The following is a 132,166-nucleotide window of genomic DNA, read 5'->3' on the forward strand; positions in this document are numbered from 1 at the left end:
ACGACTAAAGTGAGTTAGCACACAGCACACACACACATGACCTATAAGGGTGAGGCCATAAGGACCTGAACAGAACAGCAGAGGTGAGGATGGGAGGAGAGTAGATCTGAGAGGTGGTTTCCCATCTAAGTGTTGTTGTTGAGTTGCTCAGTCGTGTCTGACTCTGCGACCCCATGGACTGCAGCACGCCAGGCTTCCCTGTCTTTCACCATCTCCTGGAGCTTGCTCAAACTCATGTCCATCGAGTCAGTGATGCCATCCAACCATCTCATTCTCTGTCGTCCCCGTCTCCTCCCACCTTCAATCTTTCCCAGCATCAGGGTCTTTTCCATTGAATCAGCTCTTCGCGCCAGGTGGCCTAAGTATTTGGAGCTTCAGCTTCAGCATCAGTCCTTCAGTGAATATTCAGGATTGACTTCCCCCAGGATTGACTGCATTTAAGTGAGTGCATGGCTAATAGGTGGAATGGGCAAACTATTTACACTAGATTCAGGGAAAGGAGGTGTCAAGGATAAGTTTTAGCATTCATGTCTCACTGATTTTTGGTGGGCAGGGGGACGGTAGCTGGCTCGGGATGAAGTTCAAAAGATAACAGAGTATCCTAGCTCAGAATTTCTCAACTGTTGTCTTTTTGCACTGGGGAAGTCTACTGTGGGTGACTGTCCTGTGCCCACTAGATGCTAGTAGCACACACCCCCACACTTCAAGTCATGTCCCCCCAAAATATCTCCAGACCATGCTGCCAAACGTCCCCTGCAGAGGCAAAATTGCCCCTGTTTGGGAACCACTGTTCTAGTGACAGGAGGGAAGTTCCCTTTTTGCTTTGCATCGCAATGGTGATGAGGGTCTGTTCTGGTTTTGCTTAATTAAACGTAGAAGACCTTTTGTGAGATCTTTGCCCAAGGGGCCAGAATTCTTGGTTAAGCCCTTAGTCTGTGCTGGGGTCTTGTCCTTTATGAACTTTGGAGGCGGCGTCTAACTGGCTGGAAGGAGATTTGACATTGGAAAGAAGGATATCATTCTCTCCTTCCAGATATTTTCTTGTGCCCTTTTCTAGGGCTTCCCTGGTCGTAGCAGTAAAGAATCCACCTGCCAATGCAGGAGATGCAGGTTCAATCCCTGGGTTGGGAAGATCCCCTGAAGAAGGAGATGGCAGCCCACTCCAGTATTCTTGCCCGGGAAATCCCATAGACAGAGGCACCTGGAGGGTTACAGTCCAAGGGGTCACAAAGAGTTGGGCATGAGTTAGTGACTGAACAACAACAAGTCCTTTTCTAACTCCACTTACAGAAAAGAAGAAAGCCCTAGGGAGAAGGGTAAAGATCAAGAAAGCCAACTGGATGCACCAGTCAGCCCAGAACTCCAGCCACACCCAGTCAAAGCAAAAGGAGCTGTGATTGGGAGTCTCATACCCAAGTCATTAGGGCACAATGGATTAAAGGTTAAAGCTCAACCTGATGCTGACTCATCAGGACTTTGATTACACAAAACCAAAATGAAAACTCTGTTTATTGCAGTCCCTGGAAAGTCTTCCTTTTGTCTTCATCTTCTTGCAGACCCGGGCAGTGGCCTAACTCAATCCAAGATGGTCTTTGAATAAATGTACACAGAGATTACAAATAAGAGTTTGATGCTGAAGAAAGAGCCTTCCTAACCCTTGCCTGGCCCTACCAAAAAATTCTTTTTTCAAATGTTGCTTGATGTTTAGTATCTAGAGGAAATGAAACTGACTTCTATATAAGACTCTTACTCAGGACAGCAAGCCAGGACTACCTTGGCCATGCCACTGCCTGGGTTTTTTGTTTTGTTTTTTTTTCCTCACAGTGCTCACATTTTCAGGGCCTTTTCTGGAGGCTAATGACAAGTCATGATCCTATTTTCCAATCATTTTCTGCCATTACTGTTCATTTCATTAAGTACTCGCTCAGTCTATGCAAGACAATGCCCGTGGTGGCACTCAGCCATTCCCCAGGGACTCCTGTTCCAACTGGAGACTTCTTTGAAGGCAGATAATATAATCATTTTGGAAACATTATTATAAACTTATTTATGTTATGTTATAAACGTATAATGTTTATAGCAAATGTCAACAAGTGTATATGTGTGATGATGGGGGTGGGGATTCTTACATTAGAGGGTGACTGGCCTATTTGTGGGGGGATTTAGAAATAATAGTAATATCTCAGTTCTGCTGGTTTTGATAGTTTACATAGTGTTTTCATAAACATTATTTTGTACAGTAATGTACACATGCAAAGGCTTCCCAGATGGCTCAGTGGTAAAAAAAAAAAAAATCCATCTGTCAATGCAGGAGACACAGGTTCAATCCCTGGGTCAGGAAGATCCCCTGGAGAAGGGCATGGCAACCCACTCCAGTACTCTTGCCTGGGAAATCCTATGGACAGAGGAGCCTGGCAGGCTACAGTCTATCGGGTCCCAAGAGTCAGACACAACTTAGCTACTAAACAACAACAAAAATATACACTCAAGAATTTATTCTGAAAATTGAACCAACAAGACTCAATATCTCAAGATTCAGAGCAGGCAGGCCTGCCTTCTGGAAGCCTCTCCTGCCCTCCTGCCTCTGCTCTCCAATAACTTGTCCCTTCTTTGTGTCCCACAGTTCCCTGTTCTTGCCCTTATGATCTCCTCTCACAATGACTGCAACTTTTTGTTGGCAGGGCCTGCTTTTAATGACTGTCAACCTCAGTTTACTGAACTTGAGGGTCTAATACCAAGAGTGAGGCCATTGTTTTGGATAGGTTAAACATTCCCATGCCCTTTGAATAGACTCTGCATGTGTGCTACGTCACTTCAGTCCTGTCTGAATCTCTGCGACCTATAGACTGCAGCCTGCCAGGCTCCTCTGTCCATGGGATTCTCCAGGTAAGAATACTGGAGTGGGTTGCCATGCCCTCCTCCAGGACATCTTCCCAACCCAGGGATCAAACCCGTGTCTCATGTCTCCTGCATTGGCAGGCAGGTTCTTTACCACTAGCGCCACCTGGGAAGCCCCTGTGTAGACTCTAGACTAGGTGTACTATCAGTATTTTTATTGCTATACTATTTGCAACAGATTTTAGGTGTGTAAATTGGCTTAATTCAACAAAAATACATCCCAGTTAGTGGGTCTCATCATCCATCCAGACAAGAGTCTTTTTTTTTTTTTTTTTTTGGCAGGGTGTGGGGAGCTTCCCAAGTGGCTCAGTGATAAACAATCTGCCTGCCAATACAGGAGACATGTGTTCGATCCCTGGGTCAGGAAGATCCCCTGGGGAAGAAAATGGCAACCCACTCCAGTATTCTTGCTTGGAAAATTCCATAGACAGAGGAGCCTGGCTGGCTGGCTACAGTCCATGAGGTCACAGAGTTGAATACAACTAAGCACCTAGCACACAATGACAAAATAATCCCCTCCCAGTGGTGTCCATGACCTTATCCCAGACAACTGTGCATGTGTTTGTTAACTTATATGGCAAAAGTGACTTTGCAGGTGTGATTATATCAATGAGTTTCAAAAACTAGTTTTTATTGACATATAGTCGATTCAATGGCACCCCACTCCAGTACTCTTGCCTAGAGAATCCCATGGACAGAGGAGCCTGGTGGGCCCCAGTTCATGGGGTCACTAAGAGTCGGACACGACTGAGTGACTTCACTTTCACTTTTCACTTTCATGCATTGGAGAAGGAAATGGCAACCCACTCCAGTGTTCTTGCCTGGAGAATCCCAGAGATGGGGGGGCTGGTGGCTGCCGTCTATGGGGTCGCACAGAGTCAGACACGACTGGAGTGACTTAGCAGCAGCAGCAGTTGATTTAAAATGTTGTTTTAGTTTCTACTGTACGGCAAAGTGAGTCAGTTATACATATACATAGATCCACTCTTTTTAAGATTCTATTCCCATATAGGTCACTACAGAGTATTGAGTCAAGTTTCCTGTGCTATACAGTAGCTTTTTATTAATAGAAATCAAGGATTTTGAGATGGGAAGGTGATCATGGATTATCTAGTAGGTCCTACATATTTTTTCCCTTTTACACTAAAAAAATTTTGTACACAAATTTTACAAGATTACACTCCATTTACAGTTATTACAAAATATTGGCTATATTCCTTGTGTTGTAGAATACATCCTCGCTACCTACCTAACACCCAGTAGTTTGTACCTCCCATTCCCCTACCCCAACCACTAGCTTCTCTAGAGCTGGTGGGTCCAATCAAATCACCAGGATTTTTATAAATGGAAAAGGAAGGCAGGAGGGTCAGAGTCAGAGAAAGAGATGTGACAAGGGAAGCAGAGGTCTGAGTGGTGCAGGAAGCAGTCAAGGAATGTAGCAGTCTCTAGAAGCTGGGAAAGGCAGGGAAATAGATTCACCCTCACACCCTCCAGAAGTGAACACAGGTCTGCCTACAGCTTGACTGTAGTCCAATGAGACTTCTGACCTACAGAATTCTAATATCAATATCATAAAACTGGGTGGTTTAAAGCCACTAAATTTGTGATAATTTGTTACAGCAGCCACAGGAAAACTAAAGGGTTCTTCCTCCATCCTCATCATCCTTAATCCTCACAATCACCCACTTTCAACGTATTCAGTGTGTACTTTTCCAGCTCATCTTCCATCTCCCAATATATATCTATGAAAAAGAAGTGTGAAGAAAGTTGGCTGTGAGTTTTGAAAAATCCAAGTACATAGTATGGTACTCTGTTGTGCTCAGATGCTCAGTCCTGCCTGACTCTTTGCGACCCCATGAATTGTAGCCCGCCAGGCTTCTCTGTCCATGGGATTCTCCAGGCAAGAATACTGGCGTGGGTTGCCATGCCCCCCTCCAGAGGATCTTCCCACCCAGGGATCGAACCTGGGTCTCCTGCATTCCAGAGAGATTCTTACCAACTGACCCACCAGGGAAGCCCAGCATGGCACTGTCTCTCATATTTAACATTTAGCTTTTTTCTTTCTTTCTATGTTCAACTTCGCATTATGTATCACCAGCTTTCAAATATACCTTCCGTCCTGTTCACAAAGCACGCTCCCAAGTGCCCTCTTTGGTCTTCCAAGTGCACCCTGTGAAGTCAGGCCTGGGATTTCTAAACCTGGAGTCAGAGTTTTAGGAAACAAGGGCTCAGAGGCCAACGACTGCAAGCTGAGACTCCAGAAGTCCAGGTCAAGGCTCCTTCCGGAGGCCGCCCTGCCCTGCCCTGGTGCTCGGCTGGACACGTCCGAGGTTCCTCCGGGCTGCACACCGTTGGCACCGAGCCGGGCGGCGCAGAGGCCTGGCCGCGACGAGGTCGGGGCCGCTCTGCCTGGCTGGCGATCGAACTCCCGGGGCGCGACGGAGCTCGGCTGCCGCGGGACCAGGTGTTGCGCCTCGGAAGCCGCTGCGGGAGCCGCGGGCGCCCCGCCCCTCCGCCGGCGCTGGCCCCGGGGTTACCTGCGGCCGGTGGGCGGGGCAGCCCTTCCCGTCTGCGCCGGCCCCCGCTGCCTCCAGGGCGGCGGAGCCGGGAAGTGGGAGAGGGAGCGAAAGAGGCGGAGACTGCGGCGGCTGCAGCCCGGCCGGGCTCCGAGCGGGGGGCTGCATGGAGCGGCCGGCGCGGCTCTGCGGGCTGTGGGCGCTGCTGCTCTATGCCGGCCGCGGCGGCGTGGCTGCGCCCGCGGGTGAGTAAGGTCCCCCGGCCGGGGCAGCGGGAATCGCGGCCGAGAGGCCCGCCGGGGCGCCTGGGGCCGAGGGCCGCGACGGGAGTCGGGGTTGAGGGCCCTCTTCGGGACATGCCGCGGCCGCGGCGGCAGGCGCCTCCCGCGCCTGGCTCGAGCTTGGGGGACCCGGGGTGACCGGGCTTTCCCGGATCCCGGGCGGCGGGGGCGGCGGGGCGGGAGGACGACGACTTGTCGCCGCACTTCCCTTGGCCGTCGGGCAGCGCCGAGGAGCCTGGCGCCAAGGCCTGGGGCCCGAAAGGAGTTCGCGGGGTCGGGGGCGGGAGTGTCGCCCGTGGCCCGGAGAGGGGATGAGGGGCCGGGAGCCCGCGGGGACGGCGACCAAGGTCCGGGAGTGCGGGTGACGCGCCGAGGCTCCTAGCGTGGCGGGTCCAGCGAAGTGGCGGCAGTCGAAGGGAAACTCTGAAGCGCCTAGTCCCTGTAGCAAAGGACGGGTCTCCTCTGGCATACAAGAAATCCATGGGAAATCCAGAGCACCATCCGCGTGGATGCCTTTTTCTCTAGTAACCTTTGTATTTTGGAATAATTTTCGATTTACAGAAAAGTTGCACAGATGCATACTCTTCACCTGGTGCGGCCATGTAAATGAATCAACCAGAGTTACTGTGAAAACTTGGGGGGAGGGACACTAATGAATTCCTGAGGGACAGCTTTTGGCCTGAGCGACCTTCTGGACGTTTTTTTGGTGACCATAGTAGCTCCAAAGTTGATAGGTTTTATTGTCACGTTGACACAAACACCCACAATTTGTTTATTGCTTTTTCAGCCAGTGCGTTGGGCTTTGAAACCCCAGTTGAAATGTTGATTAGGAAACTTGGATGCCCTCTATTGATTCAGTCAACAAAACCTATGCCCACTCTGCGTGCCCTGTACCAGGCAGTGTTCTAGGGGCAGAGAATACAGTGGTGAGCAAAACAGAGCAAGTCCTTGCCCTTTGGAGCTGGTATGCTATTGGTAGAGTCAGCGTAAGGGGAGGGGGAAGTAAAATATAAGGTATGTTAGAGGGCAGTAAGTACTATGGAGAAAAACAAAGCAGTCCAGGGGTTTGCCATTCTAAATAGGGTGGACTACGCAGACTGCCGCTGAAAAGGCAGCATTTGAGGAGAGACTTGAGGGAAGTTTGTAGTTTGCCAGTCATTCATTCAAGTGCCTGCCTTCTTTAGTACTGAGCCAGGTGTTGTGCATTGGCTTAGAGCCTTAGAGTATATTGTGTAATCTTGTGCCCCCCATGCTCCTAGTTCACTTGGGGGGGGATCTGATTTCCATAATCATGGGGCAGCTACAGTGCAGAGAAGGGAGGGGGGTCACCCATCCCCTCGGTTGTTGTCATTGAGTTACTCAGTCACGTCCGACTCTTTTCCAACCCCATGGACTGTAGCCCTCCAGGCCTCTCTGACCATGGGAATTTCCCAGGCAAGAATATTGGAGTGGGTTGCCATATCCTTCTCCAGGGGATCTTCCCGACCCAGGGATCAAACCCGCATCTCCTGCATTGCATTGTATTGCAGGTGGGTTCTTTGCTGCTGAGCCAGCAGGGAAGCCACCCATCTCCTTAGTCTCCTGATTTTCACCGTGCCACTCCAGTCCCCTCCCTCCTCCAGACTCCCTCTCCCACACACCTCACACCTGGAACAACAAACAGCTGACTCTAGCTGATACTGGCAATCCCCAACTAATCAGTTTTGTCACAGAGGTTCATTGGCGACTTGGTTACTTAGAAATACAGAAACTTTTTCCCATTGGAAATATTGATACAATTGCATTAAGATATGGTGGGGGGGAAGCAAAACAGAACAGGGGACTTGACTATTATAATGGTCTGACCTTACCCAGCTGTGGGACTTCAGGACTGGTCATTTCTCTCCCTCGTGCAACAGTGTTCTCTGTGAAAGGAGGTTGAACTCCATAAGTTTTAAGGGCTCCTCCAGCTCTAATTGTTTGAGTGTTTATAAAAATGATTAGGTTACCAGCTTAGTTTTAGTCTGTGTAGATTTGTAAGCCCACATTGTGGCATTCTTAATAACATCTAGTATTTCTATAGTATTTACTCTATGCCGGGCAGCATTCTAAGTTTTCCACTTGACCTATTTCAGCTTTCCACAGAACCTCTCCTGTTGGTGCTGTTACCATTCTTGTTTTGTATAGGAGGAAACTGAGGCACGGCAAGGCCCAGAGGCTTGCCCAGAGTCTCGTAGGTGCTAGACTGCAGGAGGGAGCTAGGCTGCTGACCCCAGCACTGGCTTCCAGAGACCATGCCCCTAACCACTGCATTCATTGCCTCTCTCTGCAGAAATGAGGGGAATCCTTGGCTGGGAGGGAAGCTGGGCCTCTCCCAGAGCAGCAGGGCAGGACTGGTGGGCATTCATGCAAGTATGTACAGGCCATTGGTAAAAAGCGAATGATCATGTACTGGAGACTTGCTTTATGACTGCCAGACTGTGTAGTCCAGACAATAAGTACCATAGGCATTCAGAAGAGGGGAAACTGAGGGCTGGGAATTGTGAGGAAGAACTGAAATTTGAGCTAGACTTTTAGGGTGGGTGACATTTGAGTTGGTAGAGGAGAAGTTATTCCCAGTTTGGGAGGTGAGCAGGAGCAGAGGCCCAGAAGTAACGGTGGTGGTGCCCCTGTGGGCTCAACGAGGAGTCCGGCTTGGCAGGAGGGTGCATTGGCCAAACCAGTCAAGGCAGAAGGGCTTCATTTGCCCTTGAGGCTGAGTTGGGGTGCAGAGGGAGGGAAATGACAGTGGAGGAGAAGTCAACAGGGAGACTGAGTGTGGGGCTGGAGGGAGGGGGGACTTGCCAGAGTGCAAAGCTCCACAGGAATCTAGGATTGGAGGTGGCCCCTAGAAAGATGGGTCCTGCACGTCTTCTGTCCAGGCTTGGGCCTGACTGCTGTATGTCTGCCTGCCTCACGAGACATAGCAGAGCACCTGAGTATGATCAGGATAATTAAGAGAGGTGTTGCAAGGAAAGCACTGAAAAAGGTTGATGATTAAGATGTAAAGGAAGGAGATGGATGACTCACGTATGACTCGTGATTTCCTTGACTTTTCCCGACATACGCATGCTTCTGCCAGTTCCTGTGACTGAACGAGAGAGAGCACAAGCTTTGAGTTAAGCCAGAGACAGCATTGATCGTATTCATTCAAAATTAGAATGGAATCTTGCGCTAGATGACCATACAGAGTCACTTGAGGTTTGAAGTTTAGACAAGGGTAGTTAACTTGAGTCCCCCTAGCTTTCCCACTCCCCTTTCCGGCCAGTGATCAACCCCTAAGAAATTGTTGGAATTAGGTGCCTAAGAAAAGTTTATCAGGCATTTAAGCTTGTTCTGTCTCTAAGGCCATGGGCAGATTATCAATTCCATAGAAAACCAAAGCAACCATTCAGAACTGTTGGTCTCTTCAAAAAGAAAGAAAGCAAATAGCATGTATTTACATAGCCCTTGTTCTGTGCCAGGCACTGTTTGGGGCTTTTCATCTGTCGTAACTCATTTAATCCTCATAATAACCATTTTCTTTGGTTTTAATTATCATCTTCATGTTATAGATGCAGAGAGAGGCAGAGAGGTTAAGTAACTTGCTGGCTAGTAAGTAACAGAGCTGGCATCTGAGTTCAGGCAGCCTGGCTCCATAGTCCATGCTCTTAATCACTACACTACGCTGAAATGAAATGTCTTACAGATGAAGAGCTGTTAGAGAGCTTTACAAGAAGCACAGTCTCCACTTGTTTATGAGTATGTCTGGATGTATTATACCCATATACATGTATTCAGATACGTTTAAACATTTGCAGATTGCATTTAAACTTTCTGTGAGTGTGTGTGTTTTAAAGTATAGGAAGTAGAAGAATCTCAAGAGAAATGGAAGGAACTATTAGGGAAAAAAAGGATGGCAGAGAGCCACAAGCACCCTAAAATGTAAACGAGTTAGAAGATCTGACTAAAGGATGTGTGTGTGTGTGTGTGTATGTGTGTGTGTGTGTGTGTGTGTTAGTCGCTCAGTTATGTCCTACTCTTTGTGACCCCATGGACTGTAGCCCACCAAGCTCCTCTGTCCATGGAATTCTTCAGACAAGAATATTGGAGTCAGTTGCCATTTCCTTCCCCAGGGGATCTTCCCGAGCCAGGGATCTACTTCAGAACAAATGGGCAAAAAAGAAATCCATTTGAGAGATGGGAAATAGGGGAGGCTAATGTTCCATTAAAATACCAAGGTTAAAAGATAGATTTTTTTTTAAATTTTATTTTATTTTTAAACTTTACAATATTGTATTAGTTTTGCCAAATATCGAAATGAATCCACCACAGGTATATCTGTGTTCCCCATCCTGAACCCTCCTCCCTCCTCCCGTCTTAAACTACCTTGAAAATTGGGGTATGATTTAAAGCAAACCATAAATAGGTAATATTTTTATTGTGAGGGCTTTAATTTCTGTGTGGGAGTGGGAGGTGGGTGAGAAGGCAGTATGTCAGGAAGGGCTAAACCAGCTATCCTGGACTTTTGGTGCAGTGCATTTCTGGAAACTGCACAGTAAGGGAGTTAATCCTAAAGTAGAGTGTGGTCTCCAGTAGGAACAATGTTTTCATTAAAGGCTGTATACCTGATAAATGATTTGTCTTCAAAAATATCATTGATGTGATGTCAGAAAGGCCAAAATGGAGTAACTGTATATCAAGTCCTAACTTAAATCCTAACTTTTAATCACTTAAAATCTTAACTTAAAATCATTGTCACCTGAGCCATTGGTGCCCCCTGGCACCAGCTGTGTTTAAATGCAGTGCAACAGGAACTCCCTGCTTCTACAAGGACTTGGCCTGCTATGGGCTGCTCCTCCCCACAGCTGGGCCTTTGGTCTACCTTTCAGAAATGCTAATGGTAGTTGAGTCAGGAATGGTGGGCTGAATATTGAGAATTCATGGCCGGTGCAGGCTGCCGTGTAGAAAACTGATTTTGGGGGGAATCACAATTACATAGTTCCTGTCGGGTTGATGTTTTGGGACAAATGGCATTTTTTTGTTCAGTTAAAAAGGAAGGTAATGCTATAAATATTGCATATCATGTAAGAGGCCCAGAGCACTCCAAAGTGTTGGCATAGAATATAAAATATAACTACCTATTGATAAGTTAATATAGCTGTAGTTTTTAAGTAATTAATAATGATTAAGTTTCCATTAGTTTAAATAACTGAGTTTTGCAATAATTTTCAACTTATAGAAAAGTTGCAAAGATGGTACAGAGAAGCCCTTATCCAGTCTCCTGTGGTGGGGGGGAGTGATTTTGGTAGTCCTGGCCTCAGGAGAAGTTCTCAGGAGAGTTTGAAATGATATTTCCTTTCCCTCTCTGTTTCCTTCCCTGCATTTGGCAGAAGCATGAAAACTCCTTTCCCTGGTCCTAAAGCTGAATCCAAAATAATAGAGTCAGTAAATACTTGGTGGAGACAGTGGTGGGTTTTCTCCAAATGAAACACATTTTTCAAGACATTGGTTCACTGTTTCTCCTCTTCTCTTCCCTCTTCAGATTTGCCAGAGCTACAGTTCCAGCTGTTTAGTGTCAGACCTCAAGGGAGCAACCAGGGCTGTTAAATCTCTCTCTCAGTACTTCTTTGGAATAGTCATTAAAAAACAATTACCAGGTCACGTTAGCAAGCACAGTTAAAGATGAGCCACTTCAACACATTCGCAGAACTGCTGAGAGGGAAGTGTCTATATTGAGTCCTCTTTGGTGAGCAAGTGTAGGGGACTCCAAATACCCACAGGAGGAAAAGTTGGATGTTTAAGAATATACTGTCCTCTGGGTTCACTCTATAGCAGATGATGCGGCACGGGAGCCATACTTCCTGGGTTTGCATCTCAGCTCTGTCATTTACCAGCCATGGGATATGGGGCAAGTGACTCAAAGCCCTTGTCTTGGTCGCCTCATCTTTACAAGCTGATAGTCCCTGTCTTCTAAGGTTGTGAGGACTGAGCAGATTCGTTTGTGGAGAGTATTTAGGATACTACCTGGGTCAGTAAGTGTTAGTTCTCATTAACTCAGTTTTATGATTCCTGGCCTCTAGGACTTGGAGGAAAAATGAAATGAACCACTGAAAACACTGGCTGCTGTTGATAAATGTGTTTCCTGTGCTTGATTTAAACAGAATCTCAGCCACCTGTGACGAATTTGAGTGTTTCTGTTGAAAACCTCTGCACCATCATATGGACATGGAATCCTCCTGAGGGAGCCAGTCCGAATTGTAGTCTAAAGTATTTCAGTCATTTTGGCAACAAACAGGATAAGGTAAGTTTTCTGGAACAGATCACACTGATAAGGTAAAGTGAACAACTGTGAGTTGGAGCTAAGAATGAGCCACATTCTAATCTCACTTCAAAGTGGGGTTTTTAGTTTGAGTCGTGTCCAAATTTTTTTTTTCACTTGCATCTTTTTTATTTTTTTTTAATGTGGAAAATTATGGAAACAACTATGTCCAAAACTGAACATCAGAAAATATTTGCTAATCAAATACAATTGAGGTTATTACTCTCTTAGGAAATATTAGGTATCGTTGTCTAGTAGGCACTCCATAAATAATGAATTATGTTAAAATTAGTTCCTATAGGCACTCCATGAATAATTAATTATGTTAAAATTGGTTTCTGTGTTGTTGCCTGAAGCATTGTATTTATATAAGACTCTCAGTTTCTCAGGGAATTTTCTCATTTACCATCTCATTAATCACATGCACAGGTAGATATGCAAGATCTATGTGTTGCCAAAGAAAATGGCCATGACAGGTGGGATTGACTAAAAGATTCCCTGATGTTTGAGGAAAAATGAGAGAAACTTTCAGCTTTTCCCAGTCGGATGTGCAACCAATTTCAGTGAATTTTTGTTAACAAGATTTTGGATTCTTTATGATAATCGTATTTAACTTAAATTTCTCTTAAGAGCCTTATTGGTTTGTAGCCCCTTATAATTGACAGGTTTCTCAAAGCATCATATTGTCTGTTCAGAACTGTTTTATACCTGTATACACTCCTTGGTTTCTTCATCTGCAGACTCAACCAACTGCAGGTGGAAAATATTCAGGAAAAAAAAAAATCCCAGAAAGTTCCAAAGCAAAACTTGAATTTTTCAAGCTGTCAACTATTTCCATATCATTTACATTGTACTAGGTATTATAAGTCATCCAGAGATGATTTAAGTATAGGAGAGGATTTAAGTATAGGGCAGAGGTCATATGCAAACACTGAGTGAAGTGAGTGAGGAAGTCGCTCAGTCGTGTCCAACTCTTTGCGACCCCATGGACTGTAGCCTACCAGGTTCCTCTGTCCATGGGATTTTCCAGGCAAGAATACTGGAGTGGGTTGCCATTTCCTTCTCCAGGAGATCTTCCCGACTCAGGGACTGAACCCAGGTCTCCCGCATTGTAGGCAGACGCTTTACCGTCTGAGCCACCAGGGAAGATCCAAACACTAGGCCATTTTAAATAAAGGACTTGAGCATCCACACATTTTGGTGTCTACAGGAGGCCCTGGAACCAATGCCCCTCCCATGTAAGAGGGGTGATTCTTCTTTCAGTGTGTGGGTGGGGAAGATGGAGGATGTTTGGGGTTGAGTTTGCCCAGGATTTTGAGGAGGCCAATGAGAAGCTGTTATTAATGACAGTACTTCGGCTCAGTGAACTGTGGAATCATCACGTCCAGGCAGTTTGGTGGCAGGAAGAGTCTGGAGAACTAGTTAGTGCACCATGCAGCTAGCTCAGTGGCCTGGGGTAAAGTCCTTAACCTCTCTGAGCCTTCATTTCCTTGTGTGTAAACTGTGGCTTTACACTTCTCTGGCTTGCTGGGACACCAAAACTAATGTACGGGAAAGCTTAATGAAGTGAGGATGAAATGGGCTCTCCCTCCTGAGGGGAACTTGCTAATCTGCCTTCCCACAGAGGTGTTAATTATAGTTTAGATGTCGATTGATAAGAGGCTGGTCAGTTCCAAGTATTTGCCTTTTAAGAGAGGTCCTCCAAATGCGGAAGCCAGTGAAACTCTGGTAGACCAGTTCCCCTTTTCACACTGTTGGCTTCCTCTTGTTCCTAAGGATGGGCCTTAGACAGTTGGAGTCTTAGTGACAGCTTCTGGTAGTTCAGCCTTCAGAAATTACAGGAAAGACCCTTTTTAGTGTGTCACCTAAATAATCTAACCGAAACCCCCAAAAGAGGTCACCATCTTTCTAACAGGGCCTTGTTCAGTAGCCTGTCAGCCATGCTCAAGGATCAGTCAGCTAGATATGCTGACATGCCAGCCTAGAAATGGGGCTGACTCCTCAGTATAGTTACAGAAACTTAGACATAAAAGTAACTTTAGGAGGCAGTCGAATCAGAATTGGGTTGGAAATTTTGTCTCTTCCCCTTTCAAGGCTTGTGGCCTTAGGCAGGCAAGTCATTTAACTTCTCTGAGCCTGAGCCTCCACTTTCTTATTTGTAAAATGCTGGGGTGGGGCGGGGGAAGGCTAGTAAAAGTACTTACTTCATATGAATGGTGTACATTTATGAAAGGAGATAATGTTTGTGATATACCTGGTACAGAGTTTGTGTTCAATAATTGTTAGCTTTTATTATGATTACTGTTAGATCGAATCATGTAAAATTGTTTCTTTTATAGGTCATCTGTATGGTTCAACTAGTATTATTGTTTAATCTTGGTCCCTCCCTTTTGCTCCCAAAGAAACCTATAAAGGGTGGCCTCTGCCTAAGGCCTACTCATTTATTGCAGGCATTTGCAGCATTGAAGGCTACCAATGTCAGGACCGTGATAAACACAGATTATCCCTTCCAATCAGTGATGGGGGATTTCCTGTCTGGTCCTTTTGAAGTTTACAATCCTGAGTCTGAGAATCAATGGCAGGAGAGATTTTCTTCCCCTCACACTGTCCTTTGAATATAGCATTAATGTCGTGAGACCACACTGGGATGTATATATTGTTATTGTTTAGTCACTAAGTCGTGTCTGACTCTTTGCAACCCCATGGACTGTAGCCTGCCAGGCTCCTCTCTCCATGGGATTTCTCAGGCAAGGATACTGGTGTGGATTGCCATTTTCTTCTCCAGGGGATCTTCCTTACTCAGGGACTGAACCCACATCTCCTGCTTGGCAGGTGGATTTTTTTCCACTGAGACACCAGGGAAGGCCCATGCTTTGAAACATATTGATGCAGTGGCATTATAATAGTTTGTATGTGTTATGGTGTTTTTGTGACCATCTAATGGTCCCAAATTGCTAAATGAGGTAAATCATTGAGGTCATTTTCAGTCTTCAGATTGGAGAAACATTAAGATGAGACATAGAGAATCGTAGATAATTTTTTTTTTTTAAATAGAAGACTAGTCCAAATGGCTGCCCTTCACCAGTGTTTTAGCAATATCTAATAGGATCTGGCCTCAGATTTTAGATTTCTTTCATCATCAAGAGACAGGTGAGTCTCACTCGGTGAATGAATTAAAAGGCTGTTGTTCTGTCTAGGCATCCAAAGAAGCTAAAGGTCAAGCTGACCCCCCTTTCCTTCTGAGAAAGGATTAGGAATTGGGAAAGCTGCAACCTAGCCAAATGAACATTGGTCTTGAGGGGGAGGGATTGGCTTAGGACTCTGGCCTTGATTTTTGATTAATTTTCAAAGGAGCCCAGACTCTCTGAGGGGTGGAGCATAATGTCATACAGCAGCTACCAGTTGAATGAGTCACCACAGCCGAAAGTCACGTGGGAACCATCAGACATACTTCATCAAGATCTGCTGGGAGGGATTTGGTTCCTGGTCTGATAGAGAGAGGCACACTTGACGTGGCAGTCATTGACAACTGGGATTCCTACTTTATTCATGCCAGTTTAATATTATTTGCCTTGAGCTTCAGAAGAGAATTTTTTTAAAGTATTTTATCTTTTCCCCTACCATGTCTTTTCTAAGTTATTTTATTATTCATTTGCCCAAAACAAAAGGTTCAGATTTAGGTACTAAAGTATGTTTTTAATTTAAGAAATTCTATTTATTAAAAATATTTGTGTAATAAAACTCAGCCCACTCACTGGAACAATATCTAGTATAATAACTGAGATTTTTCATTGATGATTCTCACTGATGGCATTTGACCATGCATTTTCCCCTGGGTGTCCTCAAATGGCAAACGCAACTTCCACACAAGAATTATCAAGGATTCTTGGTCAGGGCGGCTCCTTCAGGGGTATATGGGACTTTTGCTCAGTAAAATAGTGTGGCTGGTGAAATGTGCATTCAGAGCTTCCCTGCCATCATCACCAAAAATCCTGGGACTGGTCGTCAGTTTCACTGGTTGAGAAACCTCATTTCCTCAGCACACATTCATCAACGCAGGGCCAGTTCCTTACTTCATCATGGGAACAATAATGGTGAAACAGTCTCAAGAGGCTTTCAAGAAACCTCATTTCCTCAGCATGTATTCATCAATCCAGGGCCAGTTCCTTACTTCATCATGAGAACAATAATGGTGAAACAGTCTCAAGAGGCTTCTGTTGGCACAGCTGGTATGTTCCATCCCTGTAGGCAGCAACTGTATGGAAAGCAAAATGATAAGGAGGTTCCTTGGCAAGGAGTCAGGAATTTGTTGTGAAAATGTACTTGGCTCAGAATAGCTGGAGGCACCACTGAGGGTAGGCATGGCTTTGCTGCTGGGACAAACTGATTCAATGTTCATGGACCGAATCACCTTTTCTCCCCATCACAATTTTGTTTGCAGACATTTCTTTTTCTTTTCTTCCAGGGCTGACCAACGAACTCCTCTTTTAGAATGCTGTCTTGCCTAGTCCTTAGAGCTATTCAGTGTCTCATAAAGTGTTGTTTTTTCCCTTGTGTCTTTGCTATGGTTTGTTGCTTGATGATTGGCTGGCTACCTCTCAGAGGACATCCTTGGGTCCTCATTTTGAGAGTCTCTCACAGTCGCCTTCATGCTCAGCTGCTGGCAGGCGTGTAAAATGGCAGAGTAGCCCCTTTAGAGTGGTAGATAGAAGTAACACTGACAAAATTTCCTCTTCATGGCTCTCAGCACGTATATAAAAGGAAATGCTGTCTCCAACTTGAGACAGAAAATATTACAAAACAGGAAGCGCCTTGGAACTCTGATTAAAAGCAGCTCCATTCTTAATAATTCCAACTCTGTCACCTTGGAAAATGTGAATTTCCTGAAAAGTCCTTTAATCTCATTATTCTAAATCATAATAACAAGACTTGTGATTTTTATCTGTAGGCTGTCTGTAAGTTGGCTTTCTGTGGTTCCACAAAGCTTATCTACCTTTCAGAATAAGAGTGTGCTGCACTCAGTGCACATGTCAGCCCTTATCATTCCTATGTTTATGGGAGATTGTCAAAACGGTCAGTGCAGAAAGATGTTTGGTGAAAAAGTCGTTCCTCAGCCCTCAGGCTCCTCTTCTTTACTTCCTCTCCTCAGAGATGACCAGAGTTGCCAGATTCTTAGACCAGTTCATTTGACCTTAATCTTGATGTTATACTACGTCTACTTGGAAGTGAATTTTTATAATCTCACTGTGTTTCCTTTGAGTTTGCTTTTAGACAGTTGACATGTTAGCATGGTAGGTTTATAGAAAATGTCATGATATTTATACATAAAAATGTGAGGAACTGTCTCTTATTTCTACCAAGGTTTCTCAATTGTGGCACTACTGCCATTTCATGTAGGATAATTCTTTGTTGTGGGGGGAGGGAGGCTGTCCTATGCCTTGTAAAGGGTTTAGCAGCATCCTTGGCCTCTGCCCACTAGATGCCAGTAGCAGTTCACTCTGCCCCCTGCCCCCCCCACCAGTTATGACAACTAAACATGTTTCTAGACATCAACAAATGTCATCAACGGGGGGGAGAACAGAATCACCCCCAGTTGAGAATCACTGAACTGCATACCATTTGCTAACTTTTCATTTTCTTTACACATTTCAGCATGCAAATGTTTTATTACATAAATGTATTTCTGTGCATTGGCTACAGCAATACCTTTTAAATGTCTTTACCTTAGAAAATTGCTCCAGAAACTCATCGTTCAAAAGAAGTGCCCCTGAATGAGAGGATCTGTCTGCAGGTGGGGTCCCAGTGCAGCACCAATGAAAGTGAAAAGCCCAGCATTTTGGTGGAAAAGTGCATCTCGCCCCCTGAAGGTAACAACCGAAAGCACTATCTCTTGGCATTTAGAGAATACATCCAAATTATCTACCTGCTTATGTTCAGTGTTCATTAATTCATTCCATTTTCAAACACTTGAGTCTAATAAGTGTCAGGCACTTGTACTAGATGATAACACACTGATACCTGTGAGATGCTCACAGACAGCTTGAATGACCATGCCTGGTAGTTATAGAGTACTGACTAATTTGGAAAGTAATACACACTGGCACACCCTCACATGCACACACGCACGCGCACACATGCCTTTCCCCTGAATCGAGCTTCTTAAGCTTATTCTGTGAAATGACAAAGGTGTGTATTATTATCCTGATTCATTTTATGAGGAAAAAGGAAACTGAGTGAGTTGCTGTAGATCTTCAGATCCTAGATCCAGTGCCTTAAAAAAATAACAAAAATATTATTCAGTATGGGTAAGAGGCTGGGAGCATGGTTTATAACAACTTAACCTCCCCTATTCTCATTTCCCGAGGAGTTTAATAATCTGAATAAAGCCTAAACTGTATTATGACCAAAAGGTGGTTGGTGGTACAATAAATTGTATTATGGCAAAAAGTAGCCTTTTAATGATCACGAGAGATAGCAGGTTTGAATTTTAAACAAAGGCATTTAATTTAGAGATGTTATATCGTAACTTAAAAGGCTTTCTAAAGGTAGAGATTTCAGGTCAATAAGATTTTCTGGCTCCTAAGACCATAACACCATAACACGCAATAGGCAGTGACTAAGAGTTATATTTTGTTTACCTTTCCCCAAATTGCTTCAAGAGGAATGTTTGTTTAATTTTTAAAACAAGATGTGTCAGTATTGCTCAATTGACAAGAAGGTAAATTATAACTCAGTAAATGTGTTTTTTTAAACAACAAGTAGATATAATGGTTGTTTATGTTTTCACATTCATTTGGGAAACTTCTTAGTCATTTCCTATGATTGAAATATTGTTTGACCTTTAAACTCTCTCTCCAGTTAGGAGTACAAGAGTTAGGGTCCCTCGATAGTAAAGATGTCCTCTTAATCTGAGGAGATGAGAGAGAAAGTTGTGAGCAAATTAGATTTGGGTTTTCTCCCTCCTGGGTGCCTTCTGGGTCAAATGGGACTAAGTTAGGGGTCAGCTTTCTGGAGAAGCAGCCTGAAGCACCCTCATCACCCCCAGCCCTCAGAGTGATTGGCTAGCTGGCTCTACAAGGCGAGGACAGTTGTAAACTCTTGGCTGGATGTTCTAGGTGATCCTGAGTCTGCTGTTACTGAGCTCCAATGCATTTGGCACAACCTGAGGTACATGAAATGCACTTGGCTCCCTGGAAGGAATACAAGTCCTGACACTAACTACACTCTATACTACTGGTGAGTATGGACTGTACACTTACTTACTGCAGAGGGACTGACTGTGATTGCATTAGGAACCTTTGAAACTAACCTAGTTAAAACATAAACAGAATGCCCTATTCCTTTCTACAGTTTGCTCTAATTAAAAATGCATCTGCTTTTGGTGTCTCATTAAAAAAAAAAAAAAAAAAAACCTTAACAAATAATTATAGATCCACTGGTATGTTGCAAAAAATATCCAAAGATATCCCATCTACCCTTCACCCAGTTGCTTTCAATGGTAACATCTCATATATAGGGTGCAGTATTAAAACCAGAAAATTAACATTGGTACAGTCCACTGACCTTATTCCAATTTCACCAGTGTTCCGTCCAGGCATTGGGATGTGTGTGTAGTTCTATGCAGTTTTATCATATGCAAAGATGCAGAACAGTTCCATTACCACAAGGATCCCTCTAGTTGTCCTTTTATTTATTTTTAAAAATCAGTTAATCTGTTTGGCTGCACCTGGTCTTAGTGGCTACATGATAGATCTTTAGTTGTGGTATGTGGGATCTAGTTCCCTGACCAGGGATCGAACCCAGGCCCCCTGCATTGAGAGTGAGGAATCTTAGACACTGGACCACCAGGGAAGTCCCAAGTTGCCCTTTTATAGCTACACCCACCTCCTTCCTGCACCCCCTCTCTCCACACTCCTCTCCCCCAAGTCTCTAACCTCTGGCAATCACTCATCTGTTCTCCATCTATAATTTTGTCATTTAAAGAATGTAACAGGAACAGAATCATACAAAATATATTAATAACTGTCAGAGGCTGACTATATTTTTCAGTCTCTGCATAATACTCTGGAGATCCATCCAAGCTGTTGTATATATCAATAGTCCATTTCTTTTTCTTGCTGAGTGGTGTTCTATGATATGGATGTATCAGTTTGTTTAACCTTTTATTCACTAAAGGATATCTCGGTTATTTTCAATTTTTTTGCAAGTATGAAGAAAGCAGTTATAAATATTCATGTTCAGGTTTTTATGTGAATATCACTTTTCAGTTCTCTGGAACAAATGCCTTAGGGTATAATTGCTGGATCATATGGTAATTGCATATTTAGTTTTATTAAAAAACCACCAAATTATTTTCTAGAGTAACTGTATTGTTTTACATTCTCACCAGCAATGTATGAGTGATTGGTTTTTATCTTTCAAAAGGAAAATTATATCATTCCCAGAGTTAAAAAGTAGTTTAGTGCCCCAGAGAATAACTTTTATTTCCTATGTGTGACTGTATCTACAAAATTTGTTAAATTTCTAAATTAATCTTTCATTATTTCCTTTCCTTTGGAGCCTAGAATTGATTATTAACAACAGAACAGGGAAGAAGGAACCAGGTTCATCAACTGAATTTAGTAAAACCTGAGCATACATAGTGGGTAAAGCTCTGAATGGTGAGCAGAGATAAGAAACCCGTCTCTTTACTCCTGAAGCATCATTGTAGAGGTGACAGCACTGGGCACAGTAGTTTATATAGAAAGAAGAGTGCATGATGGAGGCTTGCAGAAGTGCAGACAGGCTCTGTGAGAAGTGAGGGTGGAGCTTGGCATGGTGGTGGAGCGAGGTGAGAGGCATTGCTGAAGGGGTGGACTGCCCAGATGGGGAAGTGTCTCTGAGGCTGGCGCTGAGGCAGAATGGTCTCAGGACTGGGAGTATTTCGTTTATGTGATTCCAGGTAGGGAAGCAGGAGGTCTGATGTTGGCAGAGTGCCCTACACCTGGCCTTGTCCCCCCATCTGTCATTCATTCAGACTTTCTGAGAGAGTGAGGTATGGAGGGCCACATCCAGAACTTCTGAAGTTATAGGATGAACAGGGCCTTTATCCTGGAATGTCCATTTTGCCCAATGACTGGATGAAAAGTATGAATATTTTTGGTACGTGACAACCCTCGTGGCTATATCATGGAATAGGACACCAAAAAATCACATGAATTTTTGAACAGAAACCTCCCAGGTGGCCTGGGGGTTGGCATTCTCTCTCTTCCCCTGTCCCCAGAGGTGCTCCCAGGCAAGTTGAGGGGCACTGCAGGCGAAGGCAGACAGCATTGAATTCACATGGTTCAGTCTGGAGTCCCCCTGACTCCCCAGTACAGATCATTCTCATGTGAGGTCTGCAGTTTCACTTGCCTGCTGGTGGTACCTGTTGCTTCTCCTTTACTTTAAGCCCTTCAGTGGTTCCTGGCGCCTACAGTCTAAAGTCCAAACTCATCAGCAGGAGCAACAAAGCCTTTTATGCTCGCTCTCCTAACTGGCTCTGTCGCCTCAGTGTCATCCTGCACCCACCACCCAACCCACACTGAACTTCTTTCAGTTCCTCAAACTCACTCTTCAGACACTCACACAGAAGAGTGGCATACAGACCCAACATTCAGGCAGAATAGTGGAATCACTCTGCATGCCCTTGTGGCCCAGGCCTTGCCTGTTCACCTGGACGCTTCTAACTTGTCCTTATCTCAGCTCAGGCACCTCTTCCCTTCCAAAAAGCCTTCCTTGACCTCTCTAGCCTAGGTACGTGCCCGGTTGTCATGTACCACAGTACCATGTACTTTCCTGTGTCATAATACTCAGCACATTGCAATGTCATTTCCTGTTTACTTAGTGGTCATCCTCTCCAGGCTACCGTCTCCCTTGAGAGCAGGGGCTGTGTCTTATTCCCCCACACCCCATGCCTGACACACAGGAGGTGCTCTGTGAATAGGTTTTTGAACGTTTGGTAGTATCCAAAGTTAGACAACATTCAGGATTGGGGTGAGGACTTAGGGGGCAAGGATAAGCAACTCAGGAACATTATAATTCAGGAACAAAAAGAGAGAAGGATGGAGTAGATCTGCCTTCCCAAGAACTAAGCCTTAAAAGAAGCAGCCTGGCCCTGGTAATGTTTTGGTGAAGTCTGGAAAGAGCCGTTACTATAGGCTTAGGATCCCTGTGTTTATTATGCTATTAATTCCCCTTGCTTTTCCTAGAGTTGTTATTGGTAAAATCACAGGGAAAACCTTCAAAGAATCTATCTTTAGCAGGGACAGGGAAAGGAAGGGAAGAAGTCTTAAAACTTTATCTCAGTCCACAGCAGACTGTGCTGGCAAGTAACCCAAATATAGAATTAGGGTAGCTCTGAGAGAGATGATAGCCTAGCCCTTGGAGTTCTTATTAGACAAATTTAGGGAAGTGCCTTGGAACATGTGTTGTTATTTAGTGGCTCAGTTGTGTCTGACTCTTTTGCAACCCCATGGACTGTAGCCCACCAGGCTTCTCTGCCCATGGGGTTCTCTCAGGCAAGAATACTGGAGTGGGTTGCCATTTCCTCCTCCAGGAGAACTTCCAGACCCAGAAATCAAATCCACATCTCCTGCGAGTCCTCATTACTTATCTGTTTTATATATAGTAGTGTGTCGTGCTCAGTCACTCAGTTGTGTTTGACTCCCTGTGGCCCCACCAACTGTAGCCTGCCAGGCTCCTCTGTACATGGAATTTTCTAGGCAAGAATACTGGAGTAGGTTGCCATTTCCTCCTCCAGGGGATCTTCCCGACCCAAGGATCAAACCTGCATTTCCTCCATTGGCAGATGGATTCTTTACCATTGAGCCACCTGGAAAGCCCCACCTTGGGGCATATACCAGCACAAAATGAATCTTAGTGCAGATTACAAAACTAGCATCCCCTCTGGATGAATAAATTATCAAAAACTGGCCCAACCAAATAAGAAGGCATTCTTCTTCCTCTGGACTGAAGTGTTCAACTTCAGGGCTGATGCAGCATCTTACCAAAGCTGACCACAGACAGTGCTTGGGCTGGTTGGCTGGCTTTCAGCCCTTAGTTCATACTGTGGTGCAGGGATAAGCTACAACCATGGGATGGCATCCATCCCAAGATAGTGGGGGTTCGCTGGCACCCAGAGGTGGGGGGAATGCAGCAGGGACACCACTTCTTGTCATACACATTCCCAGAGTCAGTCATCAGCGTGGACTCTTCCTATAACATAGACCTGTACTGTCCAATACAACAGCCACTAGTCACACATGACTGTGTTTACATTTTAATTTAAATTAATTAAAATTAAATCAAATTAAAACTTAAGTTGCTCAGTTTTACTAGCCAGTTTCACATATGGCTAGTGGCTCCTGTACCAGACAGCACAAATTTCCATAATCATAGAAAATTTTATTGGACAGGCTTGTATAAATTCTGTATCTTTTGCCCTTACCACCTTATTCTCTTTTCTGGAGCCATACTGCTTGGGTTCAGATCCTGACTCTCTTACTAGCAGTGTGATTTGGGGCAAGTCACTTCTCTCTCAGCCTCAGTTTTGTAATCTGTAAAATGGGAGTAGTAACAGTAGTGCTGCCTCTTAAGGATGTTTTGAGGGCTGTTATATGAAGAGTGTTTTGAGTTGCCCTAATTGCTAACATCTGTAGAGTAAGCATGCAATGAAAGTGAAAGTGAAAGTGAAGTCGCTCAGTCGTGTCTGACTCTTTGTGACCCCATGGACTGTAGCCCACCAGGCTCCTCAGTCCATGGAATTTTCCAGGCAAGAGTACTGGAGAGGGTTGCCATTTCCTTCTCCAGTGGATCTTCCCAACCCAGGGATCGAACCCGGGTCTCCCGCACTGCAGGCAGATGCTTTACCGTCTGAGCCACCAGGGAAGCCCATATAGCATGCAATACATGCTAGCTATATGTTTTTTTTATTATTCATCCCCACTCCCTTGAGGATGCAGCCAGTACACAGAGCTGACCTCTTCCACCACCTCACAGAATTGGCACCTAGCCCACACCTCTTCCTCCCCACTCTCCCCTGGAGAGATCCTTTCCAATCTAAAGCACAGAAGAAAGACACGTGGCTCATTCATTATCAAACAGTCAGAATTGGTTTAAGTACCAGTTTAAAATCACCTCAAACAAACTGCCAGAGACTGTTTCCCTAATCTCCAGTCAGAAAAACATGGAGTCATTTTGAAGTCCCAGGGCGATGACTTCCAGTCCTTCAGGGATAGTCTGGCATTAAAGGGAGCCTGACCTTAATAGCTACAGACTAGTCAAGCCAATGAATTTTAGGGAATTTCTTAACAAACTAATCATCTTTACAGTGCAGGAAATAGTCTTTAATTTGTCCATTTCCTCCTTCTGTCAGCAGAGTGATTGTGTGGATTTCAGTGTGTGGTTTTTAACAGGAAGCACTCAAATGCCTCCTATCTTAGGTTATCATCTAATCTTTCACAAGATTTCAAAAATTTTCTCTTCAAAATCAGTATTTTCCCTTTTGTTATTTTTTTCTGAAGTACAACAAAAGTTTTTTTTACATTTCTTATCTGGATTCCATGAGAATATGTGAAATACTCAGGGTACAATGAAAAAGGAATCTCAAAGGTTACTCATTAGAAGAGTTCCTTTCATTATTGAAAAATATTAACTTTCTACATAGTTCTCTTTAGTTATGTAACAATAATGTTGTAAGTTTCTTCAGTTTCTATTTCTGTGTGGGTGCAAAACATTTCAGGCCTGTCTGATCTAAAAACTAGTCATGGCTGTAACTTAGTTTTTAAAAAACTGTTTTCATTCATGAACCACAGGGGCCAACAACTAGGAGAAAAAATTTATATACTATCTCTTAAAGGACAAGGTCACTTTCTATATTGAAGCATTTCTTTGAACAGCCTTTGAAGAAGTAAATACATTAGACCTGAATTAAAAAAAAATTTTTTTTGTTTTCGTTTTTTTAAAAAGACATTATTTATAGCAGTTCTAGGTTTACAACAAAATTGAGAGGAAGGTACAGAGATTTTCCATATACCCACTGCCCCTACAATTAATAGCTTTCCCCCATTATCAACATCCCTCACCAATAGTACATTTGTTACAATTGATGAAGCTACATTGATATACATCACCACCACCAGAATTCTATATAGTCTATATTAGGGTACACTCTTGGCCTTCTACATTTTATGGGTTTGGACAAATGTATGACATATATCCATTGTTATAATTACCATACAGAGTACTTTCATTGCCTAAAAATCCTCTGCGTTCCACTAATTCATCTCTCCCCTACCCCAACCCTTGGCAACCATTTATTTGTTTATTCTCCTAGTTTTGTCTTTTCCAGGATTTCATCTGGTTGGAATCAGACAGTATGTAGCATTTTCAGATGGACGTCTATCACTTAATAATACACATGTAACATTCCTCCATGTCTTTTCATGGCTTGATAGTTCATTTCTTTTTGGTGCTGAATAATACTCCACTGTCTGGATGTATTACAGTTTATGTATCCATTTAGTGACTAAAGGACATCTTGATTGCTTCCAAGCTCTGGCAATGATGAATAAAGCTGCTTTAAACTTTTGTATGTTGGTTTTTGTGTAGATATAAGGTCTCAATTTCTTTTGGTAAATACCAGAGAGCGCAATTACTAATCATATGGTAGGAACATGTTTGGTTTTATAAGAAACTGTCTTCCAAAGTGCCTGTACCATTCTGTATTTCCACCAGCAATGAGCAAGAGTTCCTGTTGCTCCACATCCTCATCAGCATTTGATATTGCCCATGTCTGGATTATGGGCATTCTGACCGGTGTGTAAGGGTATCTTGTTGCTTTCATTTGCATTTCTCTGATGATATGTGCTTATTTGTCATCTATATGTCTGTGAAGATCTTTGGCTCATTTTTTAGTTGAGTATTTTGCTTTATTGTTCAGTTTTATGAGTTCTTTGTATATTTTGGCTAACAGCCCTTTATCACATGTGTCTTTTGCATACATTTTCTCTCCTGCCCCTCCAGTGTTTGGCTTCTTTTCTTATTCTCTTGATATTATCTTTTGCAGAAGTTTTTAATTTTAATGAAATTCAGCTTATCAATTATTTCTTTTAAAGATCATGCCTTGGACATTGTATCTAAAAAGTCATCACCATACCCAAGATTGTCTAGGTTTTCTCCTATGTTATCTCCTAGGAGGTTTATAGTTTTGCACTTTACATTTATGTCTGTGATCCATTGTGAGTTTAGCTTTGTGAAGAATATAAGGTCTGTGACTAGATTCTTTTTTTTTTTTTTAACATGTGGATATCCAGTTGTTCCAGCACCATTTGTTGAAGAGACTATTTGTGCTCCCTTGTATTGCCTTTTCTCCTTTGTCAAAGATCAATTGACTGTATTTATGGGAAAGATCTGCTTTTTATAAGACTGGATTTGTAGCACAGTCCCCTGGAGAATTGCTGTCAAAATGCTTATCTTAGTCCCTGGGCAAAACCTTCTAAGTAGGATTCTCTGGGAGAGGGGTTGAGGGACTTGCATTTTTCAGATGATCACAGATGATTCTAAAGTAAACAAATCAAGGGTTTGGAACTCTTTCCTCTTAGTTCATTTTCTAAATTGTCTTCCTTTTCTGCAGAATGTTTGCACATCTCCCTTGTGACTAATGATGTAAGGCTTGATTCTGTGTATTCTTCTAGTTACTATAAAAGAGAATCCTTTGATAACTTTGACAAAAAGTGTAATGAGCACATTCTGTCTGCCTGTACTGTGCTGGATGATCACTGGGGAAAGGTCTACATAGAGGTTTTTGGAAATAAGAAAGAAGATATCAGCATTTAGAGCCACATAGTAGACTAAGACACTTAGAAAGACCTCATGCTATGGAACATTGATCTGGCAGTGGTTCAGTTCAGGTCAGCCACTCAGTTGTGTCCAGCTCTATGCAACTGCATGGAATCTAGCACGTCAGGCTTCCCTGTCCTTCACCATCTCCCAGAGTTTCTTGAACTCATGTCCATCAGGTCAGTGATGCCATCCAACCATCTCATCCTCTATCATCCTCTTTTCCTCCTGCCTTCAATCTTTCCCAGCATCAGGGTCTTTTCCAATGAATCAGTTCTTCGCTTCAGGTGGCCAAAGTATTGGAGCTTCAGCTTCAGCATCAGCATCAGTCCTTCCAATGAATATTCATGATTGATTTCCTTTAGGATAGACTGGTTTGATCTCCTTGCAGTCCAATGGACTCTCAAGAGTCTTCTCCAACACCACAGTTCAGAAGCTTCAATTCTTTGGTGCTCAGCTTTCCTTAGGGTCCAACTCTCACATCCATACATGACTACTGGAAAAACCATAGCTTTAACTAGATGGACCTTTGTTGGCAAAGTAATGTCTCTGCTTTTGAATATGCTGTATAGGTTGGTATATATGCTATACAGCATATATGCTGTATAGGTTGGTCATAGCTTTTCTTCCAAGGAGCAGCATATTTTAATTGCATGGCTGCAGTCACCATCTGCAGTGATTGTGGAGCCCAAGAAGTCTCTCACTGTTTCTACTGTTTCCCCATCTATTTGCCATAAAGTGATGGGACCAGATGCCATGATCTTTGTTTTTTGAATGTGGAGTTTTAAGCTAGCTTTCTCAGTCTCCTCTTTCACTTTCATGGATCACAATGAACTGTGGAAAATTCTTCAAGAGATGGGAATACCAGACCACCTGACCTGCCTCTTGAGAAATCTGTATGCAGGTCAGGAAGCAACAGTTAGAACTGGACATGGAACAACAGACTGGTTCCAAATAGGAAAAGGAGTACGTCAAGGCTGTATATTGTCACCCTGCTTATTTAACTTATATGCAGAGTACATCATGAGAAACGCTGGACTGGAAGAAACACAAGCTGGAATCAAGATTGCCAGGAGAAATATCAATAACCTCAGATATGCAGATGACATCACCCTTAGGGCAGAAAGTGAAGAGGAACTCAAAAGCCTCTTGATGAAAGTGAAAGTGGAGAGTGAAAAAGTTGGCTTAAAGCTCAACATTCAGAAAACGAAGATCATGGCATCTGGTCCCATCACTTCATGGGAAATAGATGGGGAAACAGTGGAAACAGTGTCAGACTTTATATTTTTGGGCTCCAAAATCACTGCAGATGGTGACTGAAGCCATGAAACTAAAAGACGCTTACTCCTTGGAAGGAAAGTTATGACCAACCTAGATAGCATATTCAAAAGCAGAGACATTACTTTGCCAACAAAGGTCCATCTAGTCAAGGCTATGGTCTTTCCTGTGGTCATGTATGGATGTGAGAGTTGGACTGTGAAGAAAGCTGAGTGCCGAAGAATTGATGCTTTTGAACTGTGGTGTTGGAGAAGACTCTTGAGAGTCCCTTGGACTGCAAGGAGATCCAACCAGTCCGTTCTGAAGGAGATCAGCCCTGGCATTTCTTTGGAAGGAATGATGCTAAAGCTGAAACTCCAGTACTTTGGCCACCTCATGCGAAGGGTTGACTCATTGGAAAAGACTCTGATGCTGGGAGGGATTGGGGGCAGGAGGAGAAGGGACGACAGAGGATGAGATGGCTGGATGGCATCACTGACTCGATGGACGTGAGTCTGAGTGAACTCCAGGAGCTGGTGATGGACAGGGAGGCCTGGCGTGCTGAGATTCATGGGGTCGCAAAGAGTCGGACATGACTGAGCGACTGAACTGAAAGAGGCTCTTTAGCTCCTCTTCACTTTCTGCCATAAGGATGGTGTCATTTGCATAGCTGAGGTTGATATTTCTCCCAGCAATCTTGACTCCAGCTTATGCTTCATCTAGCCCACCATTTCACATGATGTACTCTGCATATAAGTTAAATAAGCAGGAAAATAAATAAATAAAAAGCAGTTAAATAAGCAGGCTGACAATATACAGCCTTGAGGTGTTTCTTTTCCAATTTGGAACCAGTCCATTGTTCCATGTCTAGTTCTAACTGTTGCTTCTTGACCTGCATACAGATTTCTCAGGAGGCAAGTCAGGTGGTCTGGTATTCCCATCTCTTTAAGAATTTTCCAGGGTTTGTTTAGATCCACACAGTCAAAGGCTTTGGCATAGTCAATAAAGCAGAAGTAGATTTTTCTGGAAGTCTGTTGCTTTTTCAGTGATCCAAGGGATGTTTGCAATTTGATTTCTGGTTCCTCTGCCTTTTCTAAATCCAGCTTGAACATCTGGAAGTTCTTGATTCATGTTCTGTTGAAGCCTGGCTTGAATAATTTTGAGCATTACTTTGCTAGCGTGTGAAATGAGTGCAATTGTGCAGTAGTTGAGCATTCTTTGGCATTGCCTTTCTTTGGAATTGGAATGAACACTGACTTTTCCCAGTCCTGTGGCTGAGTGTTCCAAATTTGCTGGCATATAGAGTGTAGCACTTTTACAGCATCATCTTTTAGGATTTGAAATAACTCAACTGGAATTCCATCACCTCCACTAGCTTTGTTCATAGTGGTGCTTAGTAAGGCCCACTTGACTTCACATTCCAGGATGTCTGGCTCTAGGTGAGTGATCACACCATTGTGGTTATCTGGGTCATGAAGATCATTTTTGTATAGTTCTTCTGTGTATTCTTGCCACCTCTTCTTAATATCTTCTGCTTCTGTTAGGTCCATATCATTTTTGTCCTTTATTATGTCCATCTTTGCATGAAATGTTCCCTTGGTATCTCTCATTTTCTTGAAGAGATCTCTAGTTTTCCCCATTCTGTTGTTTTCCTCTATTTCTTTGCATTGATCACTTATCTCTCCTTGCTATTCTTTGGAACTCTGCATTCAAATGGGTATATCTTTCCTCTTCTCCTTTGCCTTTAGCTTCTCTTCTTTTCTCAGCTATTTGTATGGCCTCCTCAGACAACCATTTGCCTTTCTTTTTCTCGGGATGGTCTTGATCACTGCCTCCTGTACAATGTCATGAACCTCTGTCCATAGTTCTTCCGGCACTCTGTCTATCAGATCTAATCCCTTGAATCTATTTGTCACTTCTGCTGTATAATCATAAGCAATTTGATTTAGCTCATACCTGAATGGTCTAGTGGTTTTTCCCTACTTTCTTCAATTTAAGTATTAATTTTGCAATAAGGAGTTCATGATCTGAGCCACAGTCAGCTCCCGGTCTTGTTTTTACTGACTGTATAGAGCTTCTCCATCTTTGGCTGCAAAGAATATAATCAATCTGATTTTGGTAGGGACCATAAGGTGATGTCCATATGAAGAGTCGTCTCTTGTGTTGTTGGAAGACAGTGTTTGCTATGACAAGTGGATTCTGTTGGCAAAACTCTGTTAACCTTTGCTTTGCTTCATTTTGTAGTCCAAGGCCAAACTTGCCTGTTACTCCAGTTATCTCTTGTCTTCCTACTTTTGCATTCCAGTCCACTATGATGAAAAGGACATCTTTTTTGGGTGTTAGTTCTAGAAGGTCTTGTAGGTCATCATAGAACCATTCAACATCAGCTTCTTTGTCATTAGTGGTTGGGGTATAGACTTGGATTACTGTGATATTGAGTGGTTTGCCTTGGAAATGAACAAAAATCATTTTGCTGTTTTGGGATTGCATCCAAGTACTGCATTTTGGAATCTTTTGTTGACTATGAGGGCTACTCCATTTCTTCTAAGGGATTCTTGCCCACAATAGTAGATATAATAGTCATTTGAATTAAATTTGCCTATTTGGGTCCGTTTTAGTTCACTGACTCCTAGTATGTCGATGTTCACTCTTGTTGTTTGACCACTTCCAATTTACCTTGATTCATGGATCTAACATTCCAGGTTCCTATGCAGTGTTGTTCTTTACAGCATTGGACTTTACTTCCTTCACCTGTCACATCCACAACTGGGCTTTGTTTTCACTTTGGCTCCATCTCTTCATTCTTTCTGAAGCTATTTCTCCACTCTTCGCCATATTGGACATCTACTGACCTGGGAAATTCATCTTTCAGTATCATATCTTTTTGCCTTTTCATACTGTTCATGAGTTCTCAAGGCAGGAATACTGAAGTGGTTCGCCATTCCCTTCTCCAGTGGACCACGTTTTGTCAGAACTCTCCACCATGATCTGTCTATCTTGCGTGGCCCTACACGGCATGGCTCATAGTTTCATTGAGTTAGACAAGGCTGTGATCCATGTGATCAGTTTGGTTAGTTTTCTGTGATTGTGGTTTTCATTCTGTCTGCCCCCTGATAGGTAAAGATTGTGTTTAAAGGACACCAATAATGTCAGAGAGGTCAATCTGGAGAAGACATGAAGCCTCAAGTGATTAGGGCATGAAAAAGGGTGAGAGGAATATCATAGAGAATCCCAGAGGGTTTGCAAAGAAAGAAGTAACCGAATTTGGTGATAAGATATAAAAAAGAGGGGAGGGGTGATTTCAGAGGCTCTAATCTAATCAAGGAGCCCAGAGAAAATGAGCTCTGGCTGATGGCAATTGGGATGGTTAGAAAAAAAGGCAGTTTGTCCAAGAAGAGGGGGCATCTGTCTTGGCTGTTGAATTTGAGGCAAGAGTGGAACTCTAAAGTGGAGCAGTTAGAAATCTGGGACTGGCTCCAAGGCAGTAGATCAGGATTAGGAATCCTCAGTGCAGAAATTCTAGTTGAGGAGTGGAAGTGATAAATGGGCGAGTGGATGAGGGAGTAAGAAATAGAGAGGAATACACAGAGGGCTGAAGACTGTGTGTGAATTCTATGAGAATAGAAGAAAGGAAAGGAACAAGCCAAGAGAACAAGGAAGGAGCAGACAGAGGGACTAGGGAGACTTGGAATTGAGCAGATAAGGCATTTTCAGGAAACATAAAATTTCTCATCCTGGCCTCGTACTGTTTCCCATACAGAAGAGGAAAAAGAGTCAAGACTCCTATGGTTTCCATAGCTATTGAAAATACCATATTCATGAAAAAGGAATATTCATTTCTTCCTCAAGTGTGAAATGGAGCCATGTTATAAAATAGGGCTTTAAAAAAAAGCTACCCTGCCAAATTGCAAATATGGCTTTTCATGGATATCTTTAATCATTTAAAAACAAATAGACATCTGTATTTGTTTCTTGCATATGTGGTTAAAAAATAATGCAGAAGGTTATCTCATTTTATCTTGTAGGCACAACAGCTTGGGAAAAATTCTTCAGTGTGAAAACATCTACAGAGAAGGCCAACACATTGCTTGTTCCTTTAATCTGACTAAGGTGAAGGATTCCAGTTTTGAACAGCACAGCGTCCAAGTAATGGTTAAGGACAATGCAGGAAAAATCAGACCATCCTTCAATATAGTGCCTTTAACTTCTCATGGTAAGTTTTAGAAGTACTCCATGACAGTGTGAATGAAAGTGTTATGTCATCAATACGAATGATTAAAAAAAATGATGATTTTGGTTTGAAGATCTTCCCAGAAAAAAGGGACTATATTTATGTATATTTTTCTTTGTTCCTTGTTAAAGTAGCAAGCTTGTAAATTCTCATATTTATTGTGCATATATGCCACATTATATTTACTTATTTGCTGTAGTATCACAACAGGGAGCTCTGATTCTAGCTAAAGTGGTACACAGAAAATTTACAAGTAAATAATCATGAATTGACAAAGGTTCCCAAGTCTGTGAGCAGAACACTATTTACTGCCCTTTCAGACAGTCGTGGAAGTAAATTCTAATAGTGCACCCAAGGCAGCTTAGTTTGTAAGCCAGGGAGTGAGGTTGAGGGCAACTTGCCAAATGGGATCATTTGAAGCAAAGCCCTTCTCTCTCCTCCCCCTTGCTTGGAAGCTTGTCCTTGATGGACCTTTTAAAGCTCATTTTGCTGCTCTTCTACCTAGAGATGAATGGTGCTGTAAGAGATGAGTGGGAGATTCTTGTTAGCCAGAAGAGGATGCTGTGAAGTTGTTTTCTGTTAATTGTCCACTCTCTTTTGTTGCTTGGTCTTAAGCATAATTGACTCCTGAAAAACTAAATTGACCAGGCTAATTTCTCTTTTTACTTTCTTTTAAATCATGGTTATGATTATATAACATTAAATATGCCATCTTAACCATTTTCAAGTGTACAGTTCAGTAGTGTTAAATATATTCACAGTGTTGTGCAGTAGATCTCTAGAACTCTCTTATTTTGTAAAACTGAAACTTCATGCCCATGAAATACTAATTCTCCCTCCCCTACCCCTTCCCCCTCCCCCGGCCCCTGGTAACCACCTTCCTACTTTCTGTTTCTATGACTTTGACTCCTTTAGATACCTCTTATAAGTGGAATCATACAGTATTGGTCCTTTTGTAATGGACTTATTTCATTAGTATCATGTCCTCAAAGTTCATCCCTGTTGTTTAGTCACTCAGTCATATCCGACTCTTTGTGACCCTATGGACTATAGCCTGCCAAGCTCCTCTGTCCATGGGATTTTCTAGAGTGGGTTGTCATGCCCTCCTCCAGGGGATCTTCCCAGCCCAGGGATTGAACTCACATCTCCTACATCTCCTGCATTGGCAGGTGGGTTCTTTACCACTGCACCACATGAGAAGCCCTTCATTCCTGTTGTAATCTATGACAAAACTATGCTGATGTTTTCATTGTGGTCTTTGATTGGCATAAATGAGTGCTGGCTGGGGGAACCCCTTGTACCTGATGCCCCTCAGTACCATCAGGAAGAGTCACGTCTGGACCCAAGCACTTCTTTACCCCACCCCCTTGTTGTAGCTAGATGTCTAGATTATACCCCAGCCATGCCCTAACCAGATGCAGGTCAGAATCTGCATCATCTGCCAGCCCGAAGATGTTCCTTAGATCTATTTTACTAGGCAGTTTAAGCTTCCTACAAGGGACTTTCCTTCTGGTCCAGTGATTGGGACTCTGAGCTTCCATTGCAGAGGACCCAGGTTCAATCCTGATCGGGGAAATAAGATCCTGCATACTGTGTGGTGTGGCCAAAAACAAGAAAAAGAAACAAAGAAAAAAAATAAGCTTCCTACATTAACTGTGATTAATCAGAAATTCTAGAACTATATGTCTGATCATGTAAGGCCATTAAAAGCATCAGACCTATTTTGATTTACCTTTGTGACCTTCATTGTCTCTACGTATAAGTGCTGTGCCGTGTTTAGTCGCTCAGTCCTGTCCAGTTCTGTGCGACCCCATGGACTGTAGTCTGCCAGGCTCCTCTGTCCATAGGGATTCCCCAGGCAAGAATGAGGATTTTCCCAACCCAGAGATCAAACCCAGGTCACCCACATTGCAGGTGGATTCTTTACTATCTGTGCCACAGGGAAGCCTAAGAATACTGGAGTGGGTAGCCTATCCCTTCTCCAGGGGAATGTCCTGACCCAGAAATCAAACCGGGCTGTCCTGCATTGCAGGCAAATTCTTGACCAGCTGAGCTATTCGGAAAGCCCATATGTGTATCTCATCAAAATTAACTCTGCAAATTAATTTGTATTCTTCTGTTTCTGTCTTTCAGTGAAACCTGATCCTCCACATATTAAAAATCTCTCCTTCCAAAATGGTGACTTATATGTGCAGTGGACAAATCCACAGAATTTTCAAAGCAAATGCTTGTCTTATGAAGTAGAAGTCAATAACAGCCACGCTGAGACACATGATATTTTCTATGTAAGTTTTTTTTTTAGATAGTTGTTATTTAGAAATTTTTCTTGCATTTCTTACAGTGTAATAAATTGAAATATCAATGAAAAGTAGCTTATAGATTTGTCACCTGATGATAATGGTTTCTCTGAAACAGCGTGTGGTGGAAGGTTTGACGGTTTATGATAGTATTGCCTACAAGAGTTCAGGCATTCATTAATTTATTTGCTGAAAAGTCTTTGTATTACATGTCTGTCATGTACTACCAGGCACTATTTTACGTGCATGTGACACCTGATAAAAAAAAAAAAATTTGCCCATGAAGCTTACCTACTAGAAAATAAGTACATAAATGAGCAAACTAATTTTAGAGAATGAATGCTATGCAGAAATTTAAGTGGGGTGATGGCAAGGCCTGAGGGAATATTAGGTAGGGTAGGTATCCACAGTGATGAGATTTGAGATGAGACCAGAACAATGAGCAGGAGCTAGCCATTTGATGATCTGGAGGTGGAGGGGACAGCGTGGTCAAAGACTTAGGCAGGAATGAGCTTGGCATGTGTGAGAAACAGGAGACTGGCATGACCAAAACATAGTAGGAAGAGGTGTCTGAGCCTAGAGCCGAGATCAGATTATGTAGCTACTTAGAGGCTCCGGTATGGCCGTTCAGTTTTTTTGGAGTTTGTATCAACTAGAGTAGTCAATACTGAGTAGTTAGTATTTTTTGGATAATGTACATTTATGCTATTTAGAATCTAATATAAAGCAAGCAGATTAGAGGTCCCTGTGGAGTAGGAAATGGCAACCGACTCCAGCAATCTTGCCTGGGGAATTCCATGGACAGAGGAGCCTGGCGGGCTACAGTCCATGGGGTCGCAAGGAGCTGGACTCCACTGAGCGACTGAGCATATACGCATGCATTGGAGCACTGGGCCTAACAGGGTGTGGCATAACCTCAGGGCTCAGTTGCATTGTTATGCTTTAGAACGGAGATCTCAAACTCAGACCTCAAACATTTTTGTTTGGACCACAAAACAAAGTGGGGTTTTGTTTGCTTGTATATTACATTTGAATTTTCTGCCCAGATTTAAAACTGTGGTACCTGAGGGTATAGTTGCCATAAGGTGGCGCCTTAGGACCACAGGAACTGTGCCACTCACTTGTGTTACCTGCCTGGGCCCTGTGTCCATTTGAGTTTGAGAGGTTAGAAACCATGGGCTTTTACAGGAGTCCTGCATCTCACATGTGGGAAGATCCCTTGGTTCACTTGTTTTAGCTCGTCATGGGAATTTCGAAAACTAAAGTATTTTATTTACTAAAATAAGCCGCTGTTGACAGGCTGTAACTCTGGAGGGAGCAACCAGGTCCACAGCTGAGCAGAGTTCTTCTGAGCATTTGCAAATGAAAGCATTTGCTGAAGCAGAAAAATCATTTTTCATCCCAGAAACCAGGGTCTCCAAATAATGCCACAAAAGGAAAAAGCAAAGGGCTTCCATGCGGGGTGGGGGTGAGGCTTGAATTTACAACTAAGTGAGTTATCAGAAAGCCAAATATGCTTGACTATTCCAGCCTTGACTGCTCTCTTCTGTCTGAAATCCAGAGACACATGCCACTTGCATTACTCACTTGGCACTAAATGATGTCCTGCTAGTTACCCATGATCTTGACTAAAAATATAAGCTCCTGTAAGGGGGAGGAGTTAGGTGGTGTTTACTTTGTACTGTTCTGGCTACTAATACCAGCTAATATGTATTAAGCAATTGCTGTGTATTAGCTATTTCAATTGGAGAAGGAAATGGCAACCCACTCCAGTATTCTTGCCTGGAGAATCCCAGGGATGGAGAAGCCTGGTGGGCTGCCATCTATGGGGTCGCACAGAGTCGGACACAACTGAAGCGACTCAGCAGCAGCAGCAGCAACAGCAGCTATTTTAATAAGTACTTTATCTGAGTTGTCTCATTTAGTCCTCACGATAACCCCAGGGATCTAGGCCTGTTACAGATGAGAAAACTTCAGTCTCAAAGATTATTCCTAAGGTCACATTTCTAGTAAGGGTTAGAATTCAAGATTTCAGCAAAAGTCTAACTCCAAAGCTTTTATTCTTAACCCCCTGGGGACCACCTCAATACTTCCTCTTGCTAGTAATAGCCATCACTTATTGCTCATGATGTATTACAAATACAGTCTTCTATGTACTTCTTATAGAGTTGCTCATAGCAATCCATGAAATTGGTTCCTTTTTAACCTACGTTTTAGTGAGAAACAAGGCTCAAAGAGCAAGTTGAGTAACTTGCTACAGGCCACACAGCTAGTAGGTATGACTTCAGAGGTTGGTCTCCAGGTATTACATTTTAACCAAGAACACTGGGTATAAGACCATGTGTACAGTTGTCACTTAATAAATTCTTATTGGATTGTTACCTTTAAAAAAAAAAAAACTTCTGAACTGAAGAGAGCACATATACTGTGGAATTTATCCATCAAAACCAGAACTGTAGTCAATTTGGAATTAACTCTGTTTATACACTTGAGTTTAATGTTCTGTATCTTAGCAGATGTTTACCAGCTGCTCCATCCCCTAGATTGTCATCAGCTTTTTGTGTGCACACTGCTTTTGAGCTCAACTGGTTAGACCCTTTCTTGGTTCTTCTTGCAAGACTTTTTGAGGAGCTATTTGGCCTGGTGTTCTAGTTAAGAGGGGGAAGTAAGCTGGAGCATGAGCTGGTGCCATCCATGGCTCTGGGTCAGGGGTCGCTTATGACAGAATCATAAAGCATGGAGTGACTTATCTTTGGGCATGCCCATTCCCGCCAGCTATCCACTTGGTGATCTGTGTCCTTGTTTCCCTTTTCTCACGGAAGTATCTGAGCAGCTGATAAACTACACAAGGAGATTTACATTTGAACAAGAGCCCAGAACCATCAATTTACACAACAGGCCTCTGACTCCATATGGCCAGCACTGGGGTACAGTAACCCCCGAGTAGCTTTTTCTCTGACCTTATATGAAGTATTGACAGGATGGCTCATCATCATTCAGTTGGCCTTTCACTCTTCACAAATTCTGGTAGGAACCATTCAGTGAATGACATTGAATGCCCCAAATCATAGCATGTGTTCTGGTCTTTGTCCCATGTTTAAACATCTCTGATAGAAGTTGACTGTTTTTTCCATCTGTACTGAGGTATGATTGGCAAGTAAAAATTATATGTATTTAGGTTGTACAATATTATTTTAAGGTATACAAGGTTATAATAATCATATACATTGTGAGATGATTATCACAATCAAATTAACACATTCATAACCTCACAGACTTAGCTTTTTTCTGTGGTGAGAAAACAAGATCTCTCAGCAAATTTCAGGTATACAGTACATTATTATTAACTGTAATCATCATGTGAAAGTTGCTCACTCGTGTCCAACTCTTTGCAACCCCGTGGACTATACAGTCCATGGAATTCTCCAGGTCAGAATACTGGAGAGGGTAGCCTTTCCCTTTCCCAGGGGATCTTCCCAACCCAGGGATTGAACCCAGGTCTCCTGCATTGCAGGTGGGTTCTTCACCAGCTGAGCCACAATGGAAGCCCAAGTATACTGGAGTGGGTAGCCTATTCCTTCCCCAGCAGATCTTCCTGACCCAGGAATCGAACCAGGATCTGCTGCATTGCAGGCAGATTCCTTACCAACTGAACTATCAGAGAAGCCCCATTAAATCCTCAGAATTCATAACTGAAAATTTGTACCCCTGACCAACATCTTTCCATTTTCCCCACTCCCCAGCCTCTGGCAATTACCATGCTGCACTGCGCCTCAGTAAATTTGACTTATTTAAATTCCATATACAAGTGAGATCATATAGTATTTGTCTTTCTCTGTCTAACTTATTTTCACTTAACATAGTGCCCTGAAGTTTCTTCCATGTTGTCACAAATGGCAGGATTTCCTTGGGGTTGCTGAATCATATGATAGTTCTATTTTTAATTTTTTGAGAAACCTCCATACTGTTTCAAAGTGACTGCGACGGTTTATATTCCCACCAACAGTGCATGAGGGTTTCCTTTTCTCTACACTCTCTCCAGCACTTGTTATCTGTTATCTTTTTGATGACAGCCCTTCTGTTATCGACAGTGTAAGATGATTGTGGTTTTGATGTATATTTTGCTAATGATTAGTGTATATTAGTGATATTAGTGTATAATAGTGTATATTAGTGATGTTGAATGTCTTTTCATGGACCTGTTGCCAAAAGTAGACTATTGAAATGAAGCAAGAGACTTTCATGTGTTGATTTTGAAATATCTGCATTTTAGAAACTGGTTATTCTCTTTACATCATACAGCAAGTGACTTAAATTGTGTAGAGGAGAAATTTGCATTTTCCTTTGTTTTATCTAACTCAGTCATTTAAAAACAATAATTTTGTTTAACTTTTTTATTTTTGGCTGTGCTGGGTCTTTGTTGCTGCATGGGCTTTCCTCTAGTTGCAGCAAACAGAGGCTACTCTTTATTGTGGTGTGCAGGCTTCTCATTACTATGGCTTTTCTGGTTGCAGAGCATGGGCTTTAGGGCACACGAGTTTCAATAGCTGTGGCACATAGGCTCAGTAGTTGCAGTCCCCAGGCTCTAGAGCACAGGCCCAATAGTTGTGGCTCACGGGCTTAGTTGCACCCCAGCATGTGGGATCTTTTTGCACCAGGGATCGAACCTGTGTCTCCTGCATGACAGGTGGATTCTTTACCACTGAACCACCAGGCAAGTCCTAACTCAGTCATTTTTTGATGTATTATTGGGCTTCCCAGGTAGTAGTGCTAGTGGTAAAGAATCTGCCTCCCAGTGCAGGAGACGCAGTTTCAATCCCTGGGTCAGGAAGATCCCCTGGAGAAAGAAATGACAACACACTCCAGTATTCTTTTCTGGAGAATCCCATGGACAGACGAGCCTGGTTGGCTACAGCCCGTGGGGTCACAAAGAGTCGGACACGACTGAGTGTCTGAGCACATATTCTCAACAAGGGAGCATATTTTTAAACTATGTATTGCTATGTAGTATACTATAGAAAAATTGCAGAAGTCATTATGGACAGCTCAGTGATTCTTCACAAATGATTTGTCACTTACAAAACCAGCTCCCCATAAGCTCAATCGTGACCTCTTTTGGTCACTACTTTCCCAAAGAGCACTTATTATCCGGACTTCTAATCCCATTAGTGCCACCTGAAAAGCCCTGTATTGGGATATAGCCGATTAACAATGTTGTGATAGTTTTAGGTGCACAGCAGAGTGACTCAGCCATACATATACATGTATCCATTCTCCCCCAGACTCCCCTCCCATCCAGGCTGCCACATAACATTGAGCACAGTTCCCTGTGCTGTGCAGTAGGTCCTTGTTGGTTATCCTTTTTAAATATAACACTGTATACTTGTACATCCCAAACGTCCTAACTATCCCTTCCCCCAACCCTTCCCCCTGCTAACCATAAGTTCATCCTCTAAGTCTGTGAGTTTGTTTCTGTTTCATAAATAAATTCATTTGTATCATTTATTTTTTTTAATTTTTATTTTTAAAGGAAGGATTATTTCTTTACAATGTTGTGTTGGTTTCTGCCATACAAAAATGTGAATCCGCTATAAGTGTACATATAGCCCCTCATTTCTTTTTAGATTCCACACAAAAGGGTTATCCTATATTTCCTTCCTCCGTCTGACTGACTTCACTCAGTATGACAATCCTAACACCATTTATTTTTTAAAAAACCTCCCTTTTTCCCACTATACCTGGTCTTCTGTTAATGGTATAAAAGAAAACTTGTTAAAATGCTTAAATGATATAAAATGTAGTCTTTAATTTCTTTTGAATTTATGTATTTTTTATATTTTTGAGGTTGAAGAGGCCAAATGTCAGAATACAGAATTTGAAGGAAACCTAGAGGTCAGTAAATTCAACTTGAGCTATTTGGACTTAAACTCAATGGTAATTGATGATGAGGCATATCCTAAATTTGAACTGCTTTAAGGAAAACAAACTACTTTGTTCTATGGATTATTGCCAATTTTCTTTTTCGGGAGTTAAAGTCAGATAATTTACATTGCAATACTTAGTCTTTGTCATATACAGAACTTGGCAGATAATTATATTTAGGATTCAGAAGCAGAGAAAGAGAATAAACTGGTAATATTCCTTGTGTTTTTATCTTGTATCTAAGGGTACAATTTGTTTCATGGTTCCCGGTGTTCTTCCTGATACTTTGAACACAGTCAGAATAAGAGTCAAAACAAATAAGTTATGCTATGAAGATGACAAACTCTGGAGTAATTGGAGTCAAGCGATGAGTATAGGTAAGAGAATGGGATTTCATTAAAATTTAAACCATTGATGCATGGAAACTAAATTGAGGCAGAAAACATTATGGGAAAGGACTGTTCTTCATTCTTGACATCAGCCAGAGAACACTCACAATTGACATATACTTTCTGTTTAATTATTATCAAATCGCTCAGAGTTAATGTACATTATGCAGCTCTTTGAAAATTTGCCATCCAAATGATGTTATTCTCTCTTCTGTCCTGTTTCCATCTTTGCAAACAACCTGAAAAAAACTAGAAGGCAGGCATGATTAAATCTGCAGATTGTGCAGTACTAGAGGACTATCCTTATGTGCTGGTAACAGAATCAAGAGTATGACAATGACCTTGATGACATTTTTATCGAAATAAACCTGTATCTGGGATTCCCTGATAGCTCAGTTGGTATAGAATCCACCTACAATGCAGGATACCCTGATTCGATTCCTGGGTCGGGAAGATCCACTGGAAAAGGGATAGGTTACCCACTCCAGTATTCTTGGGCCTTCCTTGTGGCTCAGCTGGTAAAGAATCTGCCTGCAATGTGGGAGACCTGGGTTCAATCCCTGGGTTGGGAAGATCCCCTGGAAAAGGGAAAGGCTACCCACTCCAGTATTCTGGCCTACAGAATTCCATGGACTGTATAGTCCTTGGGGTCGCAAAGAATTGGACATGACTAAGTGACTTTCACACTTTCAGGTTTGAAAAAAAAAAGTTTCACTTATTAATTGCTAGAATCAAGTATAGGATTGGAAAGACATGTGCCTTATGGATACATGTATTGTAGGGTAGGGGCTAGGGTTTTATTAGATGGTAAGCTCAAAGTGACTCAATATCAGACCCTTTAAATGTCTCCCAAAGGCATATATAATCATAGGCAGCAGTGATAGTACAGCATCCAGAATAAGGGAATGCTGCAGCGTGTGGCACAATGTCCTGGCCACATCAGAAGTGTGCAGTACTCCATCCTGGGCACCACATTGTAAGAGGTACATTAGGAGACTGGAATTTTTCCCTGAAAGCATAATCAGGATGTTGAAGAATGTTAAAATTTGGGGAGGCACAGTTAATGAAGTAAGCCTAGGGAGTCATGTTTGCTGAATTCTAATATTTGAGGTAGTGTCAAGTAGAAGAGAGAATAGGCTGTCTTTTGTGTGTGTGTGTGGCTCTATGGGGCAAAACAGGACCAACTTAAGAACTTCCTAACAGCTACCTTGGAGAAGGCAATGGCACCCCACTCCAGTACTCTTGCCTGGAAAAACAGAGGAGCCTGGTAGGCTGCAGTCCGTGGGGTCGCGAAGAGTTGGACACGACTGAGCGACTTCACTTTCACTTTTCATGAGTTGGAGAAGGAAATGGCAACCCACTCCAGTGTTCTTGCCTGGAGAATCCCAGGGACGGGGGAGCCTGGTGGGCTGCCGTCTATGGGGTCGCACAGAGTCGGATACGACTGAAGCGACTTAGCAGCAGCAGCAGCAGCAGCAACAGCTACCTAACAATAAGAGAAACAGGCTATTGAAGTAATCAAGCCCTATTAATTGAGAGATTGAACAAGCTATATGCCAGGCTACATTATATTATTGCATAAGAAATTAGTGTCTTAAAAAATAGATATTCACTATCTCACAATTTCCATGGCTCAGGAATCTGGGCACAACTTAGCTAGGTACCTCTGGCTCAAGTTCTCTCTCATAAGGTTCCAGTCAAGCTGTTGACTGGGACTGTGGTTCCATCTGAAGGCTTGGCTGGTGCTGGAGAATCCACTTTCAAGATCACTTATATGGTCATTGCAAATCCTCATTTTCACACTGGCTGCTGGATGGAGGCTTTAGAAGGTTTCATTTTGTGCCTCCAAATGATATGTTCAAGTTGCAATTCCTCGTACATATGAATATGACCTTATTTGGAAATAGAATTTTTACAGATGTAATCAAGTTAAGAGGAGGCCATAAGGGCTAAGTGAAGAGTGAAAAGTGAAAGTGTTAGTCGTTCAGTTGTGTCTGACTCTTTGTGACCCCATGGACTGTAGCCTGCCAGGCTTCTCAGTCCATGGAATTCTCCAGGCAAGAATACTGGAGTGAATTGCCATTCCCTTCTTCAGAGGCTCTTCCCGACCCAGGGATCAAACCCAGGTCTCCTGCCTTGCAGGCAGATTCTTCACTATCTGAGCCACCAGGGAAGCCCTTAAGGGCTGAGAGCAGGTCCTAAATCCAGTGACTAGTATCCTTATCAGAAGAAGAGAGAATACACAGAAACAGAGAAGGCCATGTGAAGATGAAGGCAGAGATTGGAGTGATGCAGCTACAAGCCAAGGAATGCCAAGGATTCTTGAGAGCCACCAGAAGCTAAGATTTTGGCCTTCTGGCCACCAGAGCTATGAGAGAATATATTTCTATTGTTTTGGGTCAACCAGTGTATGGCGATTCTTTACAGCAGCTCTAGGAAACTAATACGGAGGTCTCTCTCAGTCCCTTACCACTTGAACCTCCCCACAGGGCTACCTTATGACATGGCAGCTGGCTTCCCCAAGTGAGTGGTCCAAGAAAGAAAGAGCGTATGAGAGAACACCCAATATGAGAACCGCAGCCCTTTATAACCTCGTCTCAGAAGGGACATTCCATCACTGTTGTGGTTCACACATTTAGTCTGCTGCTGCTGCTAAGTCATTTCAGTCATGTCTGACTCTGTGCAACCCCATAGATGGCAGCCCACCAAGCTCCCCCATCCCTGGGATTCTCCAGGCAAGAACACTGGAGTGGGTTGCCATTTCCTTCTCCAATGCATGAAAGTGAAAAGTGAAAGTGAAGTCACTCAGTTGTGTTCAACTCTTAGTGACCCCATGGACTGCAGCCTACCAGGCTCCTCCATCCATGGGATTTTCCAGGCAAGAGTACTGGAGTGGGTTGCCACTGCCTTCTCTGACACATTTAGTCTAGCCCACCCTAAAGGGGAGAGAATTACACAAGGGTGTGAATATCAGGAGGCAAGGATCATTTAGAGTCGTCTTAGAGGCTGCCTAACACAATGCTAGGCCCTGATGATGGTTTCCAGATGTTCATGCCCTCATGGAAAAGATGAGGATATAAATAGACATATGCCATTCTAAGTGTTAATTGTAGCAAGGCAGTTAATGAAAGGATTTGGAATTGGACAGTGCTGGGTTTTAGGCTTGACTCCATTACTGGACAAGCCATTAAACCTTTCTCAGCCTTATACTTCTCATCTGTATAAATGGGAAATAATATTATCTATCTCTGGAACTTCCCTGGTGGCTCAGCAGTAAAGAATCCACCTGCCAGTGCAGGAGATGTGAGTTTGATCCCTGGATTGGGAAGATCCTCTGGAGGAAGAAATGGCAACCCAGTCCAGTATTCTTGCCTGGAGAATTCCTTGGGACAGAGGCGCCTGGTGGGCTGCAGTCCATGGGGTCGCAGAAGAGTTGGACACTACTTAGCAACTAAAACAATGACAACAATAATGCTAAGTAACCAATAAAACAAGATAATTGGTGTTAATGAGATGACATATTTTAAAAATATAACTTCTTTGTTACTAGTGTCTAAAACCAATTAAGATATCCTGGTTTCAGATAATCCGTAAGGTGCTTATTCATCCATGGAATTTTAGAGTAGGACTCCCCCCTCCCCACTAGTAACATAACAAAAGACAAGAGAATTGAAGAATTTAGGGGAATATGTTGGTGTAGAGGGCAGAAATAGCTTAATCTCGTTAGTCTAATATAACAAGATTGCTTAGTTTATTTCTCAAAGGGTTTTATTTCTCATGTCTTTCTGTTTGCTTTCCATTTCCAGGTCAGAAGGCCAATCAGACATTTTACATAACCACATTACTCATCATTCCAGTCATTGTTGCAGCCGCAGTCATTGTCCTTCTGCTGTATTTGAAAAGGTAAGGCAGCTGCTCAGGCAGGCTTTCTGCTAGCCTGGCTACTATTCTTTGTGGGTGTGTTTGATGTCTGCCCAGTGTGTTGGCAGCATTTTGGCTATACCTGGCTTTTGGTAGGATGGTGTGGCAAGTATTACTGTGCCCATTTTCTAGTGAGGAAAGTGTTAGTCTTCCAAGGTGCTGCTCAGGCAGTGCTCTGTTTGTACAGTTTTAGAATGTTGATAAGACTTACATTCACTCAACTCCCTAAAACACCTAATTTGTCAACCGTTAGTTGCTAGCTCATAAGTTTTAGAAGTGGAGATCATTACCAATTAAATGACTTGTCTAATGTGAAGGCAAAATGAGTTGCTACTTAATGCTATAGGATAAAGTACTTCAAGTTCTAAGACATGATACTCATTCTTGGAGAATTTTTTACTTTCTTGATTTCATCATAGGGACTAGTCTGGTGCTATTGTTTGCTCTTTCAGGAAAATACCTAAAGTTGGAATAAGTTTACTAAGCTGGTTCTAGAATCAATATTTTATCATTATTTCAGTATTCTTTAAACATGCATGTGTTGAGTGCCTATTTATGTGCCAGCTCAGTTCATTTCAGTTGCTCAGTCATGTCTGACTCTTTGCGACACTATGGACTGCAGCATGCCAGGCTCCCCTGTCCATCACCAACTCCCAGAGCTTGCTCAAACTCATGTCCACTGAGTCGGTGATACCATCCAACCATCTCATCCTCTGTTGTCCCCTTCTCCTCCTGCCTTCAATCTTTCCCAGCATCAGGGTCTTTTCCAATGAGTTAGTTCTTCACATCAGGTGGCCAAATTATTAGAGTTTCAGCTTCAGCATCGGTCCTTCCAATGAATATTCAGGACTGATTTCCTTTAGGATTGACTGGTTGGATCTCCTTGCAGTCCAAGGGACTCTCAAGAGTCTTCTCCAGCAGCACAGTTCAAAAGCATCAATTCTTTGGTGCTCAGCTTTCTTTATAGTCCAACTCTCATGTCCATACTTGACTACTGGAAAAACCATAGCTTTGACTAGATGGACCTTTGTCGGCATTATGTGCCAGGCACTATTCTAATTGCTAGAGCTGTGGTGCTGAACAGGACAAAATCCCTACCTATGGGTTCACATAGTGAGTAGTAAAGTTATAGAGTTGGGCTGGGGAGAAAGGCTAGGAAGTGATATGAGGCTACTCTTACATGGAATGCCAGGGAAGGCCTCTCTGAGAAAGTGACATTTGAAGACAGACTTAAAGGAGTTAGCCAGTCAGATATTCAAAGAAAGAACATTCTAGGCCAAAAGAACAGCAAGTGCAAAGGTCCTGAGGATGGAATGAGCTTAGTGTGTCTTGTTAGAGGAGAGCATACAAGGGGGAGAACAAGAGGATATGAGGCAGGAGAGGCTGGCAAGACCAGATCATGTAGGCTGTGGCATGGAATTTAGATGTTATCCTAAGCATGATGGGAAAATATTAGAGAGTTTTAAGCAGGAGAGGGATGTGATTGGATTGACTGTCATAAAGGATCGTTGTATTGTTGAGTGAAGACTTGACTTGGACAAGAGTAAAAAGCAGATAGACCAGTTGAGAAACATTGTAGTGTTTGGGTGGAAAGATGAGAATAGTGTAGGCCAGGAGGTTTGCAATGAAGGTAGTAAGAAATATTCTGATGCAGGATTATTTTGCGGAGAAAGCAATGGCACCCCACTCCAGTACTCTTGCCTGGAAAACTCCATGGATGGAGGAGCCTGGTAGGCTGCAGTCCATGGGGTCGCTAAGTTGGACACGACTGAGCAACTTCACTTTCACTTTTCACTTCCATGCATTGGAGAAGGAAATGGCAACCCACTCCAGTGTTCTTGCCTGGAGAATCCCAGGGACGGGGGAGCCTGGTGGGCTGCTGTCTATGGGGTCGCACAGAGTCGGACACAACTGAAATGACTTAGCAGCAGCAGCAGAATGTATTTTGAAGATGAAATTAATAATAGCACTTGCTGATGGCTGCTTGTTTTTGGAGGTTGTAGGAGTAATTGAGGATTCAAGGGATAACTCTTAGATTTTTGGCTTCAGCACCTGAGTGAATATTGCAGCCTTTTACTGAGATGGGGAAGATTGGGAGGAGATCTGACTTTAGGGAAAAGGTGAGGACTTCAGTTTTGAACATGATAAGTTTGGAATGCCTATTAAATATCCAGGTAGAGATGCTGAATCATTACCTGTATACATGAGTATACAGGAGTTTAAAGAAGAGGTTTGGGCCAGAGTTAGAAATTTGGGAGTCCTCAGCATATAAACAGATTTAAAGCCCTAAGACCAGAAGAGAGTGCTCATAAAGTGAGAGAGATAAAGAGGACAAAACACTGAACCCTAGGACACATCAATATTTAGAGACCTAGGAGATGAGGTAGGTGCATCAGAGGGTACTGTTGGATTGGCCAAAAAGGTCGTTTGGGTTTTTCCACACCATCTTACAGAGAAACCTGAATGAACTTTTGGGCCAATGTAATACTATCAGATGCAAAAACAGAATTCAGACAAAACGGTAATTCAAAAAAATACATGCACTGCTATGTTCATAACAGCACTCTTTACAATAGCCAAGACATGGAGACAACCTAAATGTCCATTGACAGAGAAATGGATAAAGAACATGTAGTATATTTATACAGTGGAATATTACTCAGCTATTAAACAATGAAATAATGCCATTTGCAGCAACATTGATGCAGTAGGAGATTATCATACTAAGTAAGTCAGAAAGAGAAAGACAAATGTCATATGATATCACTTATATGTGGACTCTAAACTGTGACACAAATGAGCTTATTTGTGAAACAGAAATAGAATCACAGACATAGAGAATAGACTGATGGTTGCAAGGGGGAGGGGTGTGGGGGAAGGGACGGATTGGGAATTTGGAATTAGCAGATGCAAACAATTATGTATAGAATGGATAAATAATAAGGTCCTACTGTATAGCATAGGGAACTATATTCAGTATCCTGTGGTAAACCATAGTGGAAAAGAATATACGTTTATATGTATAACTAAGTCACTTTGCTGTACAGAACTAATTAACACAACATTGTAAATCAACTATACTTCAATTAGAAAAATTGAAAAAAAAATTTAAAATAGAAGACGAATTAGAAAAAGAAAAGAAAAATTAAAGAGGAATGTCCCCTGTTCTCAGATTTTTTAAAAAAAAATTATAAACAGCAGGCTCCCATGTGATCTGTGATAAGTAAAACACCATTATTATTTAAATGATAGGGTATAACACACACACACACACAGGCCCACACACACAATTATAACTATGTGAGGTGATGGATATGTTAATTACCTTGATTGTGATGATCTTTTCACAATGTACACCTACATAAAACTCACTTTGTACACCTCAGATTTATACAATTTTTGTTTGTCAAGTATACCTCAATAAAGCTGGAAAACCCGCACTTGATACTCTTGAGACATTGATTTCTCAGCCTGCTTTAGAAATTTCTTCACAACTGCATTATCACTAAAGATGACTTGTGTACCATGTCTTTTGTCTAAGCCCTCTTTTAATATGGCTGTATTTAAGAGGAACATTTCTATGGACTGGAAGATTTGATCAGAAATGTCCCTGTTTTCTTAAAGGCTCAAGATCATTATATTCCCTCCAATTCCTGATCCTGGCAAGATTTTTAAAGAAATGTTTGGAGACCAGAATGATGATACCCTGGTAAGTACTGACTCTGTGGGGTATAAAATTGATTTTTTGAGGGGAGGCTATAGGATTAAAAAAAATTTTTTTTTGGTAAAATATACATAACATAAAATTTACCATTTTAACCAGTTTTAAATATACAGGTCAATGACATTAAGTACATTTACAATGTTGTTGGACCATCCTCAACCATCCTCACTATTTCCAGAATGTTATCATCATCCTAAACAGAAACTGTACCCATTAAACAGTAATGCTCCATTCCCCTCAACACCTGATAACCTCTAATTCTGCTTTCTGTCTCTATGAAGTTGCTTAGTCTAGGTACCTCATATAAATGGAATCCTACAATATTTGGCTTTTTATGTCTGACTTCTTTCACTTAGCATAATGTTTTCAAGGTTCATCCATGTTGTAGCATGGGTCAGAATTTCATTTCAAGATTGGTTATTTTAAAGTACATTTTGTCAAAAAGATTAAAGAGCTGATTTAAAATGTTGTATCTCAGGCCTAACATAATATTTAGGAAATCCCCAGAATACTTCACCCAGTTTGTATTGCTGGGCTTCATTCTCTCTCTGGGGAAGAGAATGTATTTGATCCAGACATGCAGGGGGAAGAGCCTCCTTTATGAAACTAAACTGATGGGTAGGTCTTCTGACTCTTGGATAATCTTTCAAATTTAATTTGGGGAAATATAAACATAAGATAAACAGTCAAAGGGCTTCCCTCATGGCTCCATGATAAAGAATCTGCCTGCAATGCAGGAGACACAGGAGATGCGAGTTTGATCCCTAGGTCAGGACAATCCCCTGGAGGAGGAAATGGCAACCCACTCCATTATTCTTGCCTGGAGAATCCCATGGACAGAGGAGCCTGGTGAGCTATAGTCCTTGGGTTGCCAAGAGTCACACATGACTGAGCTACTGAGTACACATGCATGCACACAGTTGAAATCGATTTTATTCATGCTATTGCCTGGAAAGCTGGCCTCAGAAGACATGGAACTAGAGCAACCTCTTACCCCCCGAACTGTTAGAGTTAGGTGGCTACAGATATTCCTGCTGGAATTTATGGCTGGGAGAGCTAAGACCTTGTGGGAACAAAAGAGTTTGTGGTTTCTCTGATAAACACATTCACCCAAATAAGATAATAAAGACACTAAATAAAATAAATATCAATATTATTGTGTGTATCTTAAAGTAATCATTTCAGGCATAAGACACTTAATTCAGGGAAATAGTAGAACATAGTAGATAATAGCTTGTGCTCTGGAGTCAGATTGTCTGGATTCGGATCTCTGCTGTGTCATGTACTATCTATTTGACCTTAGGTAACTTCCTTAACCTCCCTGTGTCTCAGTTTTCACACTTGTAAAGTGAAGGTAATAATAGGTGGCACTAGCAGTAAAGAACCTGCCTGCCAGTACAGGAGACATAAGAGATGTGGGTTCGATCCCTGGGTTGGAAAGATCCCCTGGAGGAGGGCATGGCTATCCACTCCAGTATTCTTGCATGGAGAATTCCATGGACAGAGGAGCCTGTCAGGTTACAGTTCACAGAGTTGCAAAGAGTCGGACATGACTGAAGCAATTTATCATGCATAATGTTGTTATGTGGATTAAATTAATACATAGAAACTCCTTAGTGTGCCTGGAAGTTGCTTTATAGGTGCTTAGTAAATATTAGTGCTTGGGGCTTCACAGGTGGCTCAGTGGTTAAAGAACCTGCCTGCAATGCAGGAGACCTGGCTTCGATCCCTGGGTCGGGAAGATCCCCTAGAGGAGGGCATGGCAACCCTGTCCAAAATTCTTTCCAGGATAATCCCATGGACAGAGGAGCCTGGTAGGCTACAGTTCATGGGGTTGCAAGAGTCAGACATGACTCTTGTATTAACTTATTAGTTAACAACTAAACAACCACAACAAATGTTAGTGCTTAGTATTACTATTGATAATACTTTCCATTTCTCTTTAATGCCCAAACAGTTCTTGTAATAACGGGTGGTTCACAGTGGCAGTGATGCTACGTGGCCAGGGAAGGAAGGCACAGAGGCTCGCATGCTGTCAGAGGAGAAGTCATCTGGATCTTTTTCACCAAATCAGGGTCATAGACAGTGGGTAACTCTGCTATATAGGGTACCACTAGGCAGGGAGATCCAGAAGTCAGCTGCCTAATGAAGGGCTCATATATTGTGACCGAGGTGGCTGTGGCAACCAGTGGTTCTTCACCTTTGAGTCACAGTTGACTGGAATGCTTGTAAGAATATAGAATCCTGGGCCCTGTCTCGAGAAGTTCGAACTCACTGGTCTGGGATGGTTCCCAGGAATCTGCATACTTAACAGGAGCCCAACAGTGATGCCTCTCCTGGCAAGATCATTCACAGACCACACTTTGAAAATCACTGTTACCGATATTTTCCTTAGGATTACCCCTGTGTCTTCATTTTGCCAGCTGCTGTGATAGATGCTGGAGGCTAAGAATTGTGCAAGTATTCTAATAACACCTGTAACCAGCGACTAGCAGTCTCCCATGTGTACACAGTGTATTCAGTGCTCCATCTTCACACCCACCCTGTGGTGTCAGTGCTCTTAGTAGCATTTTGTAGATGAGGAATTGGAGCCTCAGTGAGGTTAGATAACTTTACTGTAGTCACACAGCAAGGAAATAATAAGGTGGGATTTGACCAAGAAGTGTCTGATTCTAGAGTTCTCTCTTTCCACCATGCTGCAGGGCCTTTTGTAAGACAGGATGTTTGTCCTCAAGAGCCTCACAGTCTCCTTAGAGTTCTGTGTGGTAGAAATACTGGGTTGGGATAGAGGAGTTCCCAGAAATAGATTTGGAGTCACATTTTGGTTGGTCTCTATGAGAAGGTAGTAGGAATATCATTCTTTGGGGGGGGGGTTGTTTGTTTGTTTGTTTTTAAGTTTATTTATTTATTTTAATTAGAGGCTAATTACTTTGCAATATTGTATTGTTTTTGCCATACATCAACATGAATCCTTTTCATTGGCATGGCCAATGATGCTGATGCTGGGAAAGATTGAAGGCAGGAGAAGGGGACGACAGAGGATGAGATGGTTGGATGGCATCACTGACTCGATGGACATGAGTTTGAGCAAGCTCCGGGAGTTGGTGATGGACAGGGAAGCCTGGCATGCTGTACTCCATGGGGTCGCAAAGAGTCAGACATGACTGAGCGACTGAACTGAATGATTGGCCTGGCCAAAAAGTTTGTTCAAGTTTTTCTGTAAGATGGGATGGAAAACCCTAATGAACTTTTTGGCCAACCTAAACAGTTAAAATTGGAGTAGAGTTGATTACAGTGTTGTGTTAGTTTCAGGTGTACAGCACAGTGATTCAGTTATACATGTACATGTATCTATTCTTTTTCAAATTATTTTCCCATTTAGGTTGTTAGGTAATATTGAGCAGAATTCCCTGTGCTATATGGTAGATCCTTGTTGGTTATCCATTTTAAATATATCAATAGCAGTGTGTACACATCAATCCCAAACTCCCCAATCTATCCCTTTCCCCTACCCTCCCTGCCCCCGGTAACCATAAATCTATTCTTTAAGTTCGTGGTCTATTTCTGTTCTATAAATAAGCTCATTTGTATCATTTTTTTTTTAGATTCTGCATATAAGCAATATCATACAATATTTGTCTTTGTCTGACTTACTCCCAGACAATCTCTAGGTCCGTCTAAATTGCAAATGGCATTCTTTTTAATGGCCAGGTAGTACTCCATTGTATAAATATACCACATCTTTTTTATCCGTTCCCCTGTCAATGGACATTTAGGTTGCTTCCATGTCTTAGCTACTGTAAACAGTGCTTCAGTGAACACTGGGGTGCATATATCCTTTTGGACCATGGTTTTCTCCAGATATATGCCCAGCAGTGGGATTGCTGGATCATATGGTAGCTCTGTTTTTAACTTCTTAAAGAATATCCATACTGTTCTCCATAGTGGCAGTACCAATTTACATTCCCACCAATGGTGTAGGAGGGTTCCCTTGTCTCCACACCTATCATTCTGACAACAACCTGAAGGGAATGAATTAGAGACAGGAAGTGCTATCACAGTTGCAAACTGATAATCTAGTCCTGAATTTGTCCCACAGATGTTTTGTTTGGCCAGTGTAGTGTATTTAAAATTTTTAAATTTGGGATCTTAAGCAGGGCATGGACTACCAATTCATCTCAGGCCCTACCATTCCCAATTCCCACTGTGGTTTCACACATTGGCCTAACATGCTAGACCCCTGAAAGGCATTTGAGTTTGCTACCACTCTTAGCAGAATGAAGACAGTCAAAGTGCCATGACACAAATGCCCAATGTCTGTGAAAACATGTTTGGACTCACTAATATATACGAGACATACAACCAAAGATATATGAATTTCCAGCTTATTACATTTCTAAAAAGTGATAATATCCAGTGTTAACAAATGGGTGGGGGACTGGTACTCTTCACACACCACTGGTGGGCCTGTAAAATGCCCTTCTTTCCAGAGAGCAACCCAATAAAATGTAATCAGAATCATCTTCAATCTTATAATTATTTCTTTAGGAATTTATTTTAGGAAAATAATCCAACAATGACATAAGGATGGCCAATGCAGATTTTGTTTCTAACACAAAAAATTAGAAGCCAAGGAAACATCAACAGTCAAGAATAAGTTTTTTAACAAGTTAGGTTTTCAAAGCATTTAGTGTCCTAACAAAATACTTATGACATAAGTATAAAAAACGTATCATAAATGTGTAGAGTATTACAATCCTAATTTTTATAAAAATTCATCAATATATACATAGAACAATGAGTGGAAGGAAATAGGTCAAAATAATCATCTCTGGGCAGAAAGATTGTGGATAATTGATATTATTTTGTCTCTCCCTCTATGTTTCTGAAATTTCCAAATTGCCTGTAATGAGCATGTATTACTTTTATAATAAAAAGAAACTCCATACAAGTCATTAAGGGAAAAGAGAATATCATGGTCATCCAAGCCTGTGAGATAATAGGGATTCGAACTTAGGTGGTAGCAGAGGCAATTGATGCAAAAGACATTATTAAAGGGAACTCATTATGACTCAGTGACTCTGTGTGGGTGATGAAAGGTGGTGAGAGTAAAAAATAATTTCAGGGTTTCAAGTCTGGGTGATAGAGTGAATGATGATAACATTGACAGCAAAATCAAATCAATTATCTTTCTCAGAGATGGGAAAATTGCTTTTTTTCAATTTGCTGTCTAGAGGATAATATGTTGTCCCGATGAGTCAGATAATTCTATAATTTAGTGAGGCGGATACACTGACAAGATGGACCACTAAAAGCATAAGATGTTTTTGTTTGTGGTGGCTGCAGACCATTAAATAAAATCAGTGTTAAAACTAAAAATATAATAAAAGTGCCAGGCAGGGGAAAGGATAATAGAACAAATCTCCATGTTTGCTTTTTAACTGGATGACTAATCTACTTTCTCTACATGACAATAATCCTCACAAACTGAACTGCATATACTAGCGGAAAGACTGTCATTTTACTTCTAGAACCATTGAATTATGGAATGAATAATTACAGCATGAACATTGCCCGAGAGGTCATCTAATGAGGTATATGTTTACATGTTTAGTTGCCTTTAATTATAAATTTTCAAAACTCTAGGTTCTGGTCCAGGCCCTCACTTTTAAGATGGAGACACTGGGGGCCGTGGAGAAATTTCTCAAGGACTATCACATAGACAGATAATTCCAGAACCTGCACTAAAAGTCACTGTAGCCCAAAGTGACCAGCTTCTAATTCCAAGAAATAATCTATGCCCTTTCTAAACACTTTCTTCTTCCATGCTGTACCATCAGTAGTGGTACTTAAAATGCATTTAGGTGTGGCTACCAATAAATTAAATCTTCTGTATAGTTTTCCTTAAGGTTTCTAGTGTTTTGACAATGTTTTGTTTATCACTGTAGTAACATTTTGGCCAACAGCATTTTTTCCTGTTGCTTTGCTGTTTTCCCTTTCTCTGTGACTAATTGGGCCACTGGCCATATTTGGGGGTGGGTGCTTTGCAGAGGGAATTGCTTTTCTTCTGCATCTGCATTTCTTTTCATCCCTAAAATATTATCTATTCTTCCCCTGCTTCTTGGAAACCAATTTTATTTTCAGTCCTGTGCCAGTTTTGAATTCCTGATTAGAAAACAGCCTTTTTAACTTGAAGTTGACTTCCAAATACTGCTGAATTTTTTGTATCTTTAAAAGCTAAGATCACTTCTTAAATAGCCAAAATAGCATGGCCTCACTTTAAAAATGATTATGTCCTTAATATCATCTAATACGGACTTACCAGGTAGCACTAGTGGTAAAGAATCCGCCTGCAAATGCCAGAGACATAAGAGACGCAGGTTCGATCCCTGGGTTGAGAAGATCCCTTGGAGAAGGAAATAGCTACTCAGTCCATTATTCTGCATTGGAAAAGGAAATGGCAACCCACTCCAGTGTTCTTGCCTGGAGAATCTCAGGGATGGGGGAGCCTGGTGGGCTGCCATCTGTGGGGTTGCACAGAGTCGGACACGACTGAAGCGACTTAGCCAGTATTCTTGCCTAGAGAATCCCATGGACAGAAGAGTGGGCTACAGTCCATAGTGTCACAAAGAGTCGGACACAACTGAAGCGACTTAGCATGCATGCACATCATCTAATGCTCAGTCCATATTTCAATCTTTCCAGCTGTCCCAGGTATCAGGAGACAGATAATATCCAGTTGTCCACCCATAGTGAGGCTAAGATCGACCACTGTATTTAAGATGATAAGAACATGTCCCCTCTTGCCATCTACACGTTGCCTCCCCTTGCCACTGGAAGACAATCTGTGTGGTGTTATGTTAGCACCCTGTCAACTCTTCAGCTGATGCTTTTTATTGGCCAGTTAGTATCCTTGCTTGATTCAATAATCTCATTAGTGGTTGTGAAATGATGATGATTTTTCCCATCTATCATTTAATCTACATTTCTAAGCTGACACTTTCCTATAAGCACTGCTCTCAATTATCAGCTAGGCTCCTTTTAATTGTTCTGGAATTCAGTTTCTGCTAGAAAGGCAGGAAATGTATTTAATTCTTTCCCTTTAATTATCAATTTTTAAAGTGAGGGTTTGAATTGATAACCACCTCAACCGATATCAAATTAGTCCCCTCCATACCACATTCAGCTAGTTCTTTTTAAGCTACAGTGATTTGAAGGCATGGGGATTTATGATTCATATTGTACAATTTTCTATTGTGAATGTTGCTCTGAAAAAGACAGAGGCACGTAATCCGTTGACTTTCACATACAAGTCCAGTGTTTTGTGTGATGCTAAGGTGCATGAAGCCCACTTCACCCCTGTGGGTAGTTCACTGCAGGAAATAACTAAATCTTGAAAGTACTCTTCAATTGAGACTTGATGTTCCATTATTCTATGACTTTTGTTTCTTTCTTTAAAAAAAAATATTGTTACATACATGTATTTTTCTAGGATGACTAACAACTAAAAATTAGTTGTGTTCACCACCCAAACACCTGTTATTTTTTCACCTAGGATGTTGTTCAGCTTTGGCCATTATTCTGTTGTTGATTATCTTATTTTAAAAATCAATCGGGTAAGAATTGAGTTGTGGACTGTAATTTTGTGGATTTAGGTTTTTTCTACAAGTACTTTCAAAATTACACTGACATATAATTGGATAATAGGTCAGAGCTTTTGCTTTTGTCCCTTTAACCTTATGTGAACATATTCGCAGACATAGTGCTCAAAGGCCCTGATGCTGATGATGGGTAAAAATGAGAGTAATCAAAGTTTCAGGAATAAAAGAAGACAATTAAAAAATTAATGTATTTTTAGAAGCCATTTCTGCTGCAGTGTGCACATTGCTTTTTTCCTGTCCAGCACAGTTTAAGCATTGAGTCTAATGAGCAGAAACCAATGAAAATGTAATATTCAGGTTACTTTTTTTTTTAATTAAAATCATTTTTACTGTCATCCCTTGGTATCTGTGGGGATTGGCTTTAGGACCCCCTCAAATACCAAAATTCATGGATGTTCAAGTCCCTCATATAAAATGGTGTAGTATTTGCACGTAACCTATGAATATCCTCTGGAGGACTGACTGGACTTTTACCAGTAAATGGAAAAATAGTAACAAAAATAGTAATAACAGTTCATATTTATTGAACTTTTGCTATGTGTCAGATACTTGTCCAAGTCTTTCCTTCATTAATTTGTCCCCCTTCTGCAGTAGGTTTTATCTCCACTATACAGATGAAGAAAATGAAGCACCAGAGGGATTATGTGTAACTCATTTGAGGTTACACAGCTGCTATCTAGCAGAGCTAGGATCTCAACTAACAAGTGTTAGAGCTGGGATCTGAACTCAGGCATTCTTATCTTCTGGTCCACTGTTTTTATTTGGCAAAACTAATACAGTTATGTAAAGTTTAAAAATAAAATAAAATTAAAAATATATATATATATATATTTCTTTATTTTTTTGACTGTACTGGGTCTTAGTTGCAGCATGTGGGATCTTCGATATTAGTTGCAGCATGTGAACGCTTAGTTGTGGCATGTGGGATCTAGTTCCATGACCAGGGATCAAACCCAGGCCCCTGGCATTGAGACTGGGGAGTCTTAGCCAATGGACCACCAAGGAAGTCCCCTCCAGTCCACGCTTTTATTTTTTATTTTTTTAATATAAATTTATTTATTTTAATTGGAGGCTAATTACTTTACAATACTGTACTGGTTTTGCCATACATCAACATGAATCCACCATGGGTGAACACGTGTTCCTCATCCTGAACCCCCCTCCCACATCCATCCCCATACCATCCCTCTGGGTCATCCCAGTGCACCAGCCCTGAGCATCCTGTATCATGCATCGAACCTGGACTGGTGATTCGTTTCACATATGATATTATACATGTTTCAATGCCATTCTCCCAAATATCCCACCCTCGCCCTCTCCCACAGAGTCCAAAAGACTGTTCTTTACATCTGTGTCTCTTTTGCTGTCTCGCATACAGGGTTATCGTTACCATCTTTCTAAATTCCATGTATATGTGTTGGTATAATGTATTGGTGTTTTTCTTTCTGACTTATTTCACTCTGTATAATATGATTCAAATGTATTCTTTTTAATGGCTGAGTAATACTCCATTGTGTATATGTACCACTGCTTTCTTATCCATTCATCTGCTGATGGACATCTAGGTTGCTTCCATGTCCTGGCTATTATAAACAGTGCTGCGATGAACATTGGGGAACACGTGTCTCTTTCAATTCTGGTTTCCTCGGTGTGTATGCCCAGCAGTGGGATTGCTGGGTCGTATGGCAGTTCTATTTCCAGTTTTTAAAGGAATCTCCACACTGTTCTCCATAGTGGCTGTACTAGTTTGCATTCCCACCAACAGTGTAAGAGGGTTCCCTTTTCTCCACACCCTCTCCAGCATTTATTGCTTGTAGACTTTTGGATAGCAGCCATTCTGACTGGCGTCAAATGGTACCTCATTGTGGTTTTGATTTGCATTTCTCTGATAATGAGTGATGTTGAGCATCTTTTCATGTGTTTGTTAGCCATCTGTATGTCTTCTTGGGAGAAATGTCTGTTTAGTTTTTTGGCCCATTTTTTGATTGGGTAGTTTATTTTTCTGGAATTGAGCTGCAGGAGTTGCTTGTATATTTTTGAGATTAATTCTTTATTTTTGCTTTTATTTCCAATATTCTGGGAGGTGGGTCATAGAGGATCCTGCTGTGATTTATGTCAGAGAGTGTTTTGCCTATGTTCTCCTCTAGAAGTTTTATAATTTCTGGTCTTACGTTTAGATCTTTAATCCATTTTATTTTTGTGTATGGTGTTAGAAAATGTTCTAGTTTCATTCTTTTACAAGTGGTTGACCACTTTTCCCAGCACCACTTGTTAAAGAGATTGTCTTTTCTCCATTGTATATTCTTGCCTCCTTTGTCAAAGATAAGGTGTCCATAGGTGCATGGATTTATCTCTGGGCTTTCTATTTTGTTCCATTGATCGATATTTCTGTCTTTGTGCCAGGACCATACTGTCTTGATGACTGTGGCTTTGTAGTAGAGCCTGAAGTCAGGCAAGTTGATTCCTCCAGTTCCAATCTTCTTTCTCAAGATTGCTTTGGCTATTCGAGGTTTTTTGTATTTCCATACAAATTGTGAAATTATTTGTTCTAGCTCTGTGAAAAATACCATTGGTAGCTTGATAGGGTGGAGAAGGCAATGGCACCCCACTCCAGTACTCTTGCCTGGAAAATCCCATGGACGGAGGAGCCTGGTGGGCTGCAGTCCATGGGGTCGCTAAGAGTCGGACATGACTGAGTGACTTCACTTTCACTTTTCACTTTCATGCATTGGAGAAGGAAATGGCAACCCACTCCAGTGTTCTTTCCTGGAGAATCCCAGGGATGGGGGAGCCTGGTGGGCTGCCGTCTATGGGGTCACACAGAGTTGGACATGACTGAAGCGACTTAGCAGCAGCAGCAGCAGCTTGATAGGGATTGCATTGAATCTATAGATTGTTTTGGGTAGTATACTCATTTTCACTATATTGAGTCTTCCAATCCATGAACATGGTATATTTCTCCATTAGTGTCCTCTTTGATTTTTTTCACCAGTGTTTTATCGTTTTCTATATATAGGTCTTTAGTTTCTTTAGGTAGATATATTCCTAAGTATCTTATTCTTTTTGTTGAAATGGTGAATGGAATTGTTACCTTAATTTCTCTTTCTGTTTTCTCATTACTAGTGTATAGGAATGCAAGGGATTTATGGGTGTTGATTTTATATCCTGCAACTTTACTATCTTCATTGATTAGCTCTAGTAATTTTCTGGTGGAGTCTTTAGGGTTTTCTATGTAGAGGAACATGTCATCTGCAAACAGTGAGAGTTTTACTTCTTCTTTTCCAATTTGGATTCCTTTTATTTCTTTTTCTGCTCTGATTGCTGTGGCCAAAACTTCCAAAATTATGTTGAATAATAGTGGTGAAAGTGGGCACCCTGTCTTGTTCCTGACTTTAGGGGAAATGCTTTCAATATTTCACCATTGAGGATAATGTTTGCTGTGGGTTTGTCATATATAGCTTTTATTATGTTGAAGTATGTTCCTTCTTTTCCTGCTTTCTGGAGAGTTTTAATCATAAATGGATGTTGAATATTGTCAAAGGCTTTCCCTGCATCTACAGAGATAATCATATGGCTTTTATTTTTCAATTTGTTAATGTGGTGTATTACATTGATTGATTTGCAGATATTGAAGAATCTTTGCATCCCTGGGATAAAGCCACTTGGTCATGATGTATGATTTTTTAATGTGTTGTTGGATTCTGATTGCTAGAATTTTGTTAAGGATTTTTTCATCTGTGTTCATCAGTGATATTGGACTGTACTTTTCTTTTTTTGTGGCATCTTTGTCAGGTTTTGGTATTAGGGTGATGGTGGCCTCATAGAATGAGTTTGGAAGTTTACCTTCCTCTGCAATTTTCTGGAAGAGTTTGAGTAGGATAGGTGTTAGCTCTTCTCTAAATTTTTGGTAGAATTCAGCTGTGAAGCTGTCTGGTCCCGGGCTTTTGTTTGCTGGAAGATTTCTGATTACAGTTTCAATTTCCATGCTTGTAATGGGTCTGTTAAGATTTTCTATTTCTTCCTCGTTCAGTTTTGGAAAGTTGTACTTTTCTAAGAATTTGTCCATTTCTTCCAAGTTGTCCATTTTATTGGCATATAATTGCTGATAGTAGTCTCTTATGATCCTTTGTATTTCTGTGTTGTCTGTTGTGATCTCTCCATTTTCATTTCTAATTTTATTGATTTGATTTTTCTCCCTTTGTTTTTTGATGAGTCTGGCTAATGGTTTGTCAATTTTATTTATCCTTTCAAAGAAAAAGCTTTTGGCTTTGTTGATTTTTGCTATGGTCTCTTTTGTTTCTTTTGCATTTATTTCTGCCCTAATTTTTAAGATTTCTTTTCTTCTACTAGCCCTGGGGTTCTTCATTTCTTCCTTTTCTAGTTGCTTTAGGTGTAGAGTTAGGTTATTTATTTGACTTTTTTCTTGTTTCTTGAGGTATGCCTGTATTGCTATGAACCTTCCCCTCAGCACTGCTTTTACAGTATCCCACAGGTTTTGGGTTGTTGTGTTTTCATTTTCATTTGTTTCTATGCATATTTTGATTTCTTTTTTGATTTCTTCTGTGATTTGTTGGTTATTCAGCAGCTTTTTGTTCAGCCTCCATATGTTGGAATTTTTGATAGTTTTTCTCCTGTAATTGACATCTAATCTTACTGCATTGTGGTCAGAAAAGATGCTTGAAATTATTTAAATTTTTTTGAATTTACCAAGCCTAGATTTATGGCCCAGGATGTGATCTATCCTGGAGAAGGTTCTGTGCGCACTTGAATAAAAGGTGAAATTCATTGTTTTTGGGTGAAATGTCCTATGGATATCAATTAGGTCTAACTGGTCTAGTGTATCATTTAAAGTTTGTGTTTCCTTGTTAATTTTCTGTTTAGTTGATCTATCCATAGGTGTGAGTGGGGTATTAAAGTCTCCCACTGTTATTGTGTTATTGTTAATTTCCCCTTTCATACTTGTTAGTATTTGTCTTACATATTGTGGTGCTCCTATGTTGGGTGCATATATATTTATAATTGTTATATCTTCTTCTTGGAGTGATCCTTTGATCATTATGTAATGTCCTTCTTTGTCTCTTTTCACAGCCTTTGTTTTAAAATCTCTTTTATCTGATATGAGTATTGCTACTCCTGCTTTCTTTTGGTCTCTATTTGCGTAGAATATCTTTTTCCAGCCCTTCACTTTCAGTCTGTATGTGTCCCTTGTTTTGAGGTGAGTCTCTTGTAGACAATATATATAGGGGTCTTGTATTTGTATCCATTCAGCCAGTCTTTGTCTTTTGGTTGGGGCATTCAACCCATTTACATTTAAGGCAATTATTGATAAATATGATCCTGTTGCCATTTACTTTATTGTTTTGGGTTAGAGTTTATACACCCTTTTTGTGTTTGCTGTCTAGAGAAGATTCTTTAGCATTTGTTGGAGAGCTGGTTTGGTGGTGCTGAATTCTCAGCTTTTGCTTGTCTGTAAAGCTTTTGATTTCTCCTTCATATTTGAATGAGATCCTTGCTGGGTACAGTAATCTGGGCTGTAGGTTATTTTCTTTCATCACTTTAAGTATGTCCTGCCATTCCCTCCTGGCCTGAAGAGTTTCTATTGAAAGATCCTGTTATCTTTATGGGAATCCCCTTGTGTGTTATTTGTTGTTTTTCCCTTGCTGCTTTTAATATTTGTTCTTTGTGTTTGATCTTTGTTAATTTGATTAATATGTGTCTTGGGATGTTTTGCCTTGGGTTTATCCTGTTTGGGACTCTCTGGGTCCCAAACAAGGAAGTTTTCAACTATTATCTCCTCAAGTGTTTTCTCATGGTCTTTCTTTTTGTCGTCTTCTTCTGGGACTCCTATGATTCGAATGTTGGGGAGTTTAACATGGTCCCAGAGGTCTCTGAGATTGTCCTCATTTCTTTTAATTCGTTTTTCTTTTTTCCTCTCTGATTCATTTAGTTCTACCATTCTATCTTCTACCTCACTAATCCTATCTTCTGCCTCCATTATTCTACTATTTGTTCCCTCCAGAGTGTTTTTGATCTCATTTATTGCATTATTCATTATATATTGACTCTTTTTTATTTCTTCTAGGTCCTTGTTAAACCTTTCTTGCATCTTCTCAATCCTTGTCTCCAGGCTATTTATCTGTGATTCCATTTTGGTTTCAAGATTTTGGATCATTTTCACTATCATTATTCAGAATTCTTTATCAAGTAGATTCCCTATCTCTTCCTCTTTTGTTTGGTTTGGTGAGCATTTATCCTGTTCTTTTACCTGCTGGGTATTCCTCTGTCTCTTCATCTTGTTTATATTGCTGTGTTTGGAGTGGCCTTTCTGTATTCTGGCAGTTTGTGGAGTTCACTTTATTGTGGAGTTTCTTCGCTGTGGGTGGGGTTGTACAGCTGGCTTATCAAGGTTTCCTGGTTAGGGAAGCTTGTGTTGGTGTTCTGGTGGGTGGAGCTGGATTTCTTCTCTCTGGAGTGCAATGAAGTGTCCAGTAATGAGTTATGAGATGTCAATGGGTTTGGAGTGACTTTGGGCAGCCTGTATATTGAAGCTCAGGGCTATGTTCCTGTGTTGCTGGAGAATTTGTGTGATAGGTCTTGCTCTGGAGCTTGTTGGCCCTTGGGTGGTGCTTGGTTTCAGTGTAGGTATGGAGGCATTTGATGAGCTCCTGTCGATTAATGCTCCCTGGAGTCAGGAGTTCTCTGGTGTTCTGAGGATTTGGACTTAAGCCTCTTGCTTCTGGTTTTCACTCTTATTTTTACAGTAGCCTCAAGACTTCTCCATCTATACAGCACAGTTGATAAAACATCTAGCTTAAAGATGAAAAGTTTCTCCACAGTGAGGGACACCCAGAGAGGTTCACAGAGTTACATGGCAAAGAGAAGAGGGAGGAAGGAGATAGAGGTGACCAGAATGAGATGAGGTGGAATCAAAAGAGGAGAGAGCAAGCTAGCCAGTAATCACTTCCTTATGTGCACTACACAGTCTGGATCACTCAGAGATGTTAAGGAGTTTTACAGAGAAGAAAAGAGGGAGGAAGGAGACAGAGGTGGCCAGGAGGATAAAGAGGGGAATCAAAAGGAGAGAGACAGATCCAGCCAGTAATCAGTTCCCTAAGTGTTCTCCACCATCCAGAACACACAAAGAGATTCACAGAGTTGGGTAGAGAAGAGAAGGGGGAGGGAGGAGATAGAGCCGACCTAGTGGAGAAAAAGGAGAGTCCAAAGGGGGAGAGAGCAGTCAAGCCAGTAATCTCGCTCCCAAGTAAAAATGGGTACTGAAGACTGGGTTCTTAAAGGTACAAAATTGAGAATAAATACCAAAAAGCAAAGATCAAAAATCTAGAGTAGAGGTTGGAATTTCAAAAATACAATATTAAAGAAAAAGAAAAAAAAAGTCACAAACATTATAAAATATATACATAAGAAGTTTGCTTTTAAAAAATAGGTCTCTCTTTTTTTTGCAAAGTAATAGTAGGTTATAAAAATGAAAATTAAAGGAGTAATAGAGGACTTAAAATAGAACAATTTTGTTTAAAAAATTAAAGAATGATAGTAAAAATATATCTAGAACTTTCTCTGGTGGTGTTGTGGCCAGTGTGGGGTCAGTTCATTTTCGGGTAGTTCCTTGATCTGGCTTATATTTCTCAAGATCTATAGGCCCCTTCCTATGTAGTTTGGTGCTAACTACAGGATCTTAATCTATTGCACCTGTTACTTCCAAGGAGGTTCCCTCTGTTTTAGCTTCTTCTGTTTGCTGATCTCTTCAGTGTCTAATTTCCGCCCTGGCACAAGGGGGCGGTGGTGGACACTTTTTTAGGCTCACTTGTTCAGTCATGCTGTGGGGAAGGAAGGACCCTGCAAAAAAATAACGCTGGCATGTGCTTGCAGTGTCTCAGCCACATTGGGTTTGCCCCCGCTCACGGCGTGTGTGCTTTCCCTGTCTATACTGCTTAGGCTCTAGGTTGCTTTGCCGGGAACTGTCTGAGGCCAGCCCCAGCTTGTATGCACTTCCCAGGTCTAAGCCACACAGGTTCAGGTACTCGGGTAGTCCTCAGAGGCACAGACTCGGTTGGGCCTGCGTTTTGTGCCCTTGCCAGGTCCAAGCAGCTCAGGTGACCAGGTATTTGGTGAGTGCGGTAGCTGAACTTATCGCCTCCCCTCTCCCTGCCTCTTGGTTTTCTGGGTGTACAACCAGTGCACCTTCTCAGGCAGATGTTGACCATCCAGAATCCCAAGAAGTCTTGGTTAGCAACGAAGCCTGCTTGCAGTTTGGTAGATAATGCCTCTCTGGGGCTGCATTTGCCCCCTTCCGGCTCTGGCTACCCTCGTCTGCCTGGCACTGGAGGGGGATTGCTGGTCTGCAGCTGGCTAGCTCTGCTCGGTCCTTTGTTCTGTGAGCCGGCCTGGCAGTGTCTCAGGTTAGGGCTTTTCACGTGGTAGTTATCCCACAATTTGGTTTTCTATCCCAAGTTAGTTCCTTCAGATTGTCCTCAGGGCATTCAGGCCCAGTACTTACTCTAAGCAATGCAGCCCAAGCCTCCCTGCCCAGCCCCTGCTTGCTCGTGGTGAATGCAGGCATCTGTGCTGCTTCTCCGCTGGGGCAGTTACTGTTGGGCACGTAATCTGTGGGGTTTAATTATTTATTTATTTTTCCTCCTAATTATGTTGCCCTCTGTGGTTCCAAGGCTTGCCACAGACTCAGCAGTGAGAGTGTTTCCTGGTATTTGGAAACTTCTCTCTTTTTTAAGACTTCTTTCCCAGGACAGAGCTCCGTCCCTACCTCTTTTGTCTCTCGTTTTATCTTTTATATTTTTTCCTACCTCCTTTCAAAGACAATGGGCTGCTTTTCTGGGTGCCTGATGTCCTCTGCCAGCATTCAGAAGTTGTTTTGTGGAATTTTCTCAGCGTTCAAATGTTCTTTTGATGAACTTGTGGGGGAGAAAGTGGTCTCCCCGTCCTATTCCTCCGCCATCTTAGGACCGCTCAGTCCACGCTTTTAACAAATCATATTATATAACATGTTTTAATAAAATGCTCACATCTTTATTTGAATTTAACAGAAGAGAAAGAAACAGGTGGAACTGAAGGAATTTCTTAACTTTTGACAAAGCTATAAAATAATTTTTAATGATTATCAAATATAGCAAATTTTCCATATGTTCTTCCCATTATCTCCCCATTCTTGAAGTTGTCCAGTATCTACATGTCCAATGCATAAGGTCATTATGTACTATATTTTCTCCATTATAGCCCTTTTTAGTCTTAATTCTGTATGGTATGTATTTGATGCTAACTCCCAGTCTTTCTGTTGATGTCGTTCCAGTAATTTTGGTTTTATGAAGCACCAAAAGTTTTCTCAGGATTCATGAGACCAACATTTCCTAAATTATTTACACACTGATGGAGTTTCCTTCATTAATAATTGAAAGTCATTCTAGCTAGATATAAAATCCTTGGCTTACATGTTCTTGCCTTGGGTGTCTTAAATATGTCATCCATTTTCTTCTGGCATAAATGTTGTCAAAGTCTACTGACAATTCTCTCTGTATTGAAACACTTGGTCTTTTTTGCCTGGTTGTCAAAAGACTTTTTTCCTTCAAGTCTAATAATTTTATTAGGATATGTCTTGGTGTTAGTCATTCTGGGTTTATTTTCCAAGGTATATAGTGTGCCTTTTCAGTATGTAGTTTCAAATCATTTTTTAAAATTTCAGTAAAAATTTGTTTGCTTATAGACTTTGTTATTCTGTCCCCTTATTTTATTTGCCTGTCTTCTATGTTTGTCACATCCTTTTGATAACTTTCTTTTTGATTATTTTAATCTCATTTCTTTTTTTTTTTTTTTAGTTTTCTTTTTTTTTTTATTTTATTTTATTTTTAAACTTTACATAATTGTATTAGTTTTGCCAAATATCGAAATGAATCCACCACAGGTATACATGTGTTCCCCATCCTGAACCCTCCTCCCTCCTCCCTCCCCATACCATCCCTCTGGGTCGTCCCAGTGCACCAGCCCCAAGCATCCAGTATCGTGCATCGAACCTCGACTGGCAACTCGTTTCATACATGATATTTTACATGTTTCAATGCCATTTTCCCAAATCTTCCCACCCTCTCCCTCTCCCACAGAGTCCATAAGACTGTTCTATACATCAGTGTCTCTTTTGCTGTCTCGTACACAGGGTTATTGTTACCATCTTTCTAAATTCCATATATATGCGTTAGTATACTGTATTGGTGTTTTTCTTTCTGGCTTACTTCACTCTGTATAATAGGCTCAAGTTTCATCCACCTCATTAGAACTGATTCAGATGTATTCTTTTTAATGGCTGAGTAATACTCCATTGTGTATATGTACCATTGCTTTCTTATCCATTCATCTGCTGATGGACATCTAGGTTGCTTCCATGTCCTGGCTATTATAAACAGTGCTGCGATGAACATTGGGGTACACGTGTCTCTTTCCCTTCTGGTTTCCTCAGTGTGTATGCCCAGCAGTGGGATTGCTGGATCATAAGGCAGTTCTATTTCCAGTTTTCTTTTTGATATAAAAGAAATCTGATTTAATTAATTCTTTTGATTTAAAAGAAATTTTCATTGTCTGTTTCTCTTAAGGTATTATCTGTTGTGTTTATTTGCCCATGTTTCCTCTAGCTAGTCTTCATTTCTGAAATGATTATTTTCTTTTACTTCTAACTGTTTATTGGGTTTTACCATATAATTTCTGTGTTGCTCTTATTTTGAATTTTTATATTTTTTGATATCATGTACATTTTCCCATATCACATAACTTTTTCTTAATATCTTTTCACTAGTTTTAAAACATTAGATTATAATTTTCATCTATTTTTTGGTGGACATCTTTCTGGCCTGCTTTAATTCTGTAACAATATTATTCTGTTGCTTATTTTTACATGAAAGTAGTTTCCCTGAAGTTTTAGAAGGAGGCTTGATTTAGGATAGTTTTTTTTTTTCCTAATTTCACAGCAATAGAGTTCCATCTTCTATTATTTTTGCCAATTTAATTATAGTAAATTCCTTTCTGAAATCTGACTCTGCCTGTTCACCTCCTCTACTTTTATCTGGACTCTAATTTGTGTCTCCTGGCTCTATCCTAGCCAGTGTGGAGTCTGTTTCCATCAGTTTCTCTTCAGGGTAGACTTGGCCCAGGAAGGGAGCTTTGGGTGGTTTTGAGAGCTCAAAGGGCCCAGGTGGCTCCCAGGCTGTCCCATGGTCTCCTTGCATTTGGTCACTCTTGGACAATGCAGACTCCTAACCAGACTCACTCACTTCATACATCAGTTTGCTGACATTTCAGTGAGTTGTCTTAGAGTCCTGACATCTACCAGAGGCCCTGCTGATTCTGTCTCCAGACTCTCCTGTAACTAATACGATCCTGCTCTTCTAGCATCTCTAATTTGGCCACCCAGTCATATTTCAGGGTTCATTGGAGCATCACTTTGATCTGGTCTTATCACAGACTATGTCTGTGGATTTTAGCTTTGCCTTCCTACTTAGCATGCGGACTTACCTTTCCTGCTTGTGCTTTTTATTGTGGCATTTGGGGAAATAGAAGAACTATGCTGCCTTGAAATATATACATTACCATGCTAGTGGAAAGTTGCTAGATAACACAGGAAGCTCAGCCTGGTGCTCTGTGAGGACCTAGAAGGTAGAAGGGTGGGCAGGATGGAAGGGTGGGGTGGAGGAGAGAGACTCAAGAGACAGGGGATATGTATATACTTATAGCTGATTCATGCTGTCATAACGGCAAAAACCAACACAACATTGTAAAGCAATTATCCTTCAATTAAAAAAAAATTATGCTGCCATCCATGACCTTCCTCATAGGATTTCTCTGTAAACTACAGACTGTGGGCCAACTCCTGTCTGCCAGTTGTTTGCATACAGGCTGAAAGCTGCAAATGGTGTGTATACTTTTAAGTAGTTGAAAAAATCTAAAGAAGAAAATTATATGAAATTCAAATTTCAGTGTCCATAAAGGTCAGTTGGAACACAGCCATGCCTATTCATCTGTATATGGCTGCTTTCATGCTACAGCAGCAGAGTGTCAATATCATGATGCACTTGATCAGTTCCCTATTATTAGCCATTTAGATTAATCTAAATTTTATTATTATAGGCATCATTTCACAGCTAATATTAACATATATATTTCATTACTTTCTTGGGATAAATTGTTACAGTTAAGATTGCCAGATGAAAGGAGATTATATTCATTTTAAACTCTTGAATTGCCATTGACAAATTGTCATCCAGAAAGGATATACAAGTTAAATATCTATTAATATTAAGGATACTGGTTAAATAAATTATAGTGTAGTCATACAATGAAATATTATACAGAGGTTCAAGAAAATGAGGTAGGTCTATTTTACTGATGTATAAAAATATATAATATATGCTGTCTCATTAAACACTCTGGTTCAATATCTAGGGTATGATTCCTTCATATTAAGGAAATGGTGGCATTAGAATACACATACTTAAATTTTTCACAAGAAGCACTGATTACAACTAGGTTGTTCTGACTTACATAGCAACCAGTAGTATGACTTGCTGGTTGTTTGGCCATGCTTTTGCCCACAGGAATGTATCTAATTAAAAAAAAAAATTCTTCCCAATGTGAAAGATGAGGAAAGGGCATCTTGTTTTAAATTTACATATCAAATTTTATATTTCTCACGTGTTCATTGATTTGAATTAATTCTTCTATGAAATTCTTGTTCATTGCTTGTTTTTGCCTGGCAATATTCTTTTCCCTGGTAGTTTGTAAAGCTGTTAATATATCAATTAGTAATCCTTTGGTTTGTCATCACTGTTTGCCTTTGTATTGTATTTAGGGTGATTAACGATGTACAAAAGGTTTTTCTTTTTGCAGTCAAATCTTCCTTTATTATTTTTTTAATTTATTTGTTTAGTTGAAGGATAATTGCTTTACAAAACTTTGTTGTTTTCTGTCAAAGCTCAACATGAATCAGCCATAGGTATACATATATCCTCTCCCTTTTGAAACTCCCTCCCATCTCCCACCCCATCCCACCCCTCTAGATTGATTCACAGCCCCTGTTTGAGTTTCCTGAGCCATACAGCAAATTCCCATTGGCTATCTATTTTACATATGTAAGTTTCCATGTTACTCTTTCCATACATCTCACCCCCTCCTCTCCTCTCCCCATGTCCATAAGTCTATTCTCTGTTTCTCCATTGCTGTCCTGTAAATAAGTTCTCCAGTACCATTTTTCTAGATTCCGTATATATGCCTTAGAATATGATATTTATTTTTCTCTTTCTGACTCACTTCACTCTGTATAATAGGTACCAGGTTCATCCACCACATCAGAACTGACTCAAATGTGTTCCTTTTTATGGCTGACTAACAGTCCATCATGTATATGTACCACAACTTCTTTTTCCATTCATCTGTCTATGGACATCTAGGTTGCTTCCATGTTCTAGCTATTGTAAATAGTGCTGCAATGAACAATGGGATACATGTGTCTTTTTCAAATTTGTTTTCCTCAGGGTATATGCCTAGGAGTGGGATTGCTGGGTCATACAGTGGTTTTATTCCTACTTTTTAAAGGAATCTCCATACTGTCTTCCATAGTGGCTGTATCAATTTACATTCCTACCAACAGTGCAAGAGCGTTCCCTTTTCTCCACACGCTCTCCAGCATTTTTTATTTGTAGATGTTTTGATGGTGGCCATTCTGACTGGTGTGAGGTGATATCTCATTGTAGTTTTGATTTGCATTTCTCTAATAATGAGCAATGATGAGCATCTTTTCATGTGTTTGTTAACCATCTGTATTCTTTGGAGAAATGTCTGTTTAGGTCTTTTCCCCACTGTTTGATTGGGTTGTTTGTTTTTCTGGTATTGAATTGTATGAGCTACTTGTATATTTTGGAAATTAATCCTTTGTCAGTTGTTTCATTTGCTATTATTTTCTCCCATTCTGAAGGTTGTCTTTTCACCTTGCTTATAGTTTCCTTTGCTGTACAAAAGCTTTTAGGTTTAATCAGGTCCCACTTGTTTACTTTTGTTTTTATTTCTGTTACTCTAGGAGATGGGTCATAGAGGATGTTGCTTTGATTTATGTCATTGAGTGTTCTGCCTATATTTTCCTCTAAGAGTTTTATAGTTTCTGGTCTTACATTTAGGTCTTTAATCCATTTTGAGTTTATCTTTGTATGCGCTGTTAGGAAGTGTTCTAATTTCATTCTTTTACATTTAGCTGTCCAGATTTCCCAGGACCATTATTTAAGAGGCTCTCTTTGCCCTATTGTATATTCTTGCCTCCTTTGTCAAAAATAAGGTACCCATAGGTGCATGGGTTTATTTCTGGGCTTTCTATCTTATTCTGTTGGTCTATATTTCTGTTTTTGTGCCAGTACCATACTGTCTTGATGACTGTAGCTTTGTAGTATAATCTGAAGTCGGGATCCAGCTCCATTCCTATTTCTCAAGACTGCTTTGGCTATTCGGGGTCTTTTGTGTTTCCATAAGAATTGTGAAATTTTTTGTTCTACTTCTGTGAAAAATGTCATTGGTAACTTGATAGGGATCGCATTGAATCTGTAGATTGCATTTGGTAGTATAGTCATTTACACAATATTGATTCTTTCTACCCAGGAACATGGATTATGTTTTTGTTGTTTCCATCTGTTTTTGTCATCTTTAATATCGTTCATTAGTGTCTTATATATATATATATTTTTTTTTTGTATACAATTCTTTTGTCTCCTTAGGTAAGTTTATTCCTAGATATTTAATTTTATTTTATTTTAAACTTTAAAATATTGTATTAGTTTTGCCAAATATCGAAATGAATCCACCATAGGTATACATGTGTTCCCCATCCTGAACCCTCCTCCCTCCTCCCTCCCCATACCATCCCTCTGGGTCATCCCAGTGCACCAGCCCCAAGCATCTAGTATCATGCATCGAACCTGGACTGGTGACACGTTTCATACATGATATTAGACAGCAAAAGAGACACTAATGTATAGAACAGTCTTATGGACTCTGTGGGAGAGGGAGAGGGTGGGAAGATTTGGGAGAATGGCATTGAAACATGTATTCCTAGATATTTAATTCTTTTTGTTGCAATGATGAATGGGATTGATTCCTTAATTTCTCTTTCGGATTATTCATTGTTAGTATATAGAAATGCAAGTGATTTCTGTGTATTGATTTTATATCCTGAAACTTTGTGAAAGTCACTGATTAGCTCTTGTAATTTCCTGATACTATCTTTAGGGTTCTATGTACAGTATCATGTCAGCTGCAAACAATGAGAACTTTACTTCTTTCCCGATCTGGATTCCTTTTATTTCTTTTTCTTCTCTGATTGCTATAGCTAGGATTTCCAGAACTATGTTGAATAATAATGGTGAAACTGGACACTCTTGTCTTGTTCCTGATCATAAGGGGAATGCTTTCAGTTTTCCACCATTGAGAATAATGTTTGCTGTAAGCTTATCATATATGGCCTTTGCTATGTTGAAGTAGGTTCCTTCTATGCCCATTTTTTGAAGAGTTTTAATCACAAATGGGTGCTGAATTTTGTCAAAGGCTTTTTCTGTATCTATTGAGATGATCATGTGGTTTTTATCTTTCAGTTTGTTAATATGGTGTATCACATTGATTTGCAAATATTGAAGAATCCTTGAATTCCTGGAATAAACCCAACTTGATCATGGTGTATGAGCTTTGATGTGTTGCTGAATTCTGTTTGATAAAATTTTGTTGAGGATTTTTGCATCTATGTTCATCAGTGTTGTTGGCCTGTAGTTTTGGTTTTTGGTGTTGTCTTTGTCTGGTTTTGGTATCAGGGTGATGGTGGCCTCATAGAATGAGTTTGGAAGTGTTCCTTCCTCTGCAATTTTTTGAAAGACTTTTAGAAGGATAGGCATTAGCTCTTCTCTAAATGTTTGATAGAATTCTCCTGTGAAGCCATCAGGTCCTGGGCTTTTGTTTTTTGGGAGATTTTTTTTTATCACACTTTCAACTTCAGTGCTCGTAATTGGGTTGTTCATAATTTCTATTTCTTCCTGGTTCAGTATTGGAAGATTGAACTTTTCTAAGAATTGGTCCATTTCTTCCAGGCTATCCATTTTATTGCCATATAGTTGTTCATAATAGTCTCTTATAATTCTTTGTATTTCTGCATTGTCTGTTGTAACCTCTCCTTTTTCGTTTCTAATTTTGTTGATTTGATGCTTTTCTCTTTTTTTCTTGATGAGTCTGGCTAAAGGCTTGTTAATTTTATCTTCTTAAAGAAGCAGCTTTTCATTTTATTAATCTTTACTATTGTTTCTTTTATTTCTTTTTCATTTATTTCTGCTCATATCTTTATGATTTCTTTCCTTCTACTAATTTTGGTTGTTTTTGTTCTTTTTACAGTTGTTTTAGGTGTAAAGTTAGATTGCCTATTCGATGTTTTTCTTGTTTCTTGAGGTAGGATTGTATTGCTATAAACTTCCCTCTTAGAACTGCTTTTGCTGCACCCCATAGGTTTTGAGTTGTGTTTTCATTGTCATTTGTTTCTGAAATTTTTTGATTTCCCTTTTGATCTCTTCAGTAACCTGTTGGTTATTTAGAGACATGTTGTTTAATCTCCATGTGTTTGTGTTTCTTACAGTTTCTTTCTTGTAAAAAAAAACTTCACCTCATCTCATAGCATTGTGGTCAGAAAAGATGCTTGATACAATTTCAATTTTCTTAAATTTACTGAGGTTTCATTTGTGACCCAAGACGTGCTCTATCCTGGAGAATGTTCTATGTGCACTTAAGAAGTTGTACTCATCTGTATTTGGCTGGAATATCCTGAAGATATCAGTGAGATCTATCTCATCTAATGAATCATTTAAGACTTGTGTTTGTTTATTAATTTTCTGTTTTGATGATCTGTCCATTGGTGTGAATGGGGTGTTAAAGTCTCCTACTATTATTGTGTTACTGTCAATTTCTCCTTTTCTGTCTGTTAGTGCCTGTCTTACGTATTGAGGTGCTCATATGTTGGGTGCATAGATATTTACAATTGTTATGTCTTCCTCTTGGATTGATCCCTTGATCATTATGTAGTGTCCTTTATCTCTTGTAATATTCTTTATTTGAAAGTCTTCTTTGTCTGATATGAGGATTGCTACCCCAGCTTTCTTTTACTTTCCATTTGCATGGAATATATTTTTCCATCCTCTCACTTTCAGTCTATACGTGTCTTTAGGTCTGAAGTGGGTTTCTTGTAGACAGTATATACATGGGTCTTGTTTTTGTATCCATTCAGCCAGTCTGTGTCTTTTGGTTGGAGCATTTAATCCATTTCCACTTAAAGTAATTATTGATATGTATGTTCCCTAATGCCATTGCCTTAATTTTTTGGGGTTTGTTTTTGTAGATCTTTTTCTTCTCTTGTATTTCCTGACTATATAAGTCTCTTTAACATTTGTTGTAAAGCTGGTCTGGTGGTACTGAATTCTCTTAACTTTTGCTTGTTTGAAAAGTTTTTTATTTCTCCATCAGTTTTGAAAGAGATCCTTGCCAGGTACAGTAATCTTGGCTGTAGATTTTTCTGTTTCAGGACTTTAAATATATCCTACCATTCTCTTCTGGCCTGCGGAGTTTCTGCTGAAAGATCAGCTATTAAATGTATGGGGCTTCCCTTGTGTGTTACTTGTTGCTTCTCTCTTGCTGCTTTTAATATTCTTTCTTTGTGTTCAATCTTTGTTAGTTTGATTAGTGTATGTCTTGGCATGTTTCTCCTTGGGTTTATCCTGTATGGGACTCTTTGTGCCTCTTGGACTTGATTGACTATTTCCTTTTCCATGTTGAGGAAATTTTCAACTATAATCTCTTCAAAACTGTTCTCATACCCTTTCTTTTTCTCTTCTTCTTCTGGGACCCCTATAATTCAAATGTTGGTGCATTTGATATTTTCCCAGAGGACTCTGAGACTATCCTTAATTCTTGTTACTTTATTCTTCTCTTCAGCAGTTATTTGCACCATTTTATCTTCCAGATCACTGATTCATTTTTCTGCTTCAGATATTCTACTATTGATTCCTTCTGGAGTATTTTTAATTTCAGTAATTGTGTTGTTTGTCTCTGTACATTTATTGTTTAATTCTTCTAGGTCTTTGTTAATTGATTCTTGCACTTTATCCATTTTGTTTTCAAGGTTTTTGATCATCTTTACTATAATTATTCTGAATTCTTTAGGTGGTTTGCCTATTTCCCCCTAATTTATTTGGACTTCTGTGTTTCTAGTTTGTTCCTTCATTTGTGTAGTATTTCTCTGCCTTTTCATTATTTTTTTTGTAAGTTATTGTGTTTAAAGTTTCCTTTTCCCAGGCTTCAACATTGAATTCTTTCTTCCTTTTGGTTTCTGCCCTCCTAAGTTTGGTCCAGTGGTTTGTGTGAGCTTCGTATAGGGTGAGTTTTGTGCTGAGTTTTTGTTTGTTTGTTTGTTTTTCCTCTGATGGGCAAGGCTGAGTGAGGTGATAATCCTGTCTGCTGATGATTGGGTTTGTATTTTTGTTTTGTTTGTTATTTAGATGAGGCATCCTTCACAGGATGCTACTGGTGGTTGGGTGATGCCAGGTCTTGAATTCATGTGGTTTCTTTTGTGTGAGTTCTCACTATTTGATACTCCCTAGGGTTAGTTCTCTGGTATCTAGGGTCTTGGAGTCAGTGCTACCAAAGGCTCAGGGCTTGATCTCTGGTCAGGAGTGAACTTGACTCCACTTGGCCACAAGTGGCTTGTTATGGCATTAAGTGAGATTAAAACAAATATCCAAAATCAAGAAACCAAAAATGAACCCCAGACAAATGGCAGTTACAAAATCAGGCAAATAATAATTAAAATAATGGAATACACACACATATATATATACACCCATGAGCAAAGTCAAAAAAGTCCAACAAAAATAAAGTACAGTAGATTGACCCAGAGAACAATGGAAATCAAAAATTATATTTACCAGTTAAGAAAAAAACTAACTAAAGCGCAAACTGGAAAACAAAACTAGTTCAAGGTACCAAGTGGGGAATAAAGCAATGAAAACAAAGCTAACAAATACGTTGAGAGGAAAGGAAAGAAAGAAAAGAAAAAAAGAATAAATATGCAGTCAAATAGAGGTAGATGAAGAAGATTCATATACATTAAAGATTAACTGCAAGGGGAAAAGAACAGTAGGAAGGGCAAACAAAAGAGTAAATTTAGAAAAATAATAATAGGTTTAAAAAATTAAAATTAAAAAAAGAGAAAAGGGAAAACTCCACAGAATTGCAAAAGCTCAATGTACAGGCAGAGGTTTATAACAACAGTAAAAATTGTGACTGAGGAAAAAAAAGAAAAAAATCAAAAGCTTAATTAGATTTCATAGTGCCAATAAAATCTGCAACTACAACAGAGGGTGGAAAAAGGGGGGAAAAAAAGAAAGAAAAAGTCCAGAAGAATCTACAGAACAAGTCAAAACCTAAGAATAATAAATGTTTTTCTTGGGTCACTGCTGTCAGAGTCCTTTCCCTCTCTGGGAGTCAAAGTCCACCTCACCTCCCTAGGATGCCGTCCAACACTGTGCTGATCTCTGGACCTGCTGTGGGGGCAGCTCGTATTCTAATCTGACCCAACTACTATGTGTTCTTGCCTTCAATGTCCTCAGCTATCAGAACTAGTGCATTTTCTTTTGTGGGAGCTCTCATGACCTTTTATATATTCCATAGACAGAGTCTGCCTAGTTGATTGTGTGGATTTAATCTGCAGCTTGTACAGCTGGTGGGAAGGTTTTGGGTCTTCTTCCTTAGCCACACTGCCCCTGGGTTTCAATTGTGGTTTTACTTCTACCTCTGCATGTGGGTCTTCCATTGGGATTTGCTCCTGAGGCTGCCCTGGAGGATTTGGGTTTGCCCCTGTGAGGGCGAGGTGTGGAGGTGGTGCACCTGCTTGGCTCGCAGGGGTTCTGGCAGTACCAGGTAGTCAGGGGAGTTGGCAGGTTGGGTAGCAGGAAATATAGTGCTCTAGAAGGGTATGGCAACCAGTATTGGCCAATCTGCTCCAGCATTCTTGCCTGGAGAACCCCCCTCCCTGACAGAGAAGCCTGGCAGGCCACAGTCTATAGGGTTGCAAAGACTCAGACACTACTGAAGTGACCCTGCATGCATAGATGCAAGAATTTTTTTTGCCTGTGGCAGCTCTGCCCCAGTGAGAGTTGAGCATGAAGGTGGTACAGCTGCTTGGCCTGCGGGGACCCTGGTGGCACCAAGTCTGCAGGGACACGGATTGCCTCTGCCACAGAAGTTATGGCCCTATCAGAGTCTTTTTTCAAGCCCCTTTTAGCTAGTGATCAGAAGGCCTCTTTGGCCAGTCTTTCTCCATAACTCCGCCCGTTCAGGCACTTAGAGGGCTCCCTTGCCTGGGGTTCTTCTGTTGTTCAGTGTGTCAGGTACATAGAGGGACCCCCATGGCTGGGGTCTTATTCTGTAGATCAGCGTATCAGGCACGTAAAGGAGCACCCTGGGTGTGGTCCTGCTCTGTAGTTCAGTGCAGTCAGGGGTTTGATGGGCCAGCCTGTCTATTGTTCAGCTCCTGATGCTGGTATGTGGGGAGAGAGAGGCTATGGTGATGGCTCCACCCCCTATGCATGACTCAGCAGTATCGTCTTGCTTCCATGGCTGCCTGGCTTTCCTCCACAGACATTTCCCACCACAATCTCCTCCCTCAAGTCCCCTCAGTTGGTCTCGCCCCAGTCAACAGAAGCCCTCACCCTGGGATTGCTCCACAATTCCTAAACTTTAGCTCCTGGCCGCTGCACCTTCTAGGAGACTTGCATCCCTGTCTGGGGTATGTATGGCTGTGGCAAGGACTGTCTGATTCTCATTCCATTTAGACTGCCACACATCAGCTGTTTCACTCTCAGCCTTAAATGTGTCTCCTCTGACTCAGATGATTGCCCCGGTGTGGAGATCGGACCCCTGCTTCAGTTCCCCCACCCACCGAGGGCAGGTCCAGTCCTACTAACACTCCTGTTCTTCTCCCTAATTCCTTCGTCCTACCAAGTTTTACATGATTCTATATACTCTTTTCCTCTGGTCAGGTACTCCTGTCTGCTCTCAGCTGGTGTTCTGCATGCACATCTGTGTCTGAAGATGTATTCCTGATGTATCCGTGGAGAGAATTGTACTCCATGTCCACCTACTCATCCACCATCTTATTCTTCCTCTTCCTTTATTTTTTATGTGTAGAAAGCTCTTTCCTACTACAGATGTATATAATTGCTCCTTAATACATTTTTCCAGGACTTACTTGATTTTTGTTTTTCACATACAGGTCTTTAATCCATAGAGGGTTTATCCATATAGGCTGTGAGGTAGGGTTTAACTTTATTTTTCAAATGTTTAGCCAGTTGTCTTAGTGCCATTTATTGGATAAACCATTACTTTAAGGTTGTATAATGTTTTTAGATTTCTTATCAGTTATCTATGCATTTTTTAAAATTTAGGTGTGTTAAGATTTACATACCATACATTTTATTTTTATGTGTACAGTTAGAAGAGTTTTAGCGAATGTATGCAATTTTGTAGCCACCACTCCAATCAAGATATAGAAAACTTCCATCATCCCTCCAAGTTCCCTCATACTCTTTTACAGTACACCCCCTTCCCTGATCCTGTACCCTTGCAACCGTTGATCTGTTTTCTATCCATAAGTTTTTGCCTTTTCCTGAATATTATATAAATGGAATCATGATTAAAGTGAATGGGGAAAGTGTTAGTCCCTCAGTTGTGTCTTACTCTTTGTGGTCACATGGACTGTAGCCTGCCAGGCTCCTCTGTCCATGGGGTTTTCCAGGCAAGAAAACTGGAGAGGGTTGCCATTTTCTTCTCCAGGGGATCCTCCCAACCCAGGAATCAAACCTAGGTCTCCTGCATTGGCAGGCAGATTCTTTACCATTTGAGCCACCAGGGAAGCCCAAAATAATCATGCAACCCACAGATTTTTGAGTCTGGCTTCTTTCACTTAGCATGATGTTGCTGTGTTGTTGTGTACCATTGCTTTTATTTTTATTTAACCATTTACTTGTTCAAGGACATCATGACTATTCCTGATTTTTGGCTTTTATGAATAAAGGTCCTATAAACATTCATGTAGAGGTCTTTGTGTGGACATATTTTCATTTCTCTTCGGTCAGTACCTGGGAGTGAGATTTCTGGGTCATTCAGTAAGTGTATATTTTGTTTTATAAGAAACTGTCAGACTGTTTTCCATAGTGATTGTGCTATTTTACATTGCCACCAGCAATATATAAGAAGTCCAGGTACTCTGCATCCTTATCAGCACTCGGAATTGTCAGTATTTTTTTATTGTAGCCTTTCTACTAGGAGTATCACGGTTAAATATTTAGGATAATTTGGATATTTTAAGCAGTGTTTCCCCAACTCATTCCTCTATATGTGCTTTAAGACTGGATGCTCCTGACTTGCTGGGTCCATCTCCAGTTGCACAACATGAGGCAGCTGAATCCTCATTGTCATTTGTTTTTGGTTTTTCTTCTTTCCATTTCCTTCTCTAGTCTTACAGAACCAGAAAACAGCAGAGCAGAAAGGAGCTTAGAAATAATCTAATGCAGGGATTGACAAACTTTTTCTGTAAAGAACAAGATAGTAAATATTTTTGGTTTCACAAGCCACTGGGTCTATTACAGCAACTCAGCTCTGCTGTTGTAGTGTGAAAACAGCCATAGGTGATACAGAAACAAATGGAAGTGACTGTGTTCTAATAAAACTTCATTTACAAAAACAAGCAGCCTGCTAGATTTGGCCCTTAGAACATAGTTTGCTGTCCCCTGGTTTAGTCTAACAGCTGTGTTTTACAGATGAGGGGACTGAGCTCACATTTCATCCTTTCCTCTGACTTGGAAGGAAGGAAGGCAAGGACTAGGATATTGGCTTTCACCATAAGAGACACACTTAACTTGAGTTCAAGATGTGCTTACTTTGTATGCACAGTTCCCTTTTCTTGCATGAAGTTGTTAATGCAAGGTCTTTCAAAACTTTTAACTGCACTGTCTTCTAGGATATTTTATACATTGCCATAAACCTTGATGCCTTTCTGAGCCTCTGACAGCTCTGGAGCAATGGTCAAATTTGAGCAGTAAAAAAATAAAGATAGAAACAGTTGAAGTAAGAAAAACATGTCACTCTTTCATTCTTCTACAAAAGACTTTGTTTCCAGTTTTGGAGATGTATGTCCACATAAGTTTACCTTTTGAGATAGCTATTAACAATCCCATGCTTTTCTTATTGATAAATTCATTTAATTGTCCAAACAGATGAAGATTCTTGGGTCAAAACAAACAAACAAAAAAACCCAAAACAAAAAGGAAAACATACACTCGGGGTTCCATGAACACAAACCTAAAAATAAGCAGTTACTGCAGGTACTCAGGAAAAGAACACTGTTTAAAAAAGTCATCATGTGCTTTTTTTCTTCCCTTCCAGCACTGGAAGAAGTATGACATCTATGAGAAGCAAACCAAAGAAGAAACTGACTCTGTAGTGCTGATAGAAAGCCTGAAGAGAGCCTCTCAGTGATGGAGATAATTTATTTTAACCTTCAATGTGACCTTGTGAAGATTCATTCTGTTCTCCATTTATTATCTGGGAACTTGTTAAAGGGAAACTGAAACTACTGGACCATTTCAAAACAGGCAGCTCATAAGAGCCACAGGTTTTTCTGTTGAGTCGTGCACCGAAAAACTAAAAATAATAGGCCGTTTGGAGAAAAGAACAGAGTCATTCTTGTTGAATTATAAAAGCAGGCATCTTTTGCGAAGGCTTCACACTAGGGGGCAAAAGCTAGAAAGTGATGATGGCAGTCGAGTTAATCTTATCAAGAATTGAGACAACTTCCTGAGGGATCTATGCCTGCTTTGAATTCTTTTTCTCAGATAATACCAACACATATTATTTGTAGGAGAACTCATTTTGGGTGCAAATGCTGAAGTCAAACTTGAGTCATAGAAAACATCTAACAAAACAGAATTGATAGAATCTGTTATCTATTGTTTGGGATCCCATTGAGTTGGGGCTACGGCTATTAAAACTCTTTAATAGTCTGGAATCTTCATCCCCTCCAGCAGCATTTTTCTCTGCTTTGAAAGGCCCAGGCATCCATGTCAGCCAGCTGTGACTACAGAAAAAGCAGAGGCAGCTTCTTTACTGAGAACTTTTGAAGCCATCGCAGGCTTTTAATGGCAGTGGAAGCAGAACAACTTATTGACTATTAGAGTTTGAAGGACACAGTTTCTAATGATGAACTTCTTCACCTCTGCTATTCAGATCAAGTATTTAGCACATGTCCGGATTGTATTGGGCCTCCAGCTGTGAAGCGCTGACTCCCTCAAAGAATTCACAGTCTAGTTGGGGCTCGATCAGTTTTTTCTCCCCACTAGTCATTTTCCAGACGTTTCAGCTCCCCACTCCCCACCCCGATTTCCCCTTTTGCATTCTCCCTCTGTGTATTCTTTCACCTCTCATTAGCAATTAGAATATAAATCTGCTCACAGCACCTAGAGGAGCAGGGAGTAATTTGCATCTCAGGAAAAGTGTGAGTAGATTGAGAAACAATGACTAATTCTCGCATATTTTGTAACTTCTATGTGAGTCTGCATTTATTTGAAGGTTTTCAGCATTTACTGTTTATGCATTTTCTACACAGAAAAGAAGTATTCTCTTCACTTAGAACTTTGATATTTGCTTGAGAAAAAAAGAATAGTTTATCTTTTTCTTTTCCCTTACTCCCCCAAATGGTTATTAGCAGGCTTCGTTTCTAATACTGATAGCCAGCCATCCCAGGCTCCAACGTTAGTCCTTTGTGGGGTTTTTTTGTTTGTTTGTTTGTTTTTTGCCTATGTTAGGGCTCCATCCTCACCCATCCCCACAACATATTCATATGTGTGTATATATATATATATATTCCCTCTATTTCTACTTCCTCTATATTCAGAGTATGGAAATGAGAAGTCCCCCTCCTCACATAGACTCCGATTACTGGTAGGAATTTGAGAACTCTATGTCACAAGTTCTCCAAACATTCATTCATTCATATTAATAAGATAGTGCTAGTTCCAATTCCTGCTCTTAGGGGGAAGGGAGATAAGACATCCCTGCTCTTTACAGGTTTGGGCAAAAGTGGCAATGTCCTTGCACCACAGTGGAGGAGAAAATTGGGGATCATGGCAATGGCAGATGTCAAGATATTTCCTCCCTGCACTTCTATATTTGAGGTCAGGTTGAGGCTGGAAGACAGGCATGGATGTTCCATTCTGCCCTACTGTCCTCTAGAAAGAATATTTGGTTTTCCTGTGTAGGGAGGAGATTATTATTTCCTAGCCAGATCTTATACTTCCAGAAAACACAACACCTAAATGCCTCACCCAAAGCCGTTTTTCCTGTCGTCCTACTTAGATGGCAGTGGTGGGGGATGCTCTAATATTCTGATGATCTAAGGAACTACTGATGCCAGACAGTCCTGCAGCCTGGGAGTGGGAAAACTGTGTTTTGTTTCCATCTTGCTCTTTTAGTAGCAAAATAGTTGGGGGGAAAATGGGGTGGTGAATTATGAAAGTGCCTATGGCTGTTTTATAATTCCTGAAAAGTGATCCCCAGGTCTTGAGAGCAATTGGATACTTTAATACATCAGCTTAATTCCCACTACCTATAGGAAACTAGTAGATTTATGTACTATTTGATGTCTAACCTATATTTTTTTTGTCCACATAGCTAAGTAAACCCACTGTAAAAATGGTCATTCTTATTCTTTCATTCAGATAAGTCTTTTCCTCATCTGGCACAGAAGGGATACATGAAACTATGTTAACATTTTTGGTAATGCCTTCAACTGGGGATCATTTTAACTTCTTGCAGAAAAGCTTGAGTAAAATAAATATTGTTTTTTTGTATGTCACCCAAATGTTTTCCTTTTGTCTTATTTCTAAGAAAGTGTTATGAGGAGTAGGTGGCAGAAAAAAATGGAGTTAAAAGAATGTAAGTTGGGAAAAAATTCCAAGACTGCTAATTTATCTTACAACCATTTATCATGAGCTTCTCTGCTGTTCTTGGCATGCCTGGGTTTTCTGATAAAGGTGTGCATGTGGTTTAATATTAGCACAGCCTTTGCAAACAGTACCTAAAAGGACATAAGTGTTTGATAAATCATGGTTCTAACAAGGGAAATGGGGAACTGGTCCTTTCTGATTTTAAGCTTCCAATAGAGAACAGTGTGGGCTTCCCTGGTAGCTCAGCTAGTAAAGAATCTGCCTGCAATGCAGGAGACCCTGGTTCGATTCCTGTGTCAGGAAGTTCTCTTGGAGAATGGATAGGCTACCTACTCCAGTATTCTTGGACTTCCCTGGTGGCTCAGACAATAAAGAATCTGCCTGCAATGTGAGAGACCTGAGTTCGATTCCTGGGTTGGGAAGATACCCTGGAGGAGGGCATGGCAACCCACTCTAGTATTCTTGCCTGGAGAATCCCCATGGACAGAGGAGCCTGGCAGGTTACAGTCCATAGGGTCACAAAGCATCAGACACAACTAAGTAAGCACAGCACAGAGTGCAGTGTACCTCAGGAAGCTGTCATGGTATATACATGATGAGGGACCTCTAGTTATGAATGAATCACATAAGCAAGTTAGATTTGAGACTAAGAAAATCCATTTACAAAATTTTCCCTTTTAAGAGGTAGTAATATATTTCCATGTTTTATTTAACTACAGCAAAATGGTTTGAATGTCATGGAGAGTTTCTCATTTGTATTATGTTCTAGGAGTGGGTCTTTAACCTGACCTTTGTCACTTACCCTGCAACTTTCCAGGATCCAAGCCCTAGGGTATGGATAGGAGGTGCTGGTCTGGGTCAGGTTACTTTTGTAATTATTTAAAATGATGCAGGAAGATTCTGGAAATCCATCTCTAGGTAAGTATAGTTTTGATTAAGAAACTGCCTTTTGATTCTCCACACATCAACACTATTAGGACAGAAAACATTTAACTGGGGGCCCTTGAGATTATATATCTGTATGAGATCTATAGAAAACAAATTCCTGTATCTACAAATGTGTTCACCTCATCTCAGGGAAGAGGAGCCAGAACGATCTAAGCCCATTTGCTTTCCAGGATAATTTACCATTTTGTCATTTCCATGCAGTCCTGCTCTTTTACAAGCACAACTTTGTGCTCACATGAGTAGTGTTTCATGCTACTAGAATATTAATAGTTTTAGAAGAAAGTAATAGTTTTAGAAGAAAGTAATACTTTGGCCACCTGATGCGAAGAGCTGGCTCATAGGAAAAGACCCTGATGCTGGGAAAGATTGAAGGCAAAAGGAGAAAGGGGTGGCAGAGGGTGAGATGGTTAGACACCAACCACAACTCAATGAACACAAATTTGAGCAAACTCCAGGAGACAGTGAAGAACAGGGGAGCCTGGTGTGCTGCAGTCCATGGGGTCACAAGAGTTCGATATGACTTAGCGACTGAACAACAACAACAGAATACTTATTTCAGAGACTCTATTTTCTTGTAAACCCTAATGATTAGATCAAGCAATAACAGTTTTTGTAAATACTGTAGCAAAATCTTGGCATGCTTCTACTTCAAGTGAGGGAGGAGTTTTGCTGACACTTGGATGTACTTTTGTATCAATCCCCAACATGATTTCTTCCTGAAGGTTCTTTGGCCTTTAGCTGTCTTTTCTAGGTCACACTTGGTTTGCCATTAGCAACAGGAAAATATTTCACTGCTAGTTTTCAATATTTATTAGGTAGACCATTATATAAAAAGAGAAAATTAATAATTACCCAGTAGCTACTGTCTGCCAAGTTACATGTGTTATTTCACTAAATCCCCATATGAGTCCTATGAGATAAATTGTGCTATTATCTTCATGTTACAGATGAGGAAAGCAAGGCATAATGTGATTCAGTTGGGAGTGCAAGATCACATAGCTCATGACTAGGACAGAATTGGAAAACAAGTCAGCCTGACTTTAGAACCTGTATAATGCTGCCAGTGATGTACTTATTTGTTCTAGAAGGCTAAAGAAGAAACATCTTATTTCAAATTATTACCAGATTTCTTATCAACTGGAAGACTAAGAATTTAAATCATTTCGTTGCAAAGTGAAGTGAAAGTGAAGTTGCTCAGTCGTGTCCGACTCTTTGCAATCCGTGGACTATAGCCCACCAAGCTCCTCCGTCCGTGGGATTCACCAGGCAAGAATACTGGAGTGGGTTGCCATTTCCTTCTCCAGGTTCTTTTCATTGCAAAGTGAGCTTTTATACACTGTCTAAAGATTCATTTGTGCATTCATTCCTCTATGAGCCAGGCAGTATGCTAGGCACTAGGAATTTAGAAGTGGGTAAGGTGTGTCTTGGTATCGACTGGTTAGTGGGTGTTTCTGGTGGCTCAGATGGTAAAGAATCTGCCCACAATTTGGGAGACCCAGGTTCAGTCCCTGGGTTGGGAAGATCCCCTGGAGAAGGGAATGGCCACCTACTCTAGTATTCTTGCCTCGAGAATTCCATGGACAGAGGATGGAATACAGTCCACAGGGTGGCAAAGAGTCAGACCTGCCTGAGCAACTAACACTTTCACTTTCAGGTGGTTAGTCAGGGAGAGGCTACTTTGTACAGGGAAAGAGACCTGGATTAGAATTTAGAAGTTTCAAATGCTTTGACAGGTATCTCTTCCTATCTGCATCTACTTCCCCATCTAGAAAATGAAGATGTTAGACAGTGATTTATCATCCCATCCAAGGCTCACAACAATGGCCATAAGCTGTAGAGCTCATTTAGAAGTGAGGATCTTTGCTGTATGCACTAGCAATGGCATGGGCAGCTTCCTTTCTCTCTCTCAGCCTCAGTATTCTCATCTGTAAAATGAAGAGGTTGGACTAGATTGGCTCTGTTCTGATATCCTGCAAAAATTAAGATGATGACTTTTGTTTTACATATCAAGAGAATATGTTTATGGTCACCTCCTATTCTTGCTACAGTAGATAGTTAGCTATCAGCAGTATCTGCCAAAAATAACCAAAGTTGGTCCTTTAATGTAAATATAAGAACAAAGGAATTGATACATTGGAAGAATCCTGTGATTCATCCAAATCAGAATTTTCCCAAGGGCCCAGCCATGGTTGTACCTAACAAGTATTTCTTAACATGCTTTGCAGTCTTAGGTCATTTTGCCTAGAAATGCCAAAATGGACTTTGTATAATATAGATTGCTTGTACATCTGCTACTATATCTGATGCATTCTCTAAAATAGTCCCTTTGAATTCAATACTTGGAAATTGGGCCATTGCAATTAACTTTTGGGATTTCATTTGATCAACGTAAAACATGTACCTAATTTTAAAAGTCTTTGTGGACAAAGATCCATATAGCCAAAGCTATGGTTTTTCCAGTAGTCATGTATGAATGAATGTGAGAGTTGGACCATAAGGAAGGCTGAGCACCAAAGAACTGATGCTTTCAAACTGTGGTGCTGGAGAAGACTCTTGAGAGTCCCTTGAACAGCAAGGAGATCAAACCAGTCAATCCTAAAGGAAATCAGTCCTGAATATTCATTGGAAGGACTGATGCTGAAGCTGAAGCTCCAATACTTTGGCCACCTGATGCAAAGAACTGACTCACTGGAAAAGACCCTGATGCTGGGAAAGATTGAAGGCAGGAGGAGAAGGGGACAACAGAGGATGGGATGGCTAAATGGCATCACTGACTGAATGGCATCACTGACATGAGTTTGAGCAAGCTCCAGAAGATAATGAAAAACAGGGAAGCCTGGTGTGCTGCAGCCCATGGGGTCACAAAGAATCAGAAACAACTGAACAACAACAATTTTAAAAGTCAAAGAATACCACAGGGCTTGTAAAAAACAAAACAAAACAGTTCCCCTGTCCTGCCACTCTTATGCTGATTCCTCCTCCCAGGAGAGAGGCTCACACCCTAATCCTTGGAACCCATGACAATGTTACTTTACATGGCAAAGTTCAGTCACTCAGTCGTGTCCAACTCTTTGTGACCCCAAGGATTGCAGCACACCAGGCTTCCCTGTCCATCACCAACTTGCAGAGCTTGCTCAAACTCATGTCCATCGAGTCGGTGACACCACCCAACCATCTTATCCTCTGTCATCCCCTTCTCATCCTTCCTTCAGTCTTTCCTAGCATCAGGGTCTTTTCCAATGAGTCAGTTCTAAGGACTCAGCAAATGTGGTTAACATAACAGAATTTTAAGTGAGGAGATTATCTTGTATTATGAGAGTGGGTCAGATGTGGTCATTTGAGCCCCTAGAAGCAGAGAAATTTCTCTGAAAACATAAGAGGAGGAGAGATTCAAAACACAGAAAGGACCCAAAATGTTGCTGGCTTAAGGATGGAAGAAGCCATGGACAAAGTGTTGGAACCGCATCCTGCCAGCAACCTGAATGAGCCTGAAAGCAGACTCTCCCCTACTTCCTCCAGAGAGGAGCCCAGGTTGGCAAGCCTGGTGTGATTTCAACCTTGTGAGACCCTGAGCAGAGAATTCAGTCATGCAGGGCTGCCCTTCTGACCTGCAGAAATGTAAGCTAATAAATTTGTGTTATTTAAAACTGCTTTTAACATCTGTAGCTGTTTCTTTTGGCATATAACTCTTTACTTTGGAATAATACCCTAATACTTAATGCTATTTCTTTATTTTTACTTAGGCTTAGAGATTATCTATTTCTAAATTTCTACTATAGAAGCTGAGGAACTAGCTTTACATACACACCACATGCACCCATAATTCCCTTCCACAAATGCAACAAATTTGAGCTTAAACATTCAGTATTTGCATTATATCATATAATTATTGGTCTACAGTTGATCCATGTAAAATGCCATTAACTGTAGTGCCTTTATTTTGTGATTCCCAAATCGTCTCTTTTGCTTTGATTTGTTTTTTTTTCTTCCAGTTTTATTGAGATATAATTGTCATACAGCAGTTCATAAGTGGACAGCAAGGAGATCAAACCAGTCAATCCTAAAGGATATCAGTCCTGAATATTCATTGGAAGGACTGATGCTGAAGCTGAAGCTCCAATACTTTGGCCACCTGATACAAAAAACAGACTCATTGGAAAAGACCCTGATAACTGCACAAGATTGAAGGCAGGAGGAGAAGGGGATGATGGAGAACGAGATGGTTGGATGGCACCACTGACTCAATGGACATGAGTTTGAGCAAGCTCCAGGAGATGGTGATTGACAGGGAAGCCTGGTGTGCTGCAGTCCATGGAGTCACAAAGAGTCGGACATGACTGAGTGACTGAACTGACTGACTGACTTCATAAATTTAAGGTGTACAACATAATGATTTGATTTGCATATATCATGAAATAACTTCCACAATAAGTTTAGCAAACATCCATCATCTCACATAGATATAAAATTAAAGAAATAGGAAAAAACAATTTTTTTCTTGGGGTAAGAACTCTTAGGCTCTATTCTCTTAACAACTTTCACATATAACATACAGCCATGTTAATTACATCAATATTTATCATGTTGTACATTATATCCCCAGTACTTGTTTTATCTTATAACTGCAAGTTTGTACCTTTTGACTGTGTTCATCCAATTCCCCTGCCCCCTGCCTCTGGTAACCACAAATCTGATCTCTTTCTTTATGACTTTATTTGTTTGGTTTTGAAGTGTAATTGACCTATGTTGGTTCCTGTTACACAACATAGTGATTCGATGTTTCTATATATTGCAAACTGATCACTACAGTAAGTCTAGTTACAACATGTCACCATACAAAGATATCACATAGTTAGTGACTCTATTCCCCACACTGTACATTTGGTTTGGTTTGTTTTTCTATAAACCTACCATGTTGGCAATTTGATCTCTGGTTCCTCTGCCTTTTCGAGTCCAGGCTCAAACTTTCTATCAAAACCATTAAACTCCACTCAGTATGGTCAAGTATATTAGGTAATCTATGAGATTCTATTTTTCATAGAGACAACCCTGCCCTCCTTCTCCATTCTGGAATGGTTGCCCTCTTTGTCTACTACCCAGCTGTCGTCCCAGGAATTCCCTTTGCTTCTCTTCTGTGTTAAATTCCATTTCCTAGATCTTAGGTTGTCCTCTTGATTGCTTTATGATCTAGTTTTGCTGGACCATACCCTGCACTAACTTCTTTAGAAAGATTACATGGGAGGTAATTTGAATAAAACCGTTCTGTGTCTGAATATATCTTCATACATCATTCAGAGTTTCACCAGTTGAAGAATTCTTAATTAGAAACAATTTCCTGTAAGAATTTTGAAAACCTTATCCCAATGTTCTTGGTTCTAGTGTTGCTTTTGAAAAGTCTGATCTTCTATTGATTTCTTTTTTTTTTTTTTGAAAGATTTCTTATTTTTTTGTATACAACTTTTTTTCTACAAACTTTAAATGTTCTCTTTTGATCTTTAGTGTTTTAACATTAAACAGTAATATACCTTCTTATCCATCGTCTTCCATGTACTGGGCTGGGCTTTTGTGAGCCCTTTCAATCAAAAAACTTATCTTTCATTTTTGAGACATTGTATTATTTCTCACATAATATCTTTTTTGTTTTCTCTACTTCTAGAACTCCTAAAAATTGGATATTGTATGTCTTAGACTGATTCTCTCATTTTCACATCTTTCATGCTCCAGTTAATCATCTTTTGGTTCCACTTTGGGGAGGTTTCCTCAACTTGATCTGTCTGAGCTTCAGTTCTCATCTGTAAAATGGTGATAAAAGGACCTACCTCATCAGGTTATTTTGAGATATTGATGAAATAAACCATGTAAAGTGAACTTCAATAAATGATGGCTATAATTGCATATACTGTTTTTCTAGCATCAATTCCTTTTTCCTTCTTATGTGAAAATGACAATCCTAGTGGCAGCAATATATCTTGCTTTTATAATATCTTATTATACTATTAACCTTCATTGTACTGAATTTGTAATAGCATGACATTTTCTAATTGTACTGTTTTAGAAAAATATGGTATTAATCTAGTTAGCAATATTAAAATCTTAGAATGCTAGAACTCAAAGCTTAACTCTTGTTTACATTTCTAGAAATGCTTAAGATTAAAAGTAGGGTTTTTTCCCCTTTCTTTTTTTTTTTTTTCTACTTTTCAAGCTGTTGGGGAAACAAAAACACTCCATGGATTCACTTGCTCCCCTCACCCCTGGGGTAGATTAAAAATTGGAAAAATAATGCTATATAGCTACTCCTTGACAGTAAAATAGGTAGTTTGGTGCCCAACTCACCATTTTCTCACTATGGGAGTGCAGTGCAAACCTTGAACCTGGATTAGCTATGACCTTCACAGCCAAGAGCCGCTCTGTCTACACATAGGGATCCCATGGAGACCAGAACTAGAATTATAGAGAAGGCCTATAAGTCAGGGACGATCTAACTTTGCTTTCTCTATTTATTTATTCATTTTTTCCAACCAGGAATGGTATTAAAACTGTGTGACATGGGCACCAACCAATCATATCTGATGCCAGCTGTAATTTCTTGGTAGAGTTATACTGTGTGTGTTAGTCGCTCAGTTATATCTGTCTCTTTGTGACCCCATGGACTGTAGCCCTCCAGGCTCCTCTGTCCATGGAATTTTCCAAGCAAGAATTCTGAAGTGGATTGCCATTCCCTTCTCCAGAGGATCTTGTGGACCCAGGGATCGAACCTGAGTCTCCTGAACTGTAGGCAGATTCTTTTTTTATTATTAAAAAAATATTTTTTTAAATTAAAAGATAATTGCTCTACAGAATTTTGTTGTTTTCTGTCAAACTTCAACATGAATAGCACACAGATTCTTTACCGTTTGAGCCATAGGGAAGAGTTATACTAGAATGTACATTTATTGAGTGCCTACCATGTCTGCCTGCAATGCAGGAGACCTGGGTTCGATCCCTGGGTCGGGAAGATCCCCTGGAGAGGGAAATGGCAACCCACTCCAGTATTCTTGCCCAGAGAATCCCATGGACGGAAGAGCCTGGTGGGTTACAGTCCACATGCATACACAGGATCCCTTCCTTCTTTTGAGTCTACTACTTTCTTGCAGCATTCTCTCTCCAGCTACTACCACTCCCAAATGCTCTCTCTCTGTGGCTGGCAGTCACTTGTCCACTCTGGCAAGAGTCTATGTTCCAAGCCTTTCCCAACTTCCTCTCTTTTCAGACTTATCTGCCTCATTTCATCTTCCTTTTGGCCTCCTCCTCCTCCTTTAAGAAATTTGATCAGTTCATCTTTGCTAAAGTCAAGGATGGCCAAGATATTTGTGGATAATTATTCCTGGATAAGATTCATATTTTTTTGAAAATCATTTATTATGGAAAAGTTCCAGCATAGAAGTAGAGAGATTTTTACAATGAGTGACCAACATGTACTCATCATCTGGCTTCAACAATTATCAAAATCTGGTTTCAGCTAAACCTCCACCCATTCTTTACTCCACACACAATAAATTATTTTAAAGTAAGTCCCAGGGACTTCCCTGTGGGTCCAGTGGTTAAAACTTCACTTTCCAATGCAGGGAGTGCAGGTTCAAATCCCTGGTCAGGGAGCTAAGATTCCACATGCCTTGTGGCCAAATAATAATAATAATAATAAAGCAGAAGCAATATTGTAACAAATAAAAGCTGTAAAAATGGTCTGTGTCAAAAAAGAAAAAAAGCTAAAAAAAGTAAAACCCAAACACTATCATTTCATCAGCAAACATATCAGGGCATACATCTCTAAAAGCTGAAGACCCTTTTATTTTAAAAGTAACAGCAATACCATTATTGCAGTTAAAAATGAATAATAATTACTTAATACTACCAAATATCCAGTCAATGTTCATATTTCCTTAATTGTCTCATAAATCTTTTTTAATTTGTTCAAGTGGGGATCCAAAAAGGCTCATGGTGGATTTTTGAATACTGATGCTCTGTGATACTTAGGGGCAAGGATTTGGAAACAATCGTTGGCCCTTAAACCATACAATGTTGACAACCAGTAAAGAATATGACCCTGTCACCACAAAGTAGCTTTTTTTCCCTTTCCAGATTGCTGTGACTAAACATTAATTAAATGTCCAATTGGACGCCAGAAATTCTTTATAAGAACAGTAAGACATCTGTGAAGTAAGTGAAAACTCAAGTTTGGCCTTGAAATCGCAAAGTTCTTACACAACATTGTTTTCTTGGGGGGAGGGGAAAAACCCTGCAAGCTTGCATGCACACACACACACATACACACACTCACCCAAATGCCAACTTTTAATATATTTAGGGAATGGTCTTGCAAATGGCAGTACAAAGCATACATGTGTTGCATCATTTTTTTCCCTCAGGATAATGACTGATATAAGCATATTGGAAATGTGATACTGAAAGAGCACTTCAGCATGGATTCAGACCAAAATAGTGCAACCCCTTTATGATATTTTTAAATGCACTGAAAATCTGAAAGCAAAGCAGAAAAACAGGTTTATGAGTCTGAATATTAAGCTCAGAAAAGTTATGCATGGTTAAGTATGTGCTCCTTAAACCTGCTGAGTGTACACTTAGTCATGCAGCTTTCATTAAGTTTCTGCCTTGAATACCATTGGGAAATATTGATATACACCATGTCTGTTACTGGCAGGATCAGTTCAGTTCAGTCGCTCAGTCGTGTCCGACTCTTTGTGACCCCATGAATCGTAGCATGCCAGGCCTCCCTGTCCATTACCAACTCCTGGAGTCTACCCAAACCCATGTCCATTGAGTCGGTGATGCCATCCAGCCATCTCATCCTCTGTCGTTCCCCTTCTCCTCCTGCTCTCAATCTTTCCCAGCATCAGGGTCTTTTCCAATAAGTCAGCTCTTCGCATCAGGTGGCCAAAGTATTGGAGTTTCAGCTTCAACATCAGTCCTTCCAATGAACACTCAGGACTGATCTCCTTTAGGATGGACTGGTTGGATCTCCTTGCAGTCCAAGGGACTCTCAGGAGTCTTCTCCAACACCACAGTTCAAAAGCATCAATTCTTCTGTGCTCAGCTTTCTTGATAGTCCAACTCTCACATCCATACATGACCACTGGAAAAACCATAGCCTTGACTAGATGGACCTTTGTTGGCAAAGTAACGTCTCTGCTTTTTAATATGCTGTCTAGATTGGTCATAACTTTATTTTCAAGGAGTAAGCGTCTTTTAATTTCATGGCTGCAATCAACATCCACAGTGATTTTGGAGCCCAGAAAAATAAAGTCAGCCACTGTTTCCACTGTTTCCCCATCTATTTGCCATGAAGTGATGGGACAAGATGCCAGGATCTTAGTTTTCTGAAAAAAAGTTGAGCTTTAAGCCAACTTTTTCACTCTCCTCTTTCACTCTCATCAAGAGGCTTTTTAGTTCCTCTTCACTTTCTGCCATAAGGGTGGTGTCATCTGCATATCTGAGGTTATTGATATTTCTCCCGGCAATCTTGATTCTAGCTTGTGCTTCTTCCAACCCAGCATTTCTCATGATGTACTCTGCATATAAGTTAAATAAGCAGGGTGACAATATACAGCCTTGAAGTACTCCTTTTCCTATTTGGAACCAGTCTGTTGTTCCATGTCCAGTTCTAACTGTTGCTTCCTGACCTGCATACAGGCTTCTCAAGAGGCAGGTCAGGTGGTCTGGTATTCCCATCTCTTTCAGAATCTTCCACAGTTTATTGTGATCCACACAAAGGCTTTGGCATAGTCAATAAAGCAGAAATAGCTGTTTTTCTGGAACTCTCTTGCTTTTTCAATGATCCAGCAGATGTTGGCAATTTGGTCTCTGGTTCCTCTGCCTTTTCTAAAACCAGCTTGAACATCTGGAAGTTCACGGTTCACGTATTGCTGAAGCCTGGCTTGGAGAATTTTAAGGATCATTTTACTAGTGTGTGAGATGAGTGCAATTGTGTGGTAGTTTGAGCATTTGTTGGCATGGCCTTTCTTTGGGATTGGAATGAAAACTGACCTTTTCCAGTCCTGTGGCCACTGCTGAGTTTTCCAAATTTGTTGGCATGTTGAGTGCAGCACTTTCACAGCATCATCTTTTAGGATTTGAAATAGCTCAACTGGATTTCCATCACCTGCACTAGCTTTGTTCGTAGTGATGCTTCCTAAGGCCCACTTGACTTCGGACTCAGGGATGGTGGGTTCTAGGTGAGTGATCACACCATCGTGATTATCTGGGTCGTGAAGATCTTTTTTGTATAGTTCTTCTGTGTATTCTTGCCACCTCTTCTTAATATCTTCTGCTTCTGTTAGGTCCATACCATTTCTGTCCTTTACCGAGCCCATATTTGCATGAAATGTTCCCTTGGTATCTGTAATTTTCTTGAAGAGATCTCTAGTCTTTCTCGTTCTATTGTTTTCCTCTATTTCTTTGCATTGATTTCTGAGGAAGGCTTTCTTATCTCTCCTTGCTATTCTTTAGAACTCTGCATTCAAATGGGTATATCTTTCCTTTTCTCCATTGCTTTTCGCTTCCCTTCTTTTCACAGGTACGTGTAAAGCCTCCTCAGACAGCCATTTTGCTTTTTTGCATTTCTTTTTCTTGCGGATGGTCTTGATTACTGTCTCCTGTACAATGTCATGAACCTCCGTCTATAGTTCATCAGGCACTCCATCTATCAGATCTAGCCCCTTAAATCTATTTCTTACTTCCACTGTATAGTCATAAGGGATTTTATTTAGGTCATCCCTGAATGGTCTAGTGGTTTTCTCCACTTTCTTCCATTTCAGTCTGAATTTGGCAATAATTTAGGATATACCAGCAGGATAGAGCAGATATATTGGAGTGAAAAAAAAGAAGTGATTAAATTGAACCATGGAGTCTGGGAACAGCATTCCTGCTGCCAGGGTCTGCTGCATTCCACTTTTTTAAATTCATTCATTCAAGAAGTCTTTAAATGAGTATAGATTATATTTAAGATGCTATTATTCAAGGAAGAATAGCATATGTTTTCTGTCTTAATGTTTTTCATAGTCTGGGGCAGTGATGGAAATTTGTTTCATCTTGTGACCGGTTCTGACTAGAGTACTGTTTCAAGTAGGATTTTGAGATAGAATTTGGACCCAGTAGGATTACAGCTAGGATCTAATAATGATGTCTCTTATTGGGTGCTGCAGGGGGATGAGATGAAGAATTTGTGCCACACAGTTGCCCTCCTGGGCTAAGGAATAGAAGGAAATATTCATCTATATAAATAATAAATATTATACAAGGCAGAATGCTAAAAATTAGAGCTAGAAAAAGAGGTCCAAATAAAGTGCTGTAGACAGGCAAGGTATAGAGTGATATGGGTTATGTGGCTGGGAGGAGAGCTAGAAAAATTTCTTAAAGAAAGTACTGGTTGATCTGCATTTTGAAGTGTGAGTAGAATTTGAAGAGATTATCAAAAGGGACACTCTTATCCTTGGAGAAGTTGGAGTGAAGGCAGAGATCATGGTGCCAGGATGGACTGTGGAGGCGAGATGATGGAGACAAACAGATGAGATAGGAGCTCAGGCAAGAGGTGCGAGGATCTCCTGTGCCAGAGAAATTGGAGAACAGGGTGCAAATCTGAAATATTTTAGAGGTGGACTCACCAAGAATGGATGGAAGGTGTCTAAGATGACAGACAGGACATCCCAGGTGGTCCAGTGGTTAAAACGCCACACTTCAAACCAGGAATGTGGGTGCCATCCCAGGTCGGGGGAACTGAGATCCCCGCATGCAGTGCGGCACGGCCAAAACAAACAAAAGATGATAAATGTGCAGGCTTGAGTGGGGGTGGGGGATGGGGCAGACGAGAAATAGGAATTCTGTCTTGGACATGTTGACATGGATTGTTGGAACCATTGGGTCATGATTTCTATCAGGGTGGAGGGCACTCGGGGGTGACAGTGAGAGGAGAGTGACTTCAAGAGTTGGGGTCTCCGAAGCATAACACCAGGAAGACCGATGGGGGGCACTCCCAGGAGAAGACACATTGCAAGCCTTCTAGGCACAGGGTGAAGAAACTCCAAACCGAAGCTTACTGTGGGGCAGTCATGGGACAGTCGGAGAGTCAGAGCGCTAGGCAGGACCTTCCAGCTGAAGACTAACGCACTGCTGCCCTCTGGGGGCTGTATGGAGAAACTGTAACGGTGGCTTTGTGGAAACCTCTTAGTGAGAGGGGACGTATTTTGAGACAGCAAGAAAAACCTCGCCTCTCAAAAGTCTTTTACAGTTCTTCCTCAATTTATTATTTTTTGGCTCTACCACGTGGCTTGAGGGATTTAAGTTCCCCCATGGGAACTGAACCCAGGTCCTCAGCGGCGAAATCCTCAAGTCCTAACCACTTGACGGCCGGGGAATTCCCCTTCAAATTCTTTTCCGCCAGATCTATGTCTCTGTCACCAGGGAAGAAATCTGGGGGCAGATGTTCCGTAGTATCATTTCTTTCTTAAAGGGCTTGACCTTGACCACAGATTGCTTCCAGTCTGGCATCACAGCACTAAATTGAGATCTTTCATGCTGCCCTTGCTGTCTTGTAGCTACTGACCAAAATGCTAGCCTGGACCGCAACTCCTTATGGGACCCATCGAATTCTTGATTTTGACTGAGTCACTGGCTGGCCCTGATTTTTGATACTGTTGTAGAATATCCCACATTTAGCATTCAGGGGCTCCACTTGAATGTTTTCTTTTGCCAGTCTCCTTTTCAGTAACATAACTGGACCTTCATCTTTTCATTCATTCAGTCAACAAATGGGCTATAGCGTGCTATACATCAAATTACCAACATGTGTTGTATCATCAAAAAAACAAGAGTTCCAGAAAAAACTCTACTTCTGCTTTATTGACTACGCCAAAGCCTTTTACTGTGTGGATCACAACAAACTGGAAAATTCTTCAAGAGATGGGAATACCAGACCACCTGACCTGCCTCCTGAGAAATCTGTATGCAGGCCAAGAAGCAAAAGTTAGAACTGGACATGAAACAACAGACTGGTTCCAAATTGGGAAAGGAGTATATCAAAGCTGCATATTGTCACCCTGCTAATTTAACTTATATGCAGAGTACATCATGCAATATGCCGGGCTGGATGAAGCACAAGCTGGAATCAAGAGAGAAATAGCAATAACCTCAGATATGCAGATGATGTTGCTGTTATGGCAGAAAGCAAAGAACTAAAGAGCTTCTTGATGAAAGTGAAAGAGAAGAGTGAAAAAGTTGCTTTAAAATACAACATTCAGAAAACTAAGATCATGGCATCTGGTCCTATCACTTCATGACAAATAGATGGGGAAGCAATAGAAACAGTAAGAGACTCTATTTTGGGGGGCTCCAAAATCACTGCTTCAGAAAACTAAGATCATGGCATTTGGTCCCATCACTTCATGGGAAATAGATGGGGAAACAGTGGAAACAGTGTCAGACTGTATTTCTTTGGGCTCCAAAATCACTGCAGATGGTGATTGCAGCCATGAAATTAAAAGACGCTTACTCCTTGGAAGGAAAGTTATGACCAACCTAGATAGCATATTCAAAAGCAGAGACATTACTTTGCCAACAAAGGTCCGTCTAGTCAAGACTATGGTTTTTCCAGTGGTCATGTATGGATGTGAGAGTTGGACTATGAAGAAAGCTGAGCACCAAAGAACTGATGATTTTGAACTGTGGTGTTGGAGAAGACTCTTGAAAGTCCCATGGACTGCAAGGAGATCCAACCAGTCCATTCTAAAGGAGATCAGTCCTGGGTGTTCTTTGGAAGGAATGATGCTAAAGCTGAAACTCCAGTACTTTGGCCACCTCATGCAAAGAGTTCACTCATTGGAAAAGACTCTGATGCTGGAAGGGATTGGGGGCAGGAAGAAAAGGGGACGACAGAGGATGAGATGGCTGGATGGCATCACCGACTCGATGGACGTGAGTTTAAGTGAATTCCGGGAGTTGGTGATGGACAGGGAGGCCTGGCATGCTGCAATTCATGGGGTCGCAAAGAGTTGGACACGACTGAGTGACTGAACTGAACTGAACTGAAAATCACTGCAGATGGTGACTGCAGCCATGAAATTAAAAGATGCTTGCTCCTTGGAAGAACAGCTATGACCAACTTAGCATATTAAAAAGCAGGGACATTACTTTGCCAATAAAGGTCCATCTAGTCAAAGCTATGGTTTTTCCAGTAGTCATGTATGAATGTGAGAGTTGGACCATAAAGAAAGCTGAGCATCAAAGAATTGATGCTTTTGAACTGTGGTGTTGGAGAAGACTCTTGAGAGTCCCTTGGACTGCAAGGAGATCCAGTCAGTCAATTCTAAAGGAAATCAGACCTGAATATTCATTGGAAGGACTGATGCTGAAGCTGAAGTTCCAATACTTTGGCCACCTGATGTGAAGAACTGACTCACTAGAAAAGACCCTGATGCTGGGAAAGATTGAAGGTGGGAGAAGAAAGGGATGACAGAGGATGAGATGGTTGGATGTCATCACTGACTCGATGGATATGAATTTGAGTAAGCTCCGGGAGTTGGTGATGGACAAGGAAGCCGTGTACTGCAGTCCATGGGGTAGCAAAGAGTCAGACACGACTGAGTGATTGAAGTGACTGAACTGATAGTGTGCTAGGTGCTGAGGATACACTGAGAAGCAAAAACAGATGGGACCCTGGGACTTCCCTGGTAGTCCAGTGGTTGAGACTCCATGGTTCCAAGGCAGTGGGTTTGATCCCTGGTAGGGGAAGTAATCCCACATGCTGTGCAGTGCAGCTCCAAATAGTAAATGCTATGCTATGCTAAGTCACTTCAGTCGTGTCCGAATCTGTGTGACCCCATAGACAGCAGCCCACCAGGCTCCCCCATCCCTGGGATTCTCCAGGCAAGAACACTGGAGTGGGTTGCCATTTCCTTCTCCAATTCCTGAAAGTGAAAAGTGAAAGTGAAGTCGCTCAGTCGTGTCCGACTCTTAGCGACCCCATGGATTGCAGCCTAACAGGCTCCTCCATCCATGGGATTTTCCAGGCAAGAGTACTGGAGTGGGGTGCCATTGCCTTCTCCACCAAATAGTAAATAGGTAAAATAAAAAATGAAAGGTTTGAATTTAACAGAGAGCTTGTTATTCATAATAATACCAGTAAATACTTAAACAAATGGGGCCCCTCAAAAGTTGTATTACAGTCTAACCATAAAGAGAGAAAAATAATCATATAAATGTGATCATTGCTATGAAGGAAAGTTTCATGATGCAGTGAGAGCAGGTAACAAGGTAATCTGACCTAGTCTTGAAGGGTAGCAAAAACTTTTCTAAGGATGTAACATTTAAGCTGAAATTTGAAGGATTAGTGGAATTAGCCAGGAGTTAACTGTTCTGAAAAATATGGAACCCATAAGGCTGGGCAAATAAGGAGCCATTTTCCTGGTTCTTCTGTCTTCTAGAATGATAGTGCAGTAGGGAGATCCCAAGCTTTACACAGACAATCCTTAGGAGAACCTTTAATCCTGAGCTGGCATGTCAATTAAAGTGAAAAGTATGTGTCTAAAATCAAAATAATAATTACAGCAACAATCAGAAAATCAGGAAACATAGTAGAGATAAAAAGTAACTACAGATTAGGCTGCCCCTTTCAGAAAAGAATAGATATAAGTAGATAAAGAAATATTAATTTTCTTGAAGTCTTGAAATACTAGATTTTTACTTCTTTCTTTCATTTTTATTTTTCTAAGAATTAAACCAATTTTTTAAATCTCCATATACTCTCACTTGGACTAGAACATAATGTCTTAAGTGTTCTAGCACATTGAACTTGAATCAAATTAAGATATCAAAATCTGTCTGAACTTCAGATTCATTGTTGTTAAAATAGGGCTAATAATAAGAACTGTATCATGTATGGGGGGGCGGTTTTGGAAACATAATGAATTAACATATCCAAACCAGTTACACCAATGCCTGGCCTTAAGCACATGGAACGTGTTAGTGAGAGTGTTAATAGCTGCAAGTAGGGAGGCCAGAAGTCCCCAAGCAGCAGGAGAAAATAAAACTGCAAGTGGCAGGCATTTCTTTTTCTTTTCTCTTCTAATCCTGTATTGTCATCAGTTCACTTCAATTCATCGCTCAGTTGTTTCTGACTCTGCGACCCCATGGACTGTAGCACACCAGGCTTCCTCATCCATCACCAACTCCTGGAGCTTGCTCAAACTCATGTCCATTGAGTCAGTGATGACATCCAACCATCTCATCCTCTGTCGTCCCCTTCTCCTCCTGCCTTCCATCTTTCCCAGCATCAGGGTCTTTTCCAATAAGTCAGTTCTTCACATCAGGTGGCCAAAGTATTGGAACTTCAGCTTCAGCATCAGTCCTTCCAATGAATATTCAGGTCTGATTTCCTTTAGAATTGACTGATTGGATCTCCTTGCAGTCCAAGGGACTCTCAAGAGTCTTCTCCAACACCACAGTTCAAAAGCATCAATTCTTTGATGCTCAGCTTTCTTTATGGTCCAACTCTCACATTCATACATGACTACTGGAAAAACCATAGCTTTGACTAGATGGACCTTTATTGGCAAAGTAATGTCCCTGCTTTTTACTATGCTGTCTAGGTTGGTCATAGCTTTTCTTCCAAGGAGCAAGCATCTTTTAATTTCATGGCTGCAGTCACCATCTGCAGTGATTTTGGAGACCAAGAAAATAAAGTCTGTCACTGTTACAACTGTTTCCCCATCTATTTGCCATGAAGTGATAGGACCAGATGCCATGATCTTAGTTTTCTCAATGTTGAGTTTTAAGCCAGCTTTTTCACTCTCCTCTTTCATGTTCATCAAGAGGTTGTTTAGTTCCTTTTTGCTTTCTGCCATAAGGGTGGTGTCATTTGCATATCTGAGGTTATTGATATTTCTCCCGGCAATTTTGATCCCAGCTTGTGATTCATCCAGCCTAGCATTTCACATGATGTACTCTGCATATAAATTAAATAAGCAGGGTGACAATATATAGACTTGAGGTGCTCCTTTCCCAATTTGGAACCAGTCCATTGTTCCATGTCCAGTTCTAACTTTTGCTTCTTGACCTGCATACAGATTTCTCAGGAGGCAGGTCAGGAGGCAGATGGTATTCCTATCTCTTTAAGAATTTTCCACAGTTTGTTGTGATCCACACAGTCAAGGCTTTGGCATAATCAATGAAGCAGAAGTAGATGTTTTTCTGGAACCCTCTTCCTTTTTCAATGATCCAATGGATGTTAGCAATTTAATCTCTGGTTCCTCTGCCTTTTCTAAATCCAGCTTGAACATCTGGAAGTTCTCGGTTCACGTACTGTTGAAGGCTAGCTTGGAGAATTTTGAGCATTAGTTTGCTAGTGTGTGAGAGGAGTGCAATTGTGCAAAAGTTTGAACATTCTTTGGCGTTGCCTTTCTTTGGAATTGGAATGAAAAATGACCTCCTCTGGTCCTATGGCCACTACTGTGTTTTCCAAATTTGCTGGCATATTGAGTGCAGCACTTTCACAGCATCATCTTTTAGGATATAAAATAACTCAACTGGAATTCCATCACCTCCACTAGCTTTCTTCATAGTGATGCTTCCTAAGGCCCACTTGACTTCACACACTCTAGGATGTCTGGTTCTAGGTGAGTGATCATACCATTGTGGTTATCTGGTTCCACTTGAGCTTAACTTTATCTCAAACGTTGAGCTAATCAACGTGTTTATCCCATGGAAATGTCTTCCTTAAGCTATGTTTTTAATGAACTATGTATTTGCTTGGAAATCTGCCTTTCTTCAAAATTCATGTCAATTGTTTTATGGCCTGGGATGACTCACCTTGTGCCAATACTATCTCAAAATGCATATTGTTGGGGAGGGGCCTGGTGCAACTCTCTCAATTTTGAGGCATTTCCTTTCTCAAATTTTCAACTTGATAATAGGTAAATATGGAGAAGGCAATGGCACCCCACTCCAGTACTCTTGCCTGGAAAATCCCATGGACGGAGGAGCCTGGAAGGCTGTAGTCCATGGGGTCGCTGAGGGTTAGACACAACTGAGCGACTTGACTTTCACTTTTCACTTTCATGCATTGGAGAAGGAAATGGCAACCCACTCCAGTGTTCTTGCCTGGAGAATCTCAGGGACGGGGGAGCCTGGTGGGCTGCTGTCTATGGGGTCACACAGAGTCAGACACGACTGAAGTGACTTAGTAGTAATAGGGAAATAACTTCTTTCTAAAAACTAGCAAGGAGGCACTCTCTCTCTCCCCTTCTGATGTCTATGTCAGAAGCCTTCACTATCTCTTTATACTTTAATAAAACTTTGCTACACAAAAGGTCTGAGTGATCAAGTCTTGTCACTGGCCCTAGATCAAATTCCTCTCCTCTGGAGGCCAAGAATCCTGGGGTCATTCACAGCTTGTAGCAGCAACCTTTCATTAGTATTATTATTTCAGGGCTGACCTATTTATAGAACATGTCAGAGGAAATAGTTTCAGCCTAATGGAACACTGAGGTTGCTTCAACACCATGTCATGGAAGAGGCTGGCTACTAGAGCTACACATAGGGCCAACTCTGACACTAGAAATGCTAAATGAGGAACTTTCCTGGTGGTCTAGTGGTTAAGATTCCCCTTCCAATGCAGGGGGGATGGGTTCAATCCGTGGTTGGGGAACAAAGATTTTACCTGCCTCTCAGCCAAAAACAAAAACAGAAAACAAAAACAAAAAATAAAACAGAAACAATATTGTAACAAATTCAATAAAGACTTTAAATATGGTCCACATCAAAAAACTTAAAAAAAAAAAAAGAAATGGTAAGTGGAAAAAAAGAATCAAGCCCAGTATATTGCATGTAAGTCATCTAGTTTAGAGAAGTACATAGAAGCTTGTTCTGTAGCTCATGTTCAAAAGTCATCTCCTCTTCCTTCATTCCTAACAGGTCATCTAGTCTCTACCTAAATACCTCCAACAACAGAGCATTCCCTATCTTTAGAGAAAGGCCATTTTATTCATTGGTATACCATTCTACAATCTTTATATTATATAGCCAAAAATTACATTCCTCATATGTCTACCTCTTAATCTTCCTTCTGCCTTGGGGAACCAAATGGAAAAAAAAAATCTTCCCTTACAATTGGAAAAACTAGAATAAGAACTGCAATAGTGTATCACATTAAACTTACTGAATTTGATAACTGGACTGTGATTATCTATGGAAATGTCCTTGTCCTTTGAAATTATGCACTAAAATGTTAAGAAATAAAGTAACATGGTATGTTTAACAGACCTAGTTCAGAAAAAAGTAGCAAGAGTGATAAAATGTCAAAATGGTTTAAATTGGTGGGATCTGTATAATATAGCATATTAAAATTCTTTGTAATATTCTTGTAACTATTCTGTAACTTTGAAATTATTTCAAAATAAACAGTTAATTTAAAAAATCCTCTGTCTTCTGTATGACAGCTCTGCAAAAGTTTGAGAACATTACATTTATTCATTTCTACTTTGCTCTCTCTTGTTCATTCATTCATTCTTTGACAAATACTGATTGAGTATTTGCTTTGTGGCAGGTGCAAAGCTGGGCACTGTAGCTATAGCAGAGAAGATAGTCAATTCCATCTGCTCTCATGGAAACTTTGAATAAATCAAAATCATTCCACAAACTAGTTCTATTCTTTCTAACTGTGATAGAATTACAAGGGGCAGAGGGTGGTATAAAAGAGCCTACCCAAAGGTTCTGAATCCAGAAATGGCCTCAGCACCTACGGGTGTACGGATGCAAAGGGTGGTGATCCAGAGAGATTGGTGTTCCTTTATGAAAAATCTGTTGGCTGAGGGGAAGGATTTGGGGGCTCAGGTGAGCAGCTTCAGACAAACATCTGACAAGTTGTTCCATCTGCTTCTTTAAATGTCACAGAGCATTGAAAAAAATTGCCTGGATTTGAAGGATAGCCACTCTGTCCCAGCAATGTAATTGTGAGAGAGATAGAACAGCCTCAGGGCCTCAGTACAGGCTGGAACCCACCAAAAGTAAGAGTCCTTAGCTAATTCCTCAGAACATTGGAAACATCCTCAGGAACAAAGAGCTCCAGTTTCTGCCGTGCCCTTGCTCTTGCCCCCAGTGATCACAACCATGCCTTATGCACAGCAATGGCAGATGGGCTCCTTCCCACACAATTTTGAGACTGGGTTTGAGTTGGCCTTAGAAGAATTCTGAGAAAGGAAACTCCAACGGTAATTATGCCCATTCCTGTAGTTGGATTTGCCTTATGGCCTAGATAAGAAAACTTTACAGCCATTAACATATATTTTTCCCCAAGAAAAAATAGTCACTAAACGCAGGGGTGAAGTCAAAGATCAAGCTGAGAATGTGCCTGTAGAAGATAGTACCAAGGACATCAAAACCCTCAATGAATGGCAGCTTTCATTCTTTTCATGATTGGTACCAAGAGGGCTGCGTGAGGGAAAACATAGTAGCATGAGGACACTGGATATTTAATACCTGTGGGGCATCACCTTGTCAATAGAAAAGGGACAGGGCTCCAAGTGGAGAAGTGCAAGAACTTATTTTTGTGTATCTCATAGACATAAAACAGGGACTCAGAATGAACTTCTTCACCTTATTAAGAACTTGTGTGTGCTCAGTCGCTCAGTTGTGTCTGACTCTCTGCAATCCCATGACTGTAGCCCGCCAGGCTCCTCTGTCCTTGGGATTCTCCAGATGAGAATACTGGAGCAGGTTGCCCTTTCTGCCTCCAGGGGATCTTCCTGACCCAGGGAAGTCTCCTGACCCTGTCAGTGTCTCCTGCACTGACAGGGAGATTCTTGACCACTGTGCCACCTGGGAAGCCCTATTAAGAGTTTTAGGAAGAAATAGTAACAGATGATAGTTACCGAACACACGAGACCTTACAAGGGTAGTCTCCTTTAATCCTCACGATAACATTTAAAGCAAGATGGGATTATAAACTCCCTTGACAGATGTGAAAACTAAGACAGAGGAGGAGTCAGAAACTAAGTAGCAGTTGCAGAATTTGAACCTAGTTGCTTTGGCTGCAGAGTCTGGATACTTTACCACAATTACCCCATCTTCAGTGCATTGCTCAGGACCCCAAGGAGTAGTACTTCTTAAGAAAGTCAAATCCTCTTCTTTCTTCCTCTGCCCTATTTCCTGTCCACCTCTATGAAGTCTTAGACTCTCACTGACAGTTAATACAGAAATTCTTTTTTTATTATTTTATTTTATTTTTAAACTTTACAAAATTGTATTAGTTATGCCAAATATCAGAAATTCTTTTCTTTAAATATCTGGAATGAATAACTTGGCTCAGTCCAACATTTTAACAGTTTGGTGTAGTCCACATACACTTATGTGAATGAATTTAATTTTATTGTTTTATCCAAAATAGGACATTTATATAGAAATGTGCACAGAACACATATGTACATTTTAACAAACAGAAAAAAAAATGCCTATGTAACCACCAATCAAGGTCAGGAATAAAATACTGGGGAAGCCTGCTGGAGGTTTCTTTTCAATCAAAACTCCACCCTCACCTGCAGGGTAACCACTGTCCTGACTTTATTTAATATGTATATATTTAATATTTGCTTGCTTTCTTTTAGTTTTATCATCTCTGAATACATGTCTGAACAATATAGTCCCACCTGTGTTTAAGCTTTATATAAATGGATCCATACCACAAGTATTCTTTTTTTTTAAACAGCTTTATTGTGCTACAGTGTGCATCCATAAAATTTGTTCTTCTAAGGTGTACAATTCAATGTTTTTAAAAATAATTCAGAGTTGTGCAATCATCATCACAATCATTTTAGAATATTTTTATATCAGCAAATATTTTTATATTCACAAAAAGAAACCATGGGAAATTCCCTGGCAGTCCAGTGGTTAAGACTCTATATTCCACTGCAAAGGGCATGGGTTCTATCCCTGGTCTGGGAACTAAGATCCTGCATGCTGCCTAGCATGGCCAAAAAAAAAAGAAAAGAAAGAAAGAAAGTCTGTACCCATTGACAGTCTCCCCCTTTTTCCTCCTCCATCAACTCCTAGCAACCATTGATCTACTTTTGGCCTCTTTACATTTGCCTGTTCTGAACATTTCCTATAAATGGAGTCATACAATACGTGACCTTTTTGTGACTGGCTTATTTCATGGATTAGGATAATGTCCCCAAGTTTTATCCATATTGTAACATATATCGGAACTTCCTTCCTCTTAACTAGTCATCAGTTGATGGACATTTGGGTTGTTTCCATTTTGGGAGCTAATAGTGCTGTTATGAACATTTGTGTACAAGTTTTTATATTGATATACATTTCCATTTCTCTCAGGTATTCATCTATTTTATATTCCCACCAGCAATATTTGAGGATTCAAATCTCTCCATATCCTTGCCAACACTTGTCTCTTTTTTATTACAGATACCTTAGTAGGTATTAAGTGGTATCTCATTGTGGTTTTGATTTGCATTTCCCTTATGGTTAATGATGTTGAGCATCTTTTCATGTGTTTATTGGCCATTTCTATACCATCCCTGGAGAAATGTCTACATTATGATTTAAGCAACTTCTAAGAACACTTGTCTACTGAATGAAAGAGACTAAAGTTTTCTCTGAAAGAGTGTATGCTCAGTCACTCAGTCGTGTCCAACTCTTTGCAGCCCCAAGGACTGTTGCCCACCAGGATCCTCTGTCCATGGGATTTTCCAGGCAAGAATATTGGAGTGGGTTTATTTGTACTATATGAACTATATGTGAACTATATATGAACTATATGTGAACTATATATGAACTATATGTGCCATTTATGTATACTATATGAACTTGCCCAGTATACCAAGCACCCAGGCTTGATCTTACATCTTACAATCACGCTGAACTAATTTATTCACTCTAGAAGTTTTTTTTTAAATGGTTTCTGTAGTCTTTTCTATATGCAAAATAATGTCCTCTATAAATAAAGATTGTTTTACTTTTTTTTTTTCCAGTCCAGCACTGTGTACTTCTTTTTCTTGTCTGATTTCCCCGGCTAGAACTCCAGTTCAAGATAGGACATTCTTGACTTGTTGTCTTTATTGCTTTCTATTTCATTAATTTATATTCTTATTTTTATCATTTCATGTTGCCCTAATTTTGTTGGGCTTATACTTTTTGCTTTCTTAAGTCTTGAAATAGATACCTCATGAACTTTTAACCTTTCATCATTGTCAAAAGATACTTTTCCTTCTAAGCACTGTTTTAGCTACATGCCACAAGTTTTGATGTGAGTATTTTCATTATTGTTCGACTACAAATTTTTGTAATTTCACTATGATTCTTCTTTGACCAATCTGTTATTTCAGAGTCAGTATCTTAATTTCTAAACATAGAGGTTTTCCAGTTATTTTTTCTATTTATTGATTTGTAATTTATTTGCATTATGATCAGATTTCAATTTTTGAAGTGTATTGAGACTTGCTTTCTGTCCTAGTACAAGCTCAAATTTTACAAATGTTCTATATGTGTATTCTATAGTCGTTGGTGGGCATTGTTCTATACATTGGCTATTAGCTCAAATTTATTAATTATATTCAAATATAATATATATATATATTCTATATCCTCAGAGACAATTTTTTTCCTCTCCTTGATCAACTATGAGTGGTATCTATTTCTTCTTTACATAAGTTAACTTTTCCTTCATGTATTTTGGAATTTTATTATAAGTGCAAAATCATTCCTAGTGAATTGAACCTTTTATCATTAAAAATAACCTTCTATCTCTAATAATGCTTTCTGCTTTTAAGTGTATTTTGTCTGATACGAACACAGCTGTACAAGTTTTCTATCACTTAAATGTTATTTGTATGATTTGTCTCTCTCCATCTTTTTTTGTCAACCTATCTGTATCCTTATATTTTGGATTAATCTCTCCTGAAAAGCATATGGGTGTATTTAGTAGTTCCATCTGACAATATTTTTTAACTTGAGCATGTAATACAGAAACATTTATAAAATTATTAATATATTTGGGTTTCTGTACTCGTATAGTTTTAATCTATCTTTTTTCCTTCTATTATTTTAACCTTTTCTTTCTTGACTTAAAAAAATTGACTCAGAATTTTTTTATTCAATTATTCTGTCACTATTATTATTATTAATTTTGGTCACGCCATGTGGCTTGTGATACCTTGGTTCCCTGACCAGGAATCAAACTTGAACCCTGCCCAATGAGAGCTCAGAGTCCTAATCACTGGACACCCCCCCCCACCAGGGAATTCCCTGTTGCTATTATTTTAATAGTTGCTGCTGCTGCTAAGTCGCTTCAGTCATGTCCGACTCTGTGCGACCCCATAGACAGAAGCCCACCAGGCTCCCCCGTCCCTGGGATTCTCCAGGCAAGAACACTGGAGTGGGTTGCCATTTCCTTCTCCAATGCATGAAAGTGAAAAGTGAAAGTGAAGTCGCTCAGTCGTGTCTGACTCTTAGCGACCCCACATTTTAATAGTTACATCCTATTAATTCTTACATAGATAACTACCTTATCAAAGTATAAATTTAATAAATACCTAAATCACTTCCGATATGATACAAGTCTCTTAGAAAAGTTGAACTCCATTTATGCCCCTTCTGACGTCTTTTCTTACTGTATGGTACTTAAAGTTTATTTTTTAAAAAAACAGCATAGACTTTTTTATGATTCCTTCTGTCGTCAATGTTCCCTTACACTGTCTACATACTATCGCTTTTCTTGCTCTTCATTCTTTCCTGCATTTAGTTCTTCCCAAATCATTTTCCTCCTGAAGTACATCCTTTAAGATTTCCATTAGTGCAGTCTGCTGGTAACAAACCCCCTTAGTTTATGTTTTTTTAAAAATATCTTATTTCACCCTCTTGTTGAAGATTTTCATGAAATATGCTGCCCTCAGGGTCCCAGATAGGCAGGATCTCCTGTAAGCACCCTCACCCCGGTTTTAACTTCCAGGGCTGAGTTGAAGCCCTGGTGTGAAGTGCCTGTATGCTCTCAGTCCTTTGATGAGGGAACAGTGTCTATCTCAACAAAGTTTCAGGAGAAGCTTAAACAGGTAACAGATGAAAGTAGACAGGTAACAGAGAGGAGTAAGGCCATCAAAAGTAGCTTATACTGTTTCAACTGAAAGCTTTAGCTCCTAACCTTCAGGTTTTAAATGCTGGAAAATAAAATATGGCTTCCTCCAAGCCACCAGAGCCTGAATCTTTGCAATTGAAAGTGTCCCTTGACACCTAGCAACATGAGACCAGAGATAAGACCGGAGACCATGCTGCTCAATAACCAACATGCTTCTCCTAGCGCTACATGGAGCGACCCCGTCTTTGTTCTAATGACCCCACCCAGGCACCATGATACACAATCCATTTTCTCCCAACATTTTGCCAGATCTCTGAAGTCCAGTCTGTCTTTTGGCATCTATGATGCCACCATGTCCAACTGCAGGTCACCTGATTTGGTGATGAAGCTGAGATGGGAATCCGAGTTTTTATCTGCAGAGCCAAGGAATGGAATCCAGGAACACTCAGACACTCATGGTAGCAAGTGAATAGGATTTATTAAAGAGGAGGAAAGTACAAAGTTCTCAGCATAGACACTCAGAGGAGGTTAAGAGTCCCCCCCAAGGTGGGACTTACAGCAGTTTTTATATCCTTCCTTAAATCACATTATTTCTAACCAATCAATTTAAAGGTCAAAATACTTAACTTCTTTATGGCCTCTCTTGATCCTTGGATTAAGTCTCCACCCTTTTTCATACCTTCTGGCCATTTTCCCATGGACCAGATGTATGGGCTTAAGACTAATGATCACCAGTTGTTTTTCCCTCAAGCATATGGAAGTGAAGTGAAGTGAAGTGAAGTCTCTCAGTCATGTCCGACTCTTTGCGACCCCATGAACTGTAGCCTCCCAGGCTCCTCTGTCCATGGGATTTTCCAAGCAATAGTCCTGGAGTGGATTGCCATTTCCTTCTCCAGGGGATCTTCCTAACCCAGGGATCAAACCCGGGTCTCCCACATTGTAGACACATGCTTTACCATCTGAGCCACCAGGGAAGTCTATGGAACAGAATTTAATTACTGCCCTTCCCTGGATCTGAGTGCTGATTATTTATCAGATTAAAGACACATTCTGGAATTCAGGACAATGGAGTGGGATGTTTACAGAACACAAGACAGAGGTCTCAGAGTTCTACACTGACTGCCTAGTAATTTCTACCTCAAAGCTATTCAAATTCAGAACAAAGGGACTTCCCTGGTGGTACAGTGGATAAGAATCTGTCAGTCAATGCAGGGGACATGGGTTTGATCCCTGGTCCAGGAAGATTCCATATGCCATAGAGTAACTAAGCCCATGCCACAACTACTGAGCCTGTGTGCCACAACTACTGAAACCCACATGCCCTAGAGCCTGTGCTCTGCAACAAGAGAAGCCATCACAATGAGAAGCCCATGCACTGCAATGAAGAGTAGCCTTCTCTTGCCACAACTAGAGAGAGCCTGTGCAAAGCAAGAAAGATCCAGCACAACCAAAAATGAAAATTAATTCATCAATTAATAAGAAATTCAGAACAAGGGTGTGGTGAGAGATTAGGGTCAGATTTCACAGCACTGGGAAGCTGAAGGGAGAGTCTGAAGGTAACCCACAAGCTAATGCCAGCATTACCCTCGACCCTGCCAGGTGACCAACCTACCTTCTCTCTTCCTCCACCACCCTTCACTCTCCACCACCAGCACCCTACTGTTCTGTCCACAAGATAAAGGCCACACTCCTGAGTTGGAAGATGCCTCATCTCCAAATTGGAACTGTCTATTCCAAAGCATTCTAACTATTAGGATTGGGAATAAGAAAGCAGAAAGGAGCAGATGAAGTACCTTGGCAGGCTAAAGAGGAACCCCACAGCAGCCAAAAGACATCGGACCGTTCACTTGCTTCCAAGCAAGAAAAGCCAAGAACAAGATCAACAGCAACAATATTGTCCTTGGGCAGTCCACTTGTGCAGCACATGCTGCCTCCACCTTGACCCCCACAGTGCCACAGGGACCTCCTAATCACAATCTACATGAAGGAAAGTAGACATACTTTCCCAGAATCAGAAGTAAGGGAAAAGAGAGTGTTGTGAGCTGAACTGCATCTTCCCAAAATTCATATGTGGAAGACCTAAGCCCTAGCACCTCAGAATGTGACTGTATTTGGAGATGCACATATGCGTGCTCATTCATGTCCGGCTCTTTGTGACTCCATGGACTGTAGCCCTCCAGGCTCCTCTGTCCATGGGATTCTCCTTCCGTTGAAGGAGGTCACCATTACCGTCATTACCCCTACCATAGTTTGGCCCAAACAACAGAGAGGATACAAGCCCTGCCCATCAACAGAAAATTGGATTAAAGATTTACTGAGCATGGTTCCATCCATCAGAACAAGACCCAGTTTCCCCCACAGTCACTCTCTCCCATCAGGAAACTTCCATAAGCCTCTTATCCTTATCCATCAGTGGGCAGACAGAATGAAAACCACAATCACAGAAAACTAACCAAACTGATCACATGGACCACAGCCTTAACTAACTCAATGAAACGATCAGTCATGCCATGTAGGGCCCCCTGAGACAGAAGGGACCATGGTGGAGAGTTCTGACAAAATATGGTCTACTAGAGAAGCGAATGTCAAACCACTTCAGTATTCTTGCCTTGAGAACCCCATGAACAGTATGAAAAGGCGAAAAGATATGACACTGAAAGAAGAACTCCCCAGTTAGTAGGTGGCCCAATATGCTACTGGAGAAGAGTGGAGAAATAGCTCCAGAAAGAATAAAGAGACGGAGACAAAGCAAAAACAACAACCTGGTTGTGGATGTGACTGGTGATGGAAGTAAAGTCTAATGCTGTAAGGAACAATATTGCATAGGAACCTGGAATGTTAGGTCCATGAATCAAGGTAAATTGAAAGTGGTCAAACAGGAGATGACAAGAGTGAACATTGACATTTTAGGAATCAGTGAACTAAAATGGATTGGAAAGGGTGAATTTAATTCAGATGACCATTATATCTAGTACTGTCGGCAAGAATCCCTTAGAAGAAATGGAGTAGTCCTCATAGTCAACAAAAGAGTCCAAAATGCAGTACTTGGGTATAATCTCAAAAACGACAGAATAATTTCTGTTCGTTTCCAAGGCAAGCCATTCAATATCACAGTAACCCAAGTCTATGCCCCAACACCTAATGCCTAAGAAGCTGAATTGACTGGTTCTACGATGACCTACAAGACCTTCTAGAACTAACACACACACACACACACACACACACACACACACACAAAGATGTCCTTTTCATCACAGCGGACTGGAATGCAAAAGTAGGAAGTCAAGAGATACCTGGAGTAACAGGCAAGTTTGGCCTTGGAGCACAAAATGAAGCAGGGCAAAGGCTAAAAGAGTTTTGCCAAAAGAACGCACAGGTCATAGCAAATGCCCTCTTCCAACAACACAAGAAACGATTCTACATATGGACATCACCAGATGGTCAATACCAAAACCAGATTGATTATATTCTTTGCAGCTGAAGATGGAGAAGCTCTTATATAGTCAGCAAAAACAAGACTGGGAGTTGACTGTGGCTCAGATCATGAACTCCTTATTGCAAAATTCAGACTTAAATTGAAGAAAGTAGGGGAAAACACTAGATCATTTAGGTATGAGCTAAATCAAATCCCTTATGATTATACAGTGCAATGACAAAGAGATTCAAGGGATTAGATCTGATAAAGTGCCTGAAGAACTATGGATGGAGGTTCATGACATTATACAGGAGGCAGTAATCAAGACCATCTCCAAGAAAAAGAAATGCAAAAAGGCAATATGGTTGTCTGATGAGGCCTTACAAATAGCTGAGAATAGAAGAGAAGCTAAAGGCAAAGAAGAAAAGGAAAGATATACCCATCTGAATGCAGAGTTCCAAGGAATAGCAAGGAGAGATAAGAAAGCCTTCCTCAGTGATCAGTGCAAAGAAATAGAGGAAAACAATAGAATAGGAAAGACTAGAGATCTCTTCAAGAAAATTAGAAATACCAAGGGAACATTTCATGTGAAGACGGGTACAATAGAGGACAGAAATGGTATAGACCTAACAGAAGCAGAATATACTAAGAAGAGGTGGCAAGAATACACGGAAGAACTATACAAAAGAGATAACCATGATGGTGTGATAACTCACCTAGAACCAGACCTCCTGGAGTGCAAAGTCAAGTGGGCCTTAGGAAGCATCACTGCAAACAAAGCTAGTGGAGGTGATGGAATTCCAGCTGAGCTATTTCAAATCCTAAAAGATGATGCTGTGAAAGTGCTGCACTCAATATGCCAGCAAATTTGGAAGTCGGCAGTGGCCACAGGACTGGAAAAGGTCAGTGTTCATTTAAATCCCAAAGAAAAGCAATGTCAAAGACTGTTTGAACTACTGCACAATTGCATTCATCTCACACACTAGCAAAGTAATGCTCAAAATTCTCCAAGCTAGGCTTCAATAGCACATGAACTGAGAACTTCCAGATGTTCAACATGGATTTAGAAAAGGCAGAGAAATCAGAGATCAAATTGCCAACATCTGTTGGATCATATAAAAAGCAAGAGAGTTTCAGAAAAATATCTACTTCTGCTTTATTGACTATGCCAAAGCCTTTAACTGTGTGGATCACAAGAAACTGTAGAAAATTCTTAAAGAGGTGGGAATACCAGACCACCTTACCTGCCTCCTGAGAAACCTGTATGCAGGTCAAGAAGCAACAGTTAGAACCAGACATGGAACAACAGACTGGTTCCATATTGGGAAAGGAGCAAGGCTGTATATTGTCACCCTGCTTATTTAACTTATATTCAGAGTACATCATGTGACACGCCAGGCTGGTTGAAGCACAAGCTGGAATGAAGATTGCCGGGAGAAATATCAATAACTTCAGATATGCAGATGATACCACTCTCATGACAGAAAGCAAGAAGGAACTAAAGAGACCCTTGATGAAAGTTAAAGAGGAGAGTGAAAAAGCTGACTTAAAAGTCAACATTCAAAAACGAAGATCAAGGCACCTAGTCCCATCACTTCATGACAAATAGATGGGGAAACAATGGAAATAGAGACAGACTTTATATTCTTGGACTTCAAATTCACTGTAGATGGTGACTGCAGTCATGAAATTAAAAGACACTTGCTCCTTGGGAGAAAAGTTATGACCAACCTAGACAAGTTAATAAAAAGCAGACATTACTTTGTCAACACAGGTCTGTCTAGTCAAAGCTATGGTTTTTCCAGTAGTCATGTATGGATGTGAGAGTTGGACCATAAAGAATGCTGAGCATCAAAGAATTGATGCTTTTAAACTGTGGCATTGGAGAAGACTCTTGATGGTCCCTTGGACTGCAAGATAAAACCAGTCAATCCTAAAGGAAATCAGTCCTAAATATTCATTGGAAAGACTGATACTGAAGCTGAAGCTCCAATATTTTGGCCACCTGATGTGAAGAACTGACTCATTGGAAAAGACCCTGATGCTGGGAAAGATTGAAGGCAGGAGGAGAAGGGGATCACAGAGGATGAGATGGTTGGATGGCATCACTGACTGGATGGACATGAGTTTGAGCAAGCTCTGGGAGTTGGTGATGGACAGGGAAACCTGGCGTGCTGCAGTCCATGGAGTTGCAAAGAGTTGGACACGACTGAGTGACTGAACTGAACTGAACAGATCTGAACAGTAAAGACTCTTTCACTTTATAAGGTAATATTTGAAGGTTCCAGCGCTTAGGCCTTGATGTATTTGGGTGGACTTCCCTGGTGGCTTAGATGGTAAAGCATCTGCCTACAATGCGGGAGACCCAGGTTCAGTCCCTGGGATGGGAAGATCTCCTGGAGAAGGAAATGGCAACCCACTCCAGTATTCTTGCCTGGAGAATCCCATGGATGGAGGAGCCTGGTGGGCTATAGTCCATGTGGTTGCAAAGAGTCGGACACAACTGAGCAACTTCACTTTCACTTTCACTTTCACTTTCATTCAGTCTCCTGCTGCTGCTAAGTCGCTTCAGTCATGTCCAACTCTGTGCGACCCCATAGACAGCAGCCCACCAGGCTCCCCCATCCCTGGGATTCTCCAGGCAAGAACACTGGAGTGGGTTGCCATTTCCTTCTCCAATGCATGAAAGTGAAAAGTGAAAGTGAAGTCGTTCAGTCGTGTCCAACTCTTCGAGGCCCCATGGACTGCAGCCTACCAGGCTCCTCCGTCCATGGGAGTCTCCAGGCAAGAGTACTGGAGTGGGTCACCATTGCCTTCTCCAACAGAGTCCAAAATCTTTGCAAACAATTTCAGGAAGATCATGGACCCCAGGAAGAATATCTGCTCTGTCGTTGCATGTCAGCATAGGTATGCTGTGAACATATACACTGGAAGTTCAGTTCAGTCATGTCTGACTCTTTGCGACCCCATGGACTACAGCATGCCAGGCTTCCCTGTCTTTCACCATCTGCTGGAGCTTGCTTAAACACATGTCCATTGAGTCAGTGATGCCATCCAACCATCTCATCCTCTGTTGTCCCCTTCTCCTCCTGCCTTCTATCTTTCCCAGCATCAGAGTCTTTTCCAGTGATCTGGCTGTTCACATCAGGTGGCCAAAGTATTGGGGCTTCAGCTTCAGCATCAGTACTTCCAGAGATACATTGGAAGCAGGTCTATTATTCACCATCCTCTTGATACCTCTGAATCAAATGCAGTGCTTTTTTCCCCTCTAAAAAGTAGAAATAGAGATACAGATGTACAGAACAAATGGATGGACACCAAGGGGGGATAGGAGGGGGCATGAACTGGAAGACTGGGATTGACATATATATACTACTATGTATAAAATAGACAACTGATGAGATCCTGCTGTGTAACACAGGGAACTCTGCTCAATACTCTGGTGATGAAGAGGTGACTAACATAGCATCGTATAGCAACTAAACGCCAATTAAAAAAATACAAAACCCCCCAACTCTAGCCCTAGTAAGTCAGAATATCCCACAGGCCAGGCCCAGGAATCTGCATTTGCAACAAGCACCCCAAAATGATTGAGGCAGCCAGCCTTGCCTACATCTTTTCGTGAGTATTGGTTAAAGAGTCTGAGGGCCCAAGTTCCCTCACTGTTAAATGGACGCAGTACTACCACCTTCTTCACAGTAAAAAAAATAAAAATAAAAATAAGTCTGTGCAAGTTATTTGCACAAAGAAAACGCTAACGCTTTTATTTTCCACTCCCCTAATACAAAGGTGAAGAACTTTTATTGCTTATTTGATTTGGATTCCGCCTCATGTTTAATGAACCTGGCTCCAAGACCCAAAGTTGAGCCGACAGAGAGAGGGAGAAGGGAAGACTCGAGAAAACTCCTCCAGTTCCCACAACCAAGTCGCACTTGACCTCGCGGGGACCTGCTGCTTATCGCCACCCCCACCGCTGGCGCACATTTGTATCCAGCCCTAGGCTGCGCGGCAAGCCCGCCCCCGCGCCCGGTTGATTGGCCGCGCCCGCCCGCCCGTCACGCTCTTTTGTCTCTGTTAGCTGAGGATAAAAGCTGCCGCGGCTGCCGTGGGAACCGTGCTGTCTCGACTCGGCTACCAGTCTCAGGGCGGCAGTGCAAAGCAGCTTTATCAGGTGGTCCCGGCTAGCTCAGCGGCTGAGGAGGCGCCCATCCTTTTCCCCTGTAGGACCGCGGAGACCGAAAGCGGAGACGCAGCAGTCGACGCCAGAGCGTCCGCTGCCCACCAGCCCAACACAGGTAAAGAAAGTGGGGCAAGATTGCCCCGCGCGGAGAGAGGAGGGGGAAGCCCTACCAGGACTGGCGGCTCCCAGTTTAGGGAATCGAGGGTTGCGCGGCAGGGGAAGGAGCCCTCCCGAGGCCTGGCTGCGCTGAGGGAGGAGGTGGGGTTCCACTGGATGCTGCCGAATGGGTAGGATTTGCCTGGATTGAGAAAGGGGGCGTTTTCAGGGGGAGGTGGCAAGGGGCGCTTTGGGGAGGTGGGAGAATCGCAAACTGTCTGCCTTGAACCCCTTTTGCATCTCCTCATCCCTTTCGGCGGGAGGAATATGTGGGTGTGCGTCTCCAACTCCGATTCTCTTTCTCGGTGGCAGGCCACCAGAACCGAAGCTGAACTTGAATTCTGTGCGGCTGATTACAGAGCTGGTAGGACGACGATTTCCCCGGGGGAAGTGGAATGGGGGGCGCCTTCTTTGGCTTGTATTCAGAAGGTGGGAGAAGGAGTTTTCCACCTGGCTACTGCGGAGGCCGCGGGGTGGGGAGGAAGAAGCGGAATGAGGAATGAGGCTGTTTCTGACCCTTCCCCTCCCTTCCATGCCCTCTGCGGCGGCGCAGTCTTGACGCCCTGAGGTCCTGGATCGGCGACCCCCGGTGGACAGCGATCAGTTGAAGCCCGGAGGCGAGCTTTCCCACGGAGGCCACCGGTTGCAGAAGCTGGAAGTGAAATAAAGGCGCGCACTTGTTCCTGAGCTCCTGTAAGAATCTGAGAAATAGCGGGGCGGGGTGGGGGGTGGACTTTTAGAAGGGGGTGTGGTTGAGACCGGAAACCAAGAGGCTAATGAGATCTTATTTATTCCAACATACCTGAGACCGCTGTGCTCTATTTTGAGAGCCCACTATCCTCTCCATACACTGTTACACTTAGAAGCAACAGTTGCCGTCCCTCTTGAAGGAACGGAGGGAAGGGATAGAAGTGGCTGTAAAAAGCATCCTGCTAACACGAGACACTGGCTGGCTCCGTGAGGTTGTAATTAATTGCCAGTCTCCTGGAGGATATTTTTAGGGTAGTGGGCAGATATAAAATGTACTGTAGGATATTCAGGAAGGGAGAAAATAACCCCTGCTCCCGTTTTTTGTTTTGTTTCGTTTGTTTCTTTTTTACAGTTCCTACTGAGACAGGAGGACGACAGAACCCCCCGGCACGCCTGCAGATCAGGCTTTTTGTAAAAGCCTGGGAATCTTGTTAACATTTAGAGACCCAGTCATCATCCGTCATGACTAGCATCATTGCGCGCATGAGTAACAGCCGGCGGCAGAACACATGCTTGCCACCTTGGGCCCATTCTATGCTAAGGTCTCTGGAAAGGAGTCTTGGTCCTTTAATGGCCATCCTGGCAGAGAGAAACCTGAAATTGTTCTCGGGGAGGGTGGTGCCAGCCCAGGGGGAAGAAACTTTTGAGAACTGGCTGATCCAAGTCAATGAGATCTTGCCAGATTGGAATATGTCTGAAGAGGAAAAGCTCAGGCGCTTGATTAAAACCCTGAGGGGCCCTGCGCGGGAGGTGATGCTTTTGCTGCAGGCGGCCAACCCCAACCTCAGCGTGGCAGATTTCTTGCACGCCATGAAACTGGTGTTTGGGGAGTCTGAAAGCAGTGTGACTGCTCATAGTAAATTTTTTAACACCCTGCAGGCGCAAGGGGAGAAAGCCTCCCTTTATGTGATCCGTTTAGAGGTGCAGCTCCAGAATGCTATTCAGGCAGGGATCATAGCTCAGAAAGATGCCAACCAGTCTCGCCTGCACCAGTTCCTTTTAGGGGCAGAGCTGAATGGGGACCTGCGCTTCAGGCTGAAGAATCTTCTCAGGATGTATGCAAATGAGCAGGAGCGTCTCCCCAGTTTCCTGGAGTTAATCAGGATGATAAGGGAGGAAGAGGATTGGGATGACATTTTCATTAAACAGAAGCGGGCCAAGAGATCTGAGTCAGTGGTGGCAAGGGCAACTAGCCCAGTGGCATTTGGGGGCTCCCCACCCATAGTGATTGATAATAAAGACTGTAACGTGATTGAGATAGATGATACCCCTGATGACTCAGATGAGGATGTGATCCTGGTGGGGGAGTCTCAGGACCTTCCACGTTCATTCTCGGATTCTCCTCCCTCCAGACGCAGGGCCAGACCTCAGGATCAAGTGCTAATCATTGATTCCCCCAACAATTCCCAGTTTCCATCTCCTTGCACCAGTGGGGGTTCTGGGTATAAGAATGATGGCCCTGGGAATATGCGTAGAACCAGGAAGCGAAAACACACACTTCGCTGTTCATATTGTGGTGAAGAGGGCCACTCAAAGGAAACCTGTGACAATGAGAGCAACAAGGCCCAGATGTTTGAAAATCTGATCATCACCCTGCAGGAGCTGGCACATACCGAGGAGAGGTCAAGAGAGGCCCCTGTCGAACCCAGCGACCCTTGTGAGCTACAGTGAGGTGCTAGCACCCAGCTTTAAGTGAACCCTAACCTATATGCAGAGTCCAGCAATGGGAAAAATGGGGGGGGAGAGGATGCTTCTAATCACATAAATTAATCCACAAAGCAGCTTTCTTTTGGGGTGGAGGATGGAGGGTCTTGAATATTGGTATAGTGGGGGGAGATGGCCTGACCTCCATCCTTGCTACTAATCCCCTGCTGCCTAAGGGTCTACCCTCTGCGTGCACCCCTTTCCTTGATGCCTTTATTCTCTTTGTGAAAGTGATATAATTCATTGTTAAATATTAAAACAATAAAGACAAATGCAAAATGTACAAATTACCCCAAACCCTCCAACCCTTAAATAACCATTGTCAACCCTTTGATGAATGTCCTTCTAGGTAGTTCCCTTTACCTATGTACCCAGATAGATATATGTATAGATAAGAGTGAGCAAATATAAGTGTTGTTCTAAAGTCTGTATTTTTTCAGCAAATAATATATGTTCTGAGCTTCTTTCTAGATCAACAAATAAACAGCAGCAGCTAGCTTACTGTCTGTGTATTATTTTAAGGGGAAGTAAAGGAAAAAGGAATAAGAAAAATACAGTAAAAAGCTATAAAGGGTGGGGTTATACACTGAGGTGGGGTTTTGATTAACTTCACTTTGCAGATGAGGAAAAGGGAAGAAGAAATGGGCTGAAATCTTCCCCAGAGGTAAATGGACAGAGCCCCTTACCACCACTGACCTGTCCCTTAGGTCACAGAGCCAAACTGTGGCACCCACTAGTTGACAACTTAAGGCTTTCTTCTCTAAGGTATCCAGAAGATTCTGACAGCGAGGGAGGCTGGTGCTGAGGTAATAGCCCAAACGGAGGATACCAGGGGTCCATTCCTGATTACTTTGGGGAGGGGCAGCTCTCCCTGCTCTGGGTGGGTTTTTGACATCGCTGTTGCCATGGCTTCACCCCGTCCAGGTTACAATGGGAAATCTCTCCTGTGGGCTGATGCGGCCCCTACCCCACCCCACTCCCCCAGTTAAGGAAGGAGAGAGAAGCTACTGGTGGGAGCCAGCATCAGGGGGCTCAGCCCCCAGAAGCCCTGAAGTTACATGTTAGAGGACACTGGCAGCCCAATGACTTCAAGGCAACCCCTCTCAATCCCACAACTGAGAATATGTGGGGAGGGATGAAAAGCAATATAGTTGCCCATACACATGAAGGAACACAGTGAGCAGGAAGCCTTCCACATTTTAGTGGAGTGGTGGACATTCATGGCCTGGGGAGAAGAAGCAGGGCGGCGGGAGGTGGGGGGAAACACCTTCCCAGGAACCTGCCCTGTCCCTTCTCCTGATCTCATATTGGAGATATCGGAGGGTGGTAAAAGAGGACATGTCTGACCTCAGACCCCGAGGTCCTTACGCTTCTTGTAGATTTATAAATACCTACCTCTGTGAGCAGCATAGGGCCAGGGGCACGGGAGTGGAGAGGACTGCATTTAAGACAGGGGGCGGAGTGAAGGAATGGGCACACCTGAGGACCTGAAGGAGCTGGTGTACCGGAAATCAGTGCTCCTCAGAGCCGAGAGGAGGGAGCCCAGTGGCTGGAGAGGGTGTGTCAGGGGCTAGAGAGTAAGAGGAGAGCAAGTGAGGGCCCATCGGGGACACTCACAGGAGACTGACAGTGACAGGAAGGCTAGTTGGAATCACAGATCCCCAGGTTGTGTATACAACTCCAGGCTGAGGGTACCAGCAATGCACTGGTTGAGGCACCCAGAGAGAGACAGTGGGGTTCCCATTGTGTTAGCAATTGAGGGAGGAAGGAGAGGGAGACACCAGGTGCTGTAAGAAGCCAGTGCAGCCTTTCCTGGGCTGTCACACCTCTGGAACCTGCTTAGAAAGAACACCCCACCCCCACCCCCAGGCACATTCTACATCAGTGGAGAGGGTACAGGCTCAGCCTTCCTTGTTCTGCCATTACCCCTCCCCCAGACTCCAGCATCCCAGGTTTGGCTTAAGCCTCAGCCTCCTTAACCCTCCTGACCAGAGGGAGACTGGGAGGGCCTCTCTGCTTTGGACCCTTTAGCTGAGAACCGGCCCAGAGTGCAGACTCCAGAGGCCTTCTCCTTGCATCCATCCCCGGCACCTATGAGACCCTGATAGCCACCACCATCTCTCCAGAGCCGAAGGGGACCCCCTCCCTCACCTCCAGGCAAGAGGCAGGTGCACTCAGGCCCCCAAAGCCACAGGGACCCCCAACATTTCCCAGATCATATAGAGTTGGAAAAATCCCTGATGCTTGGAAAGATTGAGGGCAGAAGGAGAAGAGGGTGTCAGAGGATGAGATGGCTGGATGGCATCACCAATGCAATGGACATGAACTTGGGCAAACTCTGGGAGATGGTGAGGGACAGGGAGGCCTGGCATGCTGCAGTCCAGGGGGTTGCAGAGTTGGACACGACTGGGCAACTGAACAACAACAATAACATAGAATTTAGCCCTTAATTCTTCTCTACCTCTCCATCTCTGCTCTTTTCCTAATTTTACTTTATAAACACTTGTTGAATATTTGCCCAAAGACACACTCTATGTTGCCATGTCTCTCTAGTACCCAGTAGAAGACAGAGCTGAAATAAGACAAAAATAAATCCTGCCCACTTCACTAACCTCCTTTTCACTGGAGTTAGCTTGGGAGTTCAGTTAGACCACTGCTTTAAAAATATGTTCTGTGATTCACCACCTTTTTCTTCCCTCTTTCATCCTCTTCTCTGGTGTATGAATTTGAGACTGTCTAGGTTTTTATTTCACCAACCTGATGTCATCTGACATTTTTCTGTTTCACTTTGTGTGACACTGGCTTTTCCTTTACTTGAGAAATACATATTCTCCCTAATTAGGAGACATGGACCCAATACCTGGGCATTCAGATCAGACTAATGGGGTTAGCCGAAAAAAGCCTTCATTTCAAACTCTAGGCTTCTTTCTTCCTTTCTGCCTTCATTCTCATTGGTCTCTAAGAGATGAAAATCACTCTTTTGTCTTGTCAGAAGAAACCGGCCTTCTAGTGCCTTTCTGCATTAAGGACCCCTCCTTCCTGGCGTTCTTTTTCCTTGGTTTCCATGATGCCCCTCTCTCACGGTTCCCCTCTTCCCTGACCTGTTTGGTGCCCAGTTCTCAGTTTACTTTGCTGAATCTTCTTCCTTTTCCTGATCTTTCCATGCTGCTGCTGCTGCTAATTCGCTTCAGTCATGTCCAACTCTGTGCGACCCCATGGACAACAGCCCACCAGGCTCCTCTGTCCACGGAATTCTCTAGGCAAGAGTACTGGAGTGGATTGTCATTTCCTTCTCCATACTAGTAATCAAAATCAAAATCATTACAATTGTTATTTAAGAGCTTATTGCGTGCCTGTACCAAGTCCTTTATCAGCAGTCCCCAGCCTTTTTAGAACCAGGGACCAGTTTCATGGAAGATAATTTTCCTATGGTGGAGGGGAATGGCTGGTTTGGGGATGATTCAAGTATATTACACTTATTGTGCACTTTGTTTCAATTATTTTTATATCAGCTCCACCTCAGATCATCAGGCATTAGATCCCAGAGGTTTGGGACGCCTACTTTAAATGCATGAGCTCCTTTAGCCCTCACATCAATTTCATAAAATAGGTATTACTATTAGCACATGTTTCAGAGGAGGAAAGGGCTTCCCAGGTGGCTCAGCAGTAAACAATCTGTCTGCAATGCAGGAGACACAGGTTCGATCCCTGGGTTAGGAAGATCCCCTAGAGAAGGAAATGGCAACAATATTCTTGCCTGGGAAATCCCATGGACAGAGGAGCATGGCTGGCTACATTCCATGGGGGTCCCAAAGAGTTGGATACGACTTAGCGACTAAACAACAACAACAACAGATGAGGAAACACACTGCAAAGTTAAATAAACTTGCCTAAGGGTATGCAGCTAGTTAGTGGTGGAGCCAGAGGTCACACTCTAGGGTGGGAAGCCTACACTTCTTACATATTTTAGCTCTCCTGTGTCCACAGCACCCTACAATGTAGGTGCTGCTGAAGCTGCCTGTGGGAAACTGAAGTTTCTAAATTCAGGATGATAAGACCTGCCTTCCCCAGGTGCTTGGTGTATGAGTGATTAGCATCAGGCTTTCAAAAATGGTAACTATTACTCCATTAGTATGTATGATTCTGCTACAGAAGAAAGGATGGGGGAAAGTAAATGCTGTCTTTGCTAAGCAGACAGTGCTTACTCAGTGATAATCTGACACTGTGACAGTTGGGCTCCAGGAGCTGTGCCGAGCCTGGCCCCTGGCAGGCACAGGAGTGAAATCAGAAATGCCCGAGTGTTTAGTGGGCTTCCCTGGTGGATCAGTGGTAAAGAATCTGCCTGCCAATGCAAGAGATGTGGATTGATTAGATCCCTGGGTTGGGAATATCCCCTGGAGGAGGAAATGGGAAGCCACTCCAGTATTCTTGCCTGGAAAATCTCATGGACAGAGGAGCCTGGAGGGCTACAGTCCATGGGGTTGCAAAAGAGTTGGACATGGCTGAATGACTAAACAACCACAACAGCCACAACAAATACATATATATATATACACAATATACATATACACGTGTATATATATACATATTAATATATACATACACAGTGGGATATTAGTCATAAAAAGAATGAAATATTGCCATTTGAAGCAACATGGATGCAGCTAGAGATTATCATACTAAATGAAGTAGTAAGTCAGAAGTAGAAAGACAAACACCATATGACAGGGGTCCCCAACCTCTGGGCTGTGGACTGGTACCTCTTGCCAGATCAGTGGCAGCATTAGATTAGAAATGAAGCGCACAAGAAATGTAATGCACTTGAATCACCCTGAAACCATCCTTGCACCCTAGTCTGTGGGAAAATTCTGTTCCATGAAATCAGTCCCCGGTGTCAAAAAGGTTGGGGACTGCTGCCATATGATATTACTTATATGTGGAATCTAAAATATAATATGGGCTTCTAGTATTCTCACCTGGAGAACCCCATGGACAGAGGAGCCTGGTGGGGTAACAGTCCATGGGGTAACAAAGAGTTGGACATGACTGAGCAACTAAGCACAGCACAGCACAGGGATCTTGATGGGCTTCCCAGGTGGCGCTAGTGGTAAAGAACCTGTCTGCCAATGCAGAAGATGTAGGAGATGCAGGTTGGATCCCCGAGTCCAGAAGATCCCCTGGAGGAGGACATGGTAACCCACTCCAGTATTCTTGCCTGGAGAATCCCATGGACAGAGGAGCCTGGCGGGCTACAGTCATGGGGTCACAAAGAATCGGACATGACTGAGTGACTAAGCACCCACACACACAAAATATAACACAAATGAACCTATCTATGAAACAGAAAGAGATTCATGGACACAGAGAACAGACTGGTGGTTGCCAAGGGGGAGGGAGGTGGGGGAAGGATGGAGAAGGAGGTTGAGGTTAGCAGATGGAAGCAGATTGCACATTCTATCATGTGTGGAATGAACAAACAAGGTCCTCCTTATACCACAGGGAACTATATTCAGTATCCTATGATAAAGCATAATGGAAATGAATACATAAAAAAGAAATATATAACTGAGTCACTTGGCTGTACAGCAGAAATTAACACATTATGAATCAATAATAAATAAATAAAACTGCATGCCTGGACCAGCATTCTCATTCTGTTTTCCCTCCTCTGTTTGCCCATCACATGCCTCTCTTCTAGCACAACACATAAACTACTGATTTATTATATTATTTGTTTATTCCTGTCTATCCCCCACTAGACTGTAAACATTTTAGTCTGCTTAGTTCACTGTGGTATCCCCAGCTCCTAGAACACTACCTGGAACATAAGCTGGATCTCAATAAATGTTAGTGAATGGAACGAACCAAGTGCTTGGCACACAGTAGGTACACAGAGAATGGCAGCCTTTATTATTGCTACGCTCCCAGAAGAAACGTTATTGGAGGGGAGTCAGTCAAGGAAACAACAGTGTATACTGCTGAACCGCCATCCATCGAGTTGATGAGATCAGGAACCTGGGAGGCATTCTAAATCAACTGCTTGCTTCTTCTCTCCCACTCACTCTCTGTGACTTGTTAGTTGGACCATTCACTCCTAGCAAGGCAGAAAGAGAGAGATGGGTTTCTTTGTAGCTTCATCCATATCACATCAACAGATCTTAGGTTTAGGTGTTTCAAACTCCCAATTTCATGTGCACTTGTAAGTATTAAAAGACAACTGCCCTGGATGTTTTGGGTACTCTTTGCTATTTCCCTTTTACTAAAGGATAAGTAAAAAGAATAATTATGTGGTGCAGTCACTATGGAGAGCAGTATGGAGGTTCATTAAAAAATTAAAAATAGAGCTTACCATGTGACCCAGCAATCCCACTCCTGGGCCTATATCCAGAAAAGAGGAAAACTCTTATTTAAAAAGATACATGCACCCCAGTGTTCATAGCAGCACTGTTTATAATAGTCAAGACATGGGAACAACCCAAGAGCCCATTTAAAGATGACAGGTTTAAGAAGATGTGGTATTATACATACAATGGAATATTACTCAGCCATTAAAAGTGAAATAATGCCATTTGCAGCAACATGGATGGACCTAGAGATTATCGTACTAAGTGAAGTAAGTCAGACAAAGACAAATACTATGATATCACATGATATCACTCCTTTGTGGAATTTGAGAAATTGTACAATGAGCTTATTTACAAAACAGAAACAGATTCATAGACATAGGAAATGAACTGATAGTTACCAAAGGGGAAAGGGGAGAGGAATAAATTAGGAGTATGGGATAACAGATACAAACTACTATACATAAAACAGATAAGCAACAAGGATTTACTGTGTAACACAAGGAACTATATTCGATAACTTGCAATAACGTATAATGGAAAAGAAACTGAGTCATTTTGCTGTACACTTGAAATTAACACAGTATTGTAAATCAACTATACTTCAATAAAAATATGTAAGACTTATGTGCGTAATAAATAACCTAAGATGTAAAAAAAGAGTAATAATGAATATTATTTTCACTTGCTATGTGTTGAACATGTCAGTAATATAGTAAGAATTATTAACCCCATTTTAGAGGAGTTAAATGGGTCTCAGTAAGAGAGAGCAAGAGGATTAAGGTGTTATATGCCCGTAAACACAGAGTAAGCTGGGTACCAAAGCCTGTGAACTTTCCATTATATATTTGAAGTAAAAGTGTCGACATTAATGAGAAAACCTGTATCACAGTAGAAGATCAGTTATTGGGGCAGGGGTAACAGACAGATATGAACATCTGATCAATTTCCTGTTCATCAAGTACAGGTTAAAGCTGTTTGAAAATCTGTAAGTGAAAGAACTTAAATTTTACTAGAGGGAACATGATGGAAGTTGATTTTAAATATCCTGAATGGACCAAGATTAATTTAGCTCAGGGAAACATAATTGAAAATAGAATCTCTTTAGTATCACTGATCTCTGAAACTCAAGAAATTGACACATAAACTTTTTCCTTCTTTGTCTGCCAGAATGTTTGGTAAAACTATTTTATTCATGAAATGATTTTAGAGTTGTTATAAAAGTAGGATATTTAGAATACCATAATATTATATAAAATTTTTATATGGTTAATATTTTAAAAGGCATCAAAGTATACAGAAAGAATAAATAAGCCTTGGGTAAGTACTGAACATTTGGCATATTTCTTTTAAATCTTTTTTCTAACTTTGAGAGTGTGACTGTAGATATATGTACAATTTATTGAGTAAAATTTGTTCTTTTTCTATTAATAAGTAAAATAACTTCAAAAGCACAAAATAAAGATTGGTAAAAGAGAAGTAAGGGGGTGGTAACATCTGAGCAAATATAAAAACATACCAAGAAAACCTACAAGAAGTAAACTGTTACTGGCTGACAAATAATGATCATTAACTGTAGTAAGATTATTTTCACAGACAAAGCAAAAGAATTGGTGGGAACATTTCTGAAAATAATGAGGGACATTAATGCAAAATCTGAAAGGGTTAGGAAAGGAAAATGATAAGAAGAACTTTTTATTTTTAGAGGATATGAGTGAAAGGGCAGAACTCAAGTTAAGCTAGAAGATAGTGAGTGAGCTTGGTAGCTGTAGAGAGGAAGACATGATTATAAATTCACCCAGGCCCCAGCCACATCACAGACTGACCTTACAATTAGAATGCAGGGATCCTCTGCCCTGAGTAAAGTAGCTAATTAGAATAAAACAAGAGTGATGAGAACCATGGCAGGGGGAGCCAGGGGACAGAACACAGAGAAGGGCCCTATAATCCAGGGGGTCAGAAATATCTTCTCACAGGGTGTCAAGTGTAGGCCATAGGACTAGTATCCTCAGCAACTGGGAGATCAAAGGGATCAGAGCGCTAACCAATGTGAAACCTACCTACCTTACCATTGTGGTCAGAGAGCCCCAAGCAGGCAGTCCAAGAGGACAGAGGAGCACACTGTTTCCAAGTTGAAGTTCTTGAGCTGTTGTGCTGAGGTCTCAGCTGCATTGGATGTCAGTGGGGACTTCAAAACCATCAAGTGCCAACTCTCCAAATATCTCCAACACACCTGTTGATATGACAAAGTTGAATTTATCGCTTACCTCTGTAAGCGAGAACCCCCACCTCACAAAGCTTTGCAAGTGTTTTAGGGAGGAAGGAAGTTCCAGTGGATTGAGAAATGAAAGCACGGTTTATGGTTGAGTGTCTTTTAATCTGGGACTTGATTAGGATTGGAGTAGGGACCTTGATCAGAGAAGGCGATGGCACCCCACTCCAGTACTCTTCCTGGAAAATCCCGTGGACGGAGGAGCCTGGTAGGCTGAAATCCATGGGGTCGCGAAGAGTCAGACACGACTGAATGACTTCCCTTTCACTTTTCACTTTCATGCATTGGAGAAGGAAATGGCAACCCACTCCAGTGTTCTTGCCTGGAGAATCCCAGGGATGGGGGAGCCTGGTGGGCTGCCGTCTATGGGGTCGCACAGAGTCGGACACGACTGAAGTGACTTACAGCAGCAGCAGGGACCTTGATGGACTTCCCAGGTAGAGCTAGTGGTAAAGAACCTGCCTGCCAATGCAAGAGACATAAGAGAAGTGAGTTTGATCCCTGGGTTGGGAAGATCCCCTGCCGGAGGGCAAGGCAACCCACTCCAGTATTCTTGCCTGAAGAATTCTATGGGCAGAGGAGCATGGCAGGCTAAAGTCCATAGGGTTGCAAAGAGTCAGGCATGACTGAAGTAACTTAGCACACACAGCATAGATCATGAAACCAAAAGTCTGGGATTGGTGGAAGCTGCAAGGGGAGGATTTTGAGGAGGGAGACTTAAAGAATTTCAGAGTGTAAACTGTTGATGCGTTCCACAGAAAAGTTTATGGATCTTTGGGGAGGATGCTGTAGTGAAGAAACCATTTGCCTGGACAGAGGAGTCCTGGAAAAGTCAGTCAGTCAGTTCAGTCTCTCAGTCATGTCCAACTCTTTGCGACCCCATAGATTGCAGCACACCAGGCTTCCTTGTCCATCACCAACTCCAGAAGCTTGCTCAAACTCATGTCCATCAGGTCGGTGATGCCATTCAACCATCTCATCCTCTGTCGCCCCCTTCTCCTCCTCCCGTCAATCTTTCCCAGCATCAGGGTCTTTTTCAATCAGTCAGTTCTTTGCATCACGTGGCCAAAGTACTGAAGTTTCAGCTTCAGCATCAGTCCTTCCAATGAATATTCAGGACAGATTTCCTTTAGGATTGACTGGTTTGCTCTCCTTGCAGGCCAAGGGACTCTCAAGAATCTTCTTCAACACCACAGTTCAAAAGCATCAATTCTTCAGCACTCAGCCTTCTTCACAGTCCAACTCTCATATCCATATATGACCTCAGGAAAAACCATAGCCTTGACTAGACGAACCTTTGTTGGCAAACTAATGTCTCTGCTTTTTAATATGCTGTCTCGGTTGTTCATAGCTTTCCTTCCAAGGAGCAAGCATCTTTTAATTTCATGGCTGCAGTCACCATCTGCAGTGATTTTGGAGCCGGCCAAAAATAAAGTCTGTCACTGTTTCCATTGTTTCTATTTGCCATGAAGTGATGGGACCTGATGCCATGATCTCTGTTTTTGAATGTGGAGTTTTAAGCCAGCTTTTCCATTCTCCTCTTTCACTTTTATCAAGAGGCTCTTTAGTTCCTCTTCACTGTCTGCCATAAGGGTAATGTCATCTGCATATCTGAGGTTATTGATAATTCTCCCAGCAATCGTGATTCCAGCTTGTGCTTCATCCAGCCTGGCATGTCTCATGATCTACTCTGCATATAAGTTAAATAACAGGGTGACAGTATACAGCGTTAAGGTCTTCTTGTCCCAATTTGGAACCAGTCCATTGTTCCACGTTCAGTTCTAACTGTTGCTTATTGACGTGCATACAGATTTCTCAGGAGGCAGGTGAAGTGGTCTGGTATTCCCATTTCTTGAAGAATTTTCCACAGTTTGTTGTGAATCACACAGTCAAAGATTTTGGCACAGTCAATGAAACAGAAGTAGATGTCTTTCTGGACTTCTCTAGCTTTTTTGATGATCCAACGGATGTTGGCAATTTGATCTCTGGTTCCTCTGCCTTTTCGAAATCCAGCTTGAACATCTGGAATTTCTCAGTTCATGTACTGTTGAAGCCTAGATTGGAAAATTTTGAGCATTACTTTGCTAGCATGTGAGATGAGTGCAAGTGTGTGGTAGTTTGAGCATTCTTGGGCATTGTCTTTTGGGGGGATTGGAATGAAAATGGACCTTTTCCAGTCCTGTGGCCACTGCTGAGTTTTCCAAATTTGCTGGCATATTGAGTGCAGCACTTTCACAGCATCATCTTTCAGGATTTGAAATAGCTCAGCTGGAATTCCATCCCCTCCACTAGCTTTGTTCATAGTGATGCTTCCTAAGGCACACTTGACTTCGCACTCAGGGATGGTGGGTTCTAGGTGAGTGATCACACCATCGTGGTTATCTGGGTCATTAAAATCTTTTTTTGTATAGTTCTGTGTATTCCTGCCACCTCTTCTTAGTATCTTCTGCTTCTGTTAAGTCCATACCGTTTCTGTCTTTTATTGTGCCCATCTTTGCATGAAATGTTCCCTTGGTATCTCTAATTTTCTTGAAGAGATCTCTAGTCTTTCCCCTTCTATTGTTTTCCTCTATTTCTTTGCATTGATCACTGAGGAAGGCTTTCTTATCTCTTTTTGCTATTCTTTGGAACTCTGAATTCAGATGGATATATCTTTCCTTTTCTCCTTTGTCTTTGGTTTCTCTTCTTTTCTCAGCTATTTGTAAGGCCTCCTCAGACAACCATTTTGCTTTTTGCATTTCTTTTTCTTGGGGATCATTTTGCTCACAGGCTCCAGTACAATGTTACGAACCTCTGCTCATAGTTCTTTAGGTACATTATCATCTAATTCCTTGAATCTATTTGTCACTTCCTCTGTATAATCATAAGGGATTTGATTTAGGTATACCTGAATGTTCTAGTGTTTTTCCCTACTTTCTTCAATTTAAGTCTGAATTTTGCAATAAGGAGTTCATGATCTGAGCCACAGTCAGCTCCCCATCTTGTTTTTGCTGATTATATTTTCAGCTGCAAAGAATATAATCAATCTGATTTCGGTATTGACTGTCTGGTGATGTCCATGTGTAGAGTCGCTTCTTGTGTTGTTGGAAGAGAATATTTGCTATGACCAGTGTGTTCTTTTTGCAAAACTGTTAGCCTTTGTCCTGCTTCATTTTGTATTCCAAGGCCAAACTTGCTTCTTACTCTAGGTATTCCTTTTCTTTTTTTTAATTTAATTTATTTTATTTTTTAACTTTACAATATTGTATTGGTTTTGCCATATATCAGGATGGGGAACTCTAGGTATTTCTTAAATTCCTGCTTTTGCATTCCAGTCCCCTATGATGAAAAGGACATCTTTTTTTTTTTTTTTTTTTTGGTGTTCTAGATGATCTTGTAGGTCATTGCAGAACCATTCAATTCAGCTTTTTGGGCATTAGGTGTTGGGGCATAGACTTGGATTATTGTGATATTGAATGGTTTGCCTTGGAAACGAACAGAGATCATTCTGTCGTTTTTGAGATTATACCCAAGTACTGCATTTTGGACTCTTTTGTTGACTATGAGGGCTACTCCATTTCTTCTAAGGGATTCTTGCCGACAGTAGTAGATATAATGGTCATCTGAATCAAATTCGCCCATTCCAGTCCATTTTAGTTCACTAATTCCTAAAATGTCAAGGTCACTCTTGCCATCTTCTGTTTGACCACTTCCAATTTTCTTTGATTCATGGACCCAACATTCCAGGTTCCTACGCAATATTGTTCTTTACAGCATTAGAGTTTATTTCTATCACCAGTCACAACCACAGCTGGGCATTGTTTTCCCTTTGGTTCAGCCTGTTCATTCTTTCTGGAGCTATTTCTCCACTCTTCTCCAATAGCATATTCGGTACCTACCGACCTGGGGAGTTCATCTTTCAGTGTCATATCTTTTTGCCTTTTCATACTGTTCATGGGGTTCTCAAGGCAAGAGTACTGAAGTGGTTTGCCATTCCCTTCTCCAGTGGACCACATTTTGTCAGAACTTTCCACCTGTGACCCATCCATCTTGGTTAACCCTACATTGCATGGCTCATAGTTTCATTGCGTTAGACAAGGCTGTGATCCATGTGATCAGTTTGGTTAGTTTTCTGTGACTGTGGTTTTCATTCTCTCTGCCCTCTGATGTATAGGGCTAGGAGGCTTGTGGAAGCTTCCTGATGGGAGGAACTTCCTGGAAAGGTAATGTCAGTGAAGACAGTGGACTAACAAAGTCACATTTATGTAGCTAATTCCCTGGTGGCTCAGACGGTAAAGCATCTGCCTGCAATGTGGGAGACCTGGGTTCGATTCCTGGGTCAGGAAGATCCCGTGGAGAAGGAAATGGCAATCCACTCCAGCACTCTTGCCTGGAAAATCTCATAGACGGAGGAGCCTGATAGGCTACAGTCCATGGGGTCACAAAGAGTCGGACACCACTGAGCAACTTCACTTTCATTTAGTTTCTTAGTGTCCAGGCTGAGTGTGGGGATGGACTGTTTTAATTCTCATACACAAAACATTTTACAAATAATTGACCTTAGGTATGCGTTTATTTTGTAGTGTCATGATCCTTCTGTTCCCCTGAACCCCGGGGAATGACACCTACTCTTCTTATTAGGTGTTTGCTAAGCCCTGAGATACTAATTAAATAGCTAGCTTTAACAGTTTGCTAAGCCATTTAGGTTTATTTATTTAATTCTCACAAACACCTTGTGAAGTTGGCACTAATTCATTTTTTCAGAACGTCAAGAAAACACAACTTCAACAAAGCTGCCTGATTCTATTCTCCCCCCCCCCCCCCCCCCCACCGAGGGGATCCAGGTTCAAGATTATTTGGCCATTCTGTCCTCTTTGGGGGTCCTTTTACCTTTGGGAATTACTGAGGAAGTGATGGAGGCAGCCTCCATCTGCTC

The 132,166-nt window shown here is 41.4% G+C and overlaps 2 protein-coding genes and 1 non-coding gene across 6 annotated transcripts; all 3 read left to right on the top strand.

Annotated features, from left to right (window-relative positions):
- The first annotated feature begins 5,280 nt into the window (after nucleotides 1-5,280).
- On the top strand, nucleotides 5,281-82,265 carry IL13RA1 (interleukin 13 receptor subunit alpha 1). Of its 4 annotated transcripts, XM_055563683.1 has the most exons (12): nucleotides 5,289-5,659; nucleotides 11,857-11,996; nucleotides 17,743-17,881; nucleotides 19,130-19,250; nucleotides 32,156-32,343; nucleotides 34,495-34,646; nucleotides 40,503-40,550; nucleotides 40,825-40,957; nucleotides 44,776-44,872; nucleotides 48,515-48,599; nucleotides 77,628-77,667; nucleotides 79,799-82,265. In XM_055563683.1, the coding sequence occupies exons 1-11, from the start codon at nucleotides 5,581-5,583 to the stop codon at nucleotides 77,640-77,642; spliced, it is 1,197 nt and encodes a 398-aa protein (XP_055419658.1). In that variant the 5' UTR covers nucleotides 5,289-5,580; the 3' UTR covers nucleotides 77,643-77,667; nucleotides 79,799-82,265. The 4 variants fall into 4 exon arrangements, with proteins under 4 accessions (XP_055419656.1, XP_055419658.1, XP_055419659.1 ...); XM_055563681.1 differs by lacking the exons at nucleotides 77,628-77,667; nucleotides 79,799-82,265 and adding an exon at nucleotides 77,395-77,618 and having other exon boundaries at nucleotides 5,281-5,659; XM_055563684.1 differs by lacking the exons at nucleotides 77,628-77,667; nucleotides 79,799-82,265 and adding an exon at nucleotides 56,867-57,009.
- Nucleotides 10,443-10,570, top strand: LOC129640499 (small nucleolar RNA SNORA35). Its single transcript, XR_008708866.1, has one exon. It is a non-coding gene; the product is annotated as a small nucleolar RNA SNORA35 (small nucleolar RNA).
- A 33,688-nt stretch (nucleotides 82,266-115,953) lies between the features above and the next one.
- Nucleotides 115,954-119,129, top strand: ZCCHC12 (zinc finger CCHC-type containing 12). The gene is made up of 4 exons (XM_055563035.1): nucleotides 115,954-116,140; nucleotides 116,494-116,545; nucleotides 116,735-116,874; nucleotides 117,284-119,129. Exon 4 carries the CDS (start codon nucleotides 117,394-117,396, stop codon nucleotides 118,600-118,602), a length of 1,209 nt encoding a protein of 402 aa, XP_055419010.1. The 5' UTR covers nucleotides 115,954-116,140; nucleotides 116,494-116,545; nucleotides 116,735-116,874; nucleotides 117,284-117,393; the 3' UTR covers nucleotides 118,603-119,129.
- The last annotated feature ends 13,037 nt before the right edge of the window (nucleotides 119,130-132,166 follow it).

This window comes from Bubalus kerabau, chromosome X (genome assembly GCF_029407905.1).
Source record: "Bubalus kerabau isolate K-KA32 ecotype Philippines breed swamp buffalo chromosome X, PCC_UOA_SB_1v2, whole genome shotgun sequence".
Lineage (NCBI taxonomy): Eukaryota > Metazoa > Chordata > Mammalia > Artiodactyla > Bovidae > Bubalus > Bubalus kerabau.

What these genes read in the sequence shown, in the direction of transcription:
- IL13RA1 (XM_055563681.1), top strand. Translation starts at nt 5,581, where the DNA reads ATGGAGCGGCCGGCGCGGCTCTGCGGGCTGTGGGCGCTGCTGCTCTAT. An exon ending in GTGCATCTCGCCCCCTGAAG is followed by an intron (nt 17,882 to 19,129) that starts GTAACAACCGAA and finishes TGGATGTTCTAG; the next exon opens with GTGATCCTGAGTCTGCTGTT. An exon ending in AGTGCCTTTAACTTCTCATG is followed by an intron (nt 32,344 to 34,494) that starts GTAAGTTTTAGA and finishes TCTGTCTTTCAG; the next exon opens with TGAAACCTGATCCTCCACAT.
- ZCCHC12 (XM_055563035.1), top strand. Translation starts at nt 117,394, where the DNA reads ATGACTAGCATCATTGCGCGCATGAGTAACAGCCGGCGGCAGAACACA.